General features: G+C 39.0%; 1 protein-coding gene and 1 long non-coding RNA gene across 2 annotated transcripts; one reads left to right on the top strand and one right to left on the bottom strand.

Moving 5' to 3' along the window:
- The first annotated feature begins 23756 nt into the window (after positions 1 to 23756).
- On the top strand, positions 23757 to 84863 carry LOC145768354 (uncharacterized). The gene is made up of 13 exons (XM_082579831.1): positions 23757 to 23982; positions 31964 to 32161; positions 33034 to 33114; positions 33642 to 33755; positions 34386 to 34456; positions 36343 to 36502; positions 40955 to 41103; positions 56656 to 56785; positions 57449 to 57576; positions 57928 to 58123; positions 59096 to 59252; positions 64565 to 64728; positions 84679 to 84863. Exons 1-13 carry the CDS (start codon positions 23757 to 23759, stop codon positions 84861 to 84863), a joined length of 1959 nt encoding a protein of 652 aa, XP_082435957.1.
- Positions 84864 to 89692: 4829 nt separating this feature from the next.
- On the bottom strand, positions 89693 to 96961 carry LOC145769281 (uncharacterized). The gene is made up of 6 exons (XR_014288996.1): positions 96853 to 96961; positions 96265 to 96381; positions 95613 to 95726; positions 90979 to 91092; positions 90552 to 90665; positions 89693 to 90123 (listed from the first exon to the last, which is right to left on the bottom strand). It is a non-coding gene; the product is annotated as an uncharacterized LOC145769281 (long non-coding RNA).
- Between the last annotated feature and the right edge of the window lie 33183 nt (positions 96962 to 130144).

Below are 130144 nucleotides of genomic sequence, written 5' to 3' on the forward strand. Positions count from 1 at the left end.
TACATTCATAGACCTATCTGTGCCCAATTACCGTATATACCATTAAAATAAATCTTTCTTGCTCAAACTTGCACCTTTGAACAAAACTACTTCTGGTAATAAATTTGATGTAATATTGCAATGAAATTATAGTCAAAGCTTTTTCAGCACCATCGTTACGTTAGTACCTTGACATTCTTTCCAAAATATTTTCACAAGAAAATGCATTAGTAGAATATGGCCAAAAACCAAACAAACCTAAACAGGTTTCCGCTGATAAAACAGAAACCTCGTATGGTTACAAGTATCCAGCATGCTTTCAAATTTTGCCTATCGATGAATAAATGTGGGCTAGTATCTCAATGAATATCTGAACTAAACTTAATTTGCTTATCGATTGCATTCTTTTACAAAACGGTTTCTGCAGATACTGAATCGAAGTTTAACATTCAGCCCAAGTTGCAATACCAAATACTAAAGCTTTCAAAATTGATGATGTTAGATTTTACATTTTAAGAAAATGTTAATTTACTTTAAAGTACAATATTATAGGCAAAATCTCTAAACTGGTAAAATATTAAAAAAAAAATATGCTAAAAATTGATTTGTCTAAATAACTAGACATATTTTCCCAAATGATTTTATTTGTAACTGCATTACTAAGGTATAGAAAGAAAGTTAAAGAAAAAACTTATCAGGCTACCAGCACCCAGATGGCTTTTGAATCTTACCCAGGAAGAAATGTAGCCTACTTGCTAATGAATAAACTTACCTCTATTCGCCGGTTATGTTATTTTACACTTACTTTAATGCAAATGTTGAATCGAAACTTATCATTCTGCCAAAATTGCAATACCGCATGCAATAGTATCCAAAATCAATGATAATCTTCTTCTTCTTCTTCGTTTGAACCTTGTTCTTCGCCACTTCAAGGGTCGAGGGGCTCTGCCTTTTACTACCCTTGGGCAGTGGCGGCGACGCGGTCTAGATGTTTGGGCAGGTGTCGAGCAGCCATTGAATTGATTCGTCATCCAATTCACGCAGACCACGCACACCATTTGGCGCATGGTAGATGGCGCAGTTACAGATGGTGTGGTCTACGGTTTGTTCCTCCATGCCACACTCACAGATCGCGGATGGAGCCATCCCCCATTTGTGCATGTTGAAGCGAAATAGTCCGACGCCAGTACGCAGGCGGTTGAGCCGCACCCAGGCCTTCCTTGGCAAATGCATTCCGGTTGGATGGTGGCTGGTATCGGAGATGAAACTTTGGAGTCTTGAGGAGTTCTTCTTCCACTCCGAGCTCCATTGGTGATCCGCCCAATCGGCATACCTCCAGAGATGGAGACTGAAGCTCAGCGAAACCAAAACAGTGACGACAGCCTTCCACTTAAACAACCGGGAAGCAAAGCGCGAGCTCAAGATCAGCACCAATGGAAAAACCCTGCCCTTCTGCCCAAACCCTAAATATCTAGGGGTAGTCCTGGACAGGTCGCTCACTTACCGTCAACATTTGGAGTCACTACGCAAAAAGATCTCAACACGCACAGCTTTGCTAAGGCGTCTGGCCGGCTCTGGCTGGGGAGCCGGAGTTGATACCCTGCGCATTGCCACCATTGCGCTAGTTCACGCTCCAGCAGAATACTGTGCACCTGTCTGGAGCCGCAGTGCCCACTGCCATCAAATCGACACTGCCATAAACGACGCCTTGCGTATCGTGACAGGATGCCTGCGACCTACACCATCGGAAAATCTCCCTGTCCTTGCAGGCATCCAACCAGCTGAGCTTCGTCGCGAAGAAGCCATCCTGTCTCTCTCTCGTCGCGCTACGAACCCCAACCACTTGCTCTACTCAAGTCTCTACGAGTCTGTGAACGAGAAACCCCTGCGACTGAAATCGAGACACCCATTTGTACGTGCCGCACAACTCCTGATGAAAAGTGCTGAAGACCAATCCATCAGTGCGGCTACGTGGGCGGATCAATGATAATAATTAGTACATATTACATTCACTGAAATATTTCAATGTATCTCATAAATTATAAGCTTTTCAACTGGTGAGAGATCGAAACATCATGGTATGATTGACTTGCCCAAATAACTGGACATTTTCGCCTAAATTCGCAATGTTTTTTTTTTTTCAACGTGGTAGCGACCGCTCCCCTTCCCCCATCTTTTACGGCTAAAGTCTATTAAAAGCATAACTGCACTAAACAATGCTAGAACGTAAGTTGAGGTCATTAATGAATTAAAATTGAGTAGAATGATGCAGTTTAACGCAGTTTTCTTGTTGAAGACTGAGTTAAAATCTAAGAGCAAGAGGGCTAGGGCTAAAATCTAAGAGCAAAAGAGCAAGAGGGCTAGAACGCCATGTGTACCTAGTCAAAACAAAGAGCCCAAAATATAAATAAACTTACTTAACTCATGTTTAGTAAATAATTTAAAAATTAAACTGTTTTTAGGAGCAAAATGGTTGGAACGCCTGGTTAATCTAATAAAAAAATAAAGAGCCCAAAATGTAGATACCAAACTCATGTTCAACAAACAAACGTTTCGAAAACTATACTGTCTTCATCTTCAGTGTTATAAATGTAAGCAATCCCTGATGCCGCTTAGGTTTAAATTAAATTGCGGCTGACGTCACAAAGACTCATCAACAAGCTATTATGAGAGCGAAAAACGTAAATCTCTGGGTATGTTCAGTTGCTTCTACGTAAAAAAGTTCTTATATAGTCGTAGAGAAGAGGAGCTAGCGTTGGTGACTGGGCGTCACGAACGTAAGTTGAAAAGTCTAGGCTTACCCATTGATAGTAACAACCAAAAATCTATTGTTGAAAATCTTTCTTCCAAAAAATTATCTAATGTTCAACTGGACGTTCTTAACCGTGGATTAAATTTCTGTTTTTTTCCGTCCAAAATCAATTTTCGTAATGTGCAAGTTGAATTTGAAAGCCTTTACCAACAAATACGCAGTTTTCTTTCATTCCAACAACGTCTTAAATTCAAAACAACCCTAATAAATCTTTACAAGTATGTTTCTTCCTTTTTCTTTCAACGTAAAAGAAGCATTTTTGCTTCTAAACTAGCTCAACAGGAAGCCATTGATGAACTCAGTAAAGACGATTCCATTGCAATTACCAAATTTGATAAAGGAAACGGTGTTGCTATATTAGACAAATCAGATTATATTTCCAAGATGAACAGTATTTTGAAAGAGGAATCTAAATTTCAACCAACAGATACGGATGACAATATTATAAAACTTCATAGGTTTCAAAATCACTTACGTTATTTAAAAGCAGCTAAAGCACTTTCACCGGAAGATTATTCTTGAATTCGTCCTTCTTCTGCTACCACTCCCACTCTTTAAGGACTTCCAAAAATTCATCAACCCAACATCCCACTAAGGCCTATCTTATCTTCGGTATAAAGCTTTAATTATCAATGTGCTAAATGGCTCAACAAAATTCTTTCACCTATTCGATCTCACAATACAAACTTAAAGGATACCTTTTCTTTTGTTTCTCTTATCGACCATGGTTCTTTTCCTAATAAAATTCTAACTTCTTTTGATGTAAAAAGTCTCTTCACTAACATTCCTGTAAATGTGAAGAAAGGCGTTCTTCCCGGCTATCAGCACAAGGCTGATTACTCACTAGCATAGCGAGCAGCAGTAACGCTTCGCTAACCAGAACGGTGTAGCTTCCACGCTAGCCATTAAGACCTCCAATAAAACGTTTAAGTTATTTTGGCAGCCGATTGTAGCATCGAATAGACAGCGATAGACACGTGTTTTGCCCATGAGGCTGGGCTCATCAGTATCGCACCGTAGGTGTTAAACTGTTTTATTTGCATCAACAGCGCACGGGTACAAATAATTGACACGGCGAGAGAGCACAAACAAACATAGCCAGGTCGAAGACTTTCAGAAACCGGCCTGCCACACCCCGCGGCGGCGGGGAGCGGCGTGATTTATGGGGTGACGATGCACCCGGAGGGTTAAGTCCACCAGCTTAGGTCGCGAGGGCCAGGCTGGGGAGTCGAGGTACCTGTGGAGGGAGAGTGTGGATCGAAAAACTATATGGCCCGTCCGCAAATTTAGAATGGCGGAGCGGGCCAGGGAGACAGGCTCTTTCTGCATAGCCCAGAAAGAAGCCCTGCGACGAACCGGGCGACCCGTCGTGTGTGGACGCTGGAACCGGCAGTAATTGACCGCCGGGCAGCGCCCACGTCTCCTTCACGCGTCCTCGCGCAGGTACTTTGACTCTTATACCCGGTCTGCCAGTAGGCAGAGCGGATAAAATTGGGGTCTCCCACGAGGAAGAGAGTCGAACCATTTAAGGATAATTTGGCTCTCGTGGCAGACGAATATTCAATAAAAATGTGGAGCAGAGGCTCGATGAATCAATATACTGTAATCAAAAAAAAAATATATTTATATAGGTGGGAGTGTAATTAATACTCACTGGAGAAGAGTAAGCTTTCATTCGGCGAGCACGGATGTGCACTGGCCAGACGTTGAGGCAGGTTCGCCCAGCTGGGTCGGGGAGGCTAGCGATCGAAACCAGAGGCACTGATAGGCTGCATTACCGGTAAAAATAGAAAATTGGGGTAGAAGTTTTGAGGCTGCATCGAGTTGATCAGGGGATCGTGTTGATCAATGCATTGAAAGCGGAGCGATGTTGATCCGAGCGGGCAAGAACAGCGTTACAAGGCGAAAGCAGCGTATGACAGTTCGAAACAATTGATTGATTAGTACATAGAGAATCTAGCGAGGATTGAAATTGCTTAATTGCTATTAAACCAGTCTCAAGTCACAATGTACATGAGGTATTTTATTTCCTTCCTTTTTACTTTAGAATGGTTGTTTTTGAAGAGACTGGAGTATCATATAAAAGAAATGGCGCAGGTTTATAGAAATAAGGTGATGACATAAGGTGATCAATTTTAAGCCAATATTGTTATAAGGTTATAACGTCTAAACGGTTTGCTGTCTTGCGCGCCCGGATACTTACTGCAACGTTATTGGGGAATAAGTTTCTGATCGCTGATGTCGTCTTTTCTATGACGTAGCCCCTCCACAAGTGAGCCCGGCGTTCCAAGCTTTCCAGACGCGGAAGGATCCTTTGATTGAGAGGGAAGCCACTTTTCTAGCCACCTCTGCTACCCCACGAGTAGGAACGCCCAAGGCCGTCAGAGCTCGAGAGCTCATCGGGGCATAGCTCCCGAGGGAGCCTACGACGAACGGAAGTGACAGGACGTCCCTGCAAGGGCGCTTCCTGTCTTCCTTTATGTTGACACATAACTCGCCGTACTTGTCGTGTTTCCTGTCGGCGGCTTTTCGAAGAGAATCCGCGCCGTTGTCGAACGGACATGTGACGTCACATACGACCGTGACACCGTCAGGGCGTTGCAGGACGATGTCAGGACGCAGATCGGCACCGCCCGCTTCCACGTGCTGTGGAACCGTACTATCTATGGAAAGCCCGGGTTGCCATTCGGCAGGCACGTGCCCCACGATCTCCCTTAATACCGAATTGTGTCGTTCCGTGATGACAGTCATCACGGTAGGGCAGTGATTCAATATGTGGGGGAGAGTCTCTTCCGCTTTCCCACACGCACGACACATGGAAGGTAGGTAACGGCGGCCATGGCTTGGTTTTGATTCAAGTGGCATTAGATTCAATCTAGCTTTGTACGCAAATACTCGGTCCGCGTGATCCAGGAGCTCCGGGCGCCGGGTCCAGGAATTTGAAAATCCGGACAGGCAGTGGGCACTGACCGTCTTGCCTTGGTCAGGTTTGGATTCCCACTGTCTCCTCCACCACAAGTCATTGTGTTGATGGAGGGTCGGCACCACTTTTTTCCTTATAGGAGGGGTGATTGTGGAGCTCCCCGCGGCCAACTCAAGGCCGCCATCCGGGCGGGCGGACCAACGTACGTTCAGGCGACGGGTGGCCGCCGGGACACGGCCCCACAGGCTCTCGCCTGTAGGGCACGGTCTAGGACGGGCGCCGTCAGGAGGGGGGTCACTATTCAGATAACTGGCCAGGTGGTCAGTCGTGGGATCTGGAGTGCCGAACCTCAGACAGGCATGACGCCTAAGCTGCCCGAGAGCGACGGCAGAGACAATGCTGTCAGGTGACGTCAGCATCTTGAAAGCATGAGCTAGCGAAAGCGTGTCACTTTCGCGACACAAGTTCGTGATGCCCAAACCTCCCAATGCAGGCTTACAGTAAAAGAACGCGCTGCAGGCCCACTTGGGAAGACGCCACGCCACCTTCAAACACCGCAAAACCAGTCGGTCAAGCTTCAGAAGCTCATACTGTCTAAAGCGCCGCACTCGCAGATGGTATGACGCGGACGGGAGAATGATGGAAGTGAGTGCCAGAAGTTTCTGGCTTGGGGTAAGAAAGGATTTCATCAATAAGGAAATGTGCTTCTCCAGAGTGGAGATGAAGGGTTGGGTTAGGGATGCGTCCGAGGCGTAACCGGTTCGAGCGCCGAGGTATTTATACGTCTCGCCTTTGGGGATGACTCGAATTTTCTCCCCGGCAAGGGAGAAAGGTTTCGGGTCGACCCGCAGACGGGACGCCGACACTTTCCCATAGGAAAGGGTGCCACACTTGCGTGGGTTGAACCGTAGCCCGGACCAGGAAGAGAAGGGTTCAGTAGCAGATAGAAGAGAGATCATCTGCTCGCGATCGGAAGAAACGAGACAGATGTCGTCCGCATAAGCCATACAACGCACTTTGATGTCGTCTTCTTTGGCAGGAAGGTTGTAGCCGCAATCCGTTTTGTCACGGACGCCCCTGAGGAGCACCTCGATGACCAAATTGAATAGCAGCCCAGACAACGGGCAGCCCTGACGGACTCCCCGCCCCACAGGGATACGGTCGGTTTCACCATTGCCACAGCGGACGGTGCAGGTGTTGTCGACGTATATGTCGGAGATGCACTCAATAAGGTCTGTGGGGGCGTCGAAATGACGCAGGACCTCGGCTATGCATTCGTGCCGGACACTGCCAAAGGCGTTTCGAATGTCCAGAAACGCAACTGACACAGGCCTTTTGCGTGCCTGTGCATCCGAGAGGATGGTGTCGAGCATGAACACATGCTCATAGACGCCCTCTGTGGGCATGAATCCCTTTTGCTCTCGGCTGATAACATTCCCCACCTTCATTCCCCACCTTCATTCCCCCAGCTGATAACATTCCCCACATTAACATTCCCCTCCACCGCCCATCGCTGCAGGCGCCGGGCCAATACGGCGGCGTAGATTTTATAAATGTTTCGGCAGATGGAGATGGGCCGCCAGTTGCTGACGTCGTGCAGGTCACCCTCAGGGTCTTTACATATGAGTGTGATCCTGCTGGTTCTCCACTGGTCCGGTACACGGCGGTTGATCCGGCAGGTCTCGAAAAGGCTGGCCAAGAGTCCCCCTCTTGGATCCAGGGTCTTCCAGAAACCGTAGGACAATCCGTCAGAACCAGGGGCGGAACCGACATCAAGCGACTGGAGGACCGCCTCCACCTCCCGGGCCGTAATGGGACCTTCACCGTCATCGACGGGGAAGAGGTTCACACTATCATGCTCGTAACGGTGGGAGTTCATCCACTCGGGCATCTGCGAGCAACTCCCAGCTTCAGGAGCGGTCATGTCGCGTCGAAATCTCTCCTCAATTTCTTGAGGTGGGATTTCGCAACGACGGTCACTGTTTTTTCCTTCAACGATCCGGCGGACTGTTCCCTTCGCGTCCCTTGAGAAGGCGGCTCGCAACCCCACGCCCCTACAATATCGGGCTCCGTTTCCGCGCGAACCCCCGCCGCTCGACCGAGGAGAACCCCCGTTCGAACGACGGCGAGCCGCGCGAGCCCGGGCGCCACGATTGAAGCGTGGTTTTCGAGGACGTGTCCTCTTGGGCGGCGAAGTCCCAGCGGTCCACTCTTCCAATTCAATGCAGAACCGGTCGAAATTTATGCCACCCGCTAAAGTAAGGTTCACTAAACTGCAAAGAGCCCGCCTGGAGCTTTTCGTCTTACTTTCCCTGACTGGTTCAACAGGGTCTTGGATGGATCGTTGAATGTTGGGTGAGATGGACATCCCTGGGGTAGTCTGTGGGAGTCCGGAGTCAATCGTGGCTTGGTTGCATGTCATGGTGTCACTTCGGGGTTGAGTCAAGGTTTGGGAAGAGATAGTTGGCAGGAATTTAGAGTGGGTGGTTTGGGTAGGTGGGATAAAAGGTTGGGCTTCAGCAGACAGCGTCGAGGTACAAGGTTGTATAGGACAGATGGGAGCAGGATTAAAGGGTAAGGAGGAGTGAGATGAATAGCGCTGAAGAGAATTAGGAGAAAAGGTTTGCATGGGCGGCTTGGAGGAGCTGATGGGGTCCCCAGCTTCAGCTCCGGTGGTAGCCGTCAGAGGCAGAGAAGAAGAAGGGCGCGAAGCCGGCTTGGATAAACCGAGCGAGTCCACTGCCACGGCTCCGGTGGAGGTCGGCTTGCGCAGAGGTACATGTAGAAAATGGTTCGCGCTAACAGTAGGGCCGTAACAGTCCGTGGTCGGGCTATCGGGCAAAGAATTGGAGGAAGAGGAAAAAGATTCACTGTTCGACGAGTCAGACGAGTCGGAAGAGTCCCCACTTTCCGACCCAGGTCCGGCCGAAGACAGATGAGGAAGAAACAACACATCTAGGTCAGGCAAGCTGTCAGTGTCAGCAGGGCTGAGCGAAGTCTTGCCTGGATGAGATAGAACAGTACGGAAAAGTTCAGGCATAAAGTCAGGTGGGGGGGCAAAGTGGGAGTGCTGTCTAGGCCTTGGCGCCAGAAGACTTGAGAACGGATGACAGAAGAAGGGGGAAGAGGGGATGACCTCTCGACCGATGCGCCTGCAGTCGAGGGCCGGCGCCTTCCACGCCTGACAACAGAGGCGTAGGAAAGTCCAGGCTTGGTCATCATAGGGGGTCTGGTTTGGCTCTCCGAGGGTGTCGGGTCATTGCTCAGCCAGGGAAGGCAGGTTGGCAATTGAAGGCCCTCGGGGCAGGATCGCCAATGCTCTTGGGCCCCATCCAGCTTGTAAGCTCGAGGGAGAACACGGCAGCACCTGCTGCAGGTGATCAGGAACTCGGCGCGCGAACCATGAAATGCTCGCATATGGTCCTGATACGCCTGCACATCTCGGTAAGGTTGAGATGCCCTCCTGCAAGTGGAGAAAGGACAGAGAAGGGGGAATAGATTGGGGAGGGTGAGGCGAATAGAGCAGACGGACTGCAGTCTATTCGACCTCGGGAAGGGTGACTCGAAATGGGTGGGGTAGCCACGATGTGGTGCGGAATTGCGGATCGGACACTCGTCACCGTGACGAAGTGACGAGTTCGCAAAAAGCAGTGAGTCTACCGGGGAGGCTTCACCATCTGGGTTGAATGAGTGACCACTCACAGGAACCTGCTTCCTCGTCGGCCAGCCTAAGCTAGTGGACTGAGAAGATGGAAGGGAGAAACCAACACCGGCCAGGTTATCTCTAGAAGTCTTCAAACCTGCACTACTTGAAAAGCGAGACATAATTCAAATGAAATAATTATAAAAAGCTGGTTATTACAAAGATTTAAAGTTTACGGCGACGTTTCTAAATTTAGAGATTTAAAAGTGACGATATAAGAACTGGTAGCAGATTGTGATGAAATGAATTTAAAAACCAACGATTTACTAAAGATTTGGCTGATAAAAAGCAATTTACGTTGATTTAACGTTACAGGATAATATTATAATGTAAAAATGTTAGTGACAGATAAATAAATTAAAAAAAAAAATTTTAATTACGAATTGGTGGGAGGAATAAGAGGAAAATGATAAAGCTTTAAGAGCAATTGAATGAATGTACAATTGTGACGTCAGTTCGTAAACTTTACTCCAGCTAGCAGAGTGACCCTGCGACGATTAATAAATTACAACAATTAAATATAATATAATACGCCAATAGTCGTTACAATTGATTGGAAATAAATCAGTTAAATGGTTTCGGATCAACGATTAAGGATTCAGTATAAAACAATTAAAAGCGACACGTAATTCAAGCTTAAAAAGAGAGAATATGGAATTGAATTTGGGGAGCACTGGCAACACTAGGTTTTTTTTTTAAATTGATGCTAAAAAGCTATGAAGAAAATAATCAAAATGGGTGGAATTTGGGTAATTAAATGGGCAAAATAACTTATTTTTACAAAAATTTGAAGACACAACAGGCTGGTTATACAAATTAACTAAAATTACTGAAATTGGTAAAAATTGAGAGACAATATTGGTACAGAGAAGGTCAAAAATTAGGCTAGGATTTTTTTTTTTTTTTAAATATTGCAATTGTTTTTAAATTTACGAATAAAGGTTATTAAAATGGAAAGAAAACACAAATAATTACAGTTTTAAAGTCTTTCTGTCCTTCTTAAGCTAAAAAATACTGTCTTCGGGGTAAAGATGGAGGGTAACAAGACCGGGCTGGAATTGCGAATCCCGGTGCTTGCTAAGGGTGGGAAAGGTTAACAAGGGTAGAGGTTGGGTATTGAAGTCTTTTCCGTTGATTGGGTAGGGGTTGATTATTAAGCTAGTCTTCTTTGTCCATTGTAGATGAATTTTTCTTGATCTTTTTTGTCTTTAATTTTTCCGAATGGCTGAAAACTGTGTAGGCTACTTTTGTACTTGTGTTAAACTGTTTTATTTGCATCAACAGCGCACGGGTACAAATAATTGACACGGCGAGAGAGCACAAACAAACATAGCCAGGTCGAAGACTTTCAGAAACCGGCCTGCCACACCCCGCGGCGGCGGGGAGCGGCATGATTTATGGGGTGACGATGCACCCGGAGGGTTAAGTCCACCAGCTTAGGTCGCGAGGGCCAGGCTGGGGAGTCGAGGTACCTGTGGAGGGCGAGTGTGGATCGAAAAACTATATGGCCGGTCCGAAAATTTAGAATGGCGGAGCGGGCCAGGGAGACAGGCTCTTTCTGCATAGCCCAGAAAGAAGCCCTGCGACGAACCGGGCGACCCGTCGTGTGTGGACGCTGGAACCGGCAGTAATTGACCGCCGGGCAGCGCCCACGTCTCCTTCAAGCGTCCTCGCGCAGGTACTTTGACTCTTATACCCGGTCTGCCAGTAGGCAGAGCGGATAAAATTGGGGTCTCCCACGAGGAAGAGAGTCGAACCATTTAAGGATAATTTGGCTCTCGTGGCAGACGAATATTCAATAAAAATGTGGAGCAGAGGCTCGATGAATCAATATACTGTAATCTAAAAAAAATATATATATATAGGTGGGAGCCTTTAGGTGGGAGTGTAGCCTATAGGTGGGAGTGTAATTAATACTCACTGGAGAAGAGTAAGCTTTCATTCGGCGAGCACGGATGTGCACTGGCCAGACGTTGAGGCAGGTTCGCCCAGCTGGGTCGGGGAGGCTAGCGATCGAAACCAGAGGCACTGATAGGCTGCATTACCGGTAAAAATAGAAAATTGGGGTAGAAGTTTTGAGGCTGCATCGAGTTGATCAGGGGATCGTGTTGATCAATGCATTGAAAGCGGAGCGATGTTGATCCGAGCGGGCAAGAACAGCGTTACAAGGCGAAAGCAGCGTATGACAGTTCGAAACAATTGATTGATTAGTACATAGAGAATCTAGCGAGGATTGAAATTGCTTAATTGCTATTAAACCAGTCTCAAGTCACAATGTACATGAGGTATTTTATTTCCTTCCTTTTTACTTTAGAATGGTTGTTTTTGAAGAGACTGGAGTATCATATAAAAGAAATGGCGCAGGTTTATAGAAATAAGGTGATGACATAAGGTGATCAATTTTAAGCCAATATTGTTATAAGGTTATAACGTCTAAACGGTTTGCTGTCTTGCGCGCCCGGATACTTACTGCAACGTTATTGGGGAATAAGTTTCTGATCGCTGATGTCGTCTTTTCTATGACGTAGCCCCTCCACAAGTGAGCCCGGCGTTCCAAGCTTTCCAGACGCGGAAGGATCCTTTGATTGAGAGGGAAGCCACTTTTCTAGCCACCTCTGCTACCCCACGAGTAGGAACGCCCAAGGCCGTCAGAGCTCGAGAGCTCATCGGGGCATAGCTCCCGAGGGAGCCTACGACGAACGGAAGTGACAGGACGTCCCTGCAAGGGCGCTTCCTGTCTTCCTTTATGTTGACACATAACTCGCCGTACTTGTCGTGTTTCCTGTCGGCGGCTTTTCGAAGAGAATCCGCGCCGTTGTCGAACGGACATGTGACGTCACATACGACCGTGACACCGTCAGGGCGTTGCAGGACGATGTCAGGACGCAGATCGGCACCGCCCGCTTCCACGTGCTGTGGAACCGTACTATCTATGGAAAGCCCGGGTTGCCATTCGGCAGGCACGTGCCCCACGATCTCCCTTAATACCGAATTGTGTCGTTCCGTGATGACAGTCATCACGGTAGGGCAGTGATTCAATATGTGAGGGAGAGTCTCTTCCGCTTTCCCACACGCACGACACATGGAAGGTAGGTAACGGCGGCCATGGCTTGGTTTTGATTCAAGTGGCATTAGATTCAATCTAGCTTTGTACGCAAATACTCGGTCCGCGTGATCCAGGAGCTCCGGGCGCCGGGTCCAGGAATTTGAAAATCCGGACAGGCAGTGGGCACTGACCGTCTTGCCTTGGTCAGGTTTGGATTCCCACTGTCTCCTCCACCACAAGTCATTGTGTTGATGGAGGGTCGGCACCACTTTTTTCCTTATAGGAGGGGTGATTGTGGAGCTCCCCGCGGCCAACTCAAGGCCGCCATCCGGGCGGGCGGACCAACGTACGTTCAGGCGACGGGTGGCCGCCGGGACACGGCCCCACAGGCTCTCGCCTGTAGGGCACGGTCTAGGACGGGCGCCGTCAGGAGGGGGGTCACTATTCAGATAACTGGCCAGGTGGTCAGTCGTGGGATCTGGAGTGCCGAACCTCAGACAGGCATGACGCCTAAGCTGCCCGAGAGCGACGGCAGAGACAATGCTGTCAGGTGACGTCAGCATCTTGAAAGCATGAGCTAGCGAAAGCGTGTCACTTTCGCGACACAAGTTCGTGATGCCCAAACCTCCCAATGCAGGCTTACAGTAAAAGAACGCGCTGCAGGCCCACTTGGGAAGACGCCACGCCACCTTCAAACACCGCAAAACCAGTCGGTCAAGCTTCAGAAGCTCATACTGTCTAAAGCGCCGCACTCGCAGATGGTATGACGCGGACGGGAGAATGATGGAAGTGAGTGCCAGAAGTTTCTGGCTTGGGGTAAGAAAGGATTTCATCAATAAGGAAATGTGCTTCTCCAGAGTGAAGATGAAGGGTTGGGTTAGGGATGCGTCCGAGGCGTAACCGGTTCGAGCGCCGAGGTATTTATACGTCTCGCCTTTGGGGATGACTCGAATTTTCTCCCCGGCAAGGGAGAAAGGTTTCGGGTCGACCCGCAGACGGGACGCCGACACTTTCCCATAGGAAAGGGTGCCACACTTGCGTGGGTTGAACCGTAGCCCGGACCAGGAAGAGAAGGGTTCAGTAGCAGATAGAAGAGAGATCATCTGCTCGCGATCGGAAGAAACGAGACAGATGTCGTCCGCATAAGCCATACAACGCACTTTGATGTCGTCTTCTTTGGCAGGAAGGTTGTAGCCGCAATCCGTTTTGTCACGGACGCCCCTGAGGAGCACCTCGATGACCAAATTGAATAGCAGCCCAGACAACGGGCAGCCCTGACGGACTCCCCGCCCCACAGGGATACGGTCGGTTTCACCATTGCCACAGCGGACGGTGCAGGTGTTGTCGACGTATATGTCGGAGATGCACTCAATAAGGTCTGTGGGGGCGTCGAAATGACGCAGGACCTCGGCTATGCATTCGTGCCGGACACTGCCAAAGGCGTTTCGAATGTCCAGAAACGCAACTGACACAGGCCTTTTGCGTGCCTGTGCATCCGAGAGGATGGTGTCGAGCATGAACACATGCTCATAGACGCCCTCTGTGGGCATGAATCCCTTTTGCTCTCGGCTGATAACATTCCCCACCTTCATTCCCCACCTTCATTCCCCCAGTTGATAACATTCCCCACATTAACATTCCCCTCCACCGCCCATCGCTGCAGGCGCCGGGCCAATACGGCGGCGTAGATTTTATAAATGTTTCGGCAGATGGAGATGGGCCGCCAGTTGCTGACGTCGTGCAGGTCACCCTCAGGGTCTTTACATATGAGTGTGATCCTGCTGGTTCTCCACTGGTCCGGTACACGGCGGTTGATCCGGCAGGTCTCGAAAAGGCTGGCCAAGAGTCCCCCTCTTGGATCCAGGGTCTTCCAGAAACCGTAGGACAATCCGTCAGAACCAGGGGCGGAACCGACATCAAGCGACTGGAGGACCGCCTCCACCTCCCGGGCCGTAATGGGACCTTCACCGTCATCGACGGGGAAGAGGTTCACACTATCATGCTCGTAACGGTGGGAGTTCATCCACTCGGGCATCTGCGAGCAACTCCCAGCTTCAGGAGCGGTCATGTCGCGTCGAAATCTCTCCTCAATTTCTTGAGGTGGGATTTCGCAACGACGGTCACTGTTTTTTCCTTCAACGATCCGGCGGACTGTTCCCTTCGCGTCCCGTGAGAAGGCGGCTCGCAACCCCACGCCCCTACAATATCGGGCTCCGTTCCCGCGCGAACCCCCGCCGTCCGACCGAGGAGAACCCCCGTTCGAACGACGGCGAGCCGCGCGAGCCCGGGCGCCACGATTGAAGCGTGGTTTGCGAGGACGTGTCCTCTTGGGCGGCGAAGTGCCAGCGGTCCACTCTTCCAATTCAATGCAGAACCGGTCGAAATTTATGCCACCTGCTAAAGTAAGGTTCACTAAACTGCAAAGAGCCCGCCTGGAGCTTTTCGTCTTACTTTCCCTGACTGGTTCAACAGGGTCTTGGATGGATCGTTGAATGTTGGGTGAGATGGACATCCCTGGGGTAGTCTGTGGGAGTCCGGAGTCAATCGTGGCTTGGTTGCATGTCATGGTGTCACTTCGGGGTTGAGTCAAGGTTTGGGAAGAGATAGTTGGCAGGAATTTAGAGTGGGTGGTTTGGGTAGGTGGGATAAAAGGTTGGGCTTCAGCAGACAGCGTCGAGGTACAAGGTTGTATAGGACAGATGGGAGCAGGATTAAAGGGTAAGGAGGAGTGAGATGAATAGCGCTGAAGAGAATTAGGAGAAAAGGTTTGCATGGGCGGCTTGGAGGAGCTGATGGGGTCCCCAGCTTCAGCTCCGGTGGTAGCCGTCAGAGGCAGAGAAGAAGAAGGGCGCGAAGCCGGCTTGGATAAACCGAGCGAGTCCACTGCCACGGCTCCGGTGGAGGTCGGCTTGCGCAGAGGTACATGTAGAAAATGGTTCGCGCTAACAGTAGGGCCGTAACAGTCCGTGGTCGGGCTATCGGGCAAAGAATTGGAGGAAGAGGAAAAAGATTCACTGTTCGACGAGTCAGACGAGTCGGAAGAGTCCCCACTTTCCGACCCAGGTCCGGCCGAAGACAGATGAGGAAGAAACAACACATCTAGGTCAGGCAAGCTGTCAGTGTCAGCAGGGCTGAGCGAAGTCTTGCCTGGATGAGATAGAACAGTACGGAAAAGTTCAGGCATAAAGTCAGGTGGGGGGGGCAAAGTGGGAGTGCTGTCTAGGCCTTGGCGCCAGAAGACTTGAGAACGGATGACAGAAGAAGGGGGAAGAGGGGATGGCCCCTCGACCGATGCGCCTGCAGTCGAGGGCCGGCGCCTTCCACGCCTGACAACAGAGGCGTAGGAAAGCCCAAGCTTGGTCATCATAGGGGGTCTGGTTTGGCTCTCCGAGGGTGTCGGGTCATTGCTCAGCCAGGGAAGGCAGGTTGGCAATTGAAGGCCCTCGGGGCAGGATCGCCAATGCTCTTGGGCCCCATCCAGCTTGTAAGCTCGAGGGAGAACACGGCAGCACCTGCTGCAGGTGATCAGGAACTCGGCGCGCGAACCATGAAATGCTCGCATATGGTCCTGATACGCCTGCACATCTCGGTAAGGTTGAGATGCCCTCCTGCAAGTGGAGAAAGGACAGAGAAGGGGGAATAGATTGGGGAGGGTGAGGCGAATAGGGCAGACGGACTGCAGTCTATTCGACCTCGGAAAGGGTGACTCGAAATGGGTGGGGTAGCCACGATGTGGTGCGGAATTGCGGATCGGACACTCGTCACCGTGACGAAGTGACGAGTTCGCAAAAAGCAGTGAGTCTACCGGGGAGGCTTCACCATCTGGGTTGAATGAGTGACCACTCACAGGAACCTGCTTCCTCGTCGGCCAGCCTAAGCTAGTGGACTGAGAAGATGGAAGGGAGAAACCAACACCGGCCAGGTTATCTCTAGAAGTCTTCAAACCTGCACTACTTGAAAAGCGAGACATAATTCAAATGAAATAATTATAAAAAGCTGGTTATTACAAAGATTTAAAGTTTACGGCGACGTTTCTAAATTTAGAGATTTAAAAGTGACGATATAAGAACTGGTAGCAGATTGTGATGAAATGAATTTAAAAACCAACGATTTACTAAAGATTTGGCTGATAAAAAGCAATTTACGTTGATTTAACGTTACAGGATAATATTATAATGTAAAAATGTTAGTGACAGATAAATAAATTAAAAAAAAAAATTTTAATTATGAATTGGTGGGAGGAATAAGAGGAAAATGATAAAGCTTTAAGAGCAATTGAATGAATGTACAATTGTGACGTCAGTTCGTAAACTTTACTCCAGCTAGCAGAGTGACCCTGCGACGATTAATAAAATACAACAATTAAATATAATATAATACGCCAATAGTCGTTACAATTGATTGGAAATAAATCAGTTAAATGGTTTCGGATCAACGATTAAGGATTCAGTATAAAACAATTAAAAGCGACACGTAATTCAAGCTTAAAAAGAGAGAATATGGAATTGAATTTGGGGAGCACTGGCAACACTAAGTTTTTTTTTTAAATTGATGCTAAAAAGCTATGAAGAAAATAATCAAAATGGGTGGAATTTGGGTAATTAAATGGGCAAAATAACTTATTTTTACAAAAATTTGAAGACACAACAGGCTGGTTATACAAATTAACTAAAATTATTGAAATTGGTAAAAATTGAAAGACAATATTGGTACAGAGAAGGTCAAAAATTAGGCTAGGATTTTTTTTTTTTAAATATTGCAATTGTTTTTAAATTTACGAATAAAGGTTATTGCAATTGTATTTAAATTTACGAATAAAGGTTATATACTGTAATCAAAAAAAAAATGTATATATATAGGTGGGAGTGTAATTAATACTCACTGGAGAAGAGTAAGCTTTCATTCGGCGAGCACGGATGTGCACTGGCCAGACGTTGAGGCAGGTTCGCCCAGCTGGGTCGGGGAGGCTAGCGATCGAAACCAGAGGCACTGATAGGCTGCATTACCGGTAAAAATAGAAAATTGGGGTAGAAGTTTTGAGGCTGCATCGAGTTGTCGACCGCCGCTTTACCATTCAGTTTAACTCTTATCTTTGTGGAAAGAAAGAGCCAACAAAACCAGCATGTGCCTGGGGTGGGTCAATGTGAAGAAAGGCGTTCTTCCCGGCTATCAGCACAAGGCTGATTACTCACTAGCACTCGCTGTGCTACTGCTGCTCGCTGTGCTAGTGAGTAATCAGCCTTGTGCTGATAGCCGGGAAGAACGCCTTTCTTCACATTGACCCACCCCAGGCACATGCTGGTTTTGTTGGCTCTTTCTTTCCACAAAGATAAGAGTTAAACTGACTGGTAAAGCGGCGGTCGATTACTCAAGTGGCAAGGCTCCTCAGGGGCGTCCGTGACAAAACGGATTGCGGCTACAACCTTCCTGCCAAAGAAGACGACATCAAAGTGCGTTGTATGGCTTATGCGGACGACATCTGTCTCGTTTCTTCCGATCGCGAGCAGATGATCTCTCTTCTATCTGCTACTGAACCCTTCTCTTCCTGGTCCGGGCTACGGTTCAACCCACGCAAGTGTGGCACCCTTTCCTATGGGAAAGTGTCGGCGTCCCGTCTGCGGGTCGACCCGAAACCTTTCTCCCTTGCCGGGGAGAAAATTCGAGTCATCCCCAAAGACGAGACGTATAAATACCTCGGCGCTCGAACCGGTTACGCCTCGGACGCATCCCTAACCCAACCCTTCATCTCCACTCTGGAGAAGCACATTTCCTTATTGATGAAATCCTTTCTTACCCCAAGCCAGAAACTTCTGGCACTCACTTCCATCATTCTCCCGTCCGCGTCATACCATCTGCGAGTGCGGCGCTTTAGACAGTATGAGCTTCTGAAGCTTGACCGACTGGTTTTGCGGTGTTTGAAGGTGGCGTGGCGTCTTCCCAAGTGGGCCTGCAGCGCGTTCTTTTACTGTAAGCCTGCATTGGGAGGTTTGGGCATCACGAACTTGTGTCGCGAAAGTGACACGCTTTCGCTAGCTCATGCTTTCAAGATGCTGACGTCACCTGACAGCATTGTCTCTGCCGTCGCTCTCGGGCAGCTTAGGCGTCATGCCTGTCTGAGGTTCGGCACTCCAGATCCCACGACTGACCACCTGGCCAGTTATCTGAATAGTGACCCCCCTCCTGACGGCGCCCGTCCTAGACCGTGCCCTACAGGCGAGAGCCTGTGGGGCCGTGTCCCGGCGGCCACCCGTCGCCTGAACGTACGTTGGTCCGCCCGCCCGGATGGCGGCCTTGAGTTGGCCGCGGGGAGCTCCACAATCACCCCTCCTATAAGGAAAAAAGTGGTGCCGACCCTCCATCAACACAATGACTTGTGGTGGAGGAGACAGTGGGAATCCAAACCTGACCAAGGCAAGACGGTCAGTGCCCACTGCCTGTCCGGATTTTCAAATTCCTGGACCCGGCGCCCGGAGCTCCTGGATCACGCGGACCGAGTATTTGCGTACAAAGCTAGATTGAATCTAATGCCACTTGAATCAAAACCAAGCCATGGCCGCCGTTACCTACCTTCCATGTGTCGTGCGTGTGGGAAAGCGGAAGAGACTCTCCCCCACATATTGAATCACTGCCCTACCGTGATGACTGTCATCACGGAACGACACAATTCGGTATTAAGGGAGATCGTGGGGCACGTGCCTGCCGAATGGCAACCCGGGCTTTCCATAGATAGTACGGTTCCACAGCACGTGGAAGCGGGCGGTGCCGATCTGCGTCCTGACATCGTCCTGCAACGCCCTGACGGTGTCACGGTCGTATGTGACGTCACATGTCCGTTCGACAACGGCGCGGATTCTCTTCGAAAAGCCGCCGACAGGAAACACGACAAGTACGGCGAGTTATGTGTCAACATAAAGGAAGACAGGAAGCGCCCTTGCAGGGACGTCCTGTCACTTCCGTTCGTCGTAGGCTCCCTCGGGAGCTATGCCCCGATGAGCTCTCGAGCTCTGACGGCCTTGGGCGTTCCTACTCGTGGGGTAGCAGAGGTGGCTAGAAAAGTGGCTTCCCTCTCAATCAAAGGATCCTTCCGCGTCTGGAAAGCTTGGAACGCCGGGCTCACTTGTGGAGGGGCTACGTCATAGAAAAGACGACATCAGCGATCAGAAACTTATTCCCCAATAACGTTGCAGTAAGTATCCGGGCGCGCAAGACAGCAAACCGTTTAGACGTTATAACCTTATAACAATATTGGCTTAAAATTGATCACCTTATGTCATCACCTTATTTCTATAAACCTGCGCCATTTCTTTTATATGATACTCCAGTCTCTTCAAAAACAACCATTCTAAAGTAAAAAGGAAGGAAATAAAATACCTCATGTACATTGTGACTTGAGACTGGTTTAATAGCAATTAAGCAATTTCAATCCTCGCTAGATTCTCTATGTACTAATCAATCAATTGTTTCGAACTGTCATACGCTGCTTTCGCCTTGTAACGCTGTTCTTGCCCGCTCGGATCAACATCGCTCCGCTTTCAATGCATTGATCAACACGATCCCCTGATCAACTCGATGCAGCCTCAAAACTTCTACCCCAATTTTCTATTTTTACCGGTAATGCAGCCTATCAGTGCCTCTGGTTTCGATCGCTAGCCTCCCCGACCCAGCTGGGCGAACCTGCCTCAACGTCTGGCCAGTGCACATCCGTGCTCGCCGAATGTAAGCTTACTCTTCTCCAGTGAGTATTAATTACACTCCCACCTATATAAATATATTTTTTTTTTGATTACAGTATATTGATTCATCGAGCCTCTGCTCCACATTTTTATTGAATATTCGTCTGCCACGAGAGCCAAATTATCCTTAAATGGTTCGACTCTCTTCCTCGTGGGAGACCCCAATTTTATCCGCTCTGCCTACTGGCAGACCGGGTATAAGAGTCGAAGTACCTGCGCGAGGACGCGTGAAGGAGACGTGGGCGCTGCCCGGCGGTCAATTACTGCCGGTTCCAGCGTCCACACACGACGGGTCGCCCGGTTCGTCGCAGGGCTTCTTTCTGGGCTATGCAGAAAGAGCCTGTCTCCCTGGCCCGCTCCGCCATTCTAAATTTGCGGACGGGCCATATAGTTTTTCGATCCACACTCTCCCTCCACAGGTACCTCGACTCCCCAGCCTGGCCCTCGCGACCTAAGCTGGTGGACTTAACCCTCCGGGTGCATCGTCACCCCATAAATCACGCCGCTCCCCGCCGCCGCGGGGTGTGGCAGGCCGGTTTCTGAAAGTCTTCGACCTGGCTATGTTTGTTTGTGCTCTCTCGCCGTGTCAATTATTTGTACCCGTGCGCTGTTGATGCAAATAAAACAGTTTAACACTACGGTGCGATACTGATGAGCCCAGCTTCATGGGAGAAACTCGTGACTAAAGTAAAATTAGTATAGTAAAAGGAGATATATATGTATGATCTTTGTGTTTTGTCTAGTTTAGCCTAGGATAGTAAATATATAGAAGTGAAGAGAGTAGCCTACGTCAGCTGGATCAGTGGACTCTGCCTTAGGCTCCACTGATCTAGAGTGTTTACTTATATTTTGCTTTTTTTTCCTTTTTGAGGCAATCAGCTGGCTTCTTTTCCCTGAGGCTTTCTGCTGATTTCTTCAAAACGGAAAAACTTTTATTTTGTTGTTGTGAAAAGGAAAGAAACGCCTTAAGCGGTTTCTTTCGAAAAGGTTGGCAGTTTTTTTGTAACTAATTAGAGCGCCAGCAGCGTTCTCACTGCCAACGTGGCAAAACCTGCAAGTGCTACTTTATAATACTACAAACTGTTTAACTTTTGCTTTAAAAATTTTAACAAATACTCGTACACACAATTGTGATCTGAGAATTAAAGCAGTAGGCTATAGTAGCTCGAAACAATGATACCAAGCGAGCCATACAACTTCCAAAGAAGACTGATAGTGAAAGCTGAATGCCAAGGTTGGCTGAGCATAGACAATTTTATTAGCTTCTTCATGGAAGATGGCTTTCTAAGAAAATATTCTAAAGGACTTGAAGGAGTGCGCACGTTGAACCTAAAAGAACACCAATTTGTGATTACACACACTAAAGAGGAAAAAGAAAACCTGGAACAACTAGCAAAAGACCACCAAACTCCCACTGCTTACCAATTCCAAGGAACTACAATAACAATCACAGCGTGGAAGCCAAAACCACCCTGTGACATTATCACACTGTATCCAGTTCCAGTAGAGTGGCCGGTAGAACTTTCAAGAGACATTGCGAACGACTGTAAGTGGGGAAAACCCGAAAAAATCTTCTTTGGGAGATTTAAAAAGTTTCCAAACATAAAAAACGAATATGTTCATATCCACCTGAGGGATATAAACCTGGAAAACATCCCAGACAAAATCAAAGTACACGGTATATGGATATATATAACAAAGCCAGGAGAGGAGCATCTCCCCCTGTGTAGAATATGTAAAAAGCGAGGTCATTGGGCAGCAGATTGCGCCCAGTGCGATATATGCAAAAAGAAGGGGCACACAACCCAACAATGCCGAACGACACAAAAAATGAACAATACACCCCAACGTCATCTTTGTCGCTTCTGCAAAGGACTGGGCCACCTCGATGCAACATGTCCCATGAGAATATTGTGTGGGTATTGCCAACACCGAGGACATCAAGGTACGGAATGCCCAAAACGTGCCCTCCTAACTCAACAAAGAAACGCCGAAACAGAAAGTGGTACTACAAGCCCTAACACAGAAGGACTATCCTCAGATAGAGAGTCCACTGACATAGCATCAAACCCATGGGAAAAGAAAAGCACACGAAGGAAGAAAAAGAAAAAGAAAAAGAAAACAACACACAATCAACAAAGACACCCGATATCTAAAACAAGAAATGCACCTGAAAGTCACCATTCACCAACATCCACCTACATCAGACCTAATAAGCGACCTCTTGAAGATAGTCCGCCCTTAGAAAACAAGACCCAAAAAATAGATCCAAACTACTCAAAAAACTCATCCTCCGATTCAGAACAAAGCATAATGCCTCTGATGATTGACACATCATCCCAGAATCAGACAGATGAAAACCCTCTCACGCCATCAGAAAACGATGAAAAATCTACCCTTGAACCAAACAAAGAAGAAGAGCTGCCAAGAGACAACGAAAATACTTACTAACTATAATATTTAAAACGAATTTTTATTGAATCCTTTTATCGCCTAAAAACCGAAAAAAACAAAAGGTAATAATAATCATAGTGTTAAATAGCCTATAATATAGCCTAATGTGATTGTGCATCATACTTTTGACACCTAGTGAAATGCTTTCTGAGGCAGAGAGTCAAACTTGTCACATGCAAGTTAAAAAGCTTAAAATTTGCTCAATCAATATAAATGGAATTTCCAAAAAATTTACCAACATTATAAAATTCTTTAAGCTTCATAGACTCTCTGCCTTAGCTATTCAGGAAACTCATCGACTTTTACCTAAACAATTAGAAAATTGGGAAAAATTTTATAACATAAAACTTTTCTCAAACATATTCCCTGATTCTCCAAGCTTTCGTGCAGGAACTATGATAATACTAAAAAATGAAATATATCAAAAGGGTCAACCCAGACATACTATTTTAAAGAACAACCACCTTCACCAACTACAACTAAATATTAATTGTGAAAATATGCATATTATCAATGCATACTTTCCACAAAATCATAAAGACAAAACATCACTATCAGAAATACTATCCACAAACTTACAAAAATGGAATGATGACAAAATAATACTACTTGGTGACTTTAACCTGATCACAGACCCTCTAGATACTGCAAACCCTCAATCCTTCTCAAACACCTACGACAAAAAGACATTTAAAACACTAGTAAATAATTCTCAACTAATAGACATATTTCGATACAAACATCCACACAAAGCAATCTATACATATTCATACCCAAAAGCAAAAACAAGAATAGATAGAATATATATAAACAACAATACCTTGAAGCACTTTGAAAACATTACACATCACACAAATTTGTACTCAGACCATAATAATGCACCAACCTTATCATTAAGCTATCACACACACATAAAATGGGATCAACACACATATAAAGTAAATAACTCCATCTTTCAACATCAACATGTAATATCCGAAATAGAAACAACATGGACCAATTGGACAATAAGAAAACCAAACTTTCAAAATATACTTGAATGGTGGGATAAAGGAAAAGAAATACTTAAAAATAAGCTGATAGAGCTCTCACAGCAACTTGCAACGATGCAACGAGAAGCATATGACACAGCAAACCAACAACTCCAGATCTTAAACTCTAAGATTGAAGACGAATTTCATCCAAACCTAGTATCTGATCGAGCAAAATTTACCGATGTTATTGAACAATTTCACAATAACACGCAAAGAGGAGCACAAATTCGCTGTAAAATACCTCAAAACGATTCAGAGAAAACAAGCAAAGGATTCTTTCATCTTGAAACGAAAAGAGGTAAAAACAATACTATCACCGAACTACATACAGAGGACAATAAAGTTGTAACCAACAAAAATGACATCTTAACAGAAACACACAATTTTTACCATAAGTTATGGGGAATTGATGGAAAAATTGATCCAACTGAACAAGATGAATATCTAAACATTTTGAACCACACCACAATACATGCAGATGAAGCACAAGAAAATGAAAGACTAATAACAAAAGATGAAATTAAGATCGCAATTGATACATTAAATAAAAATTCAGCCCCCGGCTCGGATGGCCTCAGCGCAATCTTTTATCAAAAATGTTGGCACATTTTGAAATATGATTTACTTGAAATGTATACTAACTGTTTTCTAAAAAACACTATGACAGTAACGATGAGAGAAGCCATAGTTAAACTTTTTCACAAAAAAGGAGATAAATCATCGCTGAAAAATTGGAGACCAATCTCATTATTGAACACGGATTACAAAATTTTAAGCAAAATCCTAGCCAATAGAATCACCCCCTTAATGAAAACACTGATTCAACCCAACCAAAAATGTGGTCTACCGAACAGACGAATTGAACACGCTACAATGAATATTCAAGCAGCCATCGAAGCAGCAAAACTAAAAAACAGAAAATTATATATAATGGTAACAGACTTTGAAAAAGCGTTTGACAGAGTGGAACATTCTTTTCTGTACAAAATACTGCAAAAAATTGGATTTAAGCCAGTGATGATTTCATACTTAACTCTTATATACTCAAACATCTCTAGTCGAGTTGAAATGAATGGAGCACTAACAAAAAAAATCGACATTAGGCGAGGCATCCGACAAGGATGCCCTCTGAGCATGCTCTTTTTTATAATATGCGCCAATGTACTCACACGCCGCATAGAGAGCAATGCATCAATAAAAGGCTTCTCCATAAATAAAAAAGCAGTAAAAATCGAACAATACGCAGACGACACAACGTTTATCACAAATAACCTTAATTCTATTACTGAAATACTTAAAGAATTAAAACTTTACCAACAAATGTCAGGACAAAAAATTAACGAAAACAAAACACAAATGCTTGTATCACAACCTGAGTTACAAAGTGAAGTACAGCAACATTACCCACATATTCAAATTCAAAATGAAATAAAAATCCTTGGAATCTGGCTAGGAAACAACAACAAAAAACTAGACACTCTTAACTGGGAAAAAGTGATAAAACAAACTGAAACGACTGCCAACATTCATAAATTTCGACCACTCTCCCTTCTAGGAAAAATCACCATAATAAATACTCTCCTCGTGCCTATATCTCTTCACATGGGAAGGGTTCTTTACCCACAAAAAAAGCATATCCAATCCTTAAACAAAATCTTATACAATTTTCTATGGTATACATCTCCAATTGAGCAATTAAGCAGAACAAAAATCATTGCAGAAGTTAAAAACGGAGGATTAAGAATGATTGACATAGAAACAAAATTTCAAACCAGTAGAGCTGACAGAATTAGACACCTGTCCACACTCGATAAAGCTACAGAACTATGGCATGAGTGGGCAAAGTACAATCTAAACTATAAAATAAGGCACATCAACCAAAAATTATATAACCTAAGTGAACCACACTCTGATTGCCCAAATTCGTTTTATTCTGATATTTTCCGCACTTTTCTCCAACTCCGAAAACACAATCTTGACTGGACTGATATATCATATAACTCAATATACACAACCCTAAAAACACAAAAAGAAACTAAAACTGAAATTAAGAGCCAAAACAATGAACCAATAAGCTGGTCAGAAACGCTCCTTATGAAGAAAAATATCAAACCATACTTTTCAAACTCTGACATATCGATCTGCTATCGAATAGCACATTCAGCTTTTAAATGGGGCGATTTTTACAAACAATCTAACTCATGGCGTTGCAGCCAGAACAAAATTACTCAGTGCAAATTTTGCAAAATGGCTGTCGACAATATAAAACACCTGTTAACTGAATGTACCTTCACGAAATCAATTTGGAAAAAAATAGAAAAGCTATATCATTCAATAACAAAACAAAAGATTAAGCTTACAACTGATATAATCCTATACAACCATTTTCCAAGCAGACAGGCAGACAACCTACTGATTCTGCTGATCCTAAATACAGTTAAGAGTACCATAATTAAAAAGAAAATTTCACTAGACATTGGAGATAAATATATGTGGGACAACAAAAAATTTACCAAAACAACCCTCTGGGTTATTAAAACAAAAATTAAAGAATATCTTCAAAATGACACCTCTGTAATACCGACGCCCCTTACAAACTCCCCACACTGTAGCATAAGTCGAACATGACAACCAAGAACCCACTGTTCTCGAAAGAATTCTGCTATTAATTGTTATCATTTGCAGTGTATGTACCTGACTTGTGAATTTTATGAAATGCGCCATAGTAAATGATACTTATTCACACATACCATCTGCATGTAGCATCATTGCACTACAAGAGAGCAATGAGGCAAAATGCAGATCCTTCTTCGTTTATGCAATTGCATGCATTACATTATATTCCTACTTATTGATTTGTTTATTTTTGGCTACAAATGTGCGTTGTGGGACGCACAGTAACATAGACACTTTTATTGTGACTGGTAATGTGTTACCTACCTGCCTGCGCAATGCATCTGATTTAACGTCGAACACAACAACGCCTTTTGGCATATGCATGATAAGAATATCTTTTGGGCTACTATTGTATGAACGTACTTGTTAGATGACCGTTATTGTGGAGATAAAACACTAGCCTCAAACATAAAAGTGATATCATAGCTACAATGAATTTCCAAATCTATCGCATGCCTTTGATCTCTTAATACAGGTATAACTTATACTGTGCAACAGATTGGTATCAATAATATGATTGCATTCACCAATTGCTTCTTTTGTATTGTTTACTGTACAACTGTTTTTACTTTTCAATAATAAAAAAAAAAAAAAAAAAAAAAAACAGCCTCATGGGCGAAACACGTGTCTATCGCTGTCTATTCGATGCTACAATCGGCTGCCAAAATAACTTATTCCTGTAAATTTTACCGTTGGCTTAATCTTACAACTAATTTTTACGAAAGACGTAAAAGAATTTCATGGTCTCAACAATCGCCGACTTAAATCGTTATTGAAATGGGTAACCAAAAATACCACTTTTCAGTTCAATAGAAAATACTATAAACAAATAGATGGTGTAACAATGGGAAGTCCCATTGCCCCACTCATGGCCGAAGTTTTTAATGAACTACGTGATAGACCAAGCTTTACTTCGTACTACCTAAATGGAAAAACCAACCTTAATTTGCCGCTATGTGGATGATATCTTCTTAATTTTTCCAACTTCCTCTTCTTCGTCAAAGTTTTTCAAATTAATGAACTCCATAAAAAAAGAAAAATCTTTTACAAATCAAGCAGAAGTTGACAAGTGTCTACTGTCTACCTTTCTTAGACGTTCTAGTTAGTAGAACGAATGAAGGTAATATCAACACCAATGTGTATCGAAAACCTACACACACTGGACATTATTCCCTTTGGTCAAGCTTTGTTCCTTTTCACTACAAACGTAATCTTGTTAATTCTCTTCTTTCCCGAGCTTACCGCATCTGCAATTCATATTCTTCCATACACCAAGAATTCGAAATCATTAAAAGGATGCTTGGGCAGAATGGCTACCCCAGAAAAGTCGTAAATAAATGTATTGCAACTCTTTTGAACAAAGCACACAGCACTTCATCCAGTCAAAAATTATCTAAAGATCAAACTCGATTTTTAATCTTTAACCTGCCGCTTCTCGGTGACATGTCATACCAAATACGCAAAGAACTTCAACATTTAGCATTTCAACTAACCAAAGGAAAATTATCCATTCGTTTCGTCCACAAAACCACAGATCTTTCAAAACGTTTTAATTTTAAAGACTGCCAATCCAAATTATCAAGCTCCAATGTAGTGTACCAACTGTCTTGTTCGTATGGAGCAAATTACATTGGAGAAACAAAAAGGAATCTATACACAAGAATTTCAGAACACAAACCGGACCATCAAAATTCAGAAGAATCTGAGGTTGCAAACCATTTGCGCACCAATGCAGACTACAAGATTAATTTTGAAGAAGTTGAAATACTAGGGAGAGGATAGGACTCAAGGAAATTGAAAATTCTGGAAACGTTATTTATCAAAGAAAAATCTCCGCAATAAAACTTGGACTTGGTATCTGCACCATTATATTTATTTAATTGTTGAACTGATATACCGTATAGCACTTATTCTGACTTGTCAAACCCATCTCGTTGATCCAGTAAATTCTAACTTGTTTTTCGTAAAGTCTTATCGCAAAATACTGACTTCTATTACGCATCATTTCATGAAAAAACCTGACTTCTATTACGTTTTTCACTCTCATAATAGCTTGTTGATGAGTCTTTGTGACGTCAGCCGCAATTTAATTTAAACCTAAGCGGCATCAGGGTTTGCTTACATTTATAACACTGAAGATGAAGACAGTATAGTTTTCGAAACGTATGTTTGCTGAACATGAGTTTGGTATCTACATTTTGGGCTCTTTATATTTTGATTAAACTGTTTTTGTTCTAAGTGTTTTTAAAACAAGTTCATTAACCGTTTATTAAAAAATACGTTTGCTTTTGGTTAAAATTTATTCTAGAACAAGGAGCTCTAAAAACAAAATGTTAAACATCTATATTCTATGCAAACATTACTGCAAAGTTTAACGGTAATTTTTTTCCAGTATTTAAGCAGGCTTCTGCGTACCTGCATTATGAAGAAGTGTTGTGTTTAAACGATAATTTTCGTAAGGTAACTGACGTTCATTGTCCTTACTTCATGTCACATTACATGGAAATCTTATTAGCTTGTAAAATAGTTGGTCTGTCTGCACTGTCTAAGTACCAAAGGGTCGGTCAACAGTCTCAATACTTTATTAGAAATCGATTTCATGAGAGGCCGTAGCCCTCACATCTTCAGTCTCTTATGAATGAAACAAGTTATGGTTCGTGCGAAGAAATTGAAATATACACACTATGACGTAATAAGAATAAAACAAAGGCGTGAATGCCACGGGAATAAATAGTAGTGGAGTCAACACTAGGTCAAAAGTAAATAAATAATTGGTAGAAAATAGACAAATTAATTATTTCGCAGCAGGTGAAATCATGGATTGAATATTGATGGTGGCTTTGATCTTGTGAAGCCACTTGTCCTCACAAGCGTCAAGCAGGTCCAAACTAGGTTGTTCAAGAAAAGTAACACTGAAATAGTTGGACAGAGGCGGTTTATTGCTCAGATCATGGAAATTGGTGAAATGCTTAAGTAAAGCTGCACTGTCATTATTTTTAGAGAGGTCAAATTTATTCCAGATATTACGATGGCCTGTCCAACAAACAGAAAATTTATTCACAGTTTGGCCGACGTACTGTTCCTTACATACGTTACAAGTTGCTACATAAATAACATAGTTACTACAATCTAATTGTTGCTTGAGTTTAAAAACTTTATGGGGAGTGTTCAAAACATTAGTGTGTTGAATCATAGACATATTATGTGTGCCGAAATTCCCACAAAGGGCGCAGTGTCGACAGGGTCTAGAAGACCCGCATAGCTCCGACTGTGCTGTATCCTTCGACAACTTTTTATAATCGGTCAGCTGATTACCAATGGTTTTAGGTCTGGTATACGTAACCAGATCCTTGAAGACCAACTCCACTTCCTCGTAGTAAGGATCGGGAAACGCTGGGGCAAAGTCCTAGTAGGCCAACGGAGCTCTGGCACTAGCAATGGCCTGTGCTAGTCAAATCATGGCTCAACATACCTCATGAATATTACAAAGATAAAGTATAACAAGAACAACGTAAAGGGAACAATCCCTTTGGGAAGTTCCTCGCTCGGTAGGACTCCAGTTTGTGGGCAGGCTGGACCAGATCGTCACAATGCTACTGCCCTACAAACAACACAGCAACAGATGAAAAAGAAACTTAGAAAAAAATGGAAAAACAAAACATTGAAAATTGGAACATGGAACGTTAGAACACTTTACCAAAAAGGAAAACTTGATAATATCATTGAAGAAATGGAGAGATTGAAGATCAGCATTCTTGGTTTGGCTGAAATGCGTTGGAACGATAGTGGGCAAATAAGGAAGAATGGTTACAATGTAATTTACTCAGGAAATCAAAAACACTGTAATGGAGTTGGAATAATGCTACACCCCAAAGTTTGTGCTAATTTGTCTGGGTTCTGGGCAATTTCAGACCGTGTTCTTCCCATAAAACTAAAGAACTTACAACATGAAATTAGTCTAGTACAAGTATATGCGCCAACAAGTACTGCTTGTGATGAAGAAATTACCACATTTTACGGCGACATTGAAAGAGCTCTACAAAACTGTAAACACAACAAAATACCAATTATAATGGGTGACTTCAATGGTCGGAAATATTGCTCATGGAAAAACAACTGGAAACAACGGTTTAGGATTCATGAATGAAAGAGGCACAACATTGATTGAATGGTGTCACGAACAAAACTTGTACATTGCCAACACCTGGTTTATGAAAAACCCTGAAAAACTTTGGACTTGGAAGAGTCCTGATAATCACACGAGAAATCAAATTGACTATATTCTGACATTTCAAAAATTTTGAAATACTATCACAGATGCTTCCACAATTCCTACAGCCGACTGTGACAACGATCACAACCTATTGGTTGCCAAGTTTAGACTCAGACTACAAAAAGTTAAGAAACTTAAAAAGAAACAAAAAATTGATTGGAACTTCTGCAAGGATATTAGCCTAAGAAATGAATATCAACAAAAATTCCAAAATGAAATGATCAGCTCAAAAATCAACAACAAAAACGCAACGTCAACAGAGGAAGACATAAAAAATAAACAGAAGATGAACAATCGATATCTGGTCAACGTAAGAATGATGTGTTATGACGCAAAACTACTGTTGGTGTAAGCCAGTGGATCTACCTTTTTTCAGAGCGTCCCTTTTTAAAAGATGTCCATAGTCTGGCGTCTATCACGACATAATGTCTGTACTAAAGAGGATGAGTTATACCGTTAAGTTGTCGGATTTTGCATTATAAAATTGTACAATTATGAAATTAAAACTTAAACTCAAAGAATATGGTAAATCTACTTAAAAAATGCATTCACGTTTTCATTATTACTTCAAGCAAATAGAGACAGCATTTAACTTAGTTTTTAAATAGAACATGCATATTATGCCCCAGGAAAATTTGCAGTGAGTAAAATATCGTTACACCTTCTGAGTATTGCGCCCACTATAACGCCCCCTGAGTATTTCCCATCCTCTAATGGTCAAAGGCGCTCCCTAGGAAGTTGTAGCACCCAGGTTAAAAACTGTTAGTGTAGGATATGAATTAACTTCAGATCACGCCAACAAACTTGACGTCATAGAGAGACATCTTGCTTATATAGTTATGCTCGAGCAACAAAATACTCCCAGCAAAAACAATCAAGGCTGTATACACAAATGTTTACACTGTGTTACACTAGTAAAAAATTTGAGTATTTATTCAAAATATTTTTCCGCCAAATGCTTTCTTTCACAAAAAGGCTCACAATCTGTCACAGTTATGTCACAATCTGCCATCTGGCTACTTTATCGCGTAACCTCTGCTCAAGCACAAGATGATTGTTTCACTTTGCAAAGCGTGGTAGGCGTTTCTTCTATTGAATTACAGTCTCCTAGCCTCGACAAAAATGTTAAATTCTAAACATGTTGCATTTTATAAAACATTATTTACAAAAGTTGACTGAAATACATTGTTCGCAGAATGCGTACAATAAAATTCGCTGTATTATGAAATACCTAGAAATAGTTTAAATCGTAGTATCGTGCAGATCGTAGGTGAACATTGTAATGTAATAGTAAATAAAGCAAACATTTTACTAATTTTTTCATCTTCAGGTGTGGAATGCACCGATCTTCGATCCTCCATTCAATCCATGAATGGAGAAATCGTAAACTACTATCCTGGCCCCTATTACGTCAATGCCACAATGACCCTCAGATGTCGCAGTTTTCACAACCACATTGGAGCCAAAACAAGAACTTGTCTCAGCAATGGAAGGTGGAGTGGAGTCGACACAGTTTGTGATAGAAAACGTTGGTTTAATTTTTATTTAATTTGTAAAAGTTTTCCATTGCTTCTTTGTAGTCGCTTACAAACGATAGTATTTCAGCCTAACATTGAAGCAGATCTGTTTCTAAAAAGCATTCAAGTTTCTGAGGTATCACGTTTTTGCAGATTTTATAGGTAGTTATTTATTTGTTTTTTGAAGCGTGCACCATTGATTAATTGACTTCCGGCAAGGGTCTCTTGTCTAGTTTGTGGGTCGAAATAACTCCAGATCTTGCTACCCACGGCACGACAAATTAACACCACAATGACGATATCAGCTTTATAGTCCACAAAAATCCAAGTCAAGCCGGAAAGTGACCCGCGTTGGCAATTAATGGGTTATTCTTCAAAACACGAACAGTATATGGTCTAACTGTGCAAGTTGTATATCCACTGCAAAGTGGCAGAAGTTCCCATATTGACAAGAAGACAACGAAATGACCACACGATCTTCTAGTCAATTGCCACACGACAAAAATGATAATTTATATTGCCTACTGCAAAGTGGCACAAGTTCCCATACTGACAAGTAGACAACGAAACGACCATACGGTCTACTAGTCAATTGGCACCCCAAAATTTGGTTCTGTAATGTCCTAAATTGAGGAATTAAATTTGTTCTATGGCGATAAAGTTAATTATTAGTTAAAATGTTTTGAAGCACAAATATTTTTTGAAGGCCAGAAATAAAATTTTCACCTGCAATGCACAGCTTTTTGTACATTGAATCGCATCTCGAGAAGTTAACCCCGAGTGTATAACTTATTTTAATCTCGAGAGTATAATATGATTTGTTTTAATTCTTGTCTAGTTTAATTGATAAGATCATACTTATGTTCATTTGCATTGCGAATAGGTGGAAAAAACGAAACTCCTCGTTGCCCTCATCCAGGAGTGCCTGTAGGAGGACGCTTGATTTCTTCCAGGAGTTACAGAAGTTTTGGGGTTGGAAAAACAGTTCGATTTAAATGCAATTCGAACTTGGTGCTTGTTGGTGATGCAAAGCAGACTTGTTTATTTTACTTGAAGTGGAGCGGAGGGGCTGCCCCTCAATGTGTTGGTAAGCTAACGAAATAAAACTTTTCTTACATAGAAAGTGACGTTTGTAGTTGCGATAAATATATTTTTATGATTTGTTTGATTATAATAAAACTAGAAGTTTCAGATAGAAGAATTTAAGATGAAAAACAATAAAATAAAATGAAAACTGATTTAAAATACAGAAATGCTGTATGTTTGTAGGAAAAACCCTACATGTTTACTAAATTAGCTTTGTAAAATAGTGGAGCATAATCTATATCATATATTTCCAAAATCAGAACTTCCGAGCTAATGGCCATGTGCGTTACTTTGTAGATCCTCGTGTGAGAGATACCGCTTTGGAAGCTTTTGGAAAGCTCTCTCAGAGTACTCAGAACATTTTATCTTCTCTTCCTTCGGTTGGACGATTTATTGGAACAAAAGAAAAAGCGAGCCACGAAATATATTTTCTGTTTGATCTTTCAGAGAGCGTGAAGGATGAAAGCTTAAACAACTCCCTCACGTTTGCTGTGAAACTAATTCAGAGGGTGAGAAGATGTCAACTTTAGTCAAAGAGAATGTTTGTACTTTGAAACATCTACAGCACTATAGCATTTTGACGGTTATAGGTAAATTGTTCGTAAAAAGTTGTTCGTAAAACAATTGTTCGTAAACAGTTGTTCGTAAAACAATTGTTCGTAAACAGTTGTTCGAAAAACAATTGTTCGTAAAGCATTTCTTTGTTTACATCAAATTTCAACTGCATGCACAAAAAAATGCTTTAGGAAGAATTGTTTTACGAAGAATTAATTTTACGAAAAAATATTTACGATCAATTGTTTTACGAACAATTGTTTACGAAAAATACGTCGGACACCCATTTTGACTTTTCATTTTACACATATTTGTTTACAGTTAATTAAAAAAATAGAATATGTACTTAAAAACACTTGTAGGATTGCTGGTGAAATTGAGTGAATGCGTCAGATGTTTGTAGGTACATCCTCTTTTTTACTTAAATTATTTGTATAAGATAACTCATTTCGTCTTACTGTGGAAGAATTTGGTTGCTGTTTCGTATCCAGGAAAATTCACAGTTGATATGATTTAGAATAAATAGACCGGAAAGCAAGAAAATCCAATCGTTGTATCATTTTTAAGGTTGTTTGTTGTCTTGCAATAACACAGCTGAATGCTTTGGATATGGGTTGAACCGGCGTCCTATTGAACGTCGTACAAGCATTCTTAGCACTCAGCTGGTAGATATTCACTACAACTGGACAGAAATGGGAAAAACCAACTGAAAAAGGTGATCTGGTACTATGACACTTTCTCAAATGGGCGATCTACCTAATACAGAAAGCAATATCACTAAGAAAATAAATCAATAGCTTTTTTTCCCTTGGTCTGAACCTTAAAACATTTGACCAGGCTAACACACACAACAGTATTTCAATAAGATAAATATGTCACCTTGTCACTTATTCTGCCGCATTGATTGCTTTAAATTTTTGCACAATTGCAAGTTTAGCATGATGATGTAATAGAAGCATTTATTCTAGATTTCACCGACATAGTATTTCTATAATCCTCTGCTTAGTAAATTTTATTTGAATTTTCAAGTGTTTGCCATTATACTTGCTCAAGCTAAGTCAAATTGAAATTACAATATTCGATAGTTGCGTTTTGCTTAAACTATGAAGAGAAGAAAAGGCAGAAATAAAGAATTGAATATGAAGGATTGGAGGTCATGAACAGTTTTATTTATTTAATTAATTTGTAATTTTTCGTTTGTTTTTGGTCCATTTATGCTGACATCTATTGATATTGTAGGCTAATTCTTATTTCGACTCAGTTGTGCTGACATCTATTGATGTAGGCTAATTTTTATTTCGACTCAGTTATGCTGACGATTCTTAATGGAAGAAAACCGGTTCAATAACATAAATTTATCTTGTTGAAATACTATTGTGTGTGTTAGCCTGGTCAAATGTTTTAAGGTTCAGACCAAGGAAAAAAAGCTATTGATTTATTTACAACTGGACAGCCAAGGAATGTTTTTTTGTATTCCAATACAGTAGTTTCAAACGTTAATATGAGTTGAATAATAACTAAAATTTATTTCAAATTCATTGCCATATTTTCCTCGGCCAATATAATGAAATACTGAATGCATCTACAAATGAAAATAACGTAATAATATGAATATATGCATTCAACAGTAATACTTGCTTATATTTCATTGTTGTTTGAAAAAAAAAACTTCTTGCGCTGTGTGACCTTGTCTCGCAAACATAGCGTAGCCTACTTCGAAGCTAACTACACTACGGTGCTGGCAAAAGATTTAGAAGATTTTCAAATTTCATCCAGTAAATCGACTCTGAGACAAAATAATAGACTTACACAGTGCTATTTTTCCAGCATACAGATATAGTATGTTAGCCTAACCTGCTCTTTTGGATATAAGCAGCAACATGCTACCTTTGCCTGACGTTTACTACAATTTCATAAGCAACTTCCCATAAGGAGTCAAAATGACTCCTTCTGGCATCCGATGTAATTGTATTTATTGTATACTTTGCGTACGCGCTTGTCATTCAATCAAAGTAATAAGCCCTTAAAATGATTAACATTCATGGAAGGGATAGCCCTTGAAAAAAGCAGGTGTGAAAATATGCGTAAGTAAAGCACCCAGAGGAGTTATTTTGACTCCGTTGGGCATTCCAGTGTTAAGTATTTTGTATGTGAATTATTCTGTCTACTATGTATTCTGTCTACTATGTAAAGAACTGTCAATTAAGTGCGTTGCTCAAGTGCACATCCCGAAAGGCAAAAGACGTAGTCCTTGACAAATGGCGCTTAAAAGTAATAAACCGTTTTCATGTACCTGTAATCTAAATTCAATGGTAAGCTCGAATTTCATACAAACGTACAAAACCAAAAAAATGTGCAGCCTTATTTTTTCCATGTTTTTTTTTTACAATTTGACTTATTCTTTCTATTTACCACGTTCAGTAGCGGATATGAGGGCTGAGACGCACTTGATCATATGCCTCTATAAAACTAAGAAAGTACATGCACATTTTTTTTTACTTTAATTTTTCAACTCACAAAATACTCTGTTAAAAGCATTCATCCTTCTCAGTTTTATAGCATCACATCGTGCATTGAATGTAGAAATGCATTCAATCGGGCATATGAAGAACTACTTGCCTTGGCTGATGGCAACGCGGAAAACTTTATCTTCATAGAAAATTCAAATGTAATTTCTGAACTACTTGATCAAGTCACTGATGCCAGGATAGGTTGGTCGTATTTTGAACTTTCTTATTTAATTTAGTTTGTCAATAAGTTTGCCAAGGTACAGCGTTTGTGAATTCTTTATGTAGGCTACATTGTCGTAAAAATTCGTTGATGCATTACTGTAAAATACTGTAAATATCACATAACATGAATAGAGTATTTGTAAACATCTAAATTTTTTAACTGTTTTTGATTTATTTCAGGTATGCATTGTAAAGCTTGAAAGTGCAAACTTATTTTTGCTTTACTGCAATTTCGATTTCGACCCCTGTCATAACTCCTACCCCTGTCATAACTCTTTTTTCTTCGGTAATTACCAAACAAATTTCAAAGCACGAATTAACTCTCTGGCTGAGTGCTAGATGAGTCACAATTCACAATACTAATGTCATTGGGTCTTACTGAGAATTGACATTTTAAAGTGGCTTATGCTTACTGGAGCACCATGAAAGTCTGCCAGACCTTCTTGTGCAGTGCATAAAATAGCTTTCTTGACATTAATTGTTTGTAAATAACACAACTCAACAAAAATGGTCTATGATAGGGATGTCCAACCTGCGGTCCGCCTGAGATTTTTGTGCGGCCCGCTAATCATTTTCACTCCAAGCAGTATTTTGTACTTTGAAGCTTAGCCTAATTAAAATGTTCCAGTCAGTTTTTAGGGGCGTAGTGATAGTATAGTATGGGAATAACAGGATTATAAGTCCGATTATATCTAAAGTCCGATGGCTTAGTAAATATTCAGCAGCCACCTTAAAAATATTTCAATTATTGTTACCCGAAATAAAACAGTTCATGGAGAAAAAAAAACGAAATGTGAACTTGATAGAAAAGAAAGAATGGTTGAATGATTTGTCTTTCTTAGTTGACATCACAGAAGTGCTAGCTGAGCTCAATTTGCATTTACAAGATAAAGTTCAGTTGTATACGTAGTTCAATGTTCGAGCGGGCCTGGCTCCTTCATCAGAATGTGTGTGTGGTGCCACGGAACAGACTGCAGACCATGTCATCCACCACTGCCTAACCCACCGGCCTCCACACGGTGCGCATGGTCTGAGGGTCCTGGACGACGAGACTGCTGAGTGGCTGAAGATTTCCTGCCCTCCAATCTTGCCTGGAAAGATCGCTCAAGCGCCATCATCACCAGGAAATTAAAACTTTTCATAGCACAACTGAAAGCAGGCGCAATTGTATGTTTTCGTGGTCTATCTGAAAGAGCTCAAAGACTGTTCTATAAACTATGAAAAGTATGCTAAGTTATGTGAATTACTGGTTTGCTTGCAGAATTGAAGATTTGAAGAATTGAAGATTTGCTTGAAGAATTTACAGTCATAATTTCTGACTTCAAAAAGATGGAAGCTGAATTAAAATTATTCCGTGACCCAGTTTCATTTCAGTGTGATAAAGCGCCACTCGAATTCCAACTTGAACTGATTGACCTGCTAAGTCGAGAAAGTTTGAAAACTTTCCACAGAGAACACACTCTTCCTTTATTTTATAAAGAATTACATTCATGTAATGAATTTAATAAATTAGTTTGTTTGTTCAGAAAATTATTGTGCATGTAGGGTAGAAGTAAGCAGCACATACTGCTGCGAGCAGTTATCTTCACCCATGAAAAACATAAAAAACTGCAGAAAGAAATAAACTGACCGACAAACACTTAGCAAACATCCTAAAAATCAAGACAACGTCCTTTAATGCAAATGTTGATAACATCTTAGCTGGAAAACAATGTCAAAAATATTGTAGAAAAAAATTTTGTTTCTTTCTATATGTGTGTTATTTGTTCCTATTTTCAAAGATGAAATTAATGGTTTTTAATTGTTCCTTTATATAACGATTTTTCTTTAAATTTAATAGGTTCTGCGACCCATTGAATTATTTCAAGTGACAATGCGGCCCACTATAATCAAAGGTTGGATATCCCTGGTGTAAGAGATGTTTCATGAGTTTTGAGGTATTTTTAAGACCCTGGATCCGAATATGGCATTAAGTTCTTCCAATTAGCTCTATTTTTTTAGGATATTTGTGTTTTAATTTTAGAAACACCGGATAACCGCATACATATAGGCGTCTCAAGGAGTATCGTAAATTCATGATATTGTGATAGAGTTGATATAAACTTATTCCAGAAGGAAGATAAACCTCATTCCAATTAGAAAACTATAAACCGTATCTTCATATCACTTACAAAATCCCATGCTTGGTATGGAGTAAAAGAGAGAGTTAAAGAGTTATTACAACAATAACAAACACTTTTTTGACTAATTTGTCTTACAGTTTGATGAGCCAACCAAGGTTTGATAAACTCTTTATTTCAGCTTCTTGTGCAGTGGACTATACGTACAGTTCTCAGTAGCAGAGGTAGTCTATTGCAAGGGAGATGATGGACAAAGATGTAACTACGTGTGCTTAGCCAAGTGCATTTACAAAGACAAAAACATAACATTCCTTTGTCATCTGACATTTCCCTTCCTCTTAAATCTCCTCCTACGATCAGAAGAAAGAACCAGTCGAGACTCTTTCCTCCACCGCCTTTCTCAGCTGTCCTAGGTGGTAGGGATGACTGATTGCAGCGGTGGGACTCACTAACTCAATACGGTTGTAGAACATCTTTGAAAAAGTTTAGACAGCCAAGGGTGTAACAACCCATCTTTAGCCCGTCCCTCTCACTAATCTTAGACGCCCCGATGCCAGAAGAGTGATTGCAGCAGGGAAATCTTGGTTGAGCGAGCGTAGCAAGCGAAATGTTTTTGCAGAAAATGAACAAAATTGTAAAATGACAAGCCAAAAAGCGCTGCACAAAATACATATGAGTGGCCTCCCAGTTAGAGGTAAGCCCCGTCGGAGGCTTGGAAAGCCGTAAATAAGGCCTTGCGTGATTTAATAGCTATTTATTATCGAGCTTCTGTAGTATTTTTTTTTAAATTTCTAAACAGTCAAAAAAACATTAGCCTAAAATAATTAGGACCTTAATCAGGCATGCAGCCCCCCCCCCCACGGCCTGGGTACAGGAGGCAGTTAACACGGCCCTACTTCGAGGTAAAACTTGCGGACCAAGGTAAACCTTATACTCCCCAAAAAAGTATACAAAACCTGTGTAAAGGCAATGAGGTTGTGGAAAAAATAAACTTGAACCTAAGGTTTGGAGGGAACCAGAGAATCGCCATAATGACTGTTATTTTTGAATAATGAAATTATTACTTTTCAATCACTACACGAAAGAAGAACGAAATATCCTTATTTGATATAAACGACATGACCAAATTTTTTCTAGTCCTTACATCACTGCCAGGCCTTCAAAGATCTTGACAGTAAAGAACAACATGAAATAAAATGTAGCCTAGTAAAGTCAGCAGTAGTAGTTGCAACTACTATGCCGGGAGTATCAACTTGTAAATCTCATCGACTCAAGTCATTCACTCAAGGTAAACTTAGTCACGTCATCACAGACCTAAACTTGTCGAAACAAAACTCTAAGGTGTTTGCATTGGCGCTGAGACAATACCTTTATTAGTAAATCATCATCATTATTAATGTTCCTTCTTCGTATGGAGGGTTGGATACAATGCGCCATTGTTCTGGACCATGAGCTGTTCGTACTACACTTTCATAACTTAATTTTGTCCTTTTAGTGATGTTTGTTGTCCAAATCATTCTTGGTCTGCCTTTGTTTCTTTCACTGTTTATCTTTCCTTCTATCACATTCAGCCTGTGGTAGCCCACTGCTGAGTGAAGGCCTTCCCCTTTTCTTGCCAGTCCAGTCGATAGTGTATTTTCATGTACGATACCATTTTTTTGTGTAATAAAGTATCCTTGACCCTTTATAGTCACTTTGCTTTATAAGTTAAATACTGTAAATGTAGTTAAGTTAGTTTTAACGCAATTTAAGGTTGTTTGTTAAAACCTAACTAACAAATGCAAAAAAATAAATAAGTTGACGATTGACCCTTCTAGTATGGCCGGAAAAGCGGAGTTTCGAATCCCATCAATCGATTAATCTGCTTTAAAAATTTAGCAATATTTGCCAATAATTAGCATCGAGACTGTAAGAAAAATTTGTCTTGATCAAGACGCTAAAGCTGCAAATTCCAGAAAAAAAATTTACCCGATTTGGAAGTTTGGTTTAATAGTAATTGTGCTAGAATAAGACAAAATCGTATTAATGGCCCTTTGACTTTTAGCCTATTCATCATGATATATATAAAAAAAAAAAAAACTGTTATTTTTATCATGTTTAGTCAATTATGAAACTATAATTTGAAGTTATCTAAACAAATTCGAAAAAGAAACTTCATTTTTGGATTCAGTCCCCAAATATACCCCAAAGCCAATGAAATATCTACTGGACAGAAATTGAGTTGACTAGTGTAATACTTGTACTCACGAAGGCTATCAAGTAAAATGGAAACGGATTTTAAAATGGTTTTTGAAATATTATTTTTTCAAAGACTTTAGCAAATGTGGTCAAGGTGGAGATGTAAAAAGCATCAGAAGGCAAGCCTCCCCCGGACAAGTGATCGGTGGAACACGAGTAGTTTCTACTCGATCGTGGCCGTGGCAAGTTCTTATTACTCTCTTTTCTGAAACAGTTGTTGAAGTAAGTACAATTATTCATTCCCGTCACAATATTTTTGATAGCTGATTTATACAAACCGACCTAAGCGTATGAAATTGCTACACGAGGTTATTGCAGTAATAACAAATCTGGACAGCTTTCCAGTTGCATCCATAAAAGAAATACTTAATGACAACAAAACTTCAACAACAACAGGAAATTTCACTTCAAGTCTCTACCAGTATGCAGAACTTCCTTCCAAAAGGTTTTTATAATGGGCAAATATACCCATTATGAACACAGCCATAGGAAACTAATACTTAATACTTAACGTTCACAATATCTAACTTTACTTGTCTTTAAATTCAATGACATGATTGTTCTAATGTTCAACTATTTCACTGATGTGATGCAAGCTTTGTTTGGTAAACACAAGAGGGTTATATCACGCAGTTAACTTTATAGCAGTGGTTCCCAAGCTTTTTGTTACGTTCCTCCCTTTTCCCAAACTGGAACTATTCATAGTTGTGTTGTTTTGTAGTTGGTGGCACAAACATTCAATGAGCTCTTGTATAAAGTCTCTTCGTGATATATGGTTACCAGTCGACTTTATAAAAAGGGCACATGCGTTGATTGCCGCTATATCGAGGATGTTACCCCATACAGCTAATGGCCACCTCCTGGAAACTGATCGCGTACTGTACAAACGAGCCATTTGATCAAAAACGTCGACGCCGACTTTGTTCTCATTGTAGAAACCGATCACACATGGCTTTCTGGCAGCCGTGGTGATGTCCACATCTGGCGTAGAATGCATGGTGGAAAACAGACAGACTGTTTTTTTGCTTTTGATTGGTACTTTACAAAGGTACTAAAGTGTGTGAAATGTAAACGTAAAAACCTTGCTGTTGCTGTGTTACAAATCAAAGACTTGCTGTTGCGTCATAATGAGTGAATTTCGACACGCAGCTATTAATAGCAAAAGAGATTTAGATTTAAAATAGGGTTAATAAGCCAATGCAATACAATGTAAAATGCTTTCTGGTGTCCTATAGGACACTGTGGTAATTCTAGGGTGTAAAATCAATCAACAACCATGAAACCCTCTACATCTGACTCTCGAAATGTTAACCATCCAGATAAATTCTGTTACATATGCGCCTATGCGGCTTATACATTGCAGTGGGCAATAGACCACCAGTGACGCCACGCATTACCGAATGGTATGCGAAATATTTTGAGACCAAGAACAGAAGCTGGGCTCCTCACATCGTTTGTGCAGACTGTTCATCAAAGCTAGCTGCGTGGAAAGCAAGACAGAAGAGAAGTTTGTTTGCCGTCCCCATGGTGTGGCGTGAACCCTTTAATCATGCATCTGACTGATACATTTTTTGCCTCACAAAACTGCCCCAAGTATTGAATAACGCAAATCGGGCTGCCATTGAGTATCCCTCATTCCTCATGTTCCCACTGTAATACGACTTCTGCAGCATTAATGATTGATTGATTGATTGATTGAATCTTTATCCTCGGACTGGGAAAGCTTCTTGCAGAGCTTAATCCTGGTAGTTTCGCATACTTGTAGAGGCTTCGGATCACTGACGCAGGCCCGGTCACCGAGATTGACAGAGTGAAGTTTCCGATTGTTGAAGTCTTGTTGCCGGGGAACTATTCCATCCATTAGGTGCCGCTGAATGGAGAGCAGTCCTTAACATGCGTTGCTCAAGCGCACACCCCGAGAGTCGAACCAGCGCCGCTTGATCTTGAAGTTTCTTCGTTCCAGAAGTGACGCGCTAACCAATTGAGCTATCGGGGCGGCATTGTGCTGATGACCTTGACTTATCCATTCCTGTATATCCAATGACTGAACAAAGTGATAGTGACTCAAGCACTGTATCAGATTCTCATGCGTCCTCATCTGACTGCTATGAACCCAGACCACGATGCAACCACCACGAAATCTTATTACCAGAGTTTAACGATTTGGCCAGAGCACTGGAGTTGTCAATGAGACATACAGAGTTACTTGCTTCACGGTTGCAACAGTGGAAAATTACAGATTAAGCTGTCACTGTTTGGGGTGTTCGTGAACGAGGAAAGGAGTTCATTGACTTTTTTCGAACAAGGTGATTGATGATGGGTCCAGCTGACATTTTGCAATGATGTTGTGGGACTGATGGGTGATAATCGCCGATAAATTTTATTTCGGATCAACACACAAGTGGAAAGACCATGAAAAGTAATAGTTTTACTAGCCACCTAGTTAATGAAACTAAAATTGAAACAAGTTCTTCTTCAGTGCCTGAAGTGCGTGTGCACAGGTCGGTGTCAGGGGAGGGGACACTCCCCCCCTGCAGCGACGGCCCGGACAACACAATAATTTTTAGAGTTGAAAATTGCAATGCAATGAAATGCATGCAACATTTCTCTTGTTGTTTTTCTGCAATCGGCAATCGCGAGTGAATTTTACAATTAAAATGTAAGCGCACAGGCACAGCTTTCTTTTCTTCTATCGAGTCTTCTAAAGTTCGTTGATACACCACAGATTGACACATTCTTCCGCAACGGAGTTATACATTGACAGGTCCCACCTACTGCACCGGGTGGCAAGCCGAGGGCAAACAAAAAGGTGGTCTGCTGTTTGGGGCTCGGTGCCACATATACATGCAACTGGGCCCGTGTCGTAGCCCCATTCCACCATTGCAGACTTAGTGCGTCCAACACCGGTTCGGAGTCTTTTTCACAGCTTCCTTTGAAGCGAATCGAAAGAAATTGGCAAGTGATTTGTGAAGTGTTGCAATACGAGGCCGCTTTCAAGTAAGCATTGCAGCAGAAAGAGAACTCTGATTGGAGCATTGTGCATTTTACTGCACGTTTCAAGATCAAGACTCTGGAGAATGGGATTTGATTGCATAGGCTTAGATTAGGGGCGTAGCAAGTTAAAAGTTGTTCCTATTTAAAGATAAAAAAAATTAGCCATGCAGTATGTATGAAGTAGATAGGCTATGTATGACCGTCGAGAAAAGATGCAAGAACAATACAGTAGACCTATAGTTCAGTGCTCTCGCCAAAGCGAAAAAATTGGGGGGGGGGCACCTGCACAAAGTGAAAGAGCAACAAAATGTTAACCTAATGAACAAGTCATAAAAAAGCCGGTCACCTAATAAACGCCATAAGTTTTCGTGGGGCAACAATATTATGAATGCCATCATTTTATGAGGTGGCGCAAACTGGACGACCTTTCGATTTTACATCGGAAACATGGTCTTTCGCGCCACCTCACCATCAACTATTTTATTCTTGTGTTTTATTTTTCTCGTTGGAAGTGTTATTTTTTAGTAATTGTCGTAAAAAAATAAAATCTCTCGTCAAAACATGAAAGTCACTGTTTTAAGTGCATTAAATCTTTAGATGAATAGATTAACTAAAATTGCAAGAACTTGCCTTGAGACGTGCGGTTACGCCACAAACTCAGTTTAAAAGACAAAATTCACACGCAATAACAACACAAGATCGGTTATAGACTGTAAGATCGATTTTTTTCTAGCTTGGCGATATAACTTTAATCCAAAAATAATAACCAAATGCGTAAGAGCCATTTGACTTAAAAAGTTAACCCATTTGTGTCGAAAGTGAAAGTACTTAAAAAAAATTTCGGAAAAATTAAATATTGCATAATTACGACCTAAAAAACATATCACAATTATTTTTTTCCTAATTGTGTTTGCACTTTTTGAGAAAAAAGCCGTCCTATATATAGGACGCTAGGCAAATCCGTTATCAAATTTCACAAGTTTCTTGTGCGTAATGCGTAAGCGTTATTACGTTTTACTTATCGCTCAAAGTGATAAATGGGAAATGTCTTGTTCATATCTTGTCATGTCATTATTGTCATCGAGCATTTTATTGAAATGAAAGTTCAAAAAATATGAAGATGAAAATTAGCAAAGTAACACAACATCACTGAAACAAGTCATTGCGGAATATGATATTGCTTCAAGCATTTGACATGCAGACCGACATCACATTTTTTGCATCTTGTAGTAGTTTTTGCATGACAATAGGCGCATCGAGTTGCGTGGTAAAATTACGCTAAATACAGTATAACCTTTCTCATTTACTTATGCGAGATAGCCTACCTCAATCAAATATTTTTATTCCCACTAATACAGTGCCTATATTGTAATTCTTATCTCAACAACTCAGCGTTCTGTCATTGCTTTAAGGATAGTGTTCACAATGAAAACAAAAAAAATTATCTGAAATTATCAGTAAATTACAATAATTATGTTATTGTTCTAAAACAAATACCACTACCACTAATTTGACACGCTTGATGTATTTCGCAGTATGCACATTTTTACTACCAATAACGCTTAAGATTACTGATAAATTTTCAAGCATTTTGCGTTTTTTGGAATTTTTTCAATTATTGCTGACTTAGCTGTAAACAGCCTTTTAAGCAGAAAGCAAAATATAAAGTTTGGAATTTTTTATGGTATTCTCATTTGATTTAATTATTTTTCCTACTGCACGTAAGCGGCAGTGTAACTCAATTGATAAAAGCATCCAACTGGTATCTGAAGGTATAATTAAATCAAATATAGTTATTACTATCTGAAGCCTTTACAAATTGTTTCACCTAACGGATCATCAGAAGGTCTTATTCAAATAGAATCTTAGAATAATAATAATAAGAAATAGAATTCAAATAGAAATAAAATTGAAGGTATAATTATAAGCACGGCGGTTACCTCAGTGGTTTGATTCTGGATCAAGAGGTTGAAGATTCGATACTCACTGCCGCTGTTGCGATTCTATTCATGCATAACTTACAAAAAGTTTTGTCCCTTATAGTACAGTAGGCTATATTATGTTCGATTTTTCGTCATGTTGATGAAAACAGTTCGTGCTGCATGGGATGGGGCAGCGCTAATCAAGAAAAAAATAATTATCGTTATCGGCGATAATTTATCGTTTATCGTTATCGCTTAACCCTTTGAGGACCGTTGGTACATATGTGTACCATGAACTTTTTCCACGATGTCTAATCATTTTCTTGTAGTTATCAAAAAGTATTTGTCTCTAAACGTTTCTTAAATAAATAATCTATTTATGAATAAAAAAAAATTGGAAATTGTATTTGGTTTAAGCTTTGTTTTAACTGGTTTTGTTTGGTGAATTCGTCAGGGTTTGAAGCGGTAAACTTTGAAAGATCAACAAGACAAGAAAAAAATAAAAAAAAAATATAATTTTTATTCTACATCAATGTTTAGTGATTAATCTGACTTATCCCATCAGTAAAACCATAAAAAAAATTGAAAAAAATGTTGCTAGACAATGCTAAACTTTTGTGGTACACATATGTACCAAAGGTCCTGAAGGGTAAATTCTATTAGTCTAATGGAGGGATACAGTGATGTGGGAAAAACATAAAAATTAAGACTGTTGTTTTGAAGTTTTAATGTAAATAACACGAAATATATTAGGAATGTATTTTAGACCTACATGCAAAGGTAAATTTAACTGATAGCATTACTGCCGGTTGAAAAATTATCAATAATTTGTCGCGATTTATGTCAATACTGTATATACAAGCAATTATGATTTTCGTTGTCGTCGCCGTGTGAGCCTCTGAAAACAGTCCCACCTAACCAAATAACTTTACAGACTTTTTGAAGTTAGTTTTTATTTCGCAGAGTAGAGATGAGCCATGAATGTAGAAGTGTTAGCTGTAGAGTTAGGGTATTCAACAGGTTATAGGAAGTGCTAATCCAGCCTAGGGAATCTCAAAATCACTTGAACCTTGTATGCAACGGCTAGGCTAGTCAAGACTAAGCTCAATACTAGTAAAGTTTGTCTCCAAAGCAATACTATTGGGTTTTTTTAAAATACTGCTTAGGAATATCAACTTTTCAACAAAGTTTGAAAGCATTTTTTTAAAATTTGGGGTAAAAACATGCTCAGAACGCACCAAATTAATGCCATTTTTAAAATTTTTCTGGGAGGAGACCCCCCGCGAAGTCGTTCGCCTTCGGTGAAATCAGTTGCGGGCTTTGCCCCCCCTCCAGTATTCATTGCAGCCCCACTGCTCACAAATAGCACCAGCCGCCACTGTGTAAAACCATACCAGCAATGATGCTAAAGACATTACCCTTAAGGACCAATGGTACACATATGTACCACAGCGTAACTTCTATTTGAAATAAAAAAAAATTATTTTTTTTTCAAATACCTCTTTAAAGTGATAAACTTGTAGTAAAAATCATCAATATTTCAATAAAACATGTCTCAAAAGTTTATGGTCCTCAAAGGGTTAACTGAAAAATGAGTTATCGCGCCCAACACTGCTCACTTGTATGGTTTGTTTACTATACCAGTATTCGAATAAACAAACAAAATACATAGGCACGTTACGTGTGATAAGCGTTTCAAACAATAAATGATGATTGACTTTTTCGAAGGCTTTTGAAGCATTCAAAAAGACCAAATTAACGAAATTCATCCCCTGAACTCATGAAATTCCTCCCTAGGGAGGAGTTCCTCCCCGGTTGGAAACCACTGGCTTAAAGTGTTGGTAGAAAGTTCGCTTTGCTGTTCCCCAGACAAAAAAAATAAGTAACTTCAAAGGGTTTAACATATTTTATTTTATTACACTAAGAATATACAACAAACAAAATAAATTATGTTTGGATCGACCGATTCAAAATCATCTCTCGAGGCAGATCGGAATAGGCTACTAGACAAAGATCTTGGAAGCCCTAAGAATCAAGCGTAATAATCTGTCACGAAACAGGCAGTTATTGCCTGTGGCTCGTTTTTCTTTTTGTGGGTGTTCTAATTGCTATCACCTATTTGCTTTTTACAGTTGTAGCTTCACCGTTTATTGGAGATGCTCCTAGTTCCACACAAGAACTTGGAAAGCTAGGCCTATATAGGCTAAAAGGTTTCTGGGAAATTCAAGTATATGTACCTGAATCTTTATTCTAAAAAGTCTTTGCCTCAGGCTGCATCAAAACTGAAACCAGTTTGTCCAACCAGATTGCTCACACGTGCATCTGCTGTAAAAGCAGTGCTTGATGATTCTAACGTCAGTAGGCTATAATAATAAGTCAGTATTGGAAGCCTTGGAAGCAGCCGTGAGTCAATTTGATTCAAATGTAGCAACAACTGCAATTTGGCTTTTGAAACCTTTTTCTCGTGGGTCAAGTGTGCTTAGGTTATTAGCAGCATTTGTCTGTCATTCAGTGTATGGAACGTTTTAACAAAGCCTTGCAGGGTTGTACGGTGACTGTGGCTGGCATGCTTGAAGGTCCTGAACTTTGTAGTACTGCTCCGCCATCTACGCAATGAAGAAGAATTTCATCGTGTCTTTGTAAATGCTGAGAGGCTAATGGAAGATTGCAACCCTGAGTCATTGAAACTGTCACGTCCCAAAAAGATCCCAAATCGTCTTCATCATGAACATGGCTGACCTCCTCAACTTTCAAACACCAGAGACGAAATATCGGTCAGAGTATTTTGCAGTCATTGACAGCGCCCAGCAAAATCTTACTGACTGTTTCAAGTCGACCGTTCTAGAGCACTACAAAACTCTACAAGAATCACTCTTTAGTGGAAAGATACAATCACATGTGGTAGACGATTATTCTGAGTTCTCTGACACAGAATCCCTTGCACAAGAACTAAGTTATGCTTCTTTCAAAAGCAGTACAATGGAAAGTGGGTGGAAGATTTTTGAATGATAGGCTATTCAAGAAGATGCCATCCGTTGGTCGGCAAATGTTTCCGAAAGTGGAACTGTTTGTGCGACTTTTGCTCATTTCACCAGCCAGCTCGTGTTCAGCTGAACGGTCATTTTCAACTTTGCGACGTGTCAAAACTTGGTTACGATCTACCATGACACAGAAACGACTAAATCATGCAATGGCACAACAAGGTTTTGAATTCGATCAACCTTCATGACCTCTCCAAGGACTTCGTTTTTAATTCGCCGGAGACTCGTTGCCGAGTGTTGGGACGTCTGCTGTCCAATGCTGACACTGCCAATTAAAATATAGGCCTACACACATCGCATCAGACTTGTACCTACTGTATTTGTATGTTTGTCAGTACAGACTCCCGATCTTTCTAGCTCGCTTCGCTCGTCGCCCCTTCCTACCTTTCCTAGTAAATGTCCCCACTAATTTTAGAGAGCGATCGGCGCCCATGTGCAGATGTAAAGTAATTCTTAATGAAGACACAAGTTCGTGTCAAAAGCGTTTGAGTTTATTTTATTTACGTTGTTTATTCTTTGTGAAATCATCATCATATTCAGCCTGTGGTAGCCCACTGCTTTGAGAAGGTCATTTCCTTTTCTTGCCAATCCAGTCGATCGTGTATTTTTACGCACCGTACCAGTTTGTTGTGAAAAAAATATGCTTAACCATTTGTGGTCACTTTGCTTTATAAGTTAAATACTGTAGAAGTAATTAAGTTAGTTTTAACGCAATTTAAGGTTGTTTGTTAAAAGCAAGCTAACAAACGAATGTAAAAAAAAAAATAAGTTGACGATTGACCCTTCTAGTATGGCCGGAAAAGCCGAGTTTCGAGTCCCATCAATCGATAAATCTGCTTTAAAAATATTGAAATCAATAAATCTGACAAAAAATACTTGTATGTCTGTCAAATTTTAGTCTAAAGGACATGACAATGTTCTATAATTAGCGGTGTACCGTTATGATCTGGTTAGGCGTTCTCATTTTCAGCGAGATTCAAACATAAACATTTGCATTAGTTTCTCCTTACTAATTCCACGGTAATGCCCACCTAATTAGTAAACCTAATATGATCCGGTTCAAAGTATAACTAAACTTTTTCCTATAATAAAAAAGCCTGAAACCATTCTACTGTATACAAGCTCAATTTTCGATCTCATTTGGCAACACTGGTATCAGACATATGCCTTCTTAAAGCAACTGTATCGTAACAAACAAATTATTTGTCCGGCACCAGACGGAAAATCAGCAAAGCCTAGATTTCAAGTCTTCTACACAAGTCAGCAGTTGTGAACTAAGCAAGAGTCAAGTGACAACTGAACTAACAACATTTCAGCAAGTGGCTAAAGTTTGTAAATGATGAAACAGAGCCAGCCGAAACTTGGAATGTCACAAGTTAGCAAAATGAGTTTGACAAGCAATGACCGAGCAAGTAAATCTGATTTGTTGACTTGGCAGTAGCTGAAATGTAATTGCTAAGTTATCGCATGCCGAGTGGTCAGCCGACCAGATTTCAAAAACCAAAATGACGCCACAATGTTTAAATTGTTTGAAAAACTTGAAGTTTTACAGAATGAAAGCTACTGAGCGCTGCCAAATTAAAAATACTGAGCTTTGTGCCATAAGATTTGTCATTTACTGCACCGAAGATAAGAATTGCACTGGTTTAACCAGTGCCGGATTAAGAGTCTGCTGCCCTGTAGGCACATTTTATAAGTGGCCCGAAAATCAGGGTTGCCAACTAAAAAATTATAATTATCAGTGTTGCCAAATCATTGTCATAAAGATCGTTGTTGCAAGTATAACACAGGATACCGTGCAAAAACTTGGTCATATGCCTAATTAAATAGCACCTTTGCGCGTTTTTGCGATTTAAAACTTGTTAACTAGTTTTTGGAGGTCAATCTCACGGAATAGATCGCTTTCAAGACACAAAAGTGCCAGTGTACTAACACTAAGACGTTGTTGACACATTGTTGATCGTTTAACGTCTTTAATTCGTTTCAGTTGTGAGAACAAGCGTTCCCCCGAGCAATTCCTAGCCATTAGAGACAAGTACATTCTAAGTGCTATTTCAGTGTTCGGAAATGCATTATAAACACCAGTAGTGTGCAGCATTTTAAACATCTTCTGGGCACTTCCTGTTGATATTGTTTCATCGCGTCTTTGCTCTTTATACCAGCACATAAACTGACGAAATTCTGATGGGAAATGGGAAGACAGGTCCTTTGAATACACACCAACCAGACCAGCAACAGCAACATCGATGTCTTTAACAGACATGGAGTGGTACTCAGTCAAAACTCCAAACCTCTGCAGCACCATGGAATATGCATCGATACGTTTCTGTGGTGCACTCTTCAGTTGGTCGATGATCACATAAAACGCGTTGATTGTAAATTTGTGCTGGCCCGACATTCCTTCCACATCATCTGTAGCAGCTCCATCACTGACATGCTTCTGCCGCTTTGGTGCTCGCCGACTTTCAGATTTATATATGCTGCTGCCACAGCGATCACGTGCCTGCTGCTCATAACAGTCAAAATTCTCTCTGCACTCATCCAAGAATTTATCCAAGCTTCAGCAGACCAATGGCTAGTGTCAGTTCGATAGTGGAACTTTGAAGCAACTTGCTACTACCATTGAAGCGCTGCAAAATATAAATATTGTTCCAAAGTATGAACATTAGGGCTACTTCAAGGGTGTTCATGTGTTTGGCCAATGCACCTGCTTCATTTCGTGTGCTGCCATTCTGAGTAGCATTCCCAGAAATTTCCTGGAGAGCACTTTGAAACTTGTGGTACCCAATGGTTTCTTGTGCATCAAAAGTACTCTGCGGGCAGCACAAAACATGTTCGCGGGACGCATGCGGCCCGCGTTTGGGTTAGACCACCCTGCTCTAAATCACAACATTAGGCTAGAAAGTTCATATCAATAATCAACTAACAACTTACATTTTTTCTTCTTAGAAGCATAAAACGTCCGATAAGAAACGGTTCACAAGTCACAGCTTCAATTGCACCATAAAACTAGTCTATGGAAAATTTTGCCATTTTTGCGAAATTACGATTTTTGCAACCTTTAATTCATCTGAAAAAACAGAGCTATAAAGATGCATACTTATTAGTTTAGAAAATAACTATTTTGAAAACATGACAAAATTTGTATTGTTATTCCATTGTTAATGTATTGTTAATTCCATTGTTAATTTTTACAAATTAAAGTGCTGGTATTGTGCTATATATTATATACCATATGTGTTAATGTTCTTAATTTTGGGTCTTTTGTTTAAATGTTTGGGTGGCAGCTGACTTTGGTGACCTTTTGGTCTTTCGCTGCCATCCTTGTTGTGCGAATTATTTGTGTTTATTGTGTTTTTGCTTTTTGTGTCTTTCTTTTTCGCCAACAAAACAAAAAATAAACTGAACTGAACTGAACTTTTACTGATTTTAAAGTGGCCTGGATTTTTGACTGGCCTTGTAGGCACGTGCCTACTTTGCCTAATGGTTAATCCGGCACTGGGTTTAACAGAAGTAAAAAGGAAATGCCAACAATCATAAAGTAAATGAGAAAAATAAAAATTACACTGGTCAACAAAAAAAAAAAAGTTCTTGTTGCAAGAGATTTTTTGATCGATTCTGAATGAGTTTTAGCCACTGATTCCAAATCTGCAATCAGATTTTTTCTACAAGCTCTAGTTTTTATGCAATACACCAGTGGATTTTTTGAGGATTGCAGCATTTGGTCTGAAATTTAAAGCAAAATTCCAACTATTTAGTTCTAGTTACCACGGCAGTTAACCTCGATTTACAGCGATACGATGATTTGGAGTTTTTGACATGGCTTCGTATAATTCTAATCGATATAAATGCCAAAAAAAAGTTGATTCTTTGTGTTATATTTGTGGCATATACTCATTCCCTCGTCAGAGACGAAATATAACGCCATTTGTGAAGCGGGCCTACAAAGCTTATTTTCAAGTTCCTCTGGGAGATCAAGAGAAGAAATAGGCTCCACATATTGTCTGCCATAATTGCGAAGAAATGCTTAGAGACTGGACAAAGAAAAAACGTAACGGACTTCCTTTTGGTGTCCCTATGGTGTGTCGTGAACCGAAGGACCACTGCACTGATTGTCACTTTTGTTTGATGAATACTAAGGGCATTGGCAGGAAAAACAGACCAAATATTCCTTCCGCTATTCGACCTGTCCTTTATTCTGAAATGCTTCCACCTCCAGTATTTAATGGTTTTGCATCCTCCGATGATGAAGAAACAGACTCTGAGATGTACCACGGCAGTATGGAATGCGAGTATACTAAGGAAGCAGATGCAGACTCAGAAGGCTCTAATTCTGAAACCATTCAGAAATTTAACCAGTCAGAACTAAATGACTTGGTACGAGACTTGGACTTATCCAAGCAAGCTGCTGAGCTTTTAGCATCAAGGCTTAGCGAAAAAAACGTATTGCACCGTTCCACAAAGGATTCGTTTTTCAGGAAACGAGATGAAATGTTTATGTCTTTTTTTTTTTCAGAGGAAAAGCAGTTAATTTATGCAATGATATTCCAGGCCTTTTCGTCCAACCAGGAGTTACGTCATATGATTCAAGCGAATGGCGCTTATTTATAGACAGTTCCAGGCGAAGCCTGAAGTGTGTTTTTTTGCACAATGGTAATGCATATGGAGGAGTTGCAGTTGGTCATTCAACTGTCTTAAAAGAATTATATGATGATATTAAGCTAGTCATTGACTTGCTGAAATATCATCAGCACAATTGGATATTATGTGTTGACCTGAAAATGGTTGGTTTCTTACTTGGTCAGCAAAAAGGATACACAAAGTTTCCATGTTATCTTTGCATGTGGGACAGCAAAGCCAGTGGCGTAGGAGCATATGCTGCCGCCCCTGGCTTTCATTGAAAATGCCGCCCTAAGTAGACCGCAGCAAATTTTGAAATAGTTTCATGTTCAAGCAATCTTTTCAATAAAAATAATTACAAATAATGTGCCGCGTCTCAGAAGTTCTATATTGCTTAAGCAGTGCCGGTCTTCATAGGGTATTTCGGGCCCTGTGCGGAATGTGCTTTGCGGGCCCCAATGACAATGATCCAATTCAGTAGCGTAGCTAAGTAGTTTGAAAGGGGAGGGGGGTTTGATGGCCGGCGAGAAAAACCTGAAGGTGTGTTCGCCGAAGGTGACACCCAGCGGTGTGGGGTCTGGGGGGCCTCCCCCAGAAAATTTTATAAAATTACTTTGAATTTGGCGCATTCTGAGCGCATGTTCAACAAAAATTTGGGTGTGAATATGAACTGTAAAATGGTGCTGTCCGGTGGCATAGCAAAAGGATAAGATCACGTTTTCTCTGGCATTTTTCAGAAATAAAGCTGAGTCTCCATGTTTTCTTGTTGCTAATTCCTAAAGCCACAACTGACTTCAAGGATAACGGTACTTGCTTGTGAATCGAATTGAATTTTTTCCATTGGAAATGACAAAAATTACTGCATTTCCTGAGTAAATTGCGGGCCCCCTAATTTGCGGGCCCTGTGCGATCGCACGGTTTGCACACCCTAAAGACCGGCACTGGCTTGAGAAAAAAGCCTCACTGTTTCAGCTTTAAGGCCGAAAATAAAAGACAAAAAATGGACAACAAATGTATTTATAGGCAAATAAAAGATCAATGGCCGCCTCAAAATTGAACTTTTCGAGCTTTCGCCGAAGCAAAATCAGCGATAATATCTTCAAAATCAAGTTTTTGAACTTAGTCTCTTTCTATGGAAAGAATCGATAGAGCTGACAGCCGATCATCATTCATGGTAGAACGTAAATACGACTTTATCATTTTGAGCTTTGAGAAACTTCTCTAGATTTATGACGTAATAAATGTTACTAAGAATTGAACAACAGACGGAGTACAGGCTACAGCTATCCAACATCACGCAAGAAGCAACTCGAGCTTTTTAGCTGTTGTTCTATCCTTAAACTTTTTAAGGTGTGCTAGCTGTCTCTTTGTAAATCATTTTCTTCTTTTACTTTTATTTATTTTTGCATTACTTCATTTCACGTGCTGTGTGCACTGTGCAACCTCATTTTGCCGCCCCCTTGCAGCCTGCCGCCCCTGGCGCAGAGCCAGAACCGCCAGGTGGCTGCTACGCCACTAAGCAGAGCTAATGACAAGCATTGGACCCAAAAGGATTGGCCCATACGTGAAACACTTGAAGCCGGCATGCCAAACATGTTAAACGATCCGATTGTAGAGACAAAATTGTTTTTCCCCTCTTCACATCAAGTTAGGGTTGATGAAACAGTTTGTGAAAGCTTTAAGCCCTGATAGCGACTGCTTCCAATTATATTGTTCACACATTTCCCTCCATTTCATACGAAAAGATTAAAGCTGGTGTCGTCAATGGACCACAAATTCGAAGCCTCGTGCGAGACCAACAGTTCACCGATAAGATGAAAACCACAGAGAGAGCAGCATGGTTGTCCTTTGTGGATGTCACTAAAAACTTTCTTGGAAACAAAAAGGCTCACAATTACGAGGTTCTTGTGAGCAAAATGCTCTTTGCTTTCCGCGACTTAGGATGCAGAATGAGCATTAAACTTCATTTTTTATTCAGTCATCTGGACAAATTTCCAGAAAACCTTGAAGCTGTCAGTGACGAACAAGGAGAGCGGTTCCACCAGGATCTTATGAAAGTAGAAGAACGTTACCAAGGCCGATGGAATCGACACATGATGGCAGATTACTGCTGGAGCATTAAACGAGACTGCCCCCAAAAAGCTTACAAACGCAAGAGCCTCAAACGCCAATTTTTGCCCAGCATGTAGTGTGGATTTCGCTTTCTATTTTCAGCCAGTGAACTTTTCTCAAAACATCAAACTTTTAAAGGAGCTTTTTTATGCTTGTAATCGCAATAAGTCTGCATGCAGTGCTATGGTTACTACTGTAGTTGTGAAAATGATTCGATTGTTATAGCCTATATAGTTTCCGAAATTTTGTTTACGACGCTTTATACGTCACTGGTAAATAGAAATGTATCAAACTTTCAGCAATCAGATAATAATGCTTAAGCTTCAGAATGCACTAATGTTCAAAGACTAACATTCAAAGAACTATGCGTCAATAGCCTACTACAAACTGCAACCAATTTTTAGTCTACAAAGTAAAACTAATATTTTCACAAAATTAAACTCCTCATCACGAAGGCGCATTTCGCTTAAAAAAGTATCGCTCGCCATACCGAGTTTACATATTTCTACCAGCAGCTGATCAAATTTGTAACTTTTTTGTTGTTTTTTTAGCAAGATATTGGTAATGACACATGACGTAATAGTTGTTTAAATTCTTTCTTAAACGTATTTACCTATGTTAAAACATGCACCGTTTTTTCCATTTGTTTATTACCCCACGACTGTTCACTACCACCCATTAGAATAGAGAAAGAAATATGAAAAGATTTAGAGAAAGAGAGAAAAAATACCACTTTAAATTTTTGAAGAAAACACGTGAATTTAGTTAAACGTAAAGAATAAATTTATGAAGATTTCAAAAGGGCAAGCAAACTGATTTTAAAAAGTACTTTGAGGATCAGAACAATCTGGATAATCAAAATAAAATACTGTAGTTGCTTTGATCTAACAGGTATTTTGTGAATACCTGGAATATACGCCACTATTTATAATATTGTAATAACAATATTAACACTTTCAAACCAAAGTGTCAGAATGGCGTAACCTTATAGTGTAGAAACAAAAGAAAATTTAAAAGCGTATCATTCCTAGTTTTATTTTATCCTTGGACAGTGAGAAGAAAAATGTTTAATTATATTTCTGCAGTCTTATTCCAATGAAAACATCTGCGGAGGAGGAAGCTTGATAAACAACAAATGGGTTCTCACTGCTGCTCATCTATTCGACTTCACTGACAAAACCAACAATTGGGAGGAAACGTTTTTATTGACATTTGGTTAGTGCGTTTAAAATGAAGTAAAATTGTTAAGTTTATACATCCGCCATCATCCACTCGGCCGCACCAAGAAATCATCAACGCAGTTTATCCGAATGTCTGTCTTTAGCACAATTGGTACGCTAGTTCACTTGGCTGCACTTCAATGCTTTAGCTAACTTGTGGAGAAATGTTTTGATAAAAATGCCTCAGTTTTATTTGCCAGAAAGTTTAAGATTTCTCGTTAACTGTAAGGCAATGCCCTGTAAGCTTTAACAATATTTTGTTATCTTTTTCTATGTTGTCGTGCAATTTAATAATAGACACAAAATTTTTGGTTGTCAAGACGTTTTTATGAATCATTTTACTGCATGTTAGCTGGAATGTTCTTCTAAATAATCTTTTGATTTGATTGCAATTTTTAATTAGTTCCAAGAAACAGATAATATCTTAATAAATGAATCGCTAAGTTGTCTTATTGACTTTGTTGATAGCCTACTTAGTAAATAAAAAATCAATGGCATTTATTTTAGCCACTAGCCAAAGTTTTTGTTGATGTGTTTTCTAACTTGTCAGCTGCTTGGCCTAGTGATGTGAGTCACTGCATGCCGTCAAGAGGGACGCCGGTTTGACACTCATCGAAAGCAAACGTTTTTTTTTAAAGAAAATTTATCATAATTCCAGGCATTTATCAACGTCCTAACAAAAGAAATCATCTTCTACCATCGAAAGTGAAAGCTTACACAGCCAAAAGAATCATAATTCATTCTTCTTACGACGTTTACAGCGTATATGACTATGACATCGCTTTGGTATGCATAAAAGATCTTATGTGTAATTGGTCTGCTGTGTGTGATCGTATGTAGATTCCCGCTCAAGACACATGGCTATGCACAAAACAATGGAGAAACCCGAGTATCGAGTCTTTCAATTTTATTCTTTTGGGTCTTGAATCACATCCATATTCTCAATGAAAACAAACTTAAACTTTACATTTTTGCTGTTCGCTTAAAATTATTGTTAAATTGCTTGACATTCTAGTTCTGCCTTGTTTTCGTTGTTTAAAAAATTGTGATTGATTTAAAAAAAAACAACGTATTTTTAAGTAGATCGTTAGTTTACAAGTTTTATTTTTATTTTATTTTTTTAATTATTTTGAAAAGATTGAAATTGGGCGTGAATACGAACAACGAGGACGGAACTTTGTATCAACTGGGATGCGAGATTGGGTGAACTATACTGACTCCATCAGACCAGTCTGCCTGCCCTGTATGGACGGAAATTGTGTGAGAGAACAACTCTTAAGAGATGGGAAGATGTCTGGAAATGAAACAGAAGCAGAGAAATGCAGAATTGAAAGTATAGTTTGAAAATAATATTAAGGGAAAAGAGTTTGATAAACTGTTTCAAATGATATTTATTTAAAAAGTAGCCTACTTTATGAAAGTTTTGATTCATGTAAACAAACTAATATTGAGACGATGATAGGCGAATTGTAATACAGTACATAATACAAACCATGTACTGTATTACAATTCGCCTATCATCATCTCAATGTTAATTTGTTTACATGAATCAAAACTTTCATATTGTTTGGTTATGAATTTTTACTCTCGGACTTACAAAGCCGTGATAGATTATTCGTGGTTCTTTCGCATTCTTGTAGAGGCTCGTGACGTAAGACCGGTTACTGAGATTGACAGGGTGAAGTGTTTCCGATTGTTAAATTGTTATTGCCAGAAATTATTCCATCCATTAGGTGCCGCAGAATGGAAAGCAGTCCTGAGAATACGTTGCTCAAGCGCACACCTCGAGAATCGAACCAGCGCTGCTTGATTTTGTAGCTTCTTTTATTCACGAAGTTACGCGCTAACCAACTGCGCTACCGGGGCGGACAATGTATGAATGTCAATTTAAGCCTTAATGTTTTAAAAACAACAATAAGACTTGAACACATATTAAAAAAGAATTGGTCTGAGAAGTCTTTAACCGACTTCAGCCATTTCAATTTCACACAGATTTATTTTGAATTTGGTTTACCTCATCAGTGTGATCCTTTGAATTTATGACCATAGTTTAAAAACTGCTGATAAATCACTTTTTTGATGTTTTGATTGTTAAATATCCTTTCTGGTAAAGATTTTTTGTAATTTGGTTAACATCCTACAATATGTTTCTGACCGTGGTTTATTAGTTATAGAAATCTTAACGACTATTTTTTTAAATATTTGTTTTTGTGAGAAAAAGTAGTGGGCATTCAGCTTTTCAGAAATTATGTTAATGTGTTTGTCTCAAGATAAAACACTGTTAAGTTTTGTGCATTGATTACAGCCAACTTTCTGCTGAACCAAGGCAGACTAAATACAGTTCAAGCAGTTTCAACCGGTTTTGGAATAACAACAAATCGAAAATTTGGAGATGAAGTAAATGCCGATCAGACAAGCAAATTTTTACAACAAGGATTGCACAACATTCAAGATGACGATTTGTAAGGGCCAAGCTATTAAATGATATTATGCAGCAAAATACTTTAAAGATGTATTAAATTTGGAGAGATATTCTTTATTACAGATAAGCTACCTTTCTTTTCCATGCCACCAATGCTTCATTATCATCACGGGCACCATCAACATAGCTTCTCCAAACATCTCTTCCATTATCAAATTTGAAAGTTCATGTTTCTGTACTGTAGTTTTTGTTCTAACTGATGAAGAAAGATTCTTACCTTACTTAGTAGAACTATTCGACATAAAACAGTTAATTAAATGTCGAATAGTTCTACTAGTCAAATGATAATGAAATTCTTGAAGGACTCCGAATGGTTCAATACTTCCTGTATGTCACAATCAAGGTGCAATGCCTCGCGATGGCTTGCTTTGTATCTTCAACGAGCGTGTTGTTTGGTTGTAGAATTCTGGTGCGATGTGTTATTATCGGTTATGACCTGAAGTAACCTCTGATGACGAAATCTGTATTATGTAACGTGTTTTCTGGAATCATTTTCCCTACGTGACCTTCTAGAGACTTCTGTTGTTTACATTTAAATGCTACGTGACCGAACGATGGTTCTTTATGATGTAACCTTCTCGAAGTTACTGGACTGAACAGCCAACTATAAATAGTGGTGTAGTTTGTGTAATGATTATTCTGAGATTATTATTATGGTGATTATTATGATGATTATTATTGAGTTGGTTATGAGAGTTGTGCTATGAGTTGTGGATTGGTAGTTGATGCAGAAATTAGAGTTATTTGAGAAGCCGTTCGTTAAAGTTCTTCAAGAAGTCAGATTATCATTTCGCTAGTAGAATTATTCGACATTTAATTGACTGCTTTTCGATTGACCCATCAAACTACGTCATTGAATCTTTCCAAGTCGTTTTCCTGGTAAGAGATAGAAAGAAACCGTGACATTCTGGGGGCTTGTCCGGGATAACCGAAAAACCGAAGAATACCGAAAGATTTATTGAAAGAATAATAAATTAACAAGAAGCTGTCAAAATGGCGGATGCCGTCAAACATGAGATGATTGAAGACTTACGGAGCATGGCTGAACGAATGGGGCTGAGTGACAATGAAAAGTCTCAGTTTGTGATGGAAGAGTATCACAAGATAATGGCCCAAAAAGCTCAGCGAGAAGCTGACGAAAGAGAAGATAGAAGAGCTGCTCGTGAAATAAGGAAAGCAGAACTTGAAGCTGAGGAAAAGCGAGCACAACTTGAAGCTGAAGCAGAGGAGAAGCGGGCGCAGCGCGAAGCAGAGGAGAAGCGGGCGCAGCGCGAAGCTGAAGAAAAACAAGCTCAACGAGAAGCTGAAGAGAAACAAGCGCAGCGCGAAGCAGAAGCTGAAGAAAGAAGAGCGCAATATGAATTGGAAAAGTTAAAACTTGAATTAGAAAGACAAAAGCTGGACATTGGTGAGCGATCTAATTCTACTAATGATAATGTTCGAGATGTTATTGTGGCGCAAGTTAGACGTCCAGATTTGCCATCATTTGTTGAAGAAAAAGATGAGTTGGATAGTTATTTGTTAAGATTTGAAAGATATGCTACAATAGCCAAATTAGAGAAGTCGACGTGGGCTACCCAGCTAAGCATGTAATTATCGGGACAAGCTCTTGATGTATATTCAAGACTTTCGCAAGAAGAAGCCATGAACTACGACAGATTGAAGTTAGCTCTGTTAAAGCGATACAATTTTACCGAGCATGGATACCGTCAAAGATTCCGTGAGGCAAAGCCTGAACGACACGAAAGTCCAGGTCAATTTATTGAACGTTTGAGAAACCTTTTGTTAAAATGGTTTGAACTTTCGGGGGCCGAACAATCATTGGACGGATTGGCAAACCTTATAGTTAAGGAACAATTCACAGATTCATGTTCAAAAAACCTGTCTGTTTATCTAATGGAGAGAAGTCCAAAGAATCTAGAAGAAATAGCCAGTGTGGCAGAACAGTACTTAGTTGCTCATGATGAGAAGTTGTCGACTGAAGAAACGTTGTCATGCGATAATGACGAAGAGCAAACAAATAATTTTAAAGGAGGTGCGGTTCCAAGAGAAGTACGTTGTTTTAATTGTAATGGCTTAGGTCATAAATCTGTTAACTGCCGGAGAAAGACTAACAGAAATCATCAGGAATCGAGGAAGTGGTGCAATCGTTGCAATAGGCAAGGACACGAAGCGAAGGAATGCAAGGACAAGTCGTTGTCCCGATCCAATCAGTCTGGAAAAGATGAAGACACGGACGTTTATCGATGCGGTTGTGCGTTAATGATTCCTGAACCCACGCTTGAGGAGGAGAAACCGGATGAAGATGTTTGCGGAAAAATAATACCTGAAGATTACCTGCCAGTAGTGGATGGAAAAGTTGGAAACAAAAAGGTAAAAGTTTTACGTGATTCTGGTTTTACGGGCATAATAGTGAGGAGAGATTTGGTTAAAGATAATCAGTTAACGGGAAAAACTGGAATTGTGATGTCGATAAATAACACTTCAATCCAAGGACCGTTAGCGAAGATATATATCGAAACTCCGTATTGTAGTGGGACTGTGAAAGCGTTATGTTTACAAAACTCTTTAGTTGATCTTATAATCGGAAATGTTATTGAGAGAGATTCTGAAGTTACTTGTTATTCTTGTGGCAAGAATGGTCACTTTGCTCGAGATTGTTCTGCAGATAATCAGCAACGATCTCACGATGACGGATACAATGAGCGCGATGAACCGAGGAGAAGAGGCAGGCGACGACCATTTGGAGTTTGCTATAGATGCGGTAGACGCGGACACTTCGCCAGGGAGTGCGTTGCTGACGGCGGACATTCGGAAAACAGACGTTGCCGTGACAACCATTGCTACCGATGTGGAGAGATTGGACACATAGCCAGGAGCTGCCCTTTTGATGAAAAGGCTTGCTACAATTGTCATAAAGAAGGTCATCTCGCCAAGGACTGTCCGGAGAGGAGGTGTTTCCGATGTAGGAAGATGGGTCATCTTGCTCGCCGGTGCATTGAAAACATTGCGGACGTTGGAAACTTTCGCAGAAAACGTAACTATTGTTTTGAGAAAGCTATCGTTGGTAGATCATGCAACGATGGACTTATGAGAATTGATTATTGAGTAATTAATTGTTTTGTGGTGTGTTTTGTATTGATTGTGTTGTTATATTGTTTGCAACAATATTCTAAGGGGGGGCGTATGTCACAATCAAGGTGCAATGACTCGCGATGGTTTGCTTTATATCTTCAACGAATGTGTTGTTTTGGTAGTAGAATTCTGGTGCGATGTGTTATTATCGGTTATGACCTGAAGTAACCTTTGATGACGAAATCTGTATTATGTAACGTGTTTTCTGGAATCATTTTCCCTACGTGACCTTCTAGAGACTTCTGTTGTTTACATTTAAATGCTACGTGACCGAACGATGGTTCTTTATGATGTAACCTTCTCGAAGTTACTGGACTGAACAGCCAACTATAAATAGTGGTGTAGTTTGTGTAATGATTATTCTGAGATTATTATTATGGTGATTATTATGGTGATTATTATTGAGTTGGTTATGAGAGTTGTGCTATGAGTTGTGGATTGGTAGTTGATGCAGAAATTAGAGTTATTTGAGAAGCTGTTCGTTAAAGTTCTTCAAGAAGTCAGATTATCATTTCGCTAGTAGAATTATTCGACATTTAATTGACTGCTTTTCGGTTGACCCATCAAACTACGTCATTGAATCTTTCCAAGTCTTTTTCCTGGTAAGAGATAGAAAGAAATCGTGACACTGTAACTAATCAAAGTAATAGTAACAGTGAACAGCAATAGTGTCACAATCAATGTGCAAGGCCTCGCGTTGGGCTGCTTTGTATCTTGACAGAACGTGCTCTTTTCATTATGGAATTTTTGAGCGATGTGTTATTATCGGTCACTGCCTTGTAGTAACTTCTGATTTGCGAATTCATTATTATGTAATGTATTTCCAGTATTTTCTGTAAGCATGCAAATCTGGATGTTCTGTTGTTTTCACAATTGCCGAGTGACGTTTGTCATGACATCATGAGGATGTTTACCAGTAGATGTCTGATTGCGAAATCTTTATTATGAAATGTGTTTCTAGAACCTTCTACCCTACGTGACAATCTAGAAGCGTCTGTAAACTTGCTTGTTTACGTTTAATGCAACTTGACAGAACAATGTGACATTACGTAACCTTCTCGATGTTACTAGACCGAACAACCTTCTATAAATAGTAGTGTAATTTTGGTAATCATTATTATTATTATGAGTTGACTATGAAAGATGATCACTATTGTAGCAGTGGTAGTTGGAAATAGACGCAAAGATTATTGTTAATCGAGAGTTGAAGTAATTGAATACGAGTAAACCAAAGCTGATTCTAATATAATTTCTGATTGAAATTTGAATCGTATGAGAAGCTGTGAGTGGATTACGTTAAACTCAATTAATAGTTGTACGCGTTGGAATCTATTGCTCTTCACTGTTACTATTACTTTGATTAGTTGCTGGAAGTACTGTACCATTCGTTAAAGTCCTTCAAGAATTTCATTATCATTTCATTAGTAGAACTATTCGACATTTAATTGACTGTTTTTCGGTGATATCCCATTAAACTACGTCATTAATCCTTTCCAAGTCTCTTTTCTGGTAAGAGATAGAAAGAAACTGTGACAAATAGATTCCAACGCTTACAACTATTAATCGAGTTTAACGCAATCCACTCACAGCTTCTCATGCGATTTTAATTGCAATCAAAATTTATATTAGGATCAGCTTAGTTTACTCGTATTCAATAACTTTAACTCTCGATTAACAATAATCTTTGCGTCTATTGCCAACTACCAGTGCTACAATAACAATCATCTCTCATAATAATAATACGATTAAGCAAATTACACCACTATTTATAGAAGGTTGTTCGGTCTAGTAACTTCGAGAATGTTACATCATAAGGACTCATTGTTCTGTCAAGTTGCATTAAACGTAAACAAGCAAGTTTATAGAAGTTTAAAGATTGCCACGTAGGGTAGAAGGTTCTAGAAAATACGTTACATAATAATGATTTCGCAATCAGAGATCTATTGGTAAACATCCTTATGATGTCATGACAAACGAGATTTGGCAATTGTGAAAAGCAAAAGAACATTCCAGGTTTGTTCTGAATGAATGTTTTGAATGTTCTGGAAATACGTTACATAATAATAAAGACTTTGCAATCAGAGGTTACTTCAGGTCAGTAACCGATAGCAATAAATTACAGTAATATCTTTATTTCACTAAACTTATTCGTTTCAGTTGTTCTAGAGCAACAAATGAATGGCTTCATGACAAGTGGGTTGGATTGGGAAAATACATCCCATCATACACAAATTCAACGTTATGCGCTACCAGTGGAAGGCCAGGGCGTATTGTTGACTCCTGCCAAGGAGACAGTGGTGGACCGCTAGTAACAGAGGTTTGTAAAGCAATAAATAATGTAGCTTAACCTTAAAGGAATGTAAAATATTGTTAACACAATTCAACCTACAATACACAAACGATTTTAATTTTTGAAAACTGACGGCACAACAAGCAAATAGTATAATTTCCATTTGTCAAATCTCCCTGTCCTTTGGTCAGTGGCTTAACCAAGGGGGTAGGGATGAGAAAGGAGGGACAATTGCCGTTCTGTAAAATTTCTTGCCTTGTAAAAATGCAGATAATGAGACATTAAACCGGGAAATCTTTTTTCGATTAGAATTTCGTATCGCATAGTGCAGTACAGTCCTCGTCGGCTCCAGCTCGTGTCCAAACAGTGATTTTGTTTTCAAGATGTCGTATGTGGTTTTGGATGGTGATGTCAGATGAGGCTTTGGAGGCCGAGTCTGTGGTGGAATAAACGTGGACAAAAGTCACATTGTAGAGATGTTGGGGAACGTGGTTCATTTAGCTTTATTTTCTGATGTTTCGTTTATCCAGAGTCCTCTAATTCCTGTTGTTGTTTTTTTCGAAAAATTTCGTGTCATCCTTCTTTCTCTAGATTAATTTGTCACTGACAAGTTGTTCCCACGATTTCAGATCAGTTTTAGCGTAGTTGAGACTTTCAGATGATCTTTATATCTCAGCTTTGGTCTTCCATTTTCTTTCATGTCATGTTCCCATAGAGCCTCAATCGAGGAAGTTTCGTTAGGTCCATCCACATGATATGTTTTTTCCAGCTGAGGCGGCGCTGCAATATGGTGGCTTCTAGATTCGGCAACCTAGTAGGCCTATGATCGAGGATGGTTTGGTTGATGAGCCGGTCCTCCCAACGAGTGACTAGTAGTTGCCTCCATTTTCTCTGTTGAAAATTTCAAGACGTTTGATATCACGGCGGTACAATGTCCAAGTTTCACAGGCATAGAGAAGAATGGAGAGAACGACTGCCGGAAAGGCAACAGTTTTTGTGAGGATAGATGTAGCATAGTTGTTGTGGATTGTATGAGCAGAGTTTTTCGACTTCCCACGAAAGCGAGCAAAATTGAAGAGCCTTCCGTTTGTGCGACAGCGCATGTTCATACCAGGTGAAGTTTGTGGGACTTTGTTTAACATTGCAGCCACATTGCATCACGAAAGTGCAAGAACTCATCCTTGTTTGACCACCTGTATCAGGGAATGGTTCTTAGAGGTGTTTTGGTTGCAAACTCTGTCAACCATGCCATCGTGGAGGGAGCACGGATCAACGTTATAAAGTCGTCAAGGCATCCAAATCGAGCAAAACAGCCCACATACTCGGTTGATGAACTTAATCAAATGATTTCTTAACCCTTAAACGCCTATGTGTTTCACCAACCGTTATTACCTATCTGGGTCTTAAATGACCCGGCCTGTTAAAGGGTATTGCTTTATCTTTCAATTTGTACATCTTTCTTAAATATGGTTATGAAACAAATCACTGTGTTGCAATTTCACTATTATACACTCCAAAGCATAATACTTCGAAAAAAACTAACAAAATTTGCAATAATTGCAACTGCAACATTTTTTTTTGTGCAAAAGTGACCGAATTTAAGATCAACACTGCAAACTGTTAACAACAGAAAAGAATTGAAATAATGTAACTTCAAATATTATAACTTATAACTTCAAAACTCAACAAATGCTAAAGTTAGTGAAAGAAAAGCAATTAATTGCAATTTTCTACTAGGCTACTAGGTGCTCTAACGTGGTAGCCTAGCCATGATGACGCTAAGCACAAGAATCATGCTGCACAATAGGGGCATGAAACCGTGACTTGTAGGTGATTGATACAACACGGCTCATTACATTCCTCGCACACATGAGGTGTTTTACGATCCAGAGAAGATGGACAGATGTGGAACCGCCGTCTTTTACGCTTTCCACCCCCATGTGTAACTGATGATTGAGAAGAGTCGATGTCAATTTTGTATCCACATTTTTGCATCGATAGTTTAGCAGCTCTTGGAAGTTGTTTTACTTGCACTCGACGTTGTAGCCATGGATGAAGCAAACTCATACCTAAGTTTGCCAGAAATATTCGGCGTCGATGACTTGCTTCTTTTTCCCTTCCTGGAAATTTAGCTCGGAAGACCACCATGCTATTGATACCCGCAATATTGAGGCAGTTGTAGAAGTAGGCAAGTGGCCAGCGATTTGTCCTTTTCTGCACACTGTAGTTGTGACAAAGTTGGTCAACTTTGTCAACAGCTGCTTTAGTAGCATTATAGTCTTGTATCATGTCAGGTAAACTTTTATCTGCATCAACTTTGCTATCATCAAGCCCGGATTTAGGGGGGCAGAGGGTGCAGGTGCCCCGGGCCCCCCGACTTTTGAAGGGCCCCCTACGTTGAAAAAATGTGATTTTATGTTATTATTTATTTTTTTCTTTAAGCCTTTGAAGTTTCTTCAAAATGCTGTGCAGTGCAGTGCTGGATTAATGCTACTGTAGACGTAGAGGTGTTTTGTTTTGCGCGGGGTTCCCCCGATCTAAAAGTGCTCCGAGCCCCCCACCAGTTAAATCCGGCTCTGGCTATCATTATGCATAGTTGATAGTAAAACTACAACTTTGTTTTTCCTTGGCACATACAATACTAACGTTTGCCTGTCACTAAAACCAAACAAGCTTGATCCAACCCTTTTCGTCTTTCTTGTTGCAAATTCAACGGGAAGTTCTCGCTAATTTTCAACTATACAAAACTTTCACCAATAATTGAAAAGATAGGAAGTTGCTTTATGATTTATTTATTGTACGAATTAAGTTTAATGTTTGTGGTAGCCTACTTTAAAGAGTTATTGCTGGCAAAATAAACTGTTATTCAAAAAAAATTGCACTATTACCTAACATGGGTCTCTAGAGACCCTATAAGTTTTTTCTTCTAAAACAGCAGTAACTATTTTACCAGTGGAGTATTTTTAAAATTATAAATGTGAAATGGGAGAAGAATAAATGCTTTGAGAATACTGGAAGTCACACAGAATATGGCTAGACGTCCCAAGAGATATGAGGGAAGTAAAGAGAGCTCGGGTCACTAGAGACCCACATAGGCGTTTAAGGGTTAAGATACCAAAAAATAAATGAAAGGGGGTTATTGTTCCTGAAGGCCAGATAATTTTCTTTAAAAGCATACATCTTATTAATAGAGATGATGATTCTGCTTGTTCGCCGAGTGTTTTATGTTTGAATTAATCTCAGCAGTCCGGACGTTTGCAAAATAGGACGGCTGATCAATGGTAAGGGACAAATACGTGCGCCATTGCACTGTTTGTGTTGTAAGTTTGAGTAGATACATTGCGGCAATAGTAGGCGTGCAATACTGTGTTGAAGAATATAAAAAAACACGGTTGTTTTTGCTCCCCAGCTGTAAACTGTCAAAAATGTGGATCAAATTGAAGTGTCTGGATCAAATTGAAATGACAGTGAAAGTGATTTATTTAACATTGTTCAAGCCTTTTGGTTTTCAATAATCTTGTGACCAAGCAGCAAAAATCGTTTTTTTATAATCAAAATAGTATAATTACCATCGGGGATATAGTGAGTACCGGGATATGAAATCACGTGACCTCGCGAGAGCACTTCTGCGCACAGTAGTGTCACTGTTTGGCAAGAATTCAAAGTTTAAACAGGGCTGTTGGTGATTAGACTGAAAGTTGAAGACTAGTTATTAATGAACTTTGGTTGTGCAATAGGGACAGAAAGGCTAATGAATGTCTATTGCATGCTAGTTTTCTGTAGGCTATCTGCAAATACACATCTAAATATTTTACAAGTGGATTTAGGCTAGGTCATTATTTAGAATTGTTCATTGAAGCAAATATCTGTGATCAGTGTTGCTTTCTGTGCAAAGTGGAATATAAGAAACAAAACAGGCAGTTCTGAGATTATTAAGGATCCTGTTTTGTATTAAAAACATGACTGAGGATACTTTTTATACAAATGATTAGTTTGTGGGCCTACATTGGATACCGTACATACCGTAGCCTTGTCATTGTAGTGAGAGCTTGAGTTAATTTGTCAGAATAAGAGCTAGTAGTAAGAGTATGAATTAATTTCAATACATCACACCATCAATAGCCTACACTAACTAGTATCATTGACTAATCCAATGTAGCTTTGTGCATATATTAAATTGTGCTAGGCCATGAAGCAGTTGAGCTCCTCTGTCATCAACAAAGTCACTAATTTAGGCAAAAATGTATGTAATTAAGCAATGTTTGGGCAACTATAAAACTAGCACAATCTGATAAAGTAGGCTATGTTAATTTGTTGTTTGTAGGCTACAACTCCATAACAGGATAGCAATATTTATACCCAAAGACATGAAATCATTTGTAAACCTTTGTGCATCTGCCCAAAATAGAAATTGCAGAAAAGCTTTAAACATACTGAATACACTTTTTGCTACTTCATGTCCACCTGCAGAATTGTTTACTTGATTACAAATATTAAAATCTTTCAATCACTCCTTTAGGAAACAGAAACTTTATTTAGTTTAGTAATAAGAAATATAGCCTATATATTGTGGAAAGACCTTGTTTTAGAGAAAATTGACATGTAGCTGTGCTCATCAGTTTCGAATACTTTGTTAGCTTACTGCTAGCTAATATGATATGGTACCTGTACTTTGTTAATATCACACTGACCATAGTTACTTTTTTTATTTTAAAAGGAGGCTTTTTACGAAGATCTTAGTAGTCTACTGCATAACAGACAGAGTGAACATAAAGTGCAGAGTTGGCCAGTTTCACAGTAGCCGTAGTTGTAATATACGCTAGGCCTATAATGTTCTTACACTCAGTCGATGGCTGTTATGATGTTTGGGCACTTTCAATAAAATTACACACATTTTTCCCCGCTAAAGTGGTTCTGTAATCACTAATAAGATAGCTGTGCTCGCTTGCTGTCAGTGAGTTTTTGAAATCGAGGCGTTATTTCGCCCAAGATGCAATATGCCTGAAAATCAAGCGACCCAAAAAAAGTAATCTGGCGACACAACTTTGGGTCGCGACCCATGCGTTGGGAACCACTGGTATATGTGATATCATGGCATTGGGTAGTCTTTGCATCATATTGATAATATTTGCTGAATTATAATACAACAGTAAAATAAGTATGAAAATTAGAATGTGTAAGTGATGAATGAATTTTATTCATAGCCTACAGGCTACCATTTTGTTATACATTTGCATCACAGATATATGAATATTTTTTAGGCGTTTTTAGTAAATCAACTGTTTGTGGTCTAAAGTACTATGGAAAAGACAATCCTGCTTTCCTCGAAACTGCTCGTTTCATAAATTTAATTGCAAATGTGTGGAAAATCATGTCTGTTTCAACACCTACAAAATACAATTTGGGTAGAGAGGTAACTCTTTTAAACCATAAACAGACATAACTCAGCAACAACACTACATTTAACATTATAAAAACAAAAAACAAAAAGCGAACGTTTTCGGCTAGTCATATAGCCCTTTTCAAGCCTATAAGAAAATACATTATTAAAAGAAATGCTAAAGAATCATATAGTATCACAGCAAAAATATGGTCAAAGCTAAACATTTGAGAAACTGCCTCGCTCACACAAAATGATAACTGAAAATTACACAGCACAACGGGTCAAGTATTTCAGAGGTAAAATTAATTGATTGTTCAGACAAGGACTCAGGCAGATTACGCAAGAAAGACAGAAGCACAAGAGATAGTGGCACAAAACAAAGTAAATGCGAGAAACACAAGACGTGATAATTCAATCAAAAAACTGCTAACAGGTAAGAAGCTCCGCAAGCAAATAATTGCCTGTTGAGCCCTGGGTTTAAAGATTTGATGATCAATGCCTCGTGAATCTTGGTGTCGAATTCGGACAAACACTTACGAACAATTTTGAAAGACTGCAAAGACGGTTTATTGTTAGAGCACGATTGGCAGTTTCTAATATGGTCTTTAATTGCACTGTTTTTATTAAAATTAGCTAAATTCAAATGCTCTCCCACTCTCGTCACCAAATGTCGTGTGGTCATACCAACGTATGACGATCTCGCATCATGCGAGCAAGTGAACTTATACACGACGTTAGAACATAAGCGGAAAGGAGTTTTAGACTTCAACTGAAAATAATAACCAGCTTTAAATGTTTTATAAACGGGAAAAATCTTAACGTTAAACTTTAATGCAATAAATCTGGACAAACTTGTGGCAAAACGTTTGGATTCCTTGCCAACAAACGGGATTGTTAGAAAGTTTTTGAAATCAGGTTCCTCAACTGGAGACGTAGTGGAAACCGAATTCAAAAATCCTCTAAGAACCTTGTTAAAAAACCAAGTCGGATAATGATTAGCACCAAAGTATGAGCGTAATTTATTAATTTCATTGTTGAAACAGTCATTGTTCGAGCAAATGTCGCGAGCTCGCGAGATAAGGCACTTGATCAAAGCAGATTTGTAATTAGACGGGCAAACAGCGCTGAAATTAAGGAAAAGATTAGTGTTTGTAGGTTTACGCCAGACCCAAGTATCAAATCCATTACCATTTATCTTGATTTCTACATCCAAAAAAGGTATAGTCTCCGTTGCTTTTTCTGCAGTAAAATTTATGTTTTGATGTTGCGTATTGAGTACTTCAAGAAACTGTGAACAAGAATTATCGTTATCAAATATGGCAAAAATGTCGTCAATATAACGTAAGTAAAGCTTGGGAAAGAATTGGGAAGTATTTTCAGAAAAAATCTCATTTTCAAGGTGGGCTAGAAAAAAATTGGCAAGAGTGGGACCCAGAGGCGAACCCATAGCCACTCCGTCAATTTGCTTGTACAATTTGTCTTTGTATAGAAACATGCCCTCTGTGGCTAAATGCATCAATTTGATAAAAATGTCTTTTTTGATGAGCGGGTGATTTGGCTGGTCTTCTGCAAATATGTAATTAGCGATAATGTCGATAGTTTCTTTTAAAGGGACGTTAGTGAATAGCGATTGTACATCAAAACTGACCATTACTTGATTGGGAGCACATTGAAAATCTTTCAGTTTGTCCAGAAAATCGTTGGTTGAGTCGAGCATGTACTTTTTTGGCATGTAAGGTTTAATAATATTGTCTAAGAATTTAGCCAGAGCATATTCCGGAGTCGAAATCATTGACACAACTGGACGGGCTGGATTGTCTTTTTTATGTACTTTTATCAAACCATACAGCTTACCTGGGCTGCTGCCCGAGGGAATCAGTTTTTGAATTACTTCTTTTCCAAATTCCTTGAGATATCTGTTTACATAATACGCGATGGACCTTTCTTTCGAAATAATTGGATGAACTTTAGTACTCTCATTGATTATAGCAAATTTTGTTTCATCGCTCACAATACTGTCTAATTTTGAAAAATAATCTGCAGTGTCCAGAATTGCCGTTCCTTTTCCTTATTCTGTGCTGTGTAATTTTCAGTTATCATTTTGTGTGAGCGAGGCAGTTTCTCAAATGTTTAGCTTTGACCATATTTTTGCTGTGATACTATATGATTCTTTAGCATTTCTTTTAATAATGTATTTTCTTATAGGCTTGAAAAGGGCTATATGACTAGCCGAAAACGTTCGCTTTTTGTTTTTTGTTTTTATAATGTTAAATACACCTACAAAAGGTAAGAATAAGATCAAAAGAATGTCTTTAGTTTAGTTGTTAAATTTATTTAATTAGGTTGAAATTGTGTAAAGTGCCAACAGTAGCCTACTTATTACGGCCCAGCAAATAAGTTTTTTGCACATTTATTCAACTATATACTTCTGACTTTGGTTCGAGGAAAAAAGGTTCCTTCTGGCGAGGATAGTAGGTCTAAATTCTATGTTGTGTACCAATGGGTGTATACTACTCAGAAATTGCTAATGTGCACTGCATTTTTTTCAGCTTTTTGAAAAAGAGATGAGATGTGTTCTCCAATTGAAGCTGATGGAATCAAGCAACAACCGAGTTTGACCTTCTTGGGAAAAGCTAGAGATGTATTTATACTTTGGAAAAAAAGAAACCTTTCTGGGCTCACTTCACAGACATTTACAAAATGTTAATGGGCCGAGTCTCCTTGAGTCGGTACCACATGATCGTGCACATCTTTTTGAAATGGCTGACCGTGGTGGTTTATGCGCTCCCACAGAATACTGCTTTGCAGTGACAGCGCTGGCTGTTCAATATTACACTGCTATATTGTATGATGACTTGGCTAAGTCGAAACTGTTTAGTTTGTTGAATCAGCGTTTTACTTTTACTTCTGCAATCTTGAATGTCGAAGAGTCTCGTGGCATTGGCGATTTAGTTCAGCAAAAGTGTGGTAATGGACATTCCGACTTTAACTTAATTGTGTGCACTGCATTTAACTGTTTTGCTAAAAATGAACTGAAACGATTTAATGCCCCGGAGATTGCACCTTCCACAATGGTGACTAATCGAAAAGTTCGAAAACTTACTTCAAAAAGCACACACAAAAGTTAGTTATGTTTTGTATACAAGTTTTTATTGCTACTTTATTCTTATTTGTTGTACCTCCCAGGCAATAGAGTTGCTACTCTCATAAACACCTTAACAGTTTTTTCAAGCTTGCTTGGTATTGTACTGTATTATAATGTTTATTGTATGCTTACTTCACATTTATGTACAACCAATCATATGAAGTGAGTAACTGAGTATTGGTGAAGTTGCTGTTTTATTCTTATTGAATAAAATCAAACTTTCATTGATTATTAGCAATATACCTTTTTATGGTATAGTAGGCTAGATTGTTTATCACAGTGTGTTGTGATTTGACTACATAATCTCTTGGTCATTCCGGACTATTTTTGATGGCCATATCTCAAAGAAATATTGGCTTATTTTTTATTTCTTTTTCTTGAACATGTGATATATTTTATTAAATACAGGTCATTTTTACGAAGCAGTCACAAAATTCTGACTTTAATTAATCACCCTATCTACGAAGGGATATAGCTATTTGCATGATTAACTGTCTTAGTCTTTGATTAAGTATATTTACGTCTACTTGTCTATATTACGAAACATAATGTAATCTAAATGGCGATATAAAGTAGACATTTGCACTATAGAATATTTGACTTGGGTAAATTTGATCAAACTGTTGGAAGCATCAATTACGTTGTTGAAATTGCTTGTATCATCAATCTTATCATTTACTTGCTTCCTTGATTGTCACTATTGCATGGTATTGTGCTCTGTCATGTTGCACCATCTAATGCATCTTCTTGAAGAAGTCAATTGCATTGATTGACGAAAATGGATGTTATCGTTTTCATGACAGTGTAGCTGTTAATAGTGTTAGGTAACATGCGTAACTGTAATGTGTCAATGACAGTAGTCTATGCACGCGCTTTAGTGCATTCAATGCTGTGCTGGTGTGTGTAGAGCCAGAGTTTAATGAATACCGTATATTATATGTTCGCAAACCTGCAATAAACTTATATTTTCAACTACAATAGTCATGTATGCTTTTTGCGCATTAAAATGCAGTGGAACGGTTACGAGCAACCTATTTGTGCAAAAATAGTTGTTTGCTACAATCGCCCTTCTCCCAACAACGCATGAAATCGCCTTCGCGTCCCGATACTCACTATGTCCCCGATTACCATATTTCAGATTGTCAGGTAAATATAAGTTAAGGGTAAAATATTAATTCAAATGCTTGAAAATTTCAAGCAACTGAACTATTGCTCACTTCGAGCAAAAAATTCCATGCTGGACCATCTAAACTTTGTCGTTTACATGAATGCAGCCTGTGGTCGACATCTTTGAAGAATTTCATTTAAGAACGAGTCCATGCACACAAAGTTAAATCATCATACTAGGCTATACTTATAGGAAGGTTTAACTTCGTCATTTTCTAGTTTGCACAACGCACATCTGTACATGATTTTATTAAATCTAAAGCGCCTTCACATTCTCACGTATTACATGGAGTTTGCATTTTATCACTAATAGTGATCAATAAAACTTTGCAATAAGTTATGGAAATCGTCAAAGAATGGGTTGATATGCACGACCTCTTTATTCACCTCAATGAACTTACTGATATTAATTCACAATGTAGATTTTAACGACCTGTTTTAGCCTGATGCTGCCAGTTCGCTGTGGTAACAGCAGATTGCACTAGCTTTCGAAACACAGATTCCTAGTCATGTGCTATAAATGTGCATTAAGGTGGGTCGATTTCCCATTTATCATATAAATTTGAACATAGGTGCGACTTTACTTTTTAAACATTTCCTCAAAGTTTAAAATCGTTTTGTGCACAGCAACCCATTACCCCAATGACCTTCTGTTTCTATAACAGGGTTGCCAGATTGGGCGAAAAGTTGCGGAAATTTTTGTTATTTTGTCTCATTTTTTCGCCCAATTCGCAATCCTGCGCAGTGAGCGAACTTCTAATAGTTGTGCGGTTTAACACGCCATAAAAAAACTTTGTGAAACTGACTCTTTATCTTATTCATCCGATAATGATCCGAGTTTCATGGAGAGTGTCTCAACAAGTAGTGCCTACAATACCATCCCAATCCCTTGTGTTGCAAGGGAAGCCCATCAAAAGATGGTTTCTGACAAAACAGTTGCTGCTACTGCCACTGCTACTTTGCAGGATGTGTTAGAAAAAGACTTCTCCACAGACATCATTATTGACCCACGGAAAGTTAGACATAGCCAAGTCAAGAGGCGTAGGCTACTGGATTGAAACCAACCCAACATGTCGTCAATAATTTTTATCGCTCTATTTCGATGGGCGAAAGGATGAATCATATGTCTTTGATGACACCACAGGAGAAAAATAAAAGAATACCATTACGTTTTACTGACACAACCTGGTAACATCTACATCTCTCATGTCACAACACCAAGTGGTCGTTCAGTTGACATTTTAAAATGTACGATCGACGATAATATGAACATGGATGGAATTCGAATAACATGTTGTGACGGGAAAGCAGTGAACACTGGGAATCGTAATGGAGTAATTGCTAGAATAAAAGATCATATCCATTATGAAGTTCAGTGGAATATATGTTGGCTTATGCTGCCCATCAATGAGTTACCATTGCAGCATCTATTTGGAAAGACATCTGATCCAGAAACATTTATTGGTGAAATTGGCGATATTCTGTGGTCAAACCTTATAGCCTTGGAGATCGCATTGGTTGATAAAATTGAAACTCCCCATTTTCCAAAATTGGACAATTCAAAGATCTAAGCACAGACCAGATGTACCTTTTGCAAATCTGCCATGCAATCAGTTCTTGGGAATGCTCTGAAACACTCTTACACAGAGATCCTGGGAAATATAATCATTCACAGGAGCAAATCGAATGTGCCGCTATTATGTTAGTCAAACCCATCCATCAGAAGCTGTTAAAGCATTGACACGATTCATTGCAACTATATATGGGCCTGTATGGTTTGCACTAAGATGGTCACAGACATCAGCGATGCTCCAACAGTAGGCTACTTTTCCTTATGATACAACTCAGTCGTGGACTTGAGCCAGTAGAAGTGCAGTCTGTCATCGACAAATCGATCAAGCAAAATTGTTATGCAGCTCACCCAGAAAACTTGCTATATGCCATGTTTCATGACAATAGACCTGCCATTCGTGAAGTGTTCTGAACGACTGAATCATTCTGATTCAGTCGTTCTAGCAAGCGGACGTATTTTTTCTTCTCTGATCAAGCAACCGCATGGTTTGCTAGCTTCTCTAACAGCACGACAGGGAAAACAATTAGAAAGCTACAAGCATTGTGCCATGTCGCAAAAAAGCAGGAAATCTAACACAGAGCAAGGCTCATTTGAAAGTATTGTTAAAATGCTGGAGAATTTTGAGAACAAGTTCACCAAATACAATTTGGGTAGAGAGGTAACTCTTTTAAACCATAAACAGACATAACTCAGCAACAACACTACATTTAACATTATAAAAACAAAAAACAAAAAGCGAACGTTTTCGGCTAGTCATATAGCCCTTTTCAAGCCTATAAGAAAATACATTATTAAAAGAAATGCTAAAGAATCATATAGTATCACAGCAAAAATATGGTCAAAGCTAAACATTTGAGAAACTGCCTCGCTCACACAAAATGATAACTGAAAATTACACAGCACAACGGGTCAAGTATTTCAGAGGTAAAATTAATTGATTGTTCAGACAAGGACTCAGGCAGATTACGCAAGAAAGACAGAAGCACAAGAGATAGTGGCACAAAACAAAGTAAATGCGAGAAACACAAGACGTGATAATCCAATCAAAAAACTGCTAAAAGGTAAGAAGCTCCGCAAGCAAATAATTGCCTGTTGAGCCCTGGGTTTAAAGATTTGATGATCAATGCCTCGTGAATCTTGGTGTCGAATTCGGACAAACACTTACGAACAATTTTGAAAGACTGCAAAGACGGTTTATTGTTAGAGCACGATTGGCAGTTTCTAATATGGTCTTTAATTGCACTGTTTTTATTAAAATTAGCTAAATTCAAATGCTCTCCCACTCTCGTCACCAAATGTCGTGTGGTCATACCAACGTATGACGATCTCGCATCATGCGAGCAAGTGAACTTATACACGACGTTAGAACATAAGCGGAAAGGAGTTTTAGACTTCAACTGAAAATAATAACCAGCTTTAAATGTTTTATAAACGGGAAAAATCTTAACGTTAAACTTTAATGCAATAAATCTGGACAAACTTGTGGCAAAACGTTTGGATTCCTTGCCAACAAACGGGATTGTTAGAAAGTTTTTGAAATCAGGTTCCTCAACTGGAGACGTAGTGGAAACCGAATTCAAAAATCCTCCAAGAACCTTGTTAAAAAACCAAGTCGGATAATGATTAGCACCAAAGTATGAGCGTAATTTATTAATTTCATTGTTGAAACAGTCATTGTTCGAGCAAATGTCGCAAGCTCGCGAGATAAGGCACTTGAATTCGGTTTCTACTACGTCTCCAGTTGAGGAACCTGATTTCAAAAACTTTCTAACAATCCCGTTTGTTGGCAAGGAATCCAAACGTTTTGCCACAAGTTTGTCCAGATTTATTGCATTAAAGTTTAACGTTAAGATTTTTCCCGTTTATAAAACATTTAAAGCTGGTTATTATTTTCAGTTGAAGTCTAAAACTCCTTTCCGCTTATGTTCTAACGTCGTGTATAAGTTCACTTGCTCGCATGATGCGAGATCGTCATACGTTGGTATGACCACACGACATTTGGTGACGAGAGTGGGAGAGCATTTGAATTTAGCTAATTTTAATAAAAACAGTGCAATTAAAGACCATATTAGAAACTGCCAATCGTGCTCTAACAATAAACCGTCTTTGCAGTCTTTCAAAATTGTTCGTAAGTGTTTGTCCGAATTCGACACCAAGATTCACGAGGCATTGATCATCAAATCTTTAAACCCAGGGCTCAACAGGCAATTATTTGCTTGCGGAGCTTCTTACCTTTTAGCAGTTTTTTGATTGGATTATCACGTCTTGTGTTTCTCGCATTTACTTTGTTTTGTGCCACTATCTCTTGTGCTTCTGTCTTTCTTGCGTAATCTGCCTGAGTCCTTGTCTGAACAATCAATTAATTTTACCTCTGAAATACTTGACCCGTTGTGCTGTGTAATTTTCAGTTATCATTTTGTGTGAGCGAGGCAGTTTCTCAAATGTTTAGCTTTGACCATATTTTTGCTGTGATACTATATGATTCTTTAGCATTTCTTTTAATAATGTATTTTCTTATAGGCTTGAAAAGGGCTATATGACTAGCCGAAAACGTTCGCTTTTTGTTTTTTGTTTTTATAATGTTAAATGTAGTGTTGTTGCTGAGTTATGTCTGTTTATGGTTTAAAAGTTCACCAAAAAACTTGAAGAAATCGAAAGTAGACTTTCGGAGCAGGTTAGGATTCAAATGGAGTCCATAGAGAAACTGAACAGAACTACTACTGCCCTAGAAGTTAGAATTTCTGGCCAAGATTCACAAATTAAAGCATTAGAAAACTCAAATCAAGCTCTAGATCTCGAACTCAACCAATTTAAAGAAAAAAGTCGAATAGAAACTTTAGCTAAGGAGCACTACGAAAAACAGCTGAACATCTTAATCCACGGAATCGAAGGAGATAAAGACGAAAAAAAACACCAAACAAAAGAAATCATCAAACAACTTTTAGAAAACACCTTTGATTGTAATAATGTTGAACTGCTGGACTGCCACAGACTGGGCTCTAAACAAACTTCAAGTAAGTCTAACCAACGACCAATCATATTCAAAATTTCTAGTGTGTTTGTAAAAGATAAAATCTTTAAGTCACTAAAAGTTCTCAAGAGTTATAATCAACGACATAACTGTAAAATTTTCTTCACTGACCATCTTCCGAAACAAACATAATTAAAAAAAAAGAAATTGCTCCCACGATTAAAGGAAGCTAAAGAAAATAATGAAAGCTTCAAGTGGGTTACCTCGCCCGGTGCTATAAATCTTTATACCAACGGTTAGCTTGTTGATGTTTAGTGTACCTAAGATATGTGTATAGAGTATAAGATATGCAACATTCACTCAATTGCATCCCATAGCAAAATCAGTTTGTGAAACTAAGCAAGTGTGTTTCGCCTTGATTTTGAGAACCCTTCCGGCGCTTGCAAGCACTGATTGTTTCCTTTGGTGCCGTAGGCATTGTTGGATTCCTTCGGTGCTCCGGGCACTAGTTTTTTTTCGGTGTTTGTGGGCACTGGTTGATTCTGTTTTGCTTTAAGTGTAGAAGCAATGGAAATCATTGACATTATGTTTGTAAAATAGTTTCCTTTGAATACTCCGGACATTTCATTCAACGGCCTAATTTTGTAGACACGAATGTGTACTATACTTCTTTATGTTCCATTACCCTGGCATGAATAGCCTATGCATACTTGCCTGCGAACTGTGATTAACTTCTGCTCTCTCTGTGTTGATTTTTGTTAATAGTAACATTTAATTTTTTACGAAACCTTATCATTTGTTTGCTTGTTATTTGTCTAATGTCTTTCACTCATGCATCTGCGTGGATTATTAGTGATGATTCAATGTTTTTTTAGTGCTGAATTGATGTCTGGCTACATCACATTTGGCCTTCCGCGGTCCCACGTGATGCTATTCTTTTGCGTGCTCTTCATATCTTGAATAAACCCTGCGTGCTGATTACCGCGTCAAACTGTGCTGATCCACATTTCTCGTAATTAATTGTAGCCTACCAATAATGACATTTCAGAGACCCATGTGTCCTCGAGTCAGGCTGCTGCTCTTGATTCAGACGCAGAAAATGCGTTCTACCTATGCGATTCTCTTAATCGGTCACTAACTCGCAACTTCAATAACTGCGAATACCACAACATCAACTCTCCTACTTTTGACACAATTCGTAGTGCATCATTATTTGTTATTCATGTAAATATCAGGTCATTACAAAAAAATTTTGACTCTTTATACGATTTTCTTGCTAACTTTGACAAACTTCCTGATGTTATTTGCATAACTGAAACTCGTATTAAAGTCACTCCTCTGTCAAATATTACTCTACCTGGGTCCTGGGTACGAGTATAAATACGTTAACTCCATTACTCTGCAGGTGGAGTTTTGGTTTACGCATTAGACAAATATAATATCACTCCCTTGAAACCTTTTGAAGTGCCTTGTGTTGACTGTGAAAGCTTATTTGTTAATATAAGTAACACCACAACAAGCGCTAACATGAAAATTGGCGTAGTATACCGTCACCCAAACACCAATATCCAATGTTTTGTTGATGCTCTGGACAGTGTGCTAAGTAACTTAAACAAAATGAATCAAACCTACTATATCTTAGGTGATTTCAATATCAATATTTTAAATGACGTTCTCCTTTCACCGGTCACAAATTATCTAAATATGCTAACCAGCAATGGTACTTGCCCTATAATTACTCAGCCAACAAGAGTTACTGATAAATCGTCAACACTAATTGATCACATTTTATCGAACGATGTTTCTCATTCCGTATTACCTGGAATAATTAAGTCTGACATCTCTGATCATTACCCTACTTTTTGTATAATTTCCCATGTTGACAACTCGCATCAACGCAAACCTCGTTTCTACAGAGACAAGCGTAACCTTGATTCGGCTTCCTTCATTGAGGACTTGAACTCCCAACTAGGCACGTTTCTGTTGGGTATTAAATCATTACAACCTCAGGAACTGGATTATAAATATAGCGAACTATTACAGATTTTAAAAAACGCAATTGACAAATACGCTCCACTGAAAAAAATGTCAAGGAAAATGTGCAAGTTAAAAAGGAAGCCGTGGATTACCAGTGGGTGTTTACTTCAATTAAAAATAAGCAAAAAAAAATTACAAATTGCACTACCTGAAAGGGAATCAAACAGACAGGCTAGAGTACAAAAAGTTCGCAAATAAGCTCACCAAATTGAAATACATTTCCAAGCAAAATTATATACATTCGGAAATTGAACTGAACAAATCTTCTCCACGTAAAGTTTGGGAAGTCATTAACTTACTGCTGCCAAATAAACAAAAATCAAAGCAAACAATCAATTCCATTAATATTGATGGAGTGTCATCAAACAAACCCATCGAAATGGCGAACCAATTCAATAAATTCTTCTGCAACGTTGGAAAAGAGATCTCTGACAGCGTTCCGCTTGCCAACGATAACAACTTCACATCCTACCTTACAAACCACGTTTCTTCTTCTATTTTTCTTGAACCAACGACTGGCGATGAGGTACGCAAAGAAATCCGAACTCTAAAACCCAACAAAGCAACTGGCTACGATGACATTTCAGCATATTTCATACAGATCGCCTCCGTGATTATTGCCCTGCCCTTCTCAAATCTTATTAACTATTCCTTTCAGTTCGGTAATTTCCTAGATACATTTAAACTTGCCAAAGTTGTACCCGTCTTCAAATCTGGTGACAAACTTGAGGTAAATAATTATAGACCTATGTCCCTTTTATCGTCTTTCGAAAAAATTTTGGAAAAGCTCATATATAAAAGTTTTTTTTTTTTTGTTTGTTTTTTTTGTTTGTTTGTTTATCTTTATCCTGCATTGCGGGAAAGCGGACTTGAGCGCTATGTATCGGTGTACGCCTTCCGACATACACCTGACCCACGCTGCAGTCGACGGCAATGTCAGTTTCCGGTTGTCTACTCTACTTATGACTTAAATTTGGTACTACCTATTACTCGAAATCGATCACTGGGTAGAGGCAATTATCGTTAAGTTTCTTGCCTAGAGAAACAACAGCAAGTGTGGGTGGCTGGAGTCGAACATGCAGGCTCTCGACTGCGAGCCCAACGCGCTAACCACTCGTCTACGGCTGCCGGCTGCCGACGGCTGCCGACAAGGGTTTCTTCCTTTCTAGACAAACATTCTGTCCTTGCTCCTACGCAATTTGGATTTCGGTCTGGCTCCTCTACTTCATATGCCGCTATTGATATTATTAGTGCCACCTATGAACACGTAAAAAGCAACCTGTACACAGGTTTGGTTCACTTGGATCTCAAAAAAGCCTTTGACACGGTAGGCCTATACCATCCCATTCTACTATACAAACTCAACCACTATGGAATCCGAGGTACAGCAAACGAATTATTCTCCTCCTACCTAAAAGACAGAATGCAGTATGTCGCGATTAATGAACAGGAATCTGAACAGAGATGCATAACACACGGTATACCTCAGGGTTCAACGCTGGGTCCATTACTGTTTTTATTGTACGTAAACGACTTACCAAACTGCACGTCTTCTGTTTCAAAACTTTTCGCAGACGATACCTGCCTGGTAATTAACGCTCCTAATCCAACCTACTTAGAAAAGGAAATATCGTCTGAATTACTTAACATCAAGAACTGAATTAATGCCAATAAATTAGTTATCAATCCTTCCAAATCAAATGTCATTGTGATCCCTCCTAAAAAATGCAGCTACCCAGAAGATATCAATGTACTTTATAATTGTGTTCAGATCGAACAAGTTAAGTTTGCCAAATACCTTGGCATTATTTTTGACAATGGTCTAAATTTTGAACCTCATATTAATATGCTCCACAAGAAACTTTCTATATCTGTAGGGATATTGTCGAAACTCAAATACATTCTTCCAAACAAAACATTATTACAATTATACTACGCTCTGGTACATTCTCATATCGTATATGGGATAACGATTTGGGGTTCATGCTGCAAGACACAAATGAACAAGCTTAGCACCTTACAAAATAAGGCTGTCAGAATAGTAGCAGGTGGCAGGTGGTCTGAACATGTCACACCTTTCTATAAGAAACTTAACATACTCAAGCTTAAAGATTTGTACGAACACGAAACTGCTAAATTCATGTTTAAATTTGATACGGATGTATTGCCTCTGCCTTTCGCACACTACTTTGAAAAAACCAAACTCATGTATAATGCACGTCTTACTAGACACTCTTCCAATGATTGTTATTTCGTCCCACGTTACGCCTCATCCCGACTCCAGCGCAGCATTAAATATGCCGGAGTGAAAGTCTGGAACTCCTTACCAACGAGCTTGCGTAAATTGTCATTTTATTTTTTTAAAAAACAACACAAATATTCACTCATCGCCAAATATTAGCACGATTAAATTTGTATTACCTTTATGCTACCGATAGACTACTAAATATATTTCTCTGTGACCATCTTCTAACACCTTGTCTCAATTTTCGTAATTGAATTATTCTTATCGCAATTTTAGAACTTCTATTAGAATCTGGGGTATCTGCTTGACTCGAAGACCCATGGTCTCTTCGCAGATTCCCGTTGCTGGAAATTCCTTTTTTATTGCTGTATTTATTGTACTATATTTACCTACAACGAAATAAAATCAATCAATCAATCAATCAAGTGGCTGTTAGGCGAATTCTGAAAGCACGAAAGCTTTCATCTACAATAATATGAAGATTCCATCGCCCTGCTGATCAACTTAATCTTAATGCAATAGATTACATCGATATGATCGACTTGACACAGATTGACGTTACTGAACCACCATTATTATCATCTAAGAACAAAGACTGAAGATGAACTTTGGGATGCAATAAAGTCAGTCCCAGTAAAGTCGTCATACACACCACAGACTCAAGCCGTTGAAAGAATGATTCGTGTTGTCGCTGAGATCAGCCTCAAAACTGTCCGAAAGGAGAAAAGGAATTCTATGATTTATTCTATTTTAGATGCAAGAAAGCAGCGGCCTATATTTGAATCAAAGAAAGACTGTGTTGTTCAGTTTAACATCCAGGTTTGGTTTTAACTCATTACATTTCAATTGTGTTTCGTTTTCACTGTAGCCTACCTATTGAATATAATTTACCGTGAAGTAGAAAAATGTATTTTTCCATACCACCGTGGGTAAGTGGTTAGGAGCACACCATCACATTGAAATTTTAACACTTTATTTAGTATGGCAAACCTCACCTGTATACCGATTTATGCGACAATCCGACAATTTTATGTAAAAATCGACCCACCCTAATGTGCATGTGCATGACTAGGGAACTGTGTTCCGAAAGCTAGTGCAATCCGCTGTTACCACAGCGAACTTGCAGCATCAGGCTAAAACAGGTCGTTAAAATCTACATTGTGAAGTGAGCAACGATTATGCTGCTAAAGGCGAAACTCAATCAATTACTGGTATTAATTAACGCATGGGCAGGTTTCACTTAAAAAGCAAACAGCGCATGCAACCCATCAAGAAACCCAGTAAACTTGCAAACTTTTTGAGTCTGTAAGCAAGTCCATGGCTCCAGGTAGAGTTTTCCTGGCCTTGGTCTGAAGAAGAAAGAAAAAGAAGATTGATTGTTGGTGGACAAAAATATTCAAGCTGACCACTTTCTTGCTATTCTTTGATTTTGTAACATTTTTATTCGCAGGTTACTGAAGTTACTGAGGCGACAAGAAAATCATGTTGGGTCCAAATAAGAATTGTCAGTTGGGGATGGGGCTGTGGCCAATCACTCACAATTAGAGGAATTAGGCAGCAGGTGCCTGGCTTTTATACCAACGTCACGACAGTATCTTCGTGGATCAAGACCAAGGTTGAAAACATTACAAGCGAGTCGCATTGAGAAGATTGACTCACTGGAAAAAATGCTTATTTTGACAAAAAACAATAAACCAATTTATTTTTACACGAGTCAGTTCAATCATAAACAGCTAAAAATCAATTTCGATCAGCTAGCGGCTAAATCATCTTCATTTAAGCTTTTTTAAATAGAATATGTTTTTTATTTGAATAGGTATAAGCTTAACTGAATATGATTTAGCTGCTAGCTGATCGAAATTGATTATTAGCTGTTTATGATTGAACTGACTCGTGTAAAAATAAATTCGTTCATATTACAAAACATGTAACCGAGTCGTTCATATCAAGCATTGTTGTATGTTTGACACCTGTCAAAAGATATTTCATTTCCTTATTTTAGCAATCATCATACTGTATGCTACCGTGTGCTAAAAACGATAGATTTGTTTTTGTGGGTTGTTTTATCATAACCAACTCTATTACGTAAAATAATGACAGAGTGGGCTAACTTTTAACTCTATCTTAATACGAGCTGTTTTCGTACGCGAAAAGTACGTCACGGGCTATCTTAGCCCCCTGCTAATTAATCGCTAATAACGGGAGCTATGAAAATCATAGAACCAAAATATTTTACAAGGTAATAGCCATGTGTATTGTGGGTATAGATATTAAATTTTTCCCAATAAATTTATCGAAATAAAGTGTTTGAGACGAAAAGCCTCAGAAAGACTTTTTTTTTATAATTTCCCAAAAATAACTTCAAAATTGGAATTCTTGAATTATAACTAAACTACACAAAAAATTACTGATGCTCATGAATATAAGCCATTTTTGAACGCTTCTACATTTCAAAGGAATTGCAATAACATTTATATTGCACTAACATTAACATACTGTATATATAACTACCATTGCACAAAAATGTCTAGTCACCTGAGACGTAATGCTTATTGTGAAGGGCAGGATGGTAGAAATAATGATCACTTTAGGTGTAGAAAATTCGCAAAGAATAAAAACTAAAAGTCAAAAAATTTCACATTTCTAGCATATTTCTTTCTGTGAAATATTTCACTAATAGAGTGGGGCGTTCTCATAAAACCCAGTGTCGCTACAGATAGGGTTAAAAACCAACATCTCAATAAAGTCCAAAAAGGTCATATACATTGATATGGTGTTCAAACGCATGCGGTAGATATTTTTACTCTTTTTCACGTTAACTATTCATCATCGTCATGTTCCTTATTCGTGTGGAGGATTGTTTGTGACGCGGCATTGTTCACGATTATGAGCTTGTCGCACAGCACATTTCTAATTTAGTTTTGTGACGTGCAAATCATTTCTGGTCTGGCTTCAGTTTTATTTCCACTTCATTTAATGATCATCATTGCCGTACTATGTGTCCGAAATAGTTTAATATTTTTTATTAGCCTATACTATAGGCCCTATAGGTATCTGTAACAACATTATTTCTTTTGAGTTACATGATAAACTGCTGGAAGGTTACAAACGGTAAAGTACTGTATCACATATTCATGAAAATTTTAACAGGCTTTGTACAATTAATAAAAACATTTGTCATTTTTCTAACTGGAGTAACTAACTTCAAACTAACTCAACCAACTAACTTCAAACTAACTCAATATTTTTATTGGTCAAAAACCTGCACTTGATGTTTATAATCACTGTAGATTGAAAAGTTCTCTCAGTAGGCCTATCTGAATTACTTTGAATTACTGAGTTACTCGTTTCCAGTAAATAACAGATCAGTGTTTTCAAATGCTCAAGCGATGGCTTTGTTTACACTGGAATCACATTTCACATATTTTTCATGTAGTCTAGGTCAGGCTACAATTGAGGAACTTAATGCATTAAAGTGCCCCTGACAGGTTGGATCCAAGTATAGTAACTTTTTAAAGCATTTCCTAGCGCAGAATTACACTTAGCAAACTTTTTAATCTTAATCTCGTAGCTCGACTGGTTAGGGCGTAATTTAATCAAACGACTGCTCCGCAGCGCCACCACAGGCGAAACTCCATATTTCACTGCTCTGGGACGACTTTGGTGGTATTACGTCATCCTAAGTGGACGTCGTTAGCAACGGATGAAACAAACGCTTCCTAGATGTAATTGGTGGATCACAGTTTGGTCGAAGTTGGTGCAAGCGGTTGCTTTTTTCGAAGATTTATTGTTTTTTGCAGTTTAATAAAACTGTACTGAATACTTTTCTACAAAACCTAAAATATAGCCTACTTGAAGTGAAAAATGAAGAAATCGTACGAATAATCATTCATATTTAATTCATCATCACTATTCAAAAATAAATAAAAGTTCTCTCTCTCTCTCATAATGTGCCTTCAGTTGGCCATTGAAATCCTGTGTAACGGCCATCTGGATCTGGAAAATTGTTTCGGATTCGCCAAACAATGCATGACGGCATCACAATCCGATTGTTGCTTCCGAGAGCATCACCTTGTAGTATACACTCCAACACATGCCTGTAGGCATTTTTACTTGAGTGGTATTAACAAAATCATCTTCAGTGAAGTGAACATATACGACTAGTTTTGTATGGCCCATCCCACTTTCGAACACTTGAAGAAAACTTTGACCATTTTCTTCTCAGTACCGTACCTTGTTTTGTGGGAAAGTGGGAAAAGAAAGCACACGGTCTTTGTCACTGACAATGTCACATAAACAGCAATTCGTTGGCATTGCCTCAACCATAAATTAAAGGTAGGCTACTGTTTGTGAGATACTGTTGTTAGTTGTTACACTGCAAATGGCTATAGCCAGATTAGGACAAATAAAAAAGTATGAAAATTGTAGCCCTATGAAACTGCAATTTCAATTGAATTGAGATGCTGTTTGATAAAAGTAAACTCAACCTATTTGATCGAAACCTGATAGTAATAATAAGTTCACTTTTTCATTTCGGTAATTCTTAATTTGCACATGCTTTAGTTTAGACCAGTGATTCTCAAACTGTGTGCCGCGGCACACTAGTGCGCCGCCACAGATTCTCAAGTGTGCCGCAAATCTTTTTGAAATTTTGTAAAAAGAACTGTATTAATATTTAAAATAAGCCATTCAGACAAGCATAATGCGACTTAAAAACGCTTTAACTCCTTGAATAGATGATAAATAAGCATACGTGACGATGAAACCAATTGTGGCATTGCCGATACAGCAGGGTAATTGCCACGTCACTATTGGGCTGCTATGTTAGATATTGCTATTGCTAACATTTCTTCCCACCATTTGGAAGCAATGAATCAAGCAATCCTTCTGCAGAAGAAGAACAGCTCATTGATTTACAAAACGACCCATTTTTTCAAACGCTGTTGTCACAAAAAAACTTGGATGCGTTTTGGCTGTCTGCTTCCAAATTTTATTTCATGATCCGTGCAAAAGCAATCAAAATTATATTACCATTTGCATCTTCATGGCTATGTGAACATGGCTTTTCTGTTTTGACTTATATTAAAAGCTGTGAACGAGAGAGACTGCTTGGAATTGATGATGAAATTCGGGTATAGCCTATGTTTGTCAACTATGCAACCTCGTTTCAGTCGAAGCTTATATTGGTATAAACAAGCACATCCATCGCATTGACACGTGAAAATAACTTTTTAAAGCAACTTTTCTTCTTTTGTAAGTGTGTCGCGTGCGTTTTTAATTTTTTCTAATGTGCCACAAGCTGAAAAAGTTTGAGAACCACTGGTTTAGACCAACAAAGCCCCACACATTCACGTTTTGCTGTAGCAAGTACCATACATTACCAAGTCATCACAGAGAAAGAATGCATCCTTCCCGCTTACTGTGACGTCACAGCAGTGTTGCCGTTTTTATTTTCGCAATTGAATGAGTGCCAGATTCGCCGATGTCAACGAAAGTTTGCAAGCGTGTAACTTAGTAGCCTGTTGATATTCTTTACGATTTGCTGGTCAGGGAAGTTTGTTAGTGTCATCTTTTTGGTATCTTAGGTAAATTTAGCGAATTTATTTACCTGTCAGAGGCACTTTAAGTACAGCTGCAACTGTACGGCGTGCAATTTGATACACATTATAAAAGTATAAGTAAATTTTTTTTTTACTTTATTAAAATGTAGCTTATACTATTAACCCAAGAAGTTTTATTTGGTTATTTATATTTTAACCGACAGCGAGAATACCGAAGACACTTCATAACACGGTAGGCTGTTCGAACTGATTCTGTTCATTAAAAAAAAAAGATTCTCAGCTCGATTTATTTTTTCAGCATATACGCAGAATCCAGTGACGTTCGGTGGCTTAAATCGTTGGGAAAGCAACTTGGAAATATGCTGCAGCAAGGTAGTAGGCACGAAGGGCGTAACCGTCGGGCGAAGCCCGTAGGCGTGTTGCCAAAGGCAACACTTTCAGCGGGGGGTCTGGGGGGCCTCCCCCAGAAATTTTTGAAAAACACTTCCAATTTGGTGCGCTCTGAGAGCATTTCCAAAACAAATCAAAAATAAAAATCTGTCAAATTGTGCTTCGCCTATGTCGTGATCATTTAAGGTTTAGAAGTCATGAACAATCTTAATTTTAACGTTGCAGGACCAAAATCCTGTGTTAGATATGGAATAATAGTTGTCTAAATGTTTAATTCGTCATGAATGTTCATTCTCAGATATTCAGTTAAGCCTACACTACAAAAACTAACACTTAGGCCTAAACATTACAACCGCAAGCAATACAGTAATTTTCAAGTTAAAATAGACGTGATAAAAATAATAAGTTAAACCTAGATCTCAGTCATTTATTTTGCATAGTTTTTGCTAAGGTAAGCACTGCTTTCCTTGCTTTCCCTCACCGATCGTCACTGGCAGAATCACACAGCAATTGTTTGATTTACAGTAATTATTTATAACGAGAATACACAGCAGAAACACCAAGTGGCGAGCAAACCATAAGTTGCAGATCATTCGGTTTCTGAGTTTACTATAATTATTTGAAGTAAGCACGACGTGGCCTACACAAAGTGTGTCGCTTTAATAACGAAAATTATTGACTTCACAAAGGTGAGAATTTGTAACAATACAGAATGTTGAATGCATGAAGTGTGCTGAAAAGTACCATGACAAATGAGGCAAATTTATTAATCAAACTTTAAATCATTGACACTGATTGATGGCATCAACACGTTATGTATCCAGGTTCATAGAAGTATACACACGAAATTGTTTTAGCTGCAGATAAATATTATATAGATAAGTTTTCCAATATGACGTCATAAGAGTTGCAAACTCCATCTTCCATGTAAGACATGTCAATCGGTTAAAGCTTCTGCAAACACAAAAATCGGGTTTAAAATACATAACAATTTCAAGAGATCTCTTGACATAATGCTTTTTATTGCTTTATAAATGAGGTAAAGTAGTCTTATACTGTTATTTAGCTTTGGGCAATGAGAAGATAAAGTTCTCATTCCCTCCTAACAAGAGTAAGGTTGGCCAGTTTTTTCTCTCTGCCTCTTTTCCTTCAGCTACTATGTCCACCAATTTATTACACCCTGCGAAGAGGTAAGCGGTGTTTTTGACTGGTGTCGAACCAAATTCAAATAATTGGAAAGTCAACACCTTATGCGCATCGACATCCTACCGCTTTATTGATTTATAATATTGAACAACGATATAAATCACATTATTTTTTTGGTCAAAATCATAAACAATAAGCGTTGTCTCAAGGTTACAGATAAAAAACAGGATTTCTACCTAATTCACAATTCTTTCCATCATAACCTTCACGGCATTGGCAAGTATAAGAATCTTCATTCCCACGACAAGTTCCTTCATTCTGACAAGGAGAACTCCAACACAAACTTTCAACTGCCACAACATGAAATAAGATAAGCTCACATCATCAATAAAGTTAATGTTAGGATTAGGCTATTTTGTGTTACTTGCATAAAAATATTAGGCTACTAAGTCGTATAAAATGTCATGTGGAAAACTAAAGCACATTTCAGATTTGTTGAAACTATTAAAGAATCTAATTTAGTGAAGTTCAAGTATTTACATTGACCTTTCAACTCATTGGTATCAGTCTATAAAAATATATTGTGAATGAAAATTTGTCATAAGTAATCAGTTTATGTGAAAACAATGAAATTGGAATTGTTCTGATGAAATAATGTTTTACTTATATCGCAGTTTTTGCCGGTAAAGTAACGAAGACAACCACACAAATAGTCGTCTGCCCTTCTGTTGCAAACCGCTCCATGCTGACATGGATTGTTATCACATGGGCTGGTTTCTGAAAAAAAAAAAGATATTGTCATTCGAAGCATTAGTGTGGCAACAATATCTTCGTACATTACTTAAAACAAAAGTCTTTCCATAAAATGCACAGCGGATTGGTTAGCAAAACGTTTACTTGCAATGAAATTGCAACAGGCCTATATGTTTTTCAATATTTTCTACAGTGATGTTGCTCTTGTTCTAGATATGACTAATTGCTTTCCTTATGTAACCTCGTCATCGTTGCGTGAGCCTTTGGGGCCGAAGGTCTATCCGTTTACCACCCCAAATTTACGATGTTGCCGGACTAAGCTGGAAGGCTACTAGAGAGCATGCAGTCTTTTGTTTCATCATCCAAGACACGCAGATCTTACACTCCGTTGCATGGATTGGAGATGGTGCAATTTTTGATGATGTAGTCTGCAGTCTAATCCTTAGTAACTCATTCACAAGTAGAAAAATAAGCCATTCCACATTGATACATGGTTGAGCGGACAAGCCCGACGCCCTCACGGAGACGGTTGAGGCACACCCACGTCTGTCTTTGTAGTGTTGGGCCGGTGAGACGGGTGTCAATGGTGGGACGGATGCTAAGTGTCAGCCCACGCTCCCCAGCTGGAGCCTACCAAGCGCTGGAGCATCACAGCGAGCGATGAAAGTTTCTTGGGCAGTGACACCAAATTATGGCGGTATGTGAGCGATTTGTCAAATGTCACCCCGGGGTGCTGCTGCCACAGTTTTAGTTTGGTTGAGTTTCAGTCGCCATTTCTGGTGATTAGGCGAGAGGGTTAGTATGTCCTAATTCAGGGGGTCTTTTAGGCTTTCCCACGACTGGGGAGTAGAGAATTGGCAGGTCGTCCACATATGCGTATTTTGCGGAGACCGCTTGCTTGGTAGGTCGTGGGTGTAAATGTTAAAGAGAATGGAGCCAGGACTGATCCCTGCATAATACCATTTTTCATGCGTCTCAGTCTGCTTCGCCGTGAGTATCCAGTCGTGAGGGTGAAGCTTCGATTTCTGACAAGTTTCATCATCATATATGGACCATACATCGGTCTGGAAGCAAGCGAAGCAGTTTGCAAGTAAGGTCGAGGTGTCATACGGGTCGTAGGTACCTGTAAGAAAGACAGCGGCGGCCTTCCGTTTGCCTCAAAGCAATTATCGATATCTTTGATCCATAGTGTGACCTCATCTAAAGTGGAGTTTCCTCGCCAGAACCCAGCTTGCTCCTTTAGGTGGAGTGGATCGAGATTGGATTGACGCGGCATAGATCACTCTTTCAAGAATTTTTCAAGGAACACCGAGGAGAGATATCGGGCGATAGCTTTGTGGGTCCTTTTGTTGCTTTTGAAGCTTAGGGAACCCAATTACTAAAACTCTTCTTCAAATTTTTGGGATTGTGAAGTGGTGCAAGCAAGAAGAAAGTAATCTACGTAGCCAGGATTTGAGAGCAAGCATGGCCAGCATGGAGTACAAGCTCAGAGCAGATCTTATCCCGTCCTGGAGACTTGTGTGGTTTCACTAGAGGAAGGGCGGTGGTGAACTCCTCTGTAGTGAAATCTTCGAATACTGTTTCATCTGTTGGTGTTTCCACTTGCCATAGAGCAAACGATGCCTTGTGGTTCTTTGTTTTGTAGACCCCATTCTGCGCTAGCTAGGAAGCGATGGCAATTTCAGAAACGGGGCACTGGCAAATGAAGTTTGCTGAGCACGCAGTGAGGTTGTTGATGATGCTCTATGCTTTGTGTCTTGAGTGTGCGAGGTCGATAGTTTGGACAGCTTCGTTCCATCGATCAAGCTTCTTTACATCCTGCCGTTCAAGTGAGCTGGTGGCAGCGGTGTTAGAGGCAGTATACCAGTTGTGGCGTTTAGGTAGGAGCGATAGAGAATCTCACACTTAGCGTCCCAGCATAGTAGCCTATATAATTATATAACTAGCTCGACGGCCGCGAGGTATTGTAGTCTAAGTCCTGGTATGCCTTGTCTACATTGCACGTTTCAAGTGGTGGTAACTTTGCAGTAGACTGGTTGGTCAAAGAGCTGTATTGATTCCAATCGGCTTTTTTGAAGTTCCATTGACTCACCGATAAATTCGGGACAGGAGCCACGAGTTTTGAGGCGGTGATGAGGGACGACCGGTATTGGGACCGTGGGAACTTTTCAAGCACACGTCTGTCTGGAAGAGAGCTGTCGATAATCGAGCAGGCCAAGTCAGGGTTTCTCCCTGTTCCACAGCGAACAAAGTGGATACTGTCTGGTTCTTTTGGGTTGAATAGGAGGGCAAGATGGTTCGAACAGATCCAGTCAACCAGCAATTCTCTGTCGCTGGTGATGTTGTTGTAGCCCCAGTCGGCGTGCTGGCAATTGAAACCGCCAGCGTAGAGACTCGAGGAGGGAACGTTAGAAGGGATGATGGCAACACTCGCAATGGTGGGGGCTTGTAGATAATGACGATGTTGTAGTCTGAGATACATGTTCACACCACTCCATTTCGGCATCAGCTGAAGATTGATCGACAAAGGTCGAACTCAGGGTGTCATGCACAAACGTGGCAATGCCGTGCTTCCTGCTTAAGGTATACCCAGCCAACGTATGGTTAGAGATAGCTAGCCGATTTGCAGAGGTGCAGTGGGTCTCTTGGAAGAGGATGGCGAGTGCCCGGTCGGTAAGAGAAAGCTGCTCCACAACTTTGATCTTGCTTTTTGTGGGGCCTTCAATGTTGAGTTGCAGGATGGTGGAGCTTCTGAACTTATCAGTTGCCCCTTGCAGCTCTGCCGTGATTTTGGTAAACCTAATATCCGTCATTTTGCTAAAAATGACTTTTTTGCATTTTTCTACACTTCATGCATCTCCTGACAAAAATTTGTGCCCCAATGTATTATGGTTTTCGAGATAATTGGTGTGTAAAACCTAATATATTCTAATCTGTGCAAGAAAAAATTTTTGAAGCCTAACACACATGTCTACTCCAATCACGTAACAGGATATCGTCAAGTGACAGGTAAAATTTCAGCAGCATTGCACCACATCTTTACATCTCTTGAGTTGCGTGAAGCGGATTTAAAAGCGTTCGATAAAGTAGATTGGGCGAAATTGTTGTTAAGCATTAATTAAGCTTAATTAAGTAGGCTAGCCTAAAATTGTCTGTCCGAAAGCACTAGATTTTCTTTTCATTAAATGCCGTATCATTTACGCCTCGTCGATCAGTTTAAATTTTCGTAGCCTACTGGTGTACTGATGTCTTAGTTGACTTCACGGTACGCTAAATAACTTAGCTTGCATACGATTATTAAGATTTTAAAGCGGAAGCCCGGAAGTAGGCTTCTCAGTGTGTTTGGTCATTTCTAATCAACCATACCAGTTGCTGTGTAGCCAATGTATTAGCCTAAGGTAGGCTTAAATGAAGACATAGTAATCAAGTAGGCTGCCAGCAACTGAATTTAAATCGGCGATAGCCTTTAACCCAGCAGGCTTCTGTGATATCAGGAAAGTTATCTAAGATTACAGTGACGAAATGATACACAGTTCTGGGAGAAATCCAGAGGCTTACTTTAGGTTTGATTTAGGCTTACAAAGCCAACATAGTGTGGTCAAAGCCAACATGTAGCTTATATTAGGCTTTACCATACAAATGCATAACATTAAATAAGCCAATAAGGTGGTTAAAGCCAACATCGAGAATATATGTGAAGAAAGGGGCGTTCTTTCCGGCTATCAGCACAAGGCTGAGCACTCACTAGTACAGCGAGCAGTTGCGATTGAGAATATATATTAGGTTTTATCATATAAACCTAATACATTTTTTATAACTAGTTATCTGGCAAAACCAAATATACCCCATTTTTTAATAACCAAACAAAAACCTGGATCAAATTTTATTCTTAAAAATTTTGTTTGGTTGTCCGTTCCAGCCTTACAAAAGTCAACTTCGAGTGTTTTATGTTGGTAATTTTACAGTTATGAACACAAAAATTCGTTTATCTGGAAAATTTGGACATGGCGGATATTAGGTTCAACCAAATCACGGAAGAGCTGTGCCGTCCGTGTGGTGCTCTTGGTTGACAAATTATGTTTCTTTTCTAGTTGAAAGCAGATGTTACTCACAGGATGGGGCACGGAGAGCAACTTGTTGTCTATCCATATGTATTCTGATAGCCTAATACTCGTTGGGTTAGTCGCAAAATAGGTGCAAGCTACTTTGATTGCAGCATTAAACCTCACTTTCGTTACTTCATTATTTGACTTTACACAGATCGAGTCAACTGAGCAGTCTCTACAAATTTAAAATATTTGAATAGAAATCGTCACAGTGAGTTTTAATTTAATGAAACATTGTTGTATGCTAATAATAAAGTAGAAGTCCTTTATTTAATAAACAACAACTACTCTGCAATAGACCGCACTTTCATTAACCTGTAGCTCCATGCCCTACACAGGGCAAAGAAACTAACGCTACCCTTTGCATAAACTTGATGTCGTGGTCTATAAGCACAATGATGTGCTATAATCACCAAAGGATAAGGAATAAATCCAAACCTTTTTCGCAGTTGATTCCCTTGTATCCAGTTTCACATTCACAATTATAACTCTCAGTATTCCCTCTGCAAGTTGCTTCATTCTTACAAGGTGAACTCCAACACAGGCTTTCAACTGTCACAACAAACGATTAAGTATCTTAGATAGGTGTGTATCTGGGATAGGTAAGGTAAGTTCGTATCAACCTCTGGGGCGGTTCTATCATTTTGCAACACCATATTTACGATATTTTCGGACTACGTTGAAAGGCTACTACTGTAGAGAGCAACCAACTTTTGGTTTGATCATTTAAGGCGCAGAAACCTTTCACTCCGTTAGGTGGGTTGAAGTTAATACAATCGTTAATGATGTGGTCTGCGGTCTGTTCCTCAGCGCTACACTCACAATAAAAGGAAGAAGTCCTTCCCAATTATTGGATGGTTGAACGGAAATGTTCGACGCCATAGTTTAGTTAGTAGTCAATAACATTACAAGCATGTTAATTATAAATCAATAAAAAATAATCTGCCTGATCAATTATACATGTTACAGACCAATGGTCATAGATCTGCTTGACAACACAACTTTACAAACGGTTGCAGTTGAGAATAGTCACTCAATTGACTTGCGAACATGACAGTGACGTTGGTCTCACAATTAAACGTTGGCTTACTTATTTCGCAGTGTTTTCCTTTCAAGTGCCGGCCACATCCACATAAATAATCATCAGCTCCTACTCCATTACAAAGTGCTTTGTTCTGACAAGGATTGCTGTCGCATGGAGCAGATCCTTAGCACAAGAATGGTAATGATGATTAATTCAATAAAAAGCTGTCTAAAATCTTAAAACATTGAGTGATTAATTAACTAAATGAATAAAGAACGTAACAATCTTAAATTTACATCAGAGATCAGTAACGAGGAAAGAAACACAGAAGTCTTTCGCAAGTTTAAGGCCGCAAAGTTGAGACTAATGTAACGTTACTTTTATTAAACAAATTTTTGACCACATTTGTACTGTTTGATCGATATTGTAAACATACCAATATTTACTCAATCCGGAAACTTGCTACCAAAACAACATTAAATTAAACTACTTTTTGTTTTCACCCAAAAATGTGGTTAAAAGCAGCATACACAAACAAAAAATGCTTTTGATGATGTAACAGATCGGTGAACAAGTCCTCAGTGTACAATACCCTGGTAAGTATTAGGTTGTTCACAGTCATCGTAGACCTGCAAAACAGCTGAATCTGCTTACTTTGCTCGCAGTTGTCTCTTTTATATCCACTTTGACATTCACACCTGTACCTCTCTGCATTGCCACTACAAGTTCCTCCATTATGACATGGTGAACTCCAACACAGGTCAGTGACTACAAACAGAAAAAGTTTTCTACAAACTCAAGAAATGTTTATTTATAGTTCAAGCCTAATATGGCTGTAGAAGGTGACTCTATTAACGTCAACTAAAAAGAAAATTTCGGTTAATTGCGAGAAACCACGATACAAATACAATCTGTCCGCCCCGATAGCTCAATTGGTTAGCGCGTCACTTCTGGAACGAAGAAGCCTCAAGATCAAGCGGCGCTGGTTCGACTCTCAGGGTGTGCGCTTGAGCAACGCACGTCAAGGACTGCTCTCCATTCAGCGGCATCTAATGGATAGAATAATTCCCCGGGAACAAGACTTCAACAATCGGAAACTTCACTCTGTCAATCTCGGTGACCGGCCCTGCGCCAGTGATTCAAAGCCTCTACAAGTATGCGAAACTGCCAGGATTAAGCTCTACAAGAAGCTTTCCCAATCCGAGGATAAAGATTCAATCAATCAGTCATCTATGAGAATCCTGCCATAGAAAACTGGCTAAACCTAGATGAATAGCTTCAATTGAATTTAAAGGGGTATTAAAGGAAAAACCTGACTTGGCGATTTTCCACGTTCTTTGTGTTTAACATGCTACCATAAAACGATTTTCAATAAAATTTTGCCCCATTGCGGTCTGACCACCATTGTGCGCGTGCTTTTGTCAGAGCTTTCAAAACGAGATTGGCCTGAGCAACGAAGCGTGCGACTGTAAAAAACGTCATAAAGTCTACGTCATAAAGTCTAGCAATCAACCGATCACGCAATAATTGTTACTGCGGGCGATTTGACTGTAGGCTATGTATGTATTTACATCAAAACAGCACATTTTAACATCAAAACAGCAGACAGTTTGCTCAAAACATCAGATTGGTAACGTGGCTTTTGTTATTGCTGGACTTTATGACTTATTCTTGAGCTGTGTTTGCACGTTTTGGTCATTTTGAAAAAAATGAAAATAAATGAAACACTGGACTTTGGGCCTTGCCAGCGCCATTGAAAACAAATTTTTTTGGGTAATTGTTTTTGAAATGTATTCTTGAATGTTCAGTTTACTCATTTTAATGCTTAATTCCGGTTTGAAATTTTCCTTTAGTATGCCTTTAAAAGTAAAAACATCAACTACTGTAACAAGTCACATAGTTTTTTTTCTTTGTTTGAACCTTTTCTTCGCAATTCCAAAAGTCGGGGAGCTTTGCTTGTTACCACCCTTGAGCAGTGGCGGCGACTTGGGCTAAATAATGTAGACAGATGACGAGCAACCACTAAATTGATTCGTCATCCAGTCTGCGCAGACCACTCATACCGTTTGCCGCGTGATGGATGGCGCAGTTGTGTTGATGCTGGAGTCTGCGTTTTGTTTATCCATGCTACACTTACATATTACGAATGGACCATCTCCCATGTGTGCAAGTTGGAGCGAAATAGTCCGACGCCCATGCGCAAACAAAGACTTTTTAGGCAAAACAAATATTGGTTGGGTTGGAAATGATTCTTTGGAGTCTTAAAGAGTTCTTTCCAGTCTTTCCTTTTATTCTTAAAAGTCTTTCCTTTCTCTTTTCCAGTCTTTTCTTTTTATTTTTTTCTTAGAGTTCTTTCCAGTCTTTCCGTCTTAAAGAGTTCTTAACTTTTTCCAGTCCAAGCTCCATTGGTGGCCGCACTGATGGATTGGTTCTCAATGGTTTTCAGATGGATTAGTTCTCCTCTGATGAACACTTCATATTGAATTGATTTACTGCATAGCCGAAAGGTGAGAAACCCATTCAGGAGGCTCGAGTTAAAAAACCGGTTGAGAGCACAATGCTTGTGTCTTTAGTAAGACACTAAATCACATGCTTGAAAATAGACGCAAATATTGTTTATTTGCTTTCGTTCTATTTCAACTGTAGCTACCTGGCATAACCCTAGGTACAACTAAAACTATTGTTTTGTGTTTGGAAAGTGCCGAAAGTTCTTCAATAAGTTTCAAAATTTTGTTTAATCCTTAAAAACATATAAACCTAACTTACTGACTGATAGAGCAAAATGTTGCTGCTTTGTTTGAACACGAATATTTAAATATTACAGATTACAAAGCTATACATGATTTCAAAATACTTATTGAATTCTTATATTAACCATAATAGCCTACTCAATTTCAATACAGACTCTAGCTCTTTCGATCAAAAATTTACCTCGTTGACAGATGAAGTTCAGCTTACTGTTGCAGTTGACATCATTCCACAAACCACTGTAACGATACATCATGCCACAATGTTCCCTCCACCAATGATTGTTTGGCTCTCCGGCATCCCAATTCGAATATTGACCAGTCTTGCGCTTCGGAATGTTAACTGGACTGTCATCTTCATAAAACCAATTTTTTGTATTTTTTCCTGTCATGCCAACGTAATAACTCAAATCACTCCGCAAACGTATGGCTGAATGGATTTGTTGTTGAACACTTCGTGACTTGATCATCGCTAATGTGCCGCCTGAGGATCTTTGTTTGCAACTTTTCCTAGCATTCCAATAATCCAATTTATTTTCACTGATTGTATATGTAATTCCACCTAACCCTGAAAAAAATAATAATACACTAAAGAGAGTACAATGTTAGTTTCTTTAACTCTCATATAAATAAGTAAACACAAATATAAAAAACAGCTACACAACAGCCATCACCATCGACTTTTCAAAGATTATATCAAAGTTTGATGAAAATTTGTCTGATCGTGCACAGATGTATTGGCTCCAATAACATTCACTCCTAATTTGTAAATCTGTTTTTATGATTTACAAATCCTTTCATTCATTATACTCTTTTGGTTTTAATAATAAATAATGTGCCTTGTGCATTTTGATTTGACTGTCGTTGTGATGTATCCGTTTAAACCACAAATTGTGTTTATGAGCCTTTTGCAAGAAGTTGATCTTCGGCAACAGATGATTTGTATTTGTGCTGCTGCTTTGTTGAATGATTGACGTTATAATCTTAAGAGACCTCATCAAACTCAGCCGATTGCGTCTGTTAGTGAAAAGCAATATTAAAAACAAGTAGGCTATGGTAGTTCATATTACACCTAACGCTTTTGCAGTAGAATATGTTTTTGATTCAGCCATAATAGGCTTATTCAATTGATAGACTATAGGCTTATGGGCAACCAAACAACATGGCCCCAACATCACGCTAGAAATAAATAATATTTCTGCTATCGCTACCCGTGCCAAACAACAAACAACACTGTTTTTCAATTTTTTAACAAAATAACTCGTTTAACTTACCAAGAAAACATTGGGACAGTGCAGGACACTTTGAACGATGACAAGGTTTATGAACACAACATCTAGTTCATCAAGGGCAACATCGCCTATGATGCATATAACAACGTTGTAAATACTTACTGATTTCTACCGGACAAAGTTGTGCTGTGCAATCTTGCAATTGTGTAGCTTTTCCTGGACAAGTCGGTTCAGAAGATCCTGTACATCGTCTATTTCGAGTCTGCTGTCCATTGCCACAGGTAACTGAGCAGTCTCCAAACTTACTCCATTCACTCCAAGAATCTTCTAAAAAAATATAAATGAACAATTCAGCCCTTAGAAGTTCTAACAACAAAGTTTGTTAGCTTGGTCATCACGTTCCCGCATTACACACATCTACTCCTCCAAATATTTGCATTGATCAGCGATTTAGAAAGTTTGTTGTCAAACGTATTAACATTTATTTCTTCGAACCCAATTTATATGCCAAATGCAAAGTAGAAAACGTTTTTACATTTTTACTAATCTGTGAATTGAATTCGGGTTTTACTACCATGTTAATTCAAAAATAAAGCAAAAATTAAGGCATGCATAACACCTATAATAGTTAACCATTTTGATATGACTATTGACTTTCGCAAATGGCCATTAAAAATGTGTAATTTTATGTGTATAATCGGGTAAAAGCAAATAATTGCAAGCAAACAAATAAATCCGTATTTCCTTTCAAAAGGGCTTTGTTGGAAAAACAATTCTGACACTTTACAATTCGATATAGTTTACTAAACTCAACTTTAACTTTTCCATTGTAACTTTTCTTTGTAGCCGTTGAAACATATTTAAAAAAATTAATATAGATTAAATTGCATTTCATCAAAGCAGGGATATCTAAAGAAAAGGATATGAGGGTTTGCCTTATTTTCACGACACTAGCAGGGCGGTAGTTTGTAGCGCGTTGAACATGCAGTTCTTCTTAAAATTGCAGTAAGTTTTGTAATGCAGCTGGTAGGGTACAGTCAGATGTAGAAAACAGTTAGCAGATGTTATATAAAGCATATTTAACCCTATCTGTAGCAACACGGGGCTTTATGAGGACGCCCCACTCTAGTAGGGAAATATTTCACAGAAAGAAATATGCTAGAAATGTGAAATTTCTTGACTTTTAGTTTTTATTCTTTGCAAATTTTCTAAACCTAAACTGGTCATTTTTCTGCCTTCCTGCCCTTCTCAATAAGCATTTTGTCTCATGTGGCTAGACATTTTTGTGCAATGCTAGTTATATATATGTTAACCCTATCTGTAGCGACACGGGGCTTTATGAGGACGCCCCACTCTAGTAGTAAAATATTTCACAGAAAAAAATATGCTAGAAATGTGAAATTTCTTGACTTTTACTTTTTGTTCTTTGCGAATCTTCTAAACCTACACTGGTCATTTTTCTACCTTCCTGCCCTTCACAGTAAGCATTTCGTCTCATGTGGCTAGACAATTTCGTGCTATGCTAGATATATATAATTTAATGTAAGTGCAATATAAATGTTAGTGCAATAACTTTGAAATGTAAAAACGCCCATAAATGTCTTATGAGCATTTTTTGTTTAGCTTAGCATTACTTTAAGTTATAATTCAAAAATTTCAATTTTGAAGCTATTTTTGGGAAATTAGAATAAAAACCGACTTTCTGACGTTTTTTTTATCTCAAACAATTTATTTCAATGAGTTTGTTGGCTTAAAATTTAATTTCTATATGCACAATACACATGGCTATTATCTTGTAAAATATTTTGGCTCTGTGATTTCCATAGCTCCCGTTATTAACGATTAATTAGCACGGGGCTAAGATAACCCGTGACGTGCTTTCCGCGTACGAAAATAGCTCGTATTAAGATAGGGTTAAAAAATACTTGCTTAGAAAGACAGTTGAAAAGTTACCAGTAAGCTGTTTCCACAAAGCCCTTGCAGTAGGCTAGATGTAAAGCAAGTATATAGATAGTTGAATTAACAAGTAACCATGAGCATGCAGTGAATATCCAGGCCTGATGCTAAAAGCGCAATGCAGGTTATCATAACAAGATTTATTAAACTACTATCGGTGCCAATTGTCTTTTTGCGATAAACAGATTTCATTTGCAATAAACAAAAGCTCTTCTTTTGTCAGACGTAATCAATACCTACGTATCCCCTTCTTCAGATATCCCTGCATCAAGCTACCCGAAGAAGAAACAGATTACTAACAAAGCACATAAAAACGTTTTGCTTTATTGCTTTATCATTTTGATTTGATTAAGAATAATATATTTACCAGGACAAGGTTGGCAGTTCCCCCACCGGTCACGTGTAAATGTCGCGTCATAGGCACACCAGGGTACTCTATTGTTGCGAAAAGCTGTGCATCGGTTGTAGGAAATTCCTTTGAACGTGAACGGGAAATGACAACGCTCTCCATTGTTTCCGCAAGTGCTGTCACCTGAATAAATGTTACAAACCCGGTGTCTAAGTAAATGCATTGCAATCAACTTTTGCAAAAGCTACTTTTTGCACTAGTTTAACAATGAAACGTTTCAATAAGTTTTAAGAGGATAAACCAGGATTCCAGAAAGGATTTGCGATAGACCACATCAGGTGTGTTAAAAGCACAGGCTGTAGGCTACGCGGCACGAAGAAGTTATGCAGCCCGGTTTGGCCTCATCTCCTTTGCAGCTCAAGCCGAGGTTGAAAACAAAATTGAAACTAGCTCTATGATACAGCCTGGGAAACAAAAGCATGGAAAGTCAATCTTTATGTAACAATTAATGCTTGGATAAGATTGTTGTGCAAATATTAGAATTAGAGGCTGAAGTAGTAGATACAAAATAACAATAAATAGAATAACATAGAAAACGAAATAATATTCTTCCAAATCTGTTGAAGCGGAAATATTGCGTAAAACTCACGTTCATAACACGTTGGGAGCGTGGTAGACCACGTTCCGTCATTCTGGCAAGTTGCTGTCAGTTGGTCTGAACTTTGGTCTGCCATGACGTACGAGTAAGAAGCGCAGGTGTAAGTGATTGTCTCGCCCTGTCTTAAAGTTCTTTGTGTGGTTGATGCGACAACATTGGGAGGAAAGCTTGGAACACTGCACTGGACGACTAAACAATAAGGAATTCTGTATACAAGAAAGCTCGGCTATAGACAAAACTATACATACTAACAAAACACCAAACAAATAAAAAGATTAACCGTATCTGTCACTGCTTCCTTTTGGCGTCAAGAGTTACTGGCCGAGACCATCAGGTCTACGTCTCTCTTATTGCTAATTACTCCGTCGGCTTATATCAAATAACAACGGGAAAAAGTATGACGTTGGTCAAAAGCCTTATCTATCACTTCAATCAATTTATATCGCAAAATATATTCCTGATTGTGTGTTTTAGGTAGAAAAGGTGATAAAGACTCGGTTTTTTACCTATTTTCGCCATTGCTTGGTCAAATTTCCCAGTTCGCATTTTATTTTGAAAGTCTATTTGCATAGAACACAGAATTTCATCAATTTTGTTTTTCCGTTACTGTGCAAACAGTATTCCATGCACTTTTTGCACTACAAAGCAATTTGCGCAAATAATAAATTACCTTCCTAATTGATGTCTGCCAGCAAAGAATGACTCATATCGCGTCAAAGACCAACTCCCTACCCAGACAGAAAAATCGACGTTGAATCAATGTAAAAATGACGGATTTTGCTGCCTGGGTAGAGAATGGAATTTTAGCGCCGTCGTGTTATGACTGACAGACACAAAATGAAACCGCACGCTAATAGTAAACTGTCAATCAAGCTATTGAATATTAGGAAATTTTTATGCATTTTATAACTGGCTGTGACAAAAGGTTTATTTTGAAGTTCACAATTATCCGATACCAACATAATCGGGATTAAAAGTTGGGGCAAGAAAAAAAACTAAAAGTCAAGAAATCTCAGGTTTCTAGCGTCACTGCTTCTATGTGAAATTGCTGAATTAGCAGAGGGCGAGACCATAAGGTCTACGCCAGTGACAGATACGGTTAAGCTAATGATGATGATTATGTGCCTGATCTGATACAGACGTTGGCGATCATGGTCTTCCAAACTTCTCTGTCATTTGCCATTCGTATAAAATCGTTCGTTTTGACTGTTGTGTTTGTGGCCCATTGATTCAAGCTGTTTAAATAAGTTAATCTTTGTCGACCTCTGCTTCTTTTTCCCTGTATCATCCCCAATAGAGCTAATTTTTCCAAATCTCCATGTCTGTGAATATGACCTACAAATTGCATCTGACGCCTTCTAACTGTTGTTATTAATCTCCTTTCTGCATTTGCCAATTTCATAACTTCGTCATTACTCTTCTTTTCAGTCCAAGATATCCTCAACATCCTTCTGAGAAACCACATCTCAGCAGCCTCTAGTCTTTTCTTCATATCTTTACTTATTGTCCAGCATTCACATCCGTAGGTTAGAATTGATTCTACATATGCTTTTAAAACTTTAATTTTGGTCTTTATTGTCATGTTGCGATTCCTGAAGACTGTGCTCATTTTACCGAAAGTATCCTTTGCTATGGCGATTCTCTTTTTAATTTCAGTGTCACTTTTGCCATCGGAAGTTATAATGTATCCAAGATATTTAAATTTTTCAACTTGTTTCACTGTATCACCATTGAGTGTTAGGTTGCAATTTGGATAAGTTTTCTTTTTTGATACCGTCATGCATTCTGTTTTTCTTGAATTTAACTCTAAACCCATTGCTTTACTGTTATTGACAACAGAATTTAATAAGTCCTGTAGATTGTTTGCAGATTCTGCTATCAAGACTGTATCATCAGCGTATCTCAAGTTAGTTATATTTTGTCCTCCAACCTTTACTCCATTCATATTTTCGATGTCTCTCAAAATCATCTCACTGTAAACGTTGAAAAGGTCTGGAGATAGGACACATCCTTGTCTGACGCCACGTTGTATCGGTTTGAATTCGCTAAGATCGTTATTTATAGGTATTGCAGCCGTTTGTTCCCAATAGAGGTTTCGTATGATTCTGAGGTCTTTACCGTCGATATCTAAAGAATGCAGTATATGGAATAATTTGGCATGTTGAACCTTATCAAAAGCTTTAGAAAAGTCTATGAAACATAGATAAAGATCCTTGTTTTTTTCTATACATCTCTCTGTTAACATTTTTAATGTAAAAATTCCATTTTTGGTCCCTTTGTCTGGGACAAATCCAAACTGTGCTGTTGAAATTTCCGGTTTTAGTTTTGGTCTCAATCTCATCATCACGATTCGAAGTAGGATCTTTGTTAAGTGACTCATAAGGCTAATTGTTTTGTGGAGTGAGCATTCTGTTGCTCCGGTTTTCTTTGGTAAAGTTATGAATATGGAACGTACCATATCACTAGGGATGTTTCCGGTGTCATAAATATGATTTAAGATCACAGTGGTTAGGTCTAAACCCCACTCATCTAAAGCTTCGAGAATTTCAACTGAGATATTATCTGGTCCAACTGCTCTTCCATGTTTTGTTTTGTTCATAGCGATTCTTACTTCTTCTTTCATAATTGCAGGACCTTCCATGGGTTTGGAGATGCCTGGCTTGTTTCCGCGTTCGTCGAAAAACAGCTCTTCAATGTATTCACACCAACGCTGCAGAATATCTTTTTGGTCCATCAGAATAGTTCCATCATTTGCCTTGATGCATCCTGCTTGTGAGCAATACCTCTTCTTCCCTGTTACCTCTTTCACCTTCTTGTGTATATATTTACTATCTTTGATTTTAACATTTTCGATTTCTTCACATTGAGTATTTATCCAGGTTTCTTTGGCATCAACACACATCTTTTTAATTTTCTTGTTCAAAATTTTGTATCTTTGTTTATTATTCTTTGCTTTTCTTCTTTCTTCCATGAGGTCAAGAATTTCAGATGTCATCCATTTCTTTTGTTTCTCAGTTTTGACTAGTGGTATGAACTCTTCCAGTGATTCCGACACGCTATTTTTAAATTGTTCCAGTATTTTATCTGTTGTTGTTAGCCTTTCAAGCGACTCGTATTTGTTTTTGACTGAGACGGAAAATTTTGTACGTATTTCGGGATTTCTACGTAGTAGATCAATTTCATATTTCGGGTTTGGCTTAGTTTTCTTGCATCTCTTTAGCTTGACCCTCAGAGAGCAGACAACTGGAATATGGTCACTATCGCAGTCTGCACCAGGCATTGATTTAGATGATAGAATGGCGTTACGAAACCGCTTTTGAGCAAGGATATAATCGATCTGATTCTTGGATCTATCACCCGGGCTTCTCCAAGTCCATTTTCTTCGTGGGTGGTTTTCCGACCATGTATTAGTGATTAGATATTCATTGTCTCTGCACCATTCAATGAGTCGTTCTCCTCTGTCGTTCATTTTACCAAGACCGTGTGGGCCAACAATGTCTTCAATTCGTTCGTTTCCCACTTTTGCATTAAAATCCCCCATAATAATTTTGATGTCTTGTGATTTTAATTGTCTGATGGCACGCTCAACGTCCTCATAAAATGTTTCTGTATCATCCCAATCATGACTTGATGTTGGGGCGTATGTTTGAACTATTCCAATGTCAAAAGGTTTAGCTTTTAGTTTAACGACCATTACCCGGTCTGATACAGGCCAAAATCCTTTGAAAGTTGCAGATGTAGCAGAATCAAGTATTATACCAACACCTCTTTGATGTTGATCACCTCCAGAATATAAGATTTTGCAGCCATCCAATGTGGTTGTACCTGTACCAGTCCAACGAACTTCTGCTAAGCCAAGAATATTTATATTCATTCGTTTCATTTCCTGCATAACATTAGCAAGTTTCCCTTTTTGATACAAAGTACGCACATTCCACGTTCCTATGCGTTTTGGTTTAACTTTGCTGACAGTCGCATTATGACGATCGGGTGCCACCTGTCGCACATGGCAATCCCTTCCGAGCGAGGTGTTTACCTTGTAAACCCCATTTACGCTGTTCATTTGACTTCTTTTTATTTGTCTGACCATAATTTTCTTTGCAAAGATAGCACACAGTGGTTTGCAGTTGCCTTCTGTGTGGGCAGTGTCCTTACAGGACGAGGGTCCTAGCCATTGTACCTTATTCGGTATCTTCTGCCTAGCACCGTGAGAAATAAAACCAGTTCTGAAACCATATCAGCTGCCTTTACTCCTCATCCGTCACCTGCTTACCATGACTTCCGTGTCCCTGATCGGGGGGCAAGGGGTTTCTCATACGTGCCCATGGTACGACCCCAGACTGCGGAAGGGAGGAGCGTCTTACACCATCCTCCATGGGTAATCCACAGGACAGTATAGCATACCCATGCCGCTACCCATAAGCTAAAAGATAGCCAAAAGATGCCTCGGCTGGATAACTTTGCATTTTTTTCTAGACCTCCTGTAGCGCTGTCTCGTTTGTGTGTATGTTTTGCATGTCTTATGCTTTACATTCCTATGTGTCGCTGTTTTTGCGCAACAAATAAACTTCTAACTTTTGACTCTATCAAAACTAAAAAAACCACAGAAGCGTCCTAACTTCCATTCACTGCATTGGGGGATGGTCCCTGATAAACTTCTATCATCAAGGCAGACAACTGTCAACCGACCCGAGGACTGCCCGATCACTTCAAACCCCTCCTTACACGTTTAGATGATGTTTTCACCTACAGCAATAGTTTCTGTCGCGCTAACAGCTCCATTGAGTGGCTTCGATGTCACATGACAAGTGATTTCTAAAATAGTCAAGATAAGATGTTTACAATGGAAATTGCTAAAACGAGATTGATATCGATAAAATATCATCAGCATAAGGTATAATTGAACTTAATTAACTAACACACAAAAGCAGTAGGCTACTTGATTTGGTTTTTAACCCTATCTTCACACGAGCTATTCTCATACGCAGACAGAACGTCACGGGCCATCTTGGCTCAGTGCTAATTAATCGCTAATAATGGGAACTATGAAAATCACAGAGCCAAAATATTTTACAAGATAATAGCCATGTGTATTGTGAATATAAAAATTACATTTTTACCCAGAAAATTTATTGAAATAAATTGTTTGAAATGATAAAACATCAGAAAACCGGCTTTTATTCCAATTTCAAAAAAATAGCTTCAAACTTGAAGTTTTTGAATTATAACATAGAGTAATGCTAAACTAAACAAAAAATTATCTTTGTTCATGAATGTAAGCCATTTTTTTGGCGTTTTTAGATTTCAAAGTAATTGCAGTAACATTTATATTGCACTAACATTAACATACAGTATATATAACTAACACTGCACGAAAATGTCTAGCCACCTGAGACGAAATGCTTATTGTGAAGGGCAGAAAGGTAGAAAAATTACCAGTTTAGATTTAGAAAATTCGCAAAGAATAACAACCAAAAGTCAAGAAATTTCATATTTTTAGCATAGGCTATTTCTTCTGTGAAATATTTCATTACTAGAGTTGGGCGTCCTCATAAAGCCCCGTGTCGCTACAGATAGGGTTAAAGAATCGATTCCTGGCTAGTACAGATTTTAGGCGTGGCAGATAGGTCAAACCGTTTAGGTTTGAACAACATCCCAAATAAATTTCTACAATTAAAAATAACGTTATGTTGTTCAGCAAAATCCTTGCAGATTTGAATCAATTCACGTAAACCAACAAAACTATACGACAAAGCAACAAAGGTCGTCAGCAAACATAATATGATTCAAAAAAGCATTCTCCACGTAGCAATCAAGTTTTAAAGTGATGAACTTTTTGACAAATTATTAACATATAGAGCAAAAATGTATAGATTGAGGACTCCTCCCTATCACACAGTTTATAACATGACAGGGTTGAGAGAAGTGAGTCTCCCATTTCACACGCATGGTTTGATTATTGTACTAGCGCTGCAACAAACGAACAAATATTTAAAATCATTAAAGTGTGATAAAAGTTTGTCCAAAAGTGCACAAAAGTATTGGCCCCCAATAACATTTAGTTATAATTTTAAACATCTTTTTATGGTTTACAAGTGCTTCCATTTATTATATCTGTTCAATTACCCTTCAACCAATTTCGTTTGTTTTTGCAAAAATTTATTAAAAACAAGTCTGATAGTTCACACTTGACTAAACAGGTCTGCAGTACAGTAGCATTAATTTTTCTTTTATACAAGCGACTTTCACTACTAAACAAAAACTACTCAACTAATTCAGCAATTACTCACTTTCATGAGGATATCATAAACAAGCTAAACAACAATCACACTGTGTGCTATATCTTAAAAGGAATTCAATACAGTTAATCACTAAATTTTAATTGACAAATTGAAGCATTATAGCGTTCATACCTAACCATTATAGGGTGGAGTGAATTTCACTTAATGTTTTGGATTTTGATTTAAGGTGTTTGTAATGTTGTCTTTGGGCCTAAAAAACTACCCTGAACATAATTTTGGTTCTCCTACCACTAAATTGATCCTCCTACCTGAGGTCAAAGTCACGCGAGGTCAAAATTGCTCTACAGTATATCCACTTCTACTGGTGCTAGAAATCTGTTTAATGGCTTAAAAGTTTCAGAAGACCAATATTTCTATCTGTTCTAAGAGAACTTGTTCTTCTATTGCTAGTAGAATTTGACTAAACAGCAAAATATAGTTTTTGTGGTATTTTTGCTTATACAACATTATAGTTAACGAAGTTCCACAGCCAAAATAGTAAATTTCCGCAATTGGTTGGATTGTTGTTTGAGAATCACAAAGCACTGGAAAATACCGACCTGCAGAACAATTTGTCAATTATAGGCTCAGATGGAACCGCAATTATGACAGGTAAACACCATTGCAGCATTGCCACATTAGAAGAGTTGCTGCAAAGACCTTCGCAATAGGTCATCTGTCTCCTGCATACAATCGAACTACCTCTCAGGCATGTCTTTAAGCACTTGGATGGAGTCTCTTTAAACTCCGACTCGTTTTCAGGCCCAATTGGCAAAGAGCTAAATGGTTTAATGTCTGATTGGCATGGGGTTAAGTTTAAGCCATTATCTTCTATTGAATTTCCTCAAACGCTAAAAAATGTCATGGAAAGTTTGAATTCCGATCAATTTTATGCATACCAAATTTGTTTGGCTGTCATATCTGGAAAACTTGAGAATGACTTAGCACAGTTTGAAGTAGGTACCTTGTCGCATGCAAGATGGTTGACACTTGCATGTCGTATTTTGAGATGCTACACTTCCCAAACAAAGCCGAGCCAATATTTTAGAATTCTAGTAGAATTTTGTTTAAAAGTCTACTTGCTAAGTTTGTTTGATATCAAGCTTAACTCTAAAATAAATAAAGTAGCTGTCAACTATTTTCGCATGCTCGAAAACGAATCAACCAATTTCCCTAGAAGCATGCAAGAGACATGGCATCATAAACTTTAATACGTAATGGCTTCTCATCTCACCCCGAAAACATTCTTCTTTCGATGATGGCTGACGATGATGATACAATTTGATCGCAAGCTGTCAATATTGTGCTATCGCTACGCAGAGGCAAAGATGTTGAAATGACCCCAGATGATGAAAGTGCAAAGGCAAAATCTATTGCAGAGAGGACAGTAACTGTTCGAAAATTTATCATACCAGAGATCAATATCAACGACGAGTTCTACCACAACATGGTAAATTTTGATGAAATTCATGTTACAGAACCTCCCGCAACCAAAGTCATGAATGATAATGCAATACAAAATTTAAAAACAAACAAGGTTGAACTTGATCACCCATGCCACAATCAAGCTGTAGAGCGTCATGTGAAGCTCGTAACAAAAGCTTCCATGCATGTGGCTAGGTTCGAAAGATGCCTACGGTAGTGTGATCCGTAAAAAGATCAAATCCCGGAAGTTTAATGTCCTCTTTCAACACTAAAAAGCAAGTTTACTGCTGAATACGATTGCAAAAAAAACACTTGTTTTTTCGTTATAGTTACCAGGGGCATAGCCGGACCTAAATATGAGGGAGGTAAAATGTTTTGTGACATTTTTTGAGTGTTTAAAAGTGCAACTGGATTTTCATTAAGTGCTGCTTGACTTGAAGACCTGTCGGTGGTTCCTTCGCAGCCTTCCCGTTGTTGCTGGTTAGTTCATGCTCAACTTAAATTTTGATTGTGCAATAATTATTATTGTACGTAGTGTGACTTCACAAAAAATGTATTTCTCTCTCAATAATTTTCATGCCTTTCAACCATTGAAATGTCATCTTAAATGCATCAAAACATTAATTTGATACTTAGTTCAAACTTCAGTTCTTCATCAATGCTGCAGGTAAGAATATTTCGATGTTCAATACACTTATTTTCAAACAACAAACCAACCAATTGCTGAAATTTACTATTTTGGCTGTTGAAGTTCGTTAACTATAGCCTAATGTTGTATACGGTAGGCTATGCAAAAATACCACAAAAACTATATTTTTGCTGTTTAGTCAAAATCTACTAGCAATAGAAGAAAAAGTTCTTATAGAACAGATAGAAGTATGGGTCTTCTGAATCTTTTAAGCCATTAAACAGATTTCTAGCACCAGTAGAAGTGGAGATAGAGCAATTTTGACCTCACGTGACCTTTGACCTCAGGTAAGAGGGTCAGTTTAGTGGTAGGAGAATCAAAATTATGTTCGGGGTAGTTTTTTAGGCCCAAAGACAACATTACAACACCTTAAATCAAAATCCAAAACATTAAGTGAATTTCACTCCACGCTACTAACCAATCGGCAGCAATACGTACATGGCGGGGAAATCAACTCGTCTCGCTCAAATATTACTATTGGAGTTCTTCAAGGCAGTGTACTTGGCCCCATTTTGATTTCGGTTTACATAAACGATCTTCCCGATGCAACTAATTTAAAAACTGCACTTTATGCTGATGATACAGTTCTTTATTTGGCTCAAAAAACTACTAGCAACCTCCAACCGATGATAAACAAAGAATTGTGCAAACTACACACTTCGCTTGATAACAATCAGTTGACACTCAACTTGACTAAAACTTGCTCCATGTTCTTTAGCAATAAAAAGACTAAACTCTCCGGTATGCAAATTAAACTAAATGAGACAATAGTTAACAAGGTTGAGCACACGCGCTATTTAGGACTCACAATAGATGACAAACTCAACTGGAATAAGCACATTGATAACTTTTCGAAAAAATCATCCTCTTCTTCAGGCGTACTGAGTAAACTTAGACAATTTATTTCTACAATAGCTCTCATAAATATTTATTATAGCATTGTACACTCTCACCTACAATATAGAATTATCATCTGGGGATGCGCACCCACGAAATAGCCTACTTGAATAGAATCCAAGTCATACAAAATAAGATAATTAAATTCGATACAGGAGCATTTGAAATGAAAACGAAATTCCTGCCAGTCTATCAAAGTAATGGTATACTATATGTAGATTCCACTCATAAACAAGAAATAAGCAAATTTATGTTCAAAATTTTTAATAATAAACTAGTGGAAAACTTCAAAACTTTCTTCACACATGTATCAACTATACATTCGTATAACACCCGACGCTCAAGCTCCAATTCGCTTTATACTCAACAGTTACAGGCAAATATCCAATTATTCCAAAAAAGCTTAAAATGGCATAGGTATTAAGGTATGGGACAATTTACCTCAACATATGAAAGAGCGCATGAAAAAAAGGCTACAAATTGTTCAGTAAAACTTGCAAAAAACACTTCTTCAAGAAGCAAGAACTATAGAAGCGACATCCGATACCTGACTTTATGTCCAAAGTAATTTTTTTTTGTGTTTTTTGCGTCCGTATTTCTATTTTTTCTGTTCTTCCATACTTTTTCTTCTTTATTGCGTCAATTTGCTATTTAAATATGCAATATTTTCTATTGTACAACTGTTTGAATGAGAGAGTGCAGACTCGACGACTTCCTACCCCTTATTAGGGCTACGATCTTCGCATTCTCTCATTGGATGCAAGCTGTAGCCTAAGTTTGTGTTTTATGTACGTTTTGTTTCGCATCCAAACAAAATAAATGACCATCCATCCTTTTTAAATATAAGCAACAATAGATTAAATGGGGTTTCTGATATGTAGAATAATCAAGATCAAGCAAAATTTTATTGATTTAGAAATAAGTAATGTTTCTACCTAGACGCCATTGCCCGTGGTAGACAACAAACAACATTGTTTTTCAATTCTTCAACAAAATAAGTCACTTAACATGCCAACAACACTTGAGACAGTGCAGGACACTTTGAACGGTGACTAGGTTTATGAACTCAACATCTAGTTCACGGGTCGGCAACCTTTAGCATTGAAAGAACCATTTGGTCTCGTCTCCATCAAACTATAACCTGTTTTGAGCCGCACCATCTAATTGACTGCTTACAGCAAAAACCTAACGCTTACAGGAAAGCCTTTTGTTTGAGTTATTCGGCCGCGACCTGCAGAACTGATTTGTAGTTACCATTCCAACAGCTGTCAACTCTTAACATGACTAGGCAACACACCTAATCGGTTCATGGTCACCACAATTATTGCCCCACAATGGTTTAATTGTGACACGAACTAGTACAAAAAAGTATCACGTGAGCCAGAGTGCAGAGATAAAAGAGCCGCATGCGGCTCCGGAGCCGCAGGTTGCCGACCGCTGATCTAGTTCATCGGATGCAGCATCGGTTATGATACATACGACGACGTCATAAATACTTACTAACTTCTACTGGACAAGGTTGTGCTGTGCAATCTTGCAATTGTGTAGCTTTTCCTTGACAAGTCGGTTCTACAGATCCTGTACATCGTCTATTTCGAGTCTGCTGTCCACTACCACAAGTAACTGAACAGTCTCCAAATTTACCCCATTTACTCCAAGAATCTTCTATACCTAATTAATATACAGAATGCAAAATAAAAGACGTTCTTAAATTTTTACTAATCTGTGAAGTGAATTCAGGTTTTCCTACCATGTTCATTTAGCAATAAATCAAATATTAATGCATGCATAAAACATATAATTAATCGTTAAAATATGACTATTAACTTTGGCAAATGGTCGTTAAAAATGTGTGATTTGATTTGTTTCATGGAGTAAAAGCGAATAATTAAAGGTAACCAAGTAAGCTCCGAGTTTGTTTTACAAGTGTTTCTCAGAAAAACAATTAGGACATTTCACAGTTCGATATAGTCTACTAAACTCAACTTTAATTTTCCCATTGTAACTTTGCTTTTGTAACCGTTGACACACATTTCAAAAAAGTTAATATTGATTGAATCTTTATCCTCGGACTGGGAAAGCTTCTTGCAGAGCTTAATCCTGGCAGTTTCGCATACTTGTAGAGTCTTTGAATCACTGACGCAGGCCCGGTCACCGAGATTGACAGAGTGAAGTTTCCGATTGTTGAAGTCTTGTTGCCGGGAAATTATTCCATCCATTAGATGCCGCTGAATGGAAAGCAGTCCTTAACGTGCGTTGCTCAAGCGCACACCCCGCGAGTCGAACCAGCGCCGCTATTGATTTTGAAGTTTCTTCGTTCCAGAAGTGAGTGATGCGCTAACCAATTGAGCTATCGGGGCGGTTCTGGTTTCAATTGCATTCAATTGCATCAGTTTTGATTCAATTGCATTTCATCAAAGTTACCCAAAGAAGAAACAGACTACTAAGAAAACATTCAAAGTCTTATATCGTCTTTTTCGTAATTAAAAACTATATTCACCAGTACAAGGTTGGCAGTTCCCCCACCGGTCACGTGTAAATGTCTTGTCGTAGGCACACCAAGGTATTCTCCTGTTGAGTAAAGTTGTGCATCGGTTGTAGGAAACTCCTCGGAACGTGAACGGGAAATGACAACGCTCTCCATTGTTTCCGCAAATGTTGTCACCTGAACAAATGTTACAAATCCCTTGTCTCAGTCAATACATTGCGATCAACTTTTGCAAAAGCCACTTCTTTTCTCGCAGAGGTTTAATAATGAAATGTTTCAGAAAATTTCAGAAGGATAAACAGGATTCCGGAAAGGATTTGCAATTAACTACATCAATACGGTCCGCCAAATCAATAACCTGAAAGGGTTAATCTTTACGTATTAAACAATGCTTGAATTGGATTGTTTTGCTAAAGTTAAAAGTTGGAACTGGAGTAATACTATTATACAAAATAACAATTTGATTGTGTGCAATATAATAGAAAACGAAATAATATCACTTCAAAATTTATTGAAACGGAAATATTGCGCAAAACTCACGTTCATAACACGTTGGGGGTGCGCTAGACCACGTTCCGTCATTCTGGCAAGTTGTTGTCAGTTGGTCTGAACTTTGGTCTGCCATGATGTACGAGTAAGAAGCGCAGGTGTAAGTGATTGTCTCGCCCTGTCTTTGAGTTCTTTGTGTGGTTGATGCGACAACACTGGGAGGAACGCTTGAAACATTGCACTGGACAACTAAACAATAAGGCATTTTGTATAAAAGATGGCTCGGCTATAGACAAAGCTAAACATACTAACAAAAAACAAAACAAATTAAAGATTAAGCTAAAAAAATGCCAAAAGATGACTCGGCTTGATAACTTTGCGTTTTTTCTAGGCTTCATGGTGCGCTGTCTCGTTTGTGTGTATGTTTTGCATGTAGTATGCTGTACAGTGTACATTCGTATACCTTGCTGTTTTTGCGCAACAAAGTAAACTTCTAACTTTTGACTCCGTTCAATTACCCTGTTTAGTTCGAGTAAATTATAGTATATATTGTTTTAAAAATACTTTTTCGTTTTAGGAAGTATCCTACAAACGAAATAACAACGTAAGACAATGCCGAAACGACAAAGGAGCTGAAAAATTTAAGAATTATTGAATCATAAAATGAACTATCATTCAAAATTTAAACTTGAGATATCACCAATGAAATCTGATACATGTTCTATCCATGATGATAAGTTTCTATCGTATACCTTTACACCTTGGAATTTGATTTGACCAGGTGCCATCCCTCTGACAAATAGATTTCTCATCGCCTAGCAGACGATAGCCATCATTACATCTGTAAGCAACACTATCTCGTAATCTTGCATCTTCCCCTTCAAAAGTTCAAGAAAGATTTCCAAACTCAGGAATACTTGGAAGAGGACAAGTGATGACTGAAATTAAAGAAATATATTCACGCTTATATACTAAGATCTTTTCTTTACGATTTTATTTAAAACGGACTTTTAAATTTATTTAAAACTTTTATTTAAAATAGACATTTTATTTACAACAAACAAAAGTTTCAACAGCAAAAGCTACCAAAAGTAAATAAAAATAACAATTGCAGGGATTACGTGTGCAAGTCGGACGAGTTGAAGACCAATGTCTACTTTTACGACAGGCTACTGTCAGATGATCGTCAGCTTGCCCCTCCATTCTATAGCCTTTGTTGCATCTGTAAGTGAACTTCTCATCAAGCAGTAACTTCTTTTCAGTTGTAGAGATTGTTCCATGTGCCAAGCTTTCCGGAACTTTGCATTGGATTACTGTGGAAGAAATATTAAATATAGATGTCAATGAGCAATTGTGAAAGTTGGATTACATGAAAAATACATTTAGTTAAAACTTGTCTGAAGCACCTCTTAGATTTGTGAAGTCATAGATCAGATTATTTTTGTGGTTAATAATGCACAATTCATAGCAATTATGACTGAACAAATATTTTGTTTCTAGGCGGAATTTGAAGTTGATTACTTTTCATAACAATAAGAAAATGTTCTAACTGCAAATAGCAAACAAGATATATTTTTGAACAAATTTGTTTTTGGTTATTACAATCTTGTTTGTAGAGACGTACGTTTATTGAACCATTTGGAGATAAACTAAACAACGACCACTCATTTAACATTATGCAATACTGTACATGCAGAGTAGAATACTGTAATGTCAACTAAAAAGTAAAAGCGTTTTAGCCATTATTAAGGATCTAAACAACCAAATTAGGCTACATACATTGTATGAGATAAGAAGAGCACTAGAGTGAAGTAAACGTTGCAGGAGAATTTAGGCACATCACATATTGAAGTATGGGAGCACACATATTGGAGCACACATATGGGAGCACACTTACATAAACAAGTTGGAATTTCTTCCGACCACTGGTTGTAAGCTTGGCAAGTCATTGACAAATTTCCATTTGGTTGATCTTCCATATCGTAACCATGTTTGCAGGAGTAAACGATGGTTCCACCTAAAATAATGAACTCCGGTCTTGTGTAGCTTCCTCGACGAATCTCAAATCTTCCATTCTGCAAACGTCTGGTCCGACAGTCAATTTCTGAAAAAAAGGATAATTGGATTTCATATTATATTTAAGTGGTAAGGAGCACATATTTAACCGATGTTCTCTACTGCAAAATCATCATCATCATCATCCAAGTCTTAGTTTGTTCCCTGCAAGAGCGAGGGGGGCATTTTTTCATAGCGGACCTATATCATTACGTGTTGAATAAAAGAATAGCTTGTATAGTAAGAGACATAATGCATATACTGATGTAATACACAAAGCATCTCATCTTTACAATCTCTTCGTTTATAGGCCACTCAGAATTTCCTAAAAGGGAAGTTCTATCACAAATAACCATAGAAAACCAATTGAACACCAGACTGAAAATGAAGGCTACATGTCCCTATCTAAAATTAGTCCCAATCTAAAATAGAAATTTGTAAGTGTCAACGATAAACATCAAACTTTATAACATATATACTTCTAAAGCTTGAAAAACTGCTCACCAAATTCATTTACTGCTGTAAAAAGAAACAATATTCCTGGATTAAAAATTTAGTTCTTTTTATAATTTACCATAAGTTGACATTTCATGCAGTAAAGTTCATTGGCTAGGTGAACATTATTTCTTATTGATTTTTAACTTAAAGATAATAATTCGATGATTATATTTATGGTATTTAAGAAAGGATGGTTCTAGATCTGAGTGTAACACAAATAACTAAACTTACTGACACAACTTGGAACACTTTCAGACCACGTGAAATCCTTTTGACATGTTGCAGTTAGCCTTTCGCTCGCAGGATCTTCCATTCGGTATGTGGGTGCACATATGTAAGTGATCTCGTCATCCAAAGTAAAAGAAGTTTCAGATGGAGTCATCTGTACAGATGAAGGAAGATGGGGAACAATGCACCTGATTTCTGTTAAAAAACAATTATATACTTTTATGTTGGTAGCATTATAGCTTATATCGTAGTGTTTTAGGTTTGCTACACCTGTGGCACACGTTAACTATCTTTTTTGACTTCAGTTTGAGTATAAAAAAAACTTCAATGTAGTTGAACGTATACAGTCGTGCGACACATTTTAAATTACTTGCTTATGAAGTAGCAATTCAGATGATATTTCAACTGTTGCAACCAGTGTATTGTCTCAGCGTTAATAAGGCATTGAGGTTTTTTCTGTACATCAAAAAACTATGCAATGATGGATGATGTGCTGTTTAAAGTTCACTTCACGCGAGCAAACAGAAATAAAAAATAATAATAAAAGATACTTCCCCAAACAGAACAAATAATTCAAAGATTAACAATGTTTTAGGTGTATAGGATATGCTACCAACCTTCGCACACTGGCCTTGTGTGGGTCCATCGCCTATTAAGTTGACACCTGGCCTGCACAACACCTCTGGCAACGTCTACCATATAGTATTTGTAGTTGCAAGTGTATTTGATCTCACTTCCATAAAAGAGAGATTTCGTGGTTATAGGTATTCCATTGCTAAGCATAACTGAACCATGACGAGGCGGGTAAGGTGTTGTGCATCGAATTTCTGAAAAAAAAAAAATTACTTCAAAGTTATGTCACAATTGACAATAAGGGTGAGAAAGAAAAGTTTCACGTTTGTGATAATTTAATCATCAATTTTAATGATGCAGTATCGTACCAATCTCACATCTTGTTCCTTCATATCCATCCTGGCAGAAGCATTTAAAGCTATTGATTCTGTTGAGACATGTTGCTCCGTTCTGGCATTTACCTCCAGCACATTCGTCGACTGCGGAACAACATCAATTAACCTTAGGACTCCCAAAGAGGTCAATTGACACTTTTTGCTTTGTTTTTTCTTAAATAAACAAAACATACATAACAGAGCAGGTTGATATTTTTTAACTTCTTATTTTGGTTATTACACACTCCAATTGACTAGCGAAAATATTCGATGAAAAAATGGTTCATTTTGTCCAGTTTTACGTCAACTATCAAAGGGGTCAATTGACCCCCACGACTATTTCCTTGCATAAAAGCTCCCACAAACATAGTTACCCAATGAAGACTGCTAGTGCTTGCTCAGTGGTATTATTCAGCCAGTGATAATATTTCGATCTGACAATGAGCTTCCTGTAGCACTTCCAGCAAGGATATCTATAACTACGGATTGGAAACTCTTTTCAGTGCTATGCATCAGTAGGGTCAACATATTACTATGACCACAGAAGAATTAAAATAAAACTCTGTTTGTATCAACAAAAGAATGTATAAAATTCAACTTTGTAATAACAATATAAAATGTAGCCTCTCATCAAAACTTATTTGATGTATAAAAGTTTAAAACCACAAATCCAAAAAATCAAAATATAAATGAATGCAAAGAATCCAAAAATTTCCTGTTATTCATTAGCATTTTACGTATTGCAAACCGGATCAGATGTAAACAACGTGGAGTGTTCAACAATCAGTGAAATGTGTTGTCGTAGGCTTTTATGATTAACTTATTCAAAGACCAAGCCAGTAATTACGAAATCAATACATTTAAGATGTCATAAGAACTAATACTCGGTTTTGAAATTATTTAGCAGCAAACGAAATACGACAGGATTGCACAAATGGAATACAAACACAGTAAACAAACAAGGCAAGTGCATGCTTTACAGTTTACGGCAGGTGCATTGATTGTTACACTTTTCCTTGTCTGTTTACTACTTGCAATTTTTTAAGGTCAACTTTTGTAAACTTTTATCACAGCGATGCAAGAACAGTGACCCTATACTGGTGTATAAAAGTGTTTTCAGTTTCACAGAGTTTCCAATCCCGACGTAGTTATAGATATCCCTGACTTCCAGCAAGCAATTGCAAACATCTATTGTTCAGTAATTATTTCCCTGTATACGACCTATAGCCAAAACTACGGCTTTCAAACCTCCTTTCAACAACTGCCTTTCAAACCTCCTGTCAATCAGATATCAAACAGTAGGCTAGTTCTGACTGAAGTGTTAATTAAATATCGTTTGATCACACAATTGAATCCCTTTGTTGTCAACTGATTTCAGATACATTTAACTTAGGATTATTTCAACAGCAAAGTGTCCAGGAAATTGTTTTCAAGCAATAGTGTTAGGGTCAATTGACCCCTTTGGTAGTTCTTGAAGAAAAAGTATCCGGTATTTCTAGGGTTAAACTATCAAATATTTACTTTATTTTTCTGGATGACCAAACCTCACAACAGAGGCATGGCTGTTACAATGGAAGGTCATTTTATAGTTGCAGACAAACTTAAAATATTTCAACTCGAACTACTTGCTTACCATTTCTGCCTTTTTATTTTAGCAAATGCAACCGCTTTATATTTTAACCGCGATAATTACCACAATTTTCAGCATCGCCTTGTGTAATTGTGACGTCATCCAGATCTATCGCGGTCGAAACGATTCTCTTCTTTGCTTTGAATTCAATTTGAAGTAGTCCATCAGATGCTTCGAAGAGATGGTCTGTGCTTAACCACATGGATTTTGAATCTCTTGGTTCATAGAAGCTCCAAATGTTACTGAAATAAAATATAATGATAAACAAATTTAAATTCAGTTTTGTAAAAATCAAAAGTTGTTTTAGAGAGGTTAAAAAACGCTTGATCGTTTGTAGGAGAACTTCTGGCAAGTTTGCAGTGGCGTAGCAACGCAATATGCCGCCCTTGGATTTTTGCACGAAATGCCGCCCCCCCCCCCCCCCTTAACACTGTCGTAAATGCTGATTAAAATTCCACACAATAGAAAAATTAGGCTACAGCAGTGTTTGTTTAGTTTTTATTGAAAGTTCAAAATTCAATACGTCCAGCTTTCATTGAAGCAAATTCAGCTATTAAATCATCAAAAGATAATGTCTCGACTAAATCACTTTCAATGAACAGTAGGGTATTGCTGGCGCAGACCGCCTGCTTTCTCCCATGGTCGATCTCAAGTAAGATTTTATTACTTAAGTTTTGAAAAAACTTCTTTCACAGCTTGCGATGAAAATGGCAACATTGAGGTGAAACTTATGGCTCATCAATGAATAAGGTGTTGATTCACATAAACAATGTTTGCTTAACCACTGCAGCACGTCCAGCAGTGCTTTAGCGTCATTTTTAAATGTAAAACCACTAGATTGTACTAGTCGATTAAATTTAGAGCTTTCTAGTCTTAACTCAGTAAAATTTACGTCATCAGCATACATTTTCTCAAATTTGTCCATATCTATTTCGATACTGTCACTTCGCAACAAGGAGTAGAGATTTAAAAAGCCAAATACTTCATTTAGCAAGCACATATTGCTGAAATGCTTTCCAGCTTCACTCCGAAACCGGTCCATAGCTTCTAACATGCATCTCTTGATTTCTTCAACAGCCGAGTGACTACGTCTGCATATTCGCCAGGCATCCTTTTCTTTCTTCTGATCCGATTCTCTTCGATCAGCATTCCTTGCTTTTTGCAGATCTTGATCGCTCTTTCAATGCATTGCTTTACCAGCGCATTGCGCTCATTGTTAAAAAAAAACAATAAATTCTTCCATCCTGTGGGTACATTTTCCCAGAGACAGACCTTTTCGCTGTAATTATTTTTGAGTGTCATAAGATTATTTTGGAACTTCCAACCAAAATTGTAAAATATCGCATCAAAGATTCCACCCTCTTCCTCGTGCATCAATATTTTCATTTTGATCACAAAGTTTGTTTAATGCACCCACCACACCAATGAAATATTGCTGAAGCGCTTTCACAGCTTCATAGTGCGCACTTCATCGTGTGTCAGCCACTCGGTTTACCACATTTGGCACATACTTAAGCAACACCTCCCATCTGTGAATAGAAGCAGAAAAGAAGAAATAAATCCTTTCCACAACAGCAAAAAATGGTTCAGAAACTTCCGACGACGATCCAACTGCGTGAACTCCTGCAAGGTTAAGTGAGTGGCTTCTACACGGGATAAACAAGGCTTCAGAACTAATATTTTTTTTATTCTGCATTGTACTCCAGTACGGACTCCTGCCATGGTGGAAGCATTGTCGTATGCTTGGCCTCTACCAGTGCCGGTCTTTGGGATGTGCAAACCGTGCGATCGCACAGGGCGCGCAAATTAGGGGGCCCGCGATTTACTCAGAAAATGCAGTAATTTTGTCATTTTCAATGGAAAATTTCAACAAGTGAATTCAACAAAGGAATTAGCAACAAGAAAACATAGAGACTCAATGAATTCAACCTATTTCGTCACCTGAACATTTCGTACCCTGAAAGGATCAAGAAAAAAAAACGACATAGCCGAAGTCGCTACTCGGAGTTGCCGCAAACATTTCAAAATTTCTCGATCTTTTCAGGAGACGAAATAGGTCGAAATTTAATTTTGTTACACGATTTCAGGGTACGAATTTTTCAGGGGACGAAATAGGTTGCATCCAGACTCAACATAGAGACATAGCTTTATTTCCGAAAAATGCCAAAGAAAGCATGATCTTATCCTTTTGCTATGCCACCGGACAGCACCATTTTACAGTAATATTCATACCTAAATTTTTGTTGAACATGCTCTCAGAATGCCCCAAATTCAAAGTAATTTTTCAAAATTTTCTGGGGGAGGCCCCCAGACCCCCGCCGCTGGTTGTCGCCTTCGGCGATTACGCCGCCACCACCACCCTTCCCCTTTCAAAGTACCTAGCTACGCTACTGAATTGGATTATTGTCATTGGGGCCCGCAAAGCATATTCCGCACAGGGCCCGAAATACCCTAAGACCGGCACTGCCTCTACACATCATTATGTTTAAGCTATTTGCTGAAGCTCATTGAGAATAGACTTAGTAATTTCGTCTACATTTTTTCCGTGCAGTGGAAAAAAAATTCAGAAAGGATTCCTTTATTTGTAGCCTACCTCGTTATTGCTGTCGATTTTGAGCTATCTAACAATAAAAGCTATTTTATCGATATGAAAGTCGTCAGGAATACAGTCAAGTAAAATTGAGACATACTTTGCTGTCTATCTCCTCCAGCATGTGATCTTTAACCTTTTTACCAAAAAGCTCAATTAATTCATTTTGGATAGCTGGTGAAAGGTATGTTGTCATGCTCTTTTTGGCGAGTTTGGTACTAAAATGTGCTCGTAAATGACTGTACTGTAATTTGCGAGGAGTTTTAAAATTTCAAGAAAATTTTCCTGGTTCCTTGAATTAGAATCTTCCAGATGACCACAAAGAGGAAGATTTTGTTTACTAAAACACTTTATGATTGCGATTACGCTCTGGAAGATTTTTCTCCATCTATTTTTTCCTTATTCGTAAGAATGTAGATTTCTTTGTCAGTTGTTTGAGAATAAACTAATGTGACTGTCTTTGTTCGTTTAAAACATTATCAAATTCTGCCGCCCTCTAGCAACGTGCCGCCCCTGGATTTATCCACAAGATCCAATGGGTAGTTACGCCACTGCAAGTTTGATGACATTGCCATGCTTTGTTGCAAGCTAACATCAATTGATCGACAGTGCAAGTTGTTAAAGACTCGGCATCAATTGGTCCACAGTGCAAGTTATTAAAGATTCGATGTCAATTGACAAGAATATGATAACATCTCTGAACACAAAGAGGTTGTGCAACGGGTGAGAGGTGAGCAGTTTTCATTTTAGGTGACATTGCAGTTGATTCCATGTCTCGTCACCGTGATCCAAAGCAAGGTTGAGCCACGTCACCCAAAGGGTTCAAGTAAAAACCGAACACATATGGAGTGTGAGGGACCAAGTTTTAATGTTTTGTTTGTCACGGGAAACCATTCACCTCCTGGCGTGTATACTACTGCTCCGTTGCCTTGAGCAGCTCACCAAGTCAGTGTTACAAACATTTCTGATCACCAGTTTTATAATAGCTACTTTTTCAAGTAGCCAAAATTTATAGAATTAACTGTTTGTTAAATGACGTAGCATTGACTATGCTCCACAAACCTTGATCGTCCTTGTTGGATGGTAGATACCGTGAAATCACTGGATGTCCCAATATCATCAACCTTGTAGTAGAATCTCAAACACCATGCAGAGTTCTCCTGTGGAATTTCTGGTGACGTCAGAGTTGACTCTATGGTTCCTTGTTGGGAAGTAAAACGAGCTCTAGCCACGTAACCTGAAATAACTAAATGTTTAATACGTTGAAACGACGCTGTACCTGTATCCTTCGCAATTACGTTGCTCTTAGATCTTTACAAAACAGACAGTTTCAGGGCAGGTATGCACATTGTACAGTATGTTATCACCACGAACCCATTCCTTTACTGAGTACCAAACAAAAAGCAAGTTCAGTATCAGTTTCAAAACTTTCTTGGCTTGACAAGTAGGGCATCGAACCCATGCCTACCGATTCCTCAACCGATACTTAAACCACTATTCTTGAGTATATCTTGAAGCTGCAAACTTGACCGTATTTTCACCGGTATTTCAGTAGAAATGCACTTTTGGAAACACGTGAAAAATAGAAACCTGATATAACTAATTGTAAATGTTTAATTTTAAATGTAAAGTAATATTTTCTTTAGAAGTAGACGATAGTTAACTGTATCATAGGCCGAAGATAGATTAACAAATGCAGCACCAGTAAACATCCTTTTTGAGAATCCGTCTTCAATGTGTTGCGTTAGATACAGCAATTGTCCAATTGCTGACTTTCCAGGTCAAAAGCTAGCTTGTTGTGGAATTAGGTTCAACAGCAAGTGATAGTCGGCCAAGTATTAACCTTTCGAACAGTTTGTAAAAGTGACAAAGTAAAGAAATTGGTCTGAAACCTTATGGTAATGATGGATCTTTTTCAGATTTTAGGAGAGTGATGATCTTTTCTTTCAACGAGAGTAGAAGTTACTTTGGATTGCTTCAAAGTTTAAAATGAGATGTTGGTTTTAAAGGATCATTTCAAATATTTAAGATTTTACAAACGTTTTCTTAACCTTTTGAGATCCAAGTACATCCCTGGGATGCAAAATAAAATTATGTAATATGGTCCAACGGCACCCCTGGGATGATGTCTACATATTGCTGCTCAACAAGGTCCAAGCATCTCCGTGGGGTGCTATTGAAAATTTGGAAATTTGGAAAAAAAAAACTTTGGACCTGTAGCCTACGGACCAAAACCGGAAAAAATTTGGACCTCAAAAGGTTAATTCGAAAACTAATTCCCAATAAGCAAAAAACAAAACAATTGTTTCAAAAACATTGACCCTTTAAACAACCACACAAAACTGTGGTTTTTAGTTATTATTATACGTATTACCTCGTGGGCCTTCAGGTACGCTGCGAGAAAATGTCCGTTTCCATCCTTCACCTTGGTTGGTGTAACCACAGGTTGGTTTTTTTGAATTTTCAAAGTCACAGTCTGTATCGACTGGAAAACAAAAAAAACATTTGGATAATTCAATTCCATAAAAAGAATTAGAATCAAAAATTTCGAGTTGACTTTTCCTGGCATCAACGTTGGGCAAATCAGTTGAGTGCATTGTGAAGTAGTCAACAGCTAGGCCCAGGCTCCACAACTTATAAGTTCGACACTCATTAAAAACATGTGACTCTTTACAACAACATGTTATAGTATACCCTCGTGTGATGTCTAATTATTTATCTACAGAGTGGATTCCATTAAACAAGTGTTTACAGTGAACAATGAACATTTAAACTACAAATATATTTAAGCAACACAGGGCCCTCACTGCTTTGTTTATATTCTATATTTTTGCAATGGTAGCATTTTTAACGTAACAATAATAGTGTACGTATGGAAACCAGAATTTTATTTTTTGCCAAAAAACACACTACCACAAAAGATTGTCGTCTCTTCAGCAAAATTAATATTCATCTTGCAGACATCAAATCAATGTGAAAAGAACAAATATTATTGGTTGGAGTGGAACCTTCGCACACAGGAAGTTTCCCCCAAGTTTGGTTTTCATTACAAATTCCAATCGCATCTCCAACCAACTTATAGCCATGATCACATGCATAAGGAACTTTAGTGTTATAGACGAACTCTTCAATTCTTCGAGTATCCACCGAGCCGTGTTCGGGAGCGGCAGGAGGTCTACACCGGAGAACTACAAACAAAGAGTATTTATATACAAAAACATTTGTTTAGCTGGAGGGCAAAAGCAGCCGCTGGAGGAAAATATTTTAATATTTAAAACAAAGAATTTGTTGGAAAATATATTGAATGCAGACACACATTACGTCATTCAACTTGTAATACAATGTCATTGAAACGATGTAATAGTATTAAAAAACAGTTATTTTGTAATCATTTATGGGAAAGGTTTGATCTCTTATAATCAAAGCCCGGAAGATTTGCGACAGTTGGTGAAAATCGCCAATTGAATCCGTTGCAGCTGTTGAATCAATGGAAAAACAGAGGATTCTGTTCGCTCGTTAGTGGATTACCCAAAGTTAAAATGCCACAACAGAACATGAAATAAACAAGTATTCGTACCAATGTCTTTTATGATGGTTTTTATACCCAGTTTATTAGTTTGTTTATTTCCAGACAACAATTGAGGCATTTTTACATTGATTCAACGTTTGCAGACATCGAACCAATACAAAAATAGACTGATTTGTTGGTTAAGTTTTTGCACTGTAAACTTTGTCGGAAAGATTAATCTTTATTTTTTTTCATTTTTAAGAATCGCTTCCAGAGACGAGATCTAATTAATTAGATTGCTTACTTGTGCATTCAGGTAATTCAGGTTTGTACCATGTCCCTTTCGTGGTGCAAGATACCACCCCTGATCCGTCCAGTTCATATCCTAACAGACACAACACCTGATAATGCTTCAAATATAATAAATAAGCTATAAATAACATGCTAAAAGTCGTAGTATTTATAATTTAAGTAACGTGTGGTACATTTAAGGTTCATTTTACAATTCTTTGTGGAACAAGTAAGTTACGCTCTCCTATTTTATTACACTCTGGTACACACTGGTGAGGTTTACCAAGTGATACTTCTAGATTGCAGAACCGGAAGGTCAATACTAAATCCACTCGCCTATATCGTCACGATGTAAAATTTAAGAAGTATTTTAAAATTAAATGCAATTGTCTGTTTTTGCAGGTCATGATCAATAATGAAACAACAAAAATGCAGTAATTTGTTTAAACATGAAAGCTGATGAACGAATTTTATTTTTATGTATTATTTTTGCACTGCATTAGCAACCACATTGAAACAACACTCCAATCACTAAAAAAAATTCCTTTGGTTTTGCTTGTGCCTTTTGTTTATTTTCACATCGTAGACAAAAGCAAATATTTTGCCGAGGAAAATTTTGATAGCAAGTTTATCACGTTAAACCAACGTAGCTCTACCAGTTCCTTCTCAGATAGCAAATTCCGTTATTTTTACGTTGATTGAACGTCTGCAGGCGTTGAATCAATGTAAAAATGATAAATTTTGCTGTCTGGGTTCCTCTTGCCCGTCTTTCATTCAGTAACGACGCTAACCCAAGTTACTACACTGAGGGTAAAGAGGGACGGTGCTGTTCGACAACTAACATCAGTCTGGAATCGAACCAAGGTCGAACGATTAGAAATCGCGCGCCTTATTCGCTATCCCGCCATACTTGCTGGTACAATGATACCCGTACCAGAATTTAATTCGTTTGTTTTAATATAGGTTTGCTTTTGAATACTAATTAGTTCACATCTAATATTGTTAGTTAACTTCTGGTTTGCTTCTACTATTTAGTCAACATGAGATTACTCAATTTATTTATTCTACTGTACTTTACCCTTGTTTTTGTATGAAAATTAAGAACAATATTGTGCTGTTGGTTAAATGTTATGATTTAGTCAACATTGAATGTTAAATGTCACCTTTGTTGCATTCAAAATGAACCTTGCTTCCAAACAAATAGTTTGGGTCTCCAACTTTAAATCCATTGAGAGGAGTTCCGGGATCTCCACAATTCTTCTTGACACAAAAAAATTGACTTGCAGACCAAACTCCTCCAGGAAGGCATTCAACTTCAGGACTCCCGGAAAGATCGTAACCTAACACACAAAACAGTGATAAACCAAAGATCAGTAGTTGACAATTAAGAACGATGGACATTTGTTTCTACCTTTCCGCGCTTCTCAGTCATTGTAACCACAATGTTAGTCGTGTTGCTGACATGTTACATTTCAGAATCAAACAAGAAAAAGACAACATTAAAACAAGAAAAAAAAGAAGAGAATACAATGATTTGTTTGGTTATGGAGGAAAAACAACGATCTGTCTAAAAACGAGATGGCTCTACACAATATTCGGTGACCACGGGATCAGCATGGAAGAATTGAAGGAGGTTGGAAGGATGTGTAAAGAGACATAATTTATAAAGTGACCGAGGGTCGAAACTGACTGGGTGGACGAAGAAAGAGATAATTAAAATAAATTTTCGCTGTAGACAATAAAACACGATGCAAATGTAGCGATCTACTTACAATCTTATAAATCTAAATCTGATAAAATTACAATCTAACAGCTGGTGTTGCTACTCTAATCAAATGTAATTCATCAAACTAATTTTACAAATCATTAAATTATTCATTATTTATTTTGTGCAAAGATTCCAGGTAAAATAAGTACAGGCCGTTATTTTTTTTTATCTAAACAGAAGAACTCTATTAGAATATTGCAACAAGAAAGTTCTCACCGTATCTGCAAATGTATTCCATTGTTTCTCCAATAATAAATTGAGTTTTAGTTGTATTTGGAAAAGCAGTACCATGGTACCGCGGAACAGGGCAGCCCTCTGAAAGCAAAAATAAATAAACGTAATACCAATCTGGTTAGATAAGACCTCGCAACTTATGATACTAAATAAAACAGTTTTCTTCGTATGCCTAGTTGCCTACTGTACTCTATACCAGGGGTTCCCTAACTATGTGCCGCGGCACTATAAATTGCCGACAATTAACTGCATAATTCACTGGATCATCAGATATTTGTAAAAAGGATGTGCCTCTAAAAAAGTTAAAATCGGTCAGTCTACAGTAGCTATAGCGACTTACAATGCAAATTCAAGTAGCCCTAGGTTTTTGCCCTGCCATCTCGGCTCACATTGCAGTAAAAGTAAATAGTTATACTAGCATACTTTGTTTAAAATGCAGCTTAAGTAACTTCTATCATGTATAGTTTTGCAAAACAAATAATACTAAAAAGCAATATTAAAAAAAAGATAGGCAAAGTAAGTCAATATGCCGCAGTAGATTCCAAAATTCTTTAATATGCCGTGGTCCAAAAACGTTTGAAAACCGCTGGTGTTGAGAAGTAGAGAACATGCCATAGCCTACTATAATGTGTTGCACAGGCATCGTTTCAGCTATTTCTAAAAACTAGAGAATGGATGCAATTCTCATTTTAGCAAGGTAGCAAAGCAATTTTGTAATGAAAGTTTTATCTCACGTGATGGAATGGAAAGAAAGCAATGAAAAAGGAATAAGTAAGTTTTCATACGCCTCTCAGATATCATACGTTTCTTGCTTTGTGACAATTTCCTTATATCATAACAGTGAGTGGGTGTTTCCATGAAAAAACAATGATTAACCCTTTAATGCCCAGTGTAGCCAATTGGCACACCTTAATTGAGGGGCCCCTGTAACTTTTTTAAAAACAAATATGTTTCCTTGTCATCGTTTAATCCACCATTCTATCTCTT

This window comes from Aplidium turbinatum, chromosome 4, assembly GCF_918807975.1.
Source record: "Aplidium turbinatum chromosome 4, kaAplTurb1.1, whole genome shotgun sequence".
NCBI lineage: Eukaryota > Metazoa > Chordata > Ascidiacea > Aplousobranchia > Polyclinidae > Aplidium > Aplidium turbinatum.

What these genes read in the sequence shown, in the direction of transcription:
- LOC145768354 (XM_082579831.1), top strand. Translation starts at nt 23,757, where the DNA reads ATGCAACGAGAAGCATATGACACAGCAAACCAACAACTCCAGATCTTA. An exon ending in GCATTCTTAGCACTCAGCTG is followed by an intron (nt 34,457 to 36,342) that starts GTAGATATTCAC and finishes CATCCTTCTCAG; the next exon opens with TTTTATAGCATCACATCGTG. An exon ending in AACATTCAAGATGACGATTT is followed by an intron (nt 59,253 to 64,564) that starts GTAAGGGCCAAG and finishes TATTCGTTTCAG; the next exon opens with TTGTTCTAGAGCAACAAATG.